General features: G+C 38.7%; 2 protein-coding genes across 7 annotated transcripts in view; both read left to right on the forward strand.

Moving 5' to 3' along the window:
- RNF180 (ring finger protein 180) lies at positions 21,920 to 119,483 on the forward strand. 4 transcript variants are annotated; one of them, XM_021381175.1, is made up of 8 exons: positions 21,920 to 23,829; positions 29,420 to 29,551; positions 34,577 to 34,672; positions 39,805 to 40,755; positions 79,489 to 79,714; positions 83,971 to 84,096; positions 104,750 to 104,895; positions 119,267 to 119,480. In XM_021381175.1, exons 2-8 carry the CDS (start codon positions 29,450 to 29,452, stop codon positions 119,375 to 119,377), a joined length of 1,758 nt encoding a protein of 585 aa, XP_021236850.1. In that variant the 5' UTR covers positions 21,920 to 23,829; positions 29,420 to 29,449; the 3' UTR covers positions 119,378 to 119,480. The 4 variants fall into 4 exon arrangements, 3 of the variants coding, with proteins under 3 accessions (XP_021236850.1, XP_021236851.1, XP_021236852.1); XM_021381177.1 differs by having other exon boundaries at positions 23,724 to 23,829; positions 104,747 to 104,895; positions 119,267 to 119,483; XM_021381176.1 differs by lacking the exons at positions 104,750 to 104,895; positions 119,267 to 119,480 and adding an exon at positions 84,599 to 85,410.
- RGS7BP (regulator of G protein signaling 7 binding protein) overlaps positions 135,053 to 144,179 on the forward strand; it is a 37,194-nt gene continuing 28,067 nt past the window's right edge. Inside the window, exons 1-2 of one of the 3 annotated variants that reach the window (XM_021381162.1) lie at positions 135,053 to 135,349; positions 137,883 to 138,049. In XM_021381162.1, the coding sequence (XP_021236837.1) occupies positions 135,191 to 135,349; positions 137,883 to 138,049 (326 nt within the window). In that variant the 5' untranslated portion in view covers positions 135,053 to 135,190. Of the gene's footprint in view, positions 135,350 to 137,781; positions 137,801 to 137,882; positions 138,050 to 144,179 lie in introns of those variants that run through there. The other 2 variants (XM_021381163.1, XM_021381164.1) reach the window with 2 other exon arrangements.

Consider the following 144,179-nt stretch of genomic DNA (forward strand, 5'->3'; position numbering starts at 1 on the left):
TTCCCTCTGAGCACCAGGCAGCACTTCTTACCTGTGCACTGCCACAGGTTGCCCAGAGGCTGTGGGGTCTCCTCCTTGGAGATCTTCAAAAGCCATCTGGACATGGGCCTGGGCATCCTGCTCTGGGTGTCCCTGCTGGAGTGGAGGTTGGAGCAAATGGACCCAGAAGAATTTGACAGCCTCAGTCATACTCTGACTCTGTGACAACTATTCCACTACTGAAATAACATTTTCAAACATTGAATACTGAATATTAATGGCATGATTATGCTTACAATACTTACAGGTACCTGTTATTAAATCAGTATGAAGAAAACATAGAATCTGTCTTCATCTTAGCTGAGAGAAATGAGTGGTGTTGAAAGTCCAAAGGGGCACTCCACTTTATTGTCTATAGCTCTTCACCATGAGATTAGGTGAAATTTGTAAAAACAGTGTACATTACTGCAAAGCTTGCATAAATTGAGGTCATATATTACACAAGAAAAAAAAAAACCTGTAAGTATTGAAAGAACACTGAACATAGTGCAAGTTGAGAGCAGGTCAAGAATGAATGAAGAAAGGCAGGTAGCTTAGGTGACATCTCCAAGGAAGATACAATTCAGTGTAAAGAATTCAGAGTTCAGTGCAAGCTGACCATCCATACCACCAGCAGCCTATAGAAATATCGTTACTGTTGTTTTTACTCAAGTCAACTTCTAAAAGATAGCTTGGATATATCTACCTAGATCGTAATTACCATACCTCCTGTTCACAGACAGGTACAGTAGCTTATAGGAAAATCCTACTGGTTCTGCAAAAGATCATGTGTATAATCTTACCGAAAGTGTATTTTGTGTTAGCAGAAAACCACTTCAAAGAACTGAATTGCACTTTTTATAAACAAGAAGAGAATTCTGATGAAGAATAGAAGACTCCTCCACCTAAGAGGTATACTTTTCCAAAATTACTGATTTACATTTTGTTTACAAATTTCTTAAACGGTATTTCTAAACTGAGGGTGAAGCAATGTTGTTTTTTTTTTTATATATTGAAAAAAGGAGAAAAACATGATCAAATAGGGATGAAGAAGAGAAATAAACATGAATGATTAAGTGACATAAGCTGATAGTTGGTTGATATTGTTTCTTTTTCACAATTTTTTTTTTTATAGTCTGCTTTTTTACCAGTTACATCACCCATAGATTATATTCCAAATTATTTGTTTCATTCTGCAGTACTCTCCTATCTCCTTTGTAGGTCAGAAATTAGCAGTATTGATGGACTGTTTATAAAATAAGAACTCCTGTACTCACAGATAATCTCTTAAATGGAGTAACAAAAAAGAGTACTTCAGTACCAGCACACTATGATTGCATGCAAACTGGTGAGTAGGGATTTCTTTTCTACCTATAATTTCATTATTAAATACAACCTTCCAATGAGCTTTTAGCTAAGACAGGTAGTTCCAAGACTGTAATACAAAATCTAGTTTATTGTTATTCCAAAGACAGTCCTCATAAGAATGTTTTGCTTGCAATTCTTAGCTTGTTATGAGGCCATAATGTAGTACCTGGATTTAACTGCTTGAAAGGTCAGCTCTGGAAACCCATTAAAAAATATCAGAATTCATATAAAAAGCCACAGCCCAGCCCCAAGAAAATTGTCGAAATACTACTGTTCTAAAAGGCTCCTCTGCTTTTCTTGCTGCTCTATAAGAGGGAGTATCTAATTATCAGGATTCTGCTAATCTACTCTTTCCTTATCTAACAACCAGATAAAAGCAAATGAGTATGTTTGCTTTTGTTTTCTATTAGACTTCATAGACCATAGATCCAGCCTGACTCCCACTGATGTCAATAAATACGACTACAATTATTGCGATGAGAACAAGCCCAGCTGTCAAGATGTTAGTGCAAAGTCAGCAGTGTTCTCTTTTATAATATAATTTGCAATCCATGCATCCATATACAGAAATTAGCATTTGTGATTGCATAACGCATTCCTTTTCCCCATCCACTGTTTTTTCTGTGTGCTCAAACTGAAATTTCTTAGTATAGGGATTCTCATATTTCTTACTAAGGCTTTGAGCCTACAGTGATCAGGCTCTTTCTGTACATCTTTCCAGAGCCATACAGCACACTTTAAGTGAGGAGAAGGACCAACAGAACTTCTCTTCTGCTCCAAATCTACAAAGACTTTTTCCTCTGTGACTCCAGCTACTTTTGCTCATAGCTTCTCTTCAGAGTACATTAACCTGGGAATGATGGAAAACTGTAATGAAGAAAAGACTGCAAGAAGTGTTGTGGAAAAAAAGAAGACTTTTAAAGAGAAGCGTATGTACATGTTATACAAAGTTTTCATTTCAATTTGCTGAATACATTACTTGCAGACAGATAGAACAGTAAAATTTTTCCCTCCCCTTCTATCAAAACCACAAAGACTAATTGCATAGCACAATTGGTTTTAATATCTCACCAGAGTGCAATTGTCTGTCTGGACTTCAGCTGGATGAAGAAAATATGTTCAGCTTTAAAAATAACAAGCAGCCTAGAAGCTAATATATATACTGCCAATTGATAGATATTATACTAATACATGAAGCCTATTCAGTATTCACTTATGCCTTGTTCTAATGACATTTAGCAGAAAGTAAAGAGACCTGTGATACAGAAGTCTTCAAACAGATAATCCTTGAAATGACAGGAGTCTTCAAAACTGCTTTCCTGACAAGAGTATGAACAACCATTTGGAAATACTTCCAGATCTTCCCACATTTGTGATAATAAGTTTTCAGTTGCTCTTTATTATCTTTTCTCATTATTTTGCTCCTTGTTTCTTCCATCCAGAATCTGCAGAATTTAGACAAAATATGTGAGAAGCAGCAACACAGACACAATATGTGACTGTCAACGGTTTACGGGCGTTCAGCCCGGTTACGTGACGAAGGGGACAGGGGACCCACAGGCCCACGCCCCAGGAAAAGGGGAAAAGGGGAGAAGGGGAAAAGGGGAAAAGGGTAAGGAGATGGCCCTGAGAGCAAAGAACAGCGGCAACAATCTGAGGAGAAACAAACTAATTTACTAAATAAGATATCGGAATGCAAAACAACACACTATAATACAATATAATTACAATTTAAGCTGATAAATCCAATGCAGAGAGAGAGAATGTCCCAAAATCAAGGTAGGCCTTACTCTACTACCGACGATAAGACGGCTGGAGAGCGAGGTGCTGCCAGGATGAGAGACGGGCAGAAAAAGGGCCGAGGTCTCATGATCTGCAAGTTTTTACCTTTTTCCTCTGGCCGGAAATGGTAACAGAGGAGCAAAGCACCTTGGGGAATGTAGTAGTCCTTCTCTTCTGGGAACCAGGTACATTCACTACATGATGTTATGATGTGGAATACCAATAATCAAAAATCATAAAACCATGACAGTGACAAACAGCAGACTACATTATCCAGAACGAGACCACTCCTGAGAGTGAGAAGACATAAATATAATGGATAACAGTTAGCAGTTACAACATGAAACTCAAGACTTCAGTCAGAATTCAATCAGTCTTAAAGAGGGAATTCCATTTCTATCACTAACGAGGACATAAAATATTTGACTTCTTATCTCAGAATCCATTTAACTCAGATAGGTGTGATTTACAATTATGTATCTTGCCTTCCATGTCTCTTATGCATTCAAGTGTTTCTTTGATACCTTTAAACAAGTCATAAATTGCCTCAGAGAACACAAGTTAATCATTTTCTTCAGCTACATCACTGTATTATTAACTGTTTTCAAGCAAAACTAAATTATCTTCTCAGAGTACTTTAAATCAGAGGATTCGGCACATTTAGCATCTGTGCCAGTTGGCCTAAACAGGATGAGCATACACAGAGCAGGCATCTGTTTTAGAATGATATTCAGAAAAACAGGTTGTACTTTGTCTGTTTTACATCTTTGGGATTTCTCTCTTACCTCATAATACTTAACAAAGTTTCCAGCAATAATGTATATTGTCTGTGATTTTCAGTACATATGCACTTCAGCTTGTATTTTTCTATCTAGTTTGAGTGAGGAAATGCATTCAAAGATGTATTTTAAAAACAGTATCAACACTTTTACACTAGTAAATCCTGTGACTGAGAGCTGGCAAGATTTTCCATACATTAGTATAAAAAGATTCTGTTAGAGTGAGCATTGTTACTTCTGGCTGAGATTTGAAGGAAGGAGGTAAAGACTTGTGTATCAGCCAGTCTTAGAATGTCCAGCAAGATATCAAGGAACTAAGGTCGTGCTGGTTGGATATGCTGAAAGAGGGAATAGGTAAGTCTGATCAAGCAAGATTGTTACTAGGCCTTCAGTATACCAAAGAACAAAATGATATAGCCTCTTAGTACCACTTGATACAACTAAAGTAAGTTTAATGCATGTTTCTAAGACCACTTGCTGTTTCTGAGACCAACTATGAGAGAACAACTCTGTCCTTCATTATTAAATTATCTCATCTGCTTTAAAAAGCAGCACACACAAATGTGATCTGCCTTTTGGAAATGGTCTATAGTGTATCGCAAACTGAGCTTGGAGTTTGTTCCGAACAATGTGCTAGGAACCATGGTAAAAATTTCACGGCATTTACAATTGAATTTTAGTGCCCAGGATGTTCCCTTGTACTACCCAATTTTCTAGGAGGTTGCAGTTAAGAGAAATGATGAGAACAGTAAGATTCTTTTGCCCCTTAGAACTGTTGAGGTAGTTTTCTCAGTTAAGCATCTGCATAAACTGAACAGTGTTGTCTGTACAAAACATACACTGAGTTCCTGTAACAGAGTAAGAATCATTAAGACAAGAGATGTGTAATGTAGTCATCACACTGAAAGAAAAACAGAATTTCTCATTGTTTTCCTCTGTTGGAAAGTGGAATGTATAATTGCAACCCTTGTGTGAGCAATTCCCCACCATTTCTGCACAACAATAAGAATAGCTATGTAACTAACACCACTGAGAGGTTTTTTGTAACATTCATAATCACAATTATTAAGAGATCCTGAGCGTCAGGCAGCCTCTGATGCCACAAAAGTTCTCTGTAGTTTCCTCAAAATTTGCAGAAGACAGAAGATAAAGCCTAATTAGAAGAATCCTGCATGTGAAGGACATTCTGACCAAAAGGTAAGGACAGAAATTACAGAAGTCTAACTGACATCATTAGGTCTTTGCTATTCATCCCCTTGCTATTTACCTAGAAGTTTGGATTTGGAGCATGATGCATTTAGAGCAATACTGCTAAAGCTGCATCAATACAATGTATCTGAGATCAAAAGGATGTATTCAAGATGGAAAATATTTATTTCCATCCATCTTGCTGAGCATCCAGAATTTACAAACAAGGGGAAAGTAAAACAAATAAGCTTTCTAGCAGAAATCTTCAAAGAGGAATGAGAACAAATAAAATACCATCTTAGTTAAGCAAGATGCTTTCATTTTGGAAGTATATGTGATTTTTTAACCAATGACACCATATTCTAGGAAAAAAAAAATGTTATGGAAATCCAGTTCAGCAGAACAGATTCATGATCTATCTGCATTTTCTAATATCTCTCAATGCTTCAGTTAATATCTAGACCTTCTCTCTTTTCTGTTTGGTTATGACTTTTAGTTTTCTTGCAGGAGATGAACAGTTTTCCCTGTTTTCTGAGTTTTCAAGATTTCTATCTGGACTTGCTTAAGTTCTGTGTGCTTAGCAGTTCTGCAGATCCGTCCTTTCAGATTCTAATTCATCTATCTGCAGCTGTGGCTCTGCACTAGAAACCTATGTATGCTCAAAATGAGAATGCAGATCAGTGATGTGGAACAGGAGTTCTGAGAAAAGAGCTGAAGTGCCTCATTTAAGTTTGAGGTCTTAACTCTGGAGTTAAATGTAGACATTTGAAATACCAATACTGTAAATTATGTTATGTTCAGAGGCAAAAAGTTCACCTGAAAGAACACTGCAGAGGGTTGACAAAGCATGAGGTTTTGATGGTATTATGTCTCACTAAGAGCACAACTGTCAGTTCTAGAACACAAGGCAGTGTGCGTGTAAACTGTTGTACTTTCTGAGGACTGGAGACTCCTGCCCTCCAGTTAATTGATGTCAAGTAGCGACAAGTAGCAACAAGCAGGATCAGAAGAGTTAAGCCTTGGTGATACTGATTCAAATTACTCCCACAGAAACTGAGATTGTTCCACATGTTTTCAGGAGTCCTGGCAGCAAAGGCATGGGCATAGAGCAATCTTCTGTGAAAGGCAAGCAAATCACTGACACTTCTGAAGAAGTGGAAAATAGCTTCCTTCCAGTTTACCTCTTCTGCCTGAAACTCCAGCTCAAAAGGAAGAAGGCTTTAAACTGTTCTTTTGGAACACATAAAGCCCAGAATTGACCACTTTTTGAACAGAGGCAAATCTTAGTTATATATAGAAGCAACTAATTTAAGTCAGTCCTCCTGCTGCCTTTCTACACTGTGGATGCAGATGGACAGCTGCTGTGCCTTATTAACAGAAATGCAGGGCCTTCCCTTCCACCATGCTTGGAGGACCCACTAGCTGTCACAACATCTCTTGAGTGACATCTCAGTTTATGGGAAGTGAGATTGTTTTGTTGAACCAACACCTTAGACTTCTTCCATGCAGTGCGGTGTTTCAAATCAGCAGCTCTAGACATGAGACTCATTTCACCCAATCTAATTGTATTACTAGACAGTAGAAAAACCACTTTCAATGTGGGTTAACAGGGTGGGTAATCTATCTGTTTGTCATCAAGTAAGCAAAAATGGAATCTGTAAATCTTACAGCAGATGGTAGATTTATGCTACAGTCTGTGTTCTTTACATGGGATTTATTACCATATGTGCTGTTTCTATTTTACCATCCTTCTGTTTTGATTACTGATACAACTCTATTTGAATGCAAGGAGGATTAGGGCTCAGTGTAATGAAACCAAGTCAGGTTCCAAAAGAGCAATAAGCAGAACGCTCATCCTTAATGTAAAGATGATACCAGATATGGTAGAAATTATCAAATTGCTTGCTAACTACTTTTTGATATTCAACACTGTCATTTGTACACTGTTAATAAGGAGTTAAGGGCTTCCATATGCTTTTAATTAGCATTAATTAGCAATATCATTAGCATTTGGCTCAACAGTCAAATCCATGAGGCAGATGGCAACTTCCAAAAGCTTCCTTGGGTAGACTGCTAGACAGGTGTCTACAGTATGTCCCCTCATTCTAAGACATGGTACCATTATTTCTAGTCCTCTCCATCTTCTCATTCTCTTATGTCTCTCTCTTATTACATTTAAGGTAGGTGACTTAACAGATGGGAGAAGAGTAGCCAAAGTGTAAAAACATCCCAACAAAGATGAAGTCAAATAAATGAGCCCTTAATTCCCTGAAGAAGCAAATGAATTAGGTTGCAGGATAAGAAAAAGAGAATTTGTACCTCTTAATAGTCAGAAATATTTTTCCAATAAAAGCAGGCCAGAAAAGATCTGATTCCAGCATCAATTCCAGATGTTTTACAGGAAACTCTTTTTGACACACTATGGCTCAGTGTTCTCCTACGTATCTTGATAATGAGGAAAAGGATTGCCAGCATCTAGCCTTGAATACAATTATGGTTGTGATACTAACTATGTCGAGCTATAAAGTGCAACAGACTGACCTACAAAAATCTTCTTTCTTGTATTTTATTTGTTTTAGTTTCACAGATGGAAATGAGAATGGGAATCTGCCTTTTAAAAGTTCTGTGGTGTTGTTGTTGCTGTTTTTCCCACACCAATATTCCAGAATGTGACAGATCAATTCACGTTATTGATGTCTCATTGAATTTTTCATTTCTATTCAGGGAAAATTCTGTGACTTCTGGACAGCCTCAGACAACAAATAATCAAAGAGTTAGTTCTGTTTGTTTAGTGCAGTATGAAAATTAAAGCTATGGCAGGTATGCTGGAGAGGGCAAATTTGTATATGCTCTATGCATGAAAACTGGCACAGCCTGTAACAGTTAGTTAATTAATCCTCGCTTAGAGTATCTATTAGTGACAGACGTTCCTATTTAAAACAGACATATGAGATACCAAGAAATGACAAAGGAAATGTTGTTCTTCAAATTTCCATTTTTCTTAAGTACAACACTGGAAGGTGCTTGACACACCATAATCAAAAATATAAGGCCTCACCTAAAGTTCACTTAGCTCCTACCTATGAAATTATAAACAAATACGACTTTTAAACAAATTACAATAGCAGGAAGGGAAATCACATGCCACAGTAGATACATACAGGCATACATATCTCCATCACTCAGCACCATTCAGCATCAGTACTAGAAATCATCATGCTAATTTTAAAGAAGCTAATTTGGGAACCAGTAATAGGAAGACCACCCTGCCATTTCTGTCAGTGTGTTCCAGTGTCTTATGAAAACTGCCAGAAGCATCCACTACATGGTAAGATCCTGATTCACAGAAAAATAAGAGAGTAAGTAAAAAACTATGTGCCGGTCAGTTTGACTGTCCTTTTGAAAAAAGAAGAAGCTGAATTTATTCTTTTGAGTCAAATGGCATTAGCTGTCTCTTCTACCCTACGTTATTTTCCTTTGAAAAAATATCTCCAGAATACAAATAATACCAGATGAAGTCAGTGTTTTAGAGGTTATGTCTGGGGACAGTCTAATATTGAGAGAACTATAAGAATTAGTACATACAATTAAAGTGTCATTGATAAATCACTAATTAAAAAAAAAAGAGAGAGATTCCTTTGAACAGTTACCTAAAAGTTACTTAGCCAAGGGGCAGCCGATGTAGAAAATGCTTTCTATTGCTCAAAAGTCAGGGGAAATTCCTATCATGGATGAAAACACTGCTCTGGATGAGAAAGAAAAAAAGAAATTCAGCAACATGTCTGCATAAAGTCTCCGTCTTGGTCTTATTCTCACAAATACTTAAGGCCATTAATATCATGGTATTGGGATATTGCATGCAGTCTGATTATATCTCTTTTTAAAGAAGGTCATCCTTCCGATACACTGCTTGCTCTCTTTTGAATCCTGTCAGTCAAACATAAATCACTACCCCTCCATATCTCAGATATCTCCTCAAAACAGAAGAAACAGTTTCAAGATAAATCCTAAAAATGACACTTGCTGACAAGGAAAAAAAACATATATTTAATATCATACTATGTCTTTCAAACCCTGTATCTATATAAACGATTCACAATAACTGAATTCCCTAACCCTGTATGAAAATAATCAGAGCAGCTAGAGCCAAAAATATTGAGTAGGTCTCCCACTGATCATCTCCCTTCTGATATTCATTCCTCTTGTGGATATCACATGTTGACCAGACATAATATTTTGACATAATGTAGAAATCTTTATGTTAACCTTAGTGTTCTCTTCAGTGTCAGTGCATGCACTCTTTGCCATTTCTTAATACTTCAGTGTTGTTTTCTACTGCCAACAACTTAAATCTTCATCTTTTGAAATATTCCTTTTCTTTTAAGAGCAGAATTGCATATTTTCCAATCAAGAAAAAAAAAAAAGATGAAAATGACTGACATTATCAAATTGCTAATTCAGAGTCTGACTTTCTGTCTGCAAAAGACCATTCAGATAAGTTGCAGGTATCCACTACCTTTGACAATAACTATTGATTCTATGCTTCTACTTTATTAGAAGACAATATCTATAGGATTTTGTTCATTACTGGTTTCCTACTTGAGAAGGAATTTTTAGGAGAAGCATTCCTTTCTAGTATAGTACCTAGCACAATAGCCCCCCCCTTCCTCAGCTACAATGACTGAAAAATTACCATAAGATTTTGCAATTAATTCTGTTGATGGAGGCACTGGTTTAGTTTCCTGTTAGACTTTGAAGTAGCTCCTAAACAAAGCTATGCTGAGGTCTACTGTGATATGTGCTGTGCAAATATATTGTAAGTAATCAAGTAAAGCTGATCATTTTCAGGTGGTTCCTGCCTTTCTTCCATCTTCTTTGTGCTGCATAGCAGAAGTATTTCCATGTATTTAATGAGTAGTTCATGTGCATAGTTTATAATATGGCTTCAATATATTGAGAAAATGCTATCGTAATACAGCAAGCCCTTCCCTGCAATGAAAAGTATTCTCTCAGTATCCATCCCAACAGCAGGAAAGGTAAATATTATATTGATGTTTGGCATGACCTACAGATCAGCAACAGTAAACCTCCCTGCTTCAACCAAGCTTTAAGCTTATTCTTTCTACGTATTACAGATACGTATTTCTACATATTACAGATTAGATTAGCTGCCCAGAACTCCTTTGGGTGTCTTTTAAATTGTGGTTTCGTTTGTCCTGTCCAATAAACTTCACTACAGCATGCTTTTTGAAAATTACACTATTCTATAATTTCACTTTATCTTGTGCTTTGATCTAAGATGGCATTCTAAAACACTGCCAATTCATTAGTTAAAATATTATTTGAAACATTAACAAGGCCCATTGAATAGTACTGTTTCTAATACAGACTTTGTTGAAATCTGTCACTTATCTTTTCGCAATTAGTTTGTGCTTACAGTAACTAACCTTGTAAATTTTGTTTCTAAGCTGGAAATAAGACTGATCCTAACAGTCCTATTTTTAATAGAACTGAAAATTTCAGTAAATTATGGAAGGAAGGAAATACACCATACATAATTGCAAGCTCGCTTTTGTCAGTTTAGTTCCTGGGCTGTTATTCAGGTCAGTTCACCTTGCCTGTATCCCATCACACCCGTTTCTGTTCTCAGTAAAAACTGAGACAAACAAATAGTTAAGTATTTCAGCACAGTCCTCACGCTCCTCAGAACTCAAGAAGTCAATGCTTGCAAAATGTTTGTGGCTCATGGGTAAATCTAGAGATTTTTACCTTGTTAATTGCTTGGAACATACTGATCAAAATTAGATTCATAATGTCCCAGTCATTAGCGGTGAATTAATTGCTCATTACATAGGTTGACTTTTATGAGTTGTTTGTTTTAATCATTTATTTACATACTCTCCACAGGTGGTGATGAAATTCATGTTTTAAGCAGTAACCATTTCAGCAAGACGTATCATTTCAGTTTACACCCTAATGAACAGATATGAAGAATTACTTGTTCAAGCAACAAAGTCAGTTTTCCTATTGAAGACTTAACCTCACTTCATCAGTATTTGCTTTGTAGCAGTTGTAAAGATAAATGCCACTACTATTAATTAAAATACTTCCCTCAGCAACATCTCACACTTCTAATCATCTAACCATTATTTTTGCACTTTTATCTCCTAAATTTCTTAAGTTTTTAGCTAGTTAACTAATAACTGCAACCATTTCAAGGCACTGCTTCCTGTTTAGATAGCTGGCAAATTCTGCACTAACTGCTCCATCTCCTTTTGCTCCACTTTTTGTCACAAGCCTCATCCCTGCGCCTCTGCTGGTATTCTGATGCTTGTTCTTCGGGGCTGGAGTAAGGGCATCCGTAATAGAGGGGCATTGACTGTGGAAATCACTCCATCTACTGGATATTTGAGCGTCCTGCTTTTGCAGTTCACAATCAACTGAAGCACTTACCACACCAATCTAATCTACGGTTTTATCTTTCCCTATCTGTTTGGTGGCTAGAAGCACTGTCAGTCTTATATATACTTTCACAGAAAGCAAATAGATACTTTCCACATGTTTCTGTTGAATTCAGAAAAATAAGAGAGGCATTTAATGAAAAAATGAGATGTTTTATTAAAAGAAAAAAGAAGAATACCAGTTCCAGGTTTAGAAAAATACTAAATGTAAATAAGACAAGGGAAAATAAAAATCATAGCACAAGAAAATTAGTACCTTAACAGGTACTAATTTGAAACATTTTGTAAAAAGAAATTTTAGAAAACTGTTACTGCAGAAAAAAAATTTCACAGGCAAAGCAGGTACCAAGAAGTGTACAAGCTGTGCAGTTAGGAGAAACAGAGAAAATAAAAATAAAAACAAAGGCAGATATGTAGACCTGGATTCTGTAACTACCCCAAGTACGCACTTTCTGAAAGATGCAGTGACAAAAGGACCTGTCCCCTGCAGAACTGTAGAACCATCAGTTGAAATCCAAGCAGTAGTGCTCCTGATCATCTACAGTTTGATCTCTCAAGGATAGCTGAACATACAAATCTTCCTGACATTTTTACTTTATTTTAAAAATGTCATGTCAAAATCTGCCGAAGCATGAATCTGATTTCTCAGGTTGTAAGACATGAGAACATGGTTATGGGCATGAGTCTGCTAAAGATGTCTTGTTTCTTGTCTTGAAGGCAGAGATAGTATCTTTAACTCATTTGGTCAGTGATATGACAGTTCAATGCCAATCCACATGTGGGTTGCACAGGTAGATGGCTCTGTCCCAGGATCATACAGAAGCAGGCATAGCAGTGACAGCTGATCAGAAGCAGAAAACTGAAGGGCAAGTGCATGCCCAGGAGGGAAAACTCCAACCCATAGATGTTCCCAGCTGTTTTCTCCCTGCAGGCCTACAACAAGTAGCCTACACAGGCTCTCCCTTCCAACCACAGGCAACACTCTGGGTGGGGAATATGCCTTTGTGACCCATCCCACTGCCTGGCTGTGGGAACACGTAGAGCGCATATTGCTTTCTGACATTAGTTAGATTCTTTTAGCCACATATTCAGTTGCTTTTATAGACACTTTTTTTCCAATATTTTTAATGAAACTCTATTTTCAGCATAATATGGAAAGACTTCCCTGCTTATATCCATTAATACAGAATCACACTGTTAAGAGTTGAGCTGAAAAGGAGAGTAAAATTTTACTATGTGCATTTCTGTATCTTCATCAACTGGACAGAGATTCCTGTAGCAAACTAAATTTGCTTGTAAACTACTAACAGCTCTTACCACTTCAAGTGGAAGTGGGAGTGGATCATCTAAATGGGTGATCATCTAAGTGGGAAAGTTGAGTAAATTAATGTCATAAGGACTGTAAAGATCATCTTGATAGTAAAGGTTACGTTGTAAAGATTGAGTGTTTCACAGCTACCGTCCAAATTTGGATATCCATCCAAGGCTCCTAAAATCAACATGCGCTCTATAAATATTAAAATGTAAAGATCATAATTTTATCTTTTTTCTTGATTTTACTTCTGCTTAAACTTTTGTATCTCTGCCTATAAAGCATCGTGCTTGGATCCTGTAAATCCCTGTACAAAGCACCGCTGACTTTGCTGAGTTTTAATGAGAACAGATTTGTCCTTTATCCAGGTGTAAATTGTAAAATCATGACTTATAAATGAATACTTACATACATTCTGCTCCTCATACTTTTATAATTTTACTATACATTTCTACCCACTTAGCTTTTCTCCATCTCATCAAAACTCCAAGCATCTTTCACCTTGATGACATCTTTACCATGAATGTAAATCAGCACCATATCTTAATACCTTAATTCCATCCATCTTTCTTACGAAATTTCCTCTTCACATATACTGTATTTTCCATAAAACAGCGTGGATTCATTGTCTATCATCTAGAATATCTCTCTAATCCTTGCTCTTATTCAAATGAATAACAGCTATGAAATTTTATAGTTTGTGATTAGAATCACTGGATATTTATAAACAAGTAATTTAACATTTTAATAAGTTCTTCGTTGAAATAACATCGTTCTTGTGTCCTTTGTTTTAAACCACATAGAGAAGAAAAACAAATGTTACTCAAATGAAGCACTTATAAACCTGTATGAATATCTCTGTATCTTTTTGAAAGAGTGAACACACAAACTTAGTTGGACAGAGTAGCAACTACAACAAACAATGCATTTGGCATTAAACTGTCAATGATATGAGTATCACAGAATTAGAATCATAGTATGGTTTGGGTTGGAGGGCACGTTTAAGGTCATCTGGTTTGAACACCCCCAGCTATAGGCAGGGACACTTCACTCTAGACCAGGTTGCTCAAAGCCTCATCCAGCCTGACCTTGAACACCTCCAGGGAGGGGCATTCACAACCTCACTGGGCAACCTGTTCCAGTGTCTCATCACAATCACAGTAAAGAATTTCTTCCTAATATCTAGTCTAAATCTACCTTCTTCCAGTTTAAAACACATTTCCCCTCATCCTGTCGCTACATGCCTTTAAAAAAGTCTCTCCCCAGCTTTTCTATAGGCCCCCTTCGGGTACTGGAAGGCCACTATAGGGTCTCCTCAGAGCCTTCTCTTCTCCAGGCTGAAGAGCCCCAGCACTCCCAGCCTGTCCTCACAGGGGAGTTGCTCCAGCCCTCTGATCATCTTTGTGGCCCTCCTCTGGACCCACTCCAAAATTCCATATCACTCTTGTGTTGGGGGCCCCAGAACTGGACACAGTACTGCAGGTGGGGTCTCATGAGAGCAGAGTAGAGGGGCAGAATCACCTCCCTCAGCCTGCTGGTCACGCTTCTCTTGATGCAACCCAGGATACGCTTGGCCTTCTGGGCGCACATTGCTGGCTCCTGTTGAGTCTTTCATCAACCAGCACACCCAAATCCTTCTCCTCAGGGCTGCTCTCAAGCCATTCTCCACCCAACCTGTATTTGTGCTTGGGATTGCCTCAACCCAGGTGTGGGACCTTGCACCTGGCCTTGTTGAAATTCATGAGGTTGGTATGGGCCCACGTCTCAAGCTTCTCCAGGTCCCTCTGGATGATCCAAACAGACATCCCAGAAACAGATAGCTGCCAATGTAGAATACACGTCCCAGCATGTCAGCAGAACCACTCAGCTTGGTGTCGTCTGCAAACTTGTTCAGGGTGCACTTAATCCCACTGTCCATGTCACCTATAAGGATGTTAAATAACACCAGTCCCAACACAGATCCCTGTGGAATGCCACTTGTCGCTGGTCTGCACTTGGACATTGAGCCGTTGACTGCTACTCTCTGAGTGCAACCATCCAGCCAATTACTTATCTAGTGAGTGGTCCATCCATCAAATCCATTTTTCTCCCATTTGGCAACCAGGATGTCACGTGGGACAGTGTCAAACACTTTTCACGGTTCCAGGTGGATGATGTCAGTTGCTCCTTCTTTATCCACTGACATTTTAACTCCATCATAAAAGGCCACCCAGTTTGTCAGGCATGACTTGCCCTTGGTGAAACCATGTTGGTTACCACCAATCACCTCATCTTTATTTTCCACGTGCCTTAGCAGGGCTTTCAGGAGGATCTGCCCCTTGACCTTGCCAGGCACAGAGGTGAGACTGACTGCCCCGTAGTTCCCTGGATCTTCTTTTCTTCCCTTCTTGAAAATGGTGGTTATGTTGCTCCTTTTCCAATCAGTGGGAACTTCACGAGACTGTCATAACCTTTCAAATATGATGGATAGCAGCTTGGCAGCTTCATCAGCCCATTCCCGCAAAACCTGTGGATGGATCTCATCGGGTCTCATGGACCTGTGCACCTCTTTAGATGGTCTCAGACCTGATCTTCAATTACAGCAGGGAGATCTACCTTCTCCAAGTTCTTATCACTGCTTTCTGCCATTCAAGGCCTTGCAAAGTAAAATACTTCAGCAGATAAGAACAATTATTTGAGGGCATCTCAGGTACATTTTGATGGACTGATACAACTCAGTTCAGTTGCAGGTGACCAAGGTCCTAGTGACATTTGAGATGCTCTCAGGTATTCAACCCAACCTGCAACCATTGGTCCAGAGGCCATGAGAGATATGCCACTATCACAAAGATGTGAGCATTTTAAGAAGCAATGAAGACATGTGGGTGGGTATCTAAATCAAGCTTTGAGTCAAAATCAAAAAAAGATTTAGAAAACCAGCCAAACAGATCTTAAAGTGCCTGAAGTTTATAGATGTCCACATTACGGACCACATAATTTTCTAAATGTTAAAGCCTAATGTCTTCCTCAAGAAAATGTAGGCCCACAGCACTGCCCACAAGTTGGCTGCTCTTTGAGTCTGTGATAGGAGTGTCACTAAACCATGGCAAAGGCCTTGGAAGTGACAGCTTAGCTAGCTCATAGCATCAGTGCTTCTGCCTGAAGAGAACTGAGCATGATAATTATGTGGGTGTGCATTCTTACTCACTAGCTCTGACTGCATTCACTTCAGTACTAGAACAGAGAAATGCCCTTTGGGAATCTCATTCTTTACTCATTCTGTGAGGTGTGAAGCTGCCCTGAATCACGCTGCTAAAGCAAGGTATTTTGTTTCAGACAATTGGTACTTAATTATGGCATCAGAAATACTGATTTAGCAGGTATCTTTGTTGGAATAAACCAAAGTTTACATTTAAGGGCTACAGAATGGATTCTACAGCAAAACCAGCACAGTAACACTGAATTAAATAAAGCCTATCTAACTGAAGTGACAACGTTATTTAGTGTAGTATCTCATTATACTACATATCTTTGATGATTATATTACAAGATGAAAATTTTGGATCTTTCTGAAATCTGGCATCAGAATTTACAGGCATCGTATTTCAGTAATGGTGAAAATATTATGAATAATCAGGCATGAGTGTAGGAGGTTCTTTTGACTACAACAAAAAGAATATTTGAATACAGTATCCTGTTAGAAAGATGAAGCTTCAAAGTCCTACCTTTTACTACATCTTTAAATTGCATATCCCAAGTACAATATGGAATGCATCAGACCACAATTCTGGATTCGGAAACAGGGAAATATAAAACAATCAACACAATTTTACAAAAAGGAAAGCTATAAATAACCTTAAAATGATTTATGACCATTGAAATTGATGACTGAGTGAGGTTAAAACATGCAAGATTTTCATAATTGAACATGTTAATTACGTAACAACTGGGACATGTATGCAAACAAGATAACTCTGAAGTAATTTATAGATGATCTGTTTTCAAGGAGAATGAGATAATCTAACCTGGGGTGGCTTCTAAAAAGGAAAACAGATAACATTGGTCTCTTCAGCAGTCAGACAATTTACTTTCTCTCTATTTAGTAGTTGTAAGATTAAATATATCAGTCTCACACAAATTAATATAAAAGAAAAAAACGCTTAAAAGCTGAACTGCTTTGGTGACCCTGTACACTAAAATTAATTTTCAGTTTAACAGAATAATTCATTTTTTTGTACCTCAGCCTGAAAACAAGCTTGTTACACATACAATTTAGCACTGATAAGTGAAAGAAACTTTCGCTTTTTCCTACTGATTCCTACCGAAAAAGAAAAATTGACATTTCTAGGAAAGAAGTGAATTTCAGGCTGCTCTGACAAACTATATTACACTGCAATAAATAATAAAACAATAGATTTGGAACTATTTAGTTTAGACAATGGTAATATAGCATATGGCCCTGGGATCTCATGAAAGCTCAAACTTCATCAAATCAAAGTTTTGTGCAGAGATAATCAGCATTCTGGAACAAGCTCAGCATTGGAAAACTAAACAAAAAAAACCAAGCACACAACAAAACAAGAAAAACATCTTTTATATCCTTTCTGAAAGATACAAAATATATATATTCACTTCTTAAGAATTTTTTTCTTCATATATATATTCAAGAACTGATGAGGCATTGCTTCTTACAGGACAGGAAAATCAGGGCTATGTACACAGAGGCATACTCAATCACAAGGAACAAATGACCAGAGATAATCCTTTCCTAGAAACTGCAAGATTTTCAAAAAAACTGCTTTAAGTGGAATAACAGACAACTTGAAAGAAGCTTCCAGATCTTTAAGTCCCACCACCACTTGCTGTAAATTTGATATCATTCAGCTGTAATCCATATTCATGTTAGTTTGTGTTTTTCTCTAATACTTTCCTTTGGAAGAAATTTCATTAATTTCCTTGTTGGAACAGTTACAGCCTTTTAATTTCCACCCTAAATTTTTTAATGGCCAATTTATATCTTCTTTTTTACACACATCTCCTAGGCTCCACAATCCAGGTCACAATTTGCTTTTTCAAGGCTACAACACACTACCAAGGCATAGACGTCATAGAATCATAGAATTGGTCAGGCTGGAAAAGACCTTCAAGATCATCAAGTCCAACCGCAACCTAACCATACTACACTAGCAACCCACTGCTAAATCATGTCCCTGAGCACCACATCCAAACGGTTTTTAAACACTTTCAGGGTTGGTGACTCAACCACCTCGCTGGGGAGCCTGTTCCAGTGCTTAACAACCTTTTCTGTAAAGAAGTTTTTCCTGATATCCAACTTAAACCTCCCCTGGTGCAGCAATTCTCCTTCTTAATGCTTCCATTGGATAAGTCCCCTCCACTTATAGCAGAAACTTTTGTTGCCATTTGTTTCAGGCCACCTTCGGATCTGAGAGACAGGATGTCTCAGGAGTAGAGGCAAGAAAACTATGGACTCAGAGCAGCACAGAGGTTTACAAGTTTTATTCAACATACACACATTCTCACACACATAGGCATCCATTTTAGATAGTCCCAGTAAGTGGCAAGCAGAAACTTATTCTCTCCAGGGTCTGCAGGGATTTTTCCATTTGCATGCTGTACCTGCGTGGTCAACATGTGATACGGAGCCCAAGTGGAACACCTGCTTGCAAAACAAGTCCTTGCAAAAACAAGATAAACTTCCAAGGTCAATTCTCTCTACAACGCTTCCCTTAAAACTGTCAGTATACTTTGTTCCATCCCGGGATCATTCCTCAGTCAGGGGCCTTTAAGTCCCCAACACACCATTCTCCAAGTATATAAAATTTCATGTTATTCACTTGAATCTTGTCCATTTTCCAGTTCTCTAATACTCAAGGTCATCTAGATATTTTTTAACATTCTCTGCAAGTTCTAACTCAGCTGCAATTTAAACATCTTTTATACTTGCTCTACACTTAAAAAAATAACTTCGCTGTTTTTGTATTCAGTATTCTTTTATTCCTTTATTTATTTCCTATTTCTTGTAGGCATTCATATATTTCTAAAATCTTTTCAGCGATTATCCATTTAGGTATAGCATTATTTCTGCAAGTCTTTACCTCACTTGTTTAAATTACTCCTTGGTGGTTTGAATAAGTTTTACTTTAATTCCAGATATCCTCTCCATTCAAATTCCTGAGCACTTCAGACTGGCTGAGCTAAAGAAACTGCAGTTTTGTTTCAGTTTCTTTAGTTTATCTAAGGTTCACGGCAAGCACTATACTTGAAGACATAGCTTTGTTGATCTTTTTATTTAATTTAAAATAAAATTTAATCAAAAACATTGATCAAAGTATATAATGGTAGATTTATCTGTAGTGTCACTATTTTTTTACCCTTACACTCACACTAAATATGAAATAGCACAGAACCCTCTTGTAAGAGTTGTTAATGTATTTCTATATGTCTATTTAGTGTAAAACAATTAAATTGGTCCTTTGAGGTGCCTGAAATTCCCTTTACTATGTGAATCTTACAGTCCTTTGTGCAGAGGTATGCTCTCTTCCATCCCATAACAGTCTCACAGATCATAAATTCTTGGAAGCCGGGACACCACACAGTAAAAGACAGAGTGCTTTTATCTTTAGCTGGTTAACCTGTGTGTTCTCCCAAGTCATCGGAAATGTGGTATGAACAAACAGGCTGTGGAGAAAAGTGACACTAGGTCTATTTTCTCTATGAATATTTCACCTGTAGGAGCTAGCTCCTAACAGGTGATAAACAGAACACAGACTAAGAAGCTTCACTGGCAATAATAATTTGCATAGCATGTTGCCTTCAAGGTATTTTCTTTACCTCAATACAGCAGGATTCCTTGACCAGCAGGATTCTGAAGCACTGAGGAGATCCCTGCATCTAACACAGTTTTGGATTCCAGGGAACCAGTGACCGCCAGGAAACAAAGTGGCATTAAGAACTACTTAATTAGATCTGGCTCTGAGAGACTTACACACTTAAAAATTTTTATCTTAGTTCCAGCATGTTCTGTGACCATACACAGCAATTTTAGACTGACCTAGTTGTTCTTTGACAAGAAGTAAAATCAAAAGATTTGTTAAAAGATGGATTTTCTGTATAGGCATGAAATGTCATGCAGGAGAACGACAAGCTTCATAAATCTGGTTTGGAAGCTTAACAGCAAATATAAACCATTAGATAATGGTTTCAAGGGAAAGGGGGAGAAATGTCACTTCCTTACAATTTACATTGTAATAGGAAAAATACTGCAATGACAAATCATATTGAAAATAAGGGTGTGTTTTTGAAAGGAATATAAAATGCGAGATGATACTCATCACAGAGTGAAATGATATGCTTTATCATTATTGTAATGCCTAATGTCACCAGTTTTTTGAGAAATGAGGCCTACTGTGAAAGGTGAAACAGGGCAGTTTTGCCTATTAGGGTATTGCTAACACAGTGCTGTTCAAATATGTACAACGCTTGAGCTTAAAAACAAAACAAACAACAACAAAATGTTAAGAGCAACAATACATATTTTCCTGCGGTCAGAATCAAATTCCTGAAATTCCACCTAAGAAATTCTGTTTCTTCACTCATTTCTAATGATCTGTCTCTAGCCACTTCCTAAGATACTTTCCTCCAGCATGAACGATAAATATGCAGGTCTTGGAGATGACCCCAGAATAACGTGTCAAAGGAGCAGGGATTACTGAGTTAATGCCTAGGATAGTCATTACTTCAGCATTGAATATCTGGATAAAATGTAATAAATTGGAGAATATGTATTTTGGTAAAGAAAAGAACTCACCGAGAGTGAAAGTCTGGTTATCCATTTTCTTAAGTAGAAAAGACTTCTAATTTGTCACCACTGTTGGCAAGGAGATCGTATCTGCTACAGGGTAGTAAGTAGCCATCCATGCACAAATCACTGCACCACTGCCATGTGCTTCAGTGTTCAAAGATTCACTGCATACAGCCTTCACTACAGCCCTTCTGCTATCCCATTTTTGTCTCTGACCAGTAGGTCAAAAATACTCTGTTTTCTGTTTTACTATGCATCAGTTTGGTACTGTTACACTGATAGCCCACCACAGACCATCCAGATCACCATGGACCATCTCAGTAAAAAACATTTAATATACATAACCATTTGGGAACTAATTCTACACCCTGCTGTCATGTATCCTAAAGCCACAGCCATTAACTCATTAATACCCATTAACCTTCTTAGCGATCATTTTATCCTCTCTAATCTTGCACAGGCCAGCTGCCCTGTCCTCATCCTATGAGAGACAAAAAATACTTTTAAAACAACAAGTAGGCTAACCATACAGCTGAATGTCACATTCCCCTTGCTCAATAAAATCAAAGATGCTAAACAAAAATTCTCAGAATTCAATTTCATAGAAGCACCATGGTTTCTATCTTTCCTCATTTTATTTGCTGTTTCTGTGACATAAGCCATACACTGCCTCTCATTTCTTTCCCTCAGTGCCTTGTTCACTGCTATTTCTTCTGAAGCATGGGATACCATCAAATTCTTCCTTACAAAAAATAAAATGAGATGATAACATTTTAAAAGAGCAAAATCTTCTTGCCCTAATAGTTTCAACATCCTTTTACCTCAGAAAGTGAAGACCTAAATTAGCAGCTAGTCATTTTAACCTTTTATTTACTCCATTCACTTTGGTGTTTTGCTTGCTCTAAGTGCTTTTACAAATCGTCTGCTTTAAAACACCTTGTAAATTGCAACTAGTCACTATTGATAGAGTGTTTTTTGTAAATAGTCCTTTCAGATAAAAAATGAGCACATTGTACCATACTGAGAATTACTCGAAAATAACAGCCTCTTTCTTCTACTGGGCAACCATGGCTGAGCAAAGTGGAACTTATTTACTCCGAGCATCCTACCTGTGAATGTCTTTATGTAAACCTTCTCTACTGGGTCCACCTAAAGCAAAAAAAAAAAAAAAAAAAAAAAAAACACCAATAAAGCAGGAAAACAGGTGATCATAGGCCAGAATAAGTTTGGTTGTATTTTTATTTATTTTAACATACACATGAATAGGACTCTGCATAGCTGGAAATGAATAAACCTATGCTATGTCCTAAGAAAAAGAAAAGACTAATTCCATAGTTACATGGCAGTCTGCTAGAACAACAGGGTAGCAAAGAGCAAAACTTAGTGGTATCATAAAATCACAGAATCACAGCATGGCTGAGGATGGAGATCATCCAGTCTAACACCCTGCTCAAGTAGGGACACCCAGAGCAGGCTGCCCAGGACCATGTCCAGGCAGCTTATGGCAGTCTCCAAGGAAGGAGACTCCACAACCTCTGCGCCTGCTGACATTCAAGACAGTGTCTTTAATAATATGCTTTAACTTTTGGTTAGCCCTGAACTAACCAGGCAGTTTTACTCAGTGATCTTTGCAAGTCCCTTCCATCTGAACTATTCTAACTCTTCGGAACACTTGTGGTCAACCAGTGAAGAAGTGTTTCCTGATACCGAGACAAAGCTTCCTATGTTCTTTCTGCGTCAGGTTTATGCCCATTGCCTCATCATGTCACAGGGCATCACAGAAAAGAGCCTGGCTCCATCCTTTTGCATCCTTAGGAGGTATACACATTGATAAGATCTCCACTAAGCCTCTCCCAGGCTATACAGACCCAGCTCTCTCAGCCCCTCCTTGTAGCAGATGTACTCCAGACTCTTCATCATCTTCAAGGCCCTTTGCTAGACTATTTCCAGAATGTCCATGCCTCTCTTGTACTTGGAAGCCCAGAACTAGACACAGCATGCCAGGTACAGCCTCACCAGTGCTAAACAGAGGAGAAGGATCACCTCCCTCAATCATTTAGCAACGTTTCTCCTAATGCAGCGCACAATGCTGTAAGCCTTCCTGCCGCATGGGCATATTGCTGACTCACATTTAGCTTGGCATCCACCAGGAGCCCCAGGTCCTTTTCTGTAGAGCTCCTTTCTTCCTGGATGCAGGACATGCACTTCTCTTTCTTGAACTGCATGAGGTTCCTATCAGCACGCCGCTCCAACCTGTCAGGGTCCCCTTTGATGACAGCAGTGTCCTCTGGTGTATTCCCCCCAGTTTTGTGTCTAGGTTTTCTCCCATGCTGCCCTGCACGAGTTACAGCAATTCCGTGTAAAAGGTTACAAAACTACTTTTGTTATTACATATTTCATTTAAAACTTTCTCTTTGCTTTGGTGCCCATTAAGATACTCAGGGACTGCAGAGGAGCTGCTACACCGCTGCATGCGACTGCATCCTGGTGCCTGCGGGTGCTCTGCTCATACTGGCTCCAGTCTGGCCGTGCGCACTCTGGGCAGAGCTTGTTCCCGAGGCCTGAAAAACCCTGAGAAGAGGCGGGCACTGCTGCACACCTGGAGCAGCCTGATGAATTTGAGTACCTGCAATGCTGTCTTTATGGATAGGTCCTGCAGCAGCCCAAAGCATTTTTGTGGGTTTGTAACTGTTTCATTTTTTGTTGAAAAGTTTTAATTCCGCTCTCCCTAATCCGCTCCTGCGTCTCTTCACCCCTGCCACACCCTGCCGCCGGCACACCCCACCCCGGCTCCCCCCTCTGCCAGTCAGGAGAAGCAGACGTACCACTCTCAGGCCTCCGCACAGCACAGCGTCCGGGACCTCTGCCCGCCGCCTCCGGCCCGGCCTCCGCCGGCACACCGCGGGGAGGGGTCGCGGCAGCGCCCGAGAGGACCGGCCCGCCCCTGGGTGACCTCCACGGCGGGCAGGGCCGGCCGGGCACCACGCTGGCTGAGCGCTTTCCGCGGCCGTTTGTCTCCTGTCTCTTCCCGTTCGCATAAGCAGCTGCTGCTGCGCAGCCCCTTCCCCGCCCGCCTCGGCGGCGTCGCCTCCTCCTCGCAGCCTCGAGCAGCGCAGCCCGGTAAGCGGAGCGGGACGGGGAGGGGCAGCGCCGCCGGCCCTTAGGCCCAGCCGGGGCGCGCGTTGAGGGGCGGGCACCTGCGCGGAGCCCGCGGGGTGCTGCCCGCCCCGGGGGGGAGCCCGGAGAGCGGCGGCGGAAGCCCCGATTTCTCCTTAGAGTTTACTTAGCGGTGCTGCCGCCTGTCAGCACCCGCAGCGCGCGGGAGCGGGGCCCATTACTCCACGCACCGCCCACGGGGCGGCTGCCGTCCCCCGGCCCCGCTTCGAGGCCGCCGGTGCCCGGCCGGGGCCTGGCAGGCGCGGCGGGGACGTGCGCTGGCGGGTGGCGGCTGGGCCGGGACACTGTTGGCCGTGGCTGTGGCCCGGTGACTTGTGGCAGGGAGCGTGTGTGCCACCAGGACGTGCGTTACTGATGGCTCAGTCCTTTATTTTGTGCGACAGCCAGTGCTAATACGTGCAGAACCATGAAACCGTCTTGGAACAGTCAGTGGGATTTTATGCAAGAAGAAATTTATGTGCCAGTCCCGGGTTTTCCACTGACCTGTTTTGTCTGTTGTGTCAAAGCAATTCAAGCACTTCATACACTCTTGATGTACCGTGTAGACTGATCCACTTCAGCAGCATGCAGTAGGATTTTTTAAGAAATTAAGTAACAAGTAGCAAGTAGGACTTCCTTTCGTATTTTTAAAGTTAACTGTCTTCTAATTTACATGAGCTACTCTTGCTGGAAGGGAGCTACTTTTGCTGGAAGCCACGTATTGAGGTGGTTCGAGCTGCTTCCAAAGTAATCGGAACTGAAACGCAGCTCCTCCTAGCACCTCGCTCTCCAGCCGTCTTATCGTCGGTAGTAGAGTAAGGCCTACCTTGATTTTGGGACATTCTCTCTCTCTGTGTTGGATTTATCAGCTTAAATTGTAATTATATTGTATTATAGTGTGTTGTTTTGCATTCCAATATCTTACTTAGTAAATTAGTTTGTTTCTCCTCAGATTGTTGTTGCTGTTCTTTGCTCTCAGGGCCATCTCCTTACACTTTTTTCCCTTTTCCCAGGGTGTGGGCCCGTGGGTCCCCTGTCCCCTTCGTCACGTAATCGGGCCGAACACCCGTAAACCATTGACATCAGCCAGCTGACCATGATATGGGGCTGATTGCACAGTAGCTGCACTGTTTACAGTCCTGCAGAAGCGATGTGCACATTACCTCACACATCTTGCTTCTTTCCTGCCCTGACAGCCTGAACATCATTTTTTTTTCTCCCCTTATAACATTACTTTTTAGAAAAATGCAAGTCAAGTGTCATTTTAAAAGTGTCAATTTAAAAGTGTCTCTTTAAAGCAGAAAAACTGTGGGGATTGGAACCTAGCAATGAGTTTTCATGTGTGCTTGAGCTCCTTCTGGGATCGTTTCCCTGTTCACCAAGGTATTGGTTACTTCTGGTACGGACATTTGTTGGCCAAGACAAGTCGTCTCGCTTCTATTGCTCTACCTCAAAGCTGCCATGCATCTACTATTTTTTCAGGACTCTCTGTCACTAATGCTCAGTTAATGTGCCCTAATTCCTTGCTGCAACCTAATTATTATTGTCATCTTCATGGCTGCAGTATCCTGAAGGGGAAACAGGTGACTTTTGAACAAAAAGCATTGAGAACCACATAAGTTTGGAGGATGGCAAAACTAGTTGAAGAGACATGCTAGATCAGGTTTTCAACAGAAATGTTTTTATATTTAGTCTTTCACACTGCACATTTGTGAAACTTTTGGGGGGCTTTACTTCATTGTTGGAGCAGTATTTTTGAGAGCAAATGACCAAAGCTGAATGAATTACGGAGTTTGCATTGTATAAGAAACTTGAATAAAATATCAAAGAGGACTTCCTACTTGTGAGAGGTTGCCAGTAGGGAAAGTGCCCCATTCAAGGAATGGTGAGTAAACAGGAAGCTGATGAGCAATATTTTCTCAATTTATTGTCTGCTGCTTCATCTTTCACATGATTCCTATTGTTTTCTTTGTGATAGTTCCATTAGCTTTCTGTGTTGCTGCTCATAGGTTTTCCAGACAGATAGGAGAAGGAAAAAAAAAATGTTTTTATTGTTTTTTCTTCACTTAACATACTGATGAACATGTACGAATCTGAAAATCTCGAGGAACTCATGCAGAGATTGCACATGAAAATTATTTGCCACTGCAGTAATTGTTTAGTCTTCTGGTGTGTCTTGTTTACAAAGAAATCTAGTGAATTTTATGTTATTTTCCACCCTAGAAGGCATTGTCCTTACCTTTTCTTCCTCATGAGAATTTATCTGGTCAGCTCAATACTGGTAGCTCTGCAGTATTGAGAGTATCAAAATGAGTATCTCTCAAAATGAGTTCTGCAACCAGATTTGAACACAGCTGTTTAAGAATAGATGACCCTTTTCAAAGAGTTCACAGGATCGTAGTGACAGCTGGAGATAAAAAAGCATGATCTGTGAGGAGAAAGGTAAAGAATTGATTTTATTTTAACCCAAAGAGAAGTTTGAAGGGAAGCTTAAAATTGTAAAATGTTCCTGCATGGAAGGAAAGAAGACATTTTGTCCTCTGAATTCACAGCAAATAAGGGAATGAGTAAGGTTTAAATTGCATGAAAATTCAGATTAGACATAGGAGAAAGGTTATAATAATAGAAGATAACAAAGTAATGAAATAGTTTCAGAAGGCTGTTAAATCTCCATGAGAAGCCTTTTAAGAGAAGGCTAAAAAAATGTTTTAAGAGATTATTGAGTCTCTGATTTGGGAAGAAACTCTGTTCCTGGCTCTTCTGGGTATGAATCACAAAAAAAAAGTTTGAAAGACATAAAAACAAGCCATAGAGGAGCGTAGGCTTTTTTATGCTCGGATATGTCTGCATGCTAGTTTGGAGGCAAACATGAGCTTACACAAGGAGATTAATCTGAAAGCAATACAGCCACAACAAACATGGCCCTTTGTCAACCTGAAAAGGCCCACTGAGGGTGACACTACATAGTTTCTGTGTCTGCCTCTCAAAATCTCAGATCTTTACATCAGCATCACTGCTGAAAGATGAAACAAGGTGAGAACAAGGTGCCTTGTAACAGCTTTAAAGGCAAACCATGAAAAATGAAAAAAATATATATATTGAAATATATCCAGAGCACTATGATTAAACTGTGTTTGATTAATATAAACACTTCTGAACTGTGTGCATGCTTTTATTTGAATTCTAGTTTAAGTTATTGCAAATCAAAATAGAAATGAATGCTTATGTGTAAAATCATAAATGTTTCATCTTCTGTTTTCTTAAGTGGTGCATGTAGAAAATTCTGTAATGTGTTAGTGTAATTTGTAGCATTTCTTCTGTGCTCTGCAAGATCTGCAAAAAGGAACATACAAGTAGAATTTTAATAGTATCACAGAAACTTTACTTTTTAAATTCTGCTAGGCCAGAAGAACACTTCATCAATTGTAGTATTGTTTTTAAAGGTATTTGAATTTCAAGGTTGTTTGTTTGTTTTTTTCATCTAGCTCAGTGCCAGCATTCTTGGCCACACAGTGCAACTTGTGGTATGCAGATTATTATATCTATAATATACATTTGTTTATCTTATTTTAAAATAAAGGTATAGACAAAACTAAGAAAATACAAAGTGTTTAACAAGAAAACAAAACCTTGATTTTGCAGCATAACAGTGATTCTTTGGAAGGCAGTGTTCAGGTAAAGGGGATGTTTACATCGCTTCGAATGTGACATTTTCATTAGACAACCTTTCTTTAACTGACTTAAACCTTGTCTTTTAAATGCAGCAGCTGCATTTATCCAACAGCCTGTTATCTGTTCAGAGTTCTATCACTAATTGTTTCATGCCTCACTAGATATCACCGCCTTCAAATGAGGCTGCTTTTGATCAGATAACAAAACAGTTTTTTCTAGTTAGCATAAAGTGGAACAGGCTATAAACAGAGACTTAAATATATGCAGTTTGAATACACAGATACAGTATATATGCTATACAAGACGGATATCACTAACTGCAGTTTCAAGAATGTGTCTTCAGTAGATGAGGACATGGTATGCTGTATTTTTCACTGCAAATTGATACACACTGCCTGTAAAATCTTTTGGAACCTGAATTTGTTGTTCTTTTTTTTTTTAAAAATGTTAGTCCCTTTCACAATGCTTCACAGACTGTGGTTAATAATAAAAAGTTGAGATTCTGCTTCAGGCATTTGAATAGTCAAATTTTTGTCACATACAAAACAGACCTTCCAGTGTAAATTCTGCCTTTTCTGTGTCTCTTCCATAACCTTTTGTTTGTCCATCTTAATGTACATTAACTACTTCCATTCATTTATCTAGAAGAGAAGACAAATGGAATCTTCATAAAATTTTATCTTAATTTACCGTGATGTTGAAAGAACAGATCTAATGTTTGTCTTAATTTCACTTTCTTAGTTTGGATCTAGTTACTAAATGCTCTGTGTACTCGAGTTAGGAGTATGATGTATGCACATGATGTTTCAGTTCTTCCTTGTTAAACTATATTCAGACTCCATACGTATTTAGAAAATGTAGGAAATCTGCTGAAAAAAAACCTCAGATATAAATGGGAAACAACAAATATTGTGTGTTTGTTTCCTAGTCTTCTGTTCATTCAGAAAAAAAAGACAGGAAAAAACAAGGCAGAAATAAGGAAAATGCAAAGATTTCTGTGGCTCAGATTCTTTCAATACTCGTTTTAGGTTTTATACCACAGCCTCCTTCATGGGAAGGACTATGCAATTTAGCAGCGTAAGTAGGCATAATTATAGCGTAATGTTCCGGTTGATTGTGTATGTGTAAAATATCTTCTGCTTTTTTCCATTTAGCTAGCAAAAGAGGTGAAACAAGCAGGAGGAAAGAGGAAAACCTTCAGAGAAAGCATGACAAAAGAGAATGTTATGGAATAAGACTAGAGGACATCAGAGAAATGTTGTAACACAGAAAAGCATAGAGAGAAAAATATTTGCCTTTCTTAGTTTAAGTCTTAAGTTTGTTTTACAAGGAAGTTGATTCAGGTCTGTGAAAAGCTCGGTTGCACAAGTAGCGCTGATCATCTTACATAAAATTATTAATGAGAGCAAGCCTCTAGGGGCATTTTGAGTAAACAGCCTTTGTTTTCTTGTCAGCATTAACTTTTGTTATGTGACATCACATAAATGTCTATTTGTGTTTATTAAATGTGTAGGGTAACAGTGACTTGTTTCTGTGGACGTATTCTGGGAAGTAGTATGATGTGGAAGAGGAGATTATAATTGGGACAGCTGAAGTTCTCTCATCTCTTGTGTACGCATTGAGGAAATCAGTTTACTTTTTAGATTTTGGGATTTTTGTTTTCCAGTTCTGTATGCAACCTGGAAATTAAATCAGATGTTTTTATTTACTTTCTTAAAGTGCTTAGATGTTGTGCTGTACAAAATCAGAGAATGCTTGTAAACAAAGCTTTAGCCTCCTCCATCATGAAGAGGGGGTAGATAGACTTCAGAGTTGTAAAAGAAAACCATGTGTGGTTTTAACAGGTGACTGAAGTGTACATTTTTGTGGTCTTTTCAAATAGACTTACAGAGCTGAAGAATCACAAGTTGAAATGAGTAACCAGGAGACTGATGTGCTACGTTGCTGGAGATGTAGAAAATACATAGCAAATTCTGTTTGCCTTGCAAAATGTTACGGAAAAGAGCCATCCAATGTAAGTATAGTGTCTGAAGCTTTTTTTTTAATTTTTCTAGTGTTATTGGTTATTAATAAAGGAGAACTGTTAGTCTTGCTTTCGCTTAATTTGCTTGTTAAAATAATTACTAAAATATGGACAGTTCCATGGAGAAAAACAGCTTCAGTAATGCCACTGAAGCCAGGTAGTCAGCAATCACCTACCTAATGTTCTGCAACACGTAGGCTGATGTTTGTGATACATTTGCCTACTAGCTTGTGTATATATTGTTACTAGTTTACATATAAAAATCAGTTTTATCTTTGCATCTTATTTTTTTTTCTTATAATTCCTTTGTAACAGGGAACTCTTTAAGGTGTATTTTAAATGCTGATTTCCAGTTAACTGGTAGTTAACTGTGCATCAACTATTCCTAGATCAGATACTTTTGCTACGCATTTTGAAAAAGTAGGGGATAGTCTGTGCACAGAAACTGTTCAGAAGATTGGCCTGCCTGCCAGGGAGATGCCCGTCCTAGGCTAAATACCACTCAGTAACTTGTATCATGTTGTTAAAATAAAGAGAAAAATGATCATACAGAATAAAAAAGTGACAGAATGTTTCCTACTACTTTGTAATGTCAGTTAGTTATCATAAAGAGTTAGAGTCCTTCCAAATACACCAAGAATGCTGTGCTTAAATCCTATGCTTTTGAATCAGAGAGGAGAAAAAAAAAAATCAATATTCTCTTCTACTTACTTGTTTTTGAACACACTAGAAGTGAAATACAGCACCATCTGTTTTCACACTGGAGAAAAGCATAACCATTAAAGTGAAAAACAAAATTACTATTAAGACTCTAGTATAATTAGTATTAATAATAAACTCTGTTTTATTAATCTGTATGCATTTAGGTCAGTAGTCAGAAATCAAATGTTTTAAACACACAGAGTTGCAGGAGAGCAGGATATGCTCTCACCTGATATACATCTGTAATATGGAACATATTCAGTAGGCTCCCTTTTAAAAGCAGTATCTTTTTTTTTAATACCATCATGGTGTCTTTCAGTTGTTAAGCTTCTGGAGTCTTAATCTGGCTTGTTGGCTGATTTTGAGTTTTAGTCTACCAGGTATATCCTCTCAGGACTCAGCATTAGGAATTTTAATTGTCTTTTGCATTTTCTAACAACTTAGCTTTTCTTCAAATAGAAAGCAAGCCTTTTTTTCCCTCCTAAAAACTGTTTCTAGAGGAAGGCTAGATACTAACGCACAAAAAAATGTGTTAAACCTACTATTGTGTTTAGGATCTGCATTTGGAATTAATTTTGAAGTTTAAAAGCTCAATATATTTGAAACATAATCTGCCTCTACTCAGTATTTACTGTGAGAAACACTCAGAATCAAAGATTTCTATTCAATCAAGATCGTGAGAACAGCAGTTTATTCATTATTGCAATAATGGGTGCACAATCCCTACTGGTAAGGGAGAAATTGCACACAAGTCAGTGAAATCCACTCCATTCTATACCCTGGGTCCAACACAGGTAATATCTCTCCTGGCGCTCATTGGTTGAGCATCTCAGGCTCACAATTTTCCCCGACACTGTTGCTATGATACATTTCCATATATGGTCTGTTACCAACCAGTTGTTTTTTTGTTATGTTTTGTACTTTTCCATGGAGATAGGAGGGCAACGTTTTAACACATCTGTGCTGTCCTGCACTAGTATCTCCCCACCCTGCATATTTCCCTTATCTTGTGCCTATCTCAATTCTACCCAAGTCAGAACTCCCCATTCTCAACTTTACTCTGTTCAGTCACTTTCTTTCTGAAAAAGAACTTATTTAACTGTTTCACAAGAAGGTTATAGTTTCAGTAAGGGCCTACACTGCATACAGAGAATACTGGAAACTTCCACTGCAAAAACACAATCTACCTCTCACAGCACCTCTCCAACAATACAAAAGTAAAGTTTTGAAATGGCTTTTTCTTAAGCAAAAATTTAACAGTAACATTAGCCCTTTTCATAGAATCATAGAATTGGTCAGGTTGGAAAAGACCTTCAAGATCATCAAGTCCAACCGCAACCTAACCATACTACCCTAACTCTAACAACCCACCACTAAATCATGCCCCTGAGCACCACATCCAAATGGCTTTTAATCACATTCAGGGAGGGTGACTCAGCCACCTCCCTGGGGAGCCTGTTCCAGTGCTTAACAACCCTTTCTGTAAAGTTTTTCCTGATATCCAACCTAACCTCCCAGGTGCAGCTTGAGGCCATTTCCCTTTGTCCTTTCACCTGTCACCAGTGAGAAGAGACCAACCCCACTCTCACTGCAATCACCTTTCCGGTATTTGAAGGGAGCAATAAGGTCTCCCCTCAGCGTCCTCTTCCCCAGACTAAACAGCCCCAGTTCCTTTAGTCTCTCCTCATAGGGCATATTCTCCAAGCCCTTCCACAGCCTTGTTGGGCTTCTTTGGACCTGCTCCAGCACCTCAGTGTCCCTTCTGTACTGAGGTGCCCAACACTGAATACAGTACTCAAGGTGGGGCCTCACCAATGCTGAGTACAGGGGCAGGATGACTTCCCTAGTTCTGCTCACCACACCATTCCTGATACAAGCCAGGATACCATTGGCCTTCTTGGCCAGCGTCTTGGCCCAGTGTACCTGGGCACACTGCTGGCTCACATTCAGCCAACTGTCCATCAGCATACCAAGGTCCCTTTTCATCAGGCAGCTTTCCAGCCACTCCTCCCCAAGCCTGTAGGGTTGCCTGGGGTTGTTGTGACCAAAACGCAGGACCTGACACTTGGCCCTATTGAAACTCATACAGTTTACCTTGGCCCATCGATGCAGTCTATCCAGGTCCCTCTGTAGAGCCTTTCTAGCCTCTGACAGATGAGCACTCCCTCCCAACTTGGTGTCATCTGCAGACTAACTTACTGAGGGTACACTCAATCCCCTCATCAAGATCCTTAATAAAGATGTTGAATAGAAGCTTGCTCTTAAATAGTGTATTGCTAGTGCCTTATTAATGGAGTTATTTGTAAATTGAAGCCCAGATTATAACTATATAAATACTTGAAAATTTAGAAGGAAAACTTCAGTTGCAGAGCATCATTGTTATTCCAGAAGATCACGTATGTTTGTAGTTGACATGCTTGTGAGAAGATACCTACAAGTGGGAAGGCAAAGACTCACCTGTCACACATAGTAGGAAATTCCCCTTTTCTGTACAGGTTTTGTGGATACATTATTAAAATAACTCACAGAATATACTCTTGTCTTTCTCACATTGACAAGTACACAGATCTTATTTTCAATTTTAGTTCTTTTTGCGATACTTTGTTTTGTGGAAGGGGACATCTTTGCAAAGTCAAGCCTAGTGCACATTTCCTAAGGCAGAGCAGCTCTTCTGACGCATTCTGTTGAGCCCAGCAGCAGTACAAATGTATCCCATGCTACTCCATCGAAGTACTAAGACACACCCTTCAAGTGAATCTTTAAGTTCACTACAAACGTGGGTATGCTGCTTCAAGATTCAAGGTGACTTGGTTGTCACCACAATATGTTTCCCTGTATTTCAGAATGTAGGATTAACATGGGTGGAGTCAACTACCCATAATATGGATGTGATCTTGATTTCCTAACATACTGTACTTTTATTAAGAAGATTAATTTCTTGCCGATTTCCTTTATGAAAAAACTCCTCTTGCCTGCAGAGCTTGAGGTTGTAGAATATTTTTCATAGTTTATACTAAAAGTTTTTTTTATCGTTTTGTTTTCAGTGGATTTCCACTCCTTTCATGGCAAAACACGGTGGAACTTTCAATTGATAGTAGAGGTCCATCTTTATTTTGAACAGAACTGAAAGTACTCTTTTTCTAATTATGTAGATAGCAGATACATGTAATTTAATGCTGCTTTCTGAGTCAGCGGAAGACAAAGGAAGTACTCAGTGGAGTAGTATTTTCAGTATATCATCTTTCCCTGTTGAGTTTTAGGCTTGCAGTTGAATATGTAGCTTAAATATGAGTAAAAGAATATTCTTAGAACAAATCTTAAAACCAAATGCTTAAGTTATGAATACAGTATAAATACTTTAAATCAGAATTAGGTATAAGTTAAATCAGACTTAAAGTTGAAGTACGTGCAGTCTTCATAGAGAGAAGGAAGGTGATAGCACAGATATGGCAAATCAATCTGTTTAAGTTCTGCTGTCATCAAGTGGATAATTTCTAGAAGTTTATCTACTGTATATAGCCAACTTTTAATTCTCAGAATAAAATTTTTACTCCCATGAGTTCCATAACATATTGGTCAGTAGTTTTTTCTGCATTTATCACCTTTAACAAAGGATTTTAGGACTCTTACACTTACTAGAACTTATGTCTTAGCCATTCTTACAACTTTACTAACACTCTAAACTACATTAAAATGCAGTAACTACACTTACATCATTTCTGCGCTTAAGGATAGTTAGGTAATTTTATTTATTTTAGTATCAGTTATTGAAATGCTCTATTACTCTTATCAACTTTTTAAAATTTACTTTTTCTTTATGTCACATTATTGCACATAAAACTAAAAAATTAATAAAATGCCTGGTTTCTCAGATAATTTCTCTGAAAAGCATTTTAAAAGTGATTATAAATCTATTCATGCAATAGTTGTCCAGTACTGACCAGTCTTCATATAAACTATAACTTAAGTTTTTTCTGCCTTTATGGAAAATTGTACCAGCATGTGAAATCAGTTTCCTTATATACTTGGAAGATCAGCTATTGCATACTTTCTGTTCTTGCAAAGAAAATAAAAACACCTCCAGACACCTCCATCTCCACAGTGGAGTCTGTCCAATGTCCTTAATTCAGAAATAGTATATTCTTGACAGCATCTACTTAGTTTTTGGCTTAAAGAATGTACTAGTGTCTTTGAGTTTTATCATTTGTTAATAGAGATATTTACTGAATTTGAGAGGCTGATATTTGACTATGTTCAAACAAAAAAAGCCTAAATGAACGTTGAACAACAATACAGTATTTATTTTTTCAATAGATATCACAGCATTCAGCTGTTGCTCAGGAGTCTTGCAACATATGGCACGTGAGCTTAGAAGCTATTCCAGAGTGGGTTAAACGTGCCATTGAGAAAGTAAGTATATTTTCCCTTGTATCTTTATGATTTAACAAAGCATGAAACAAGGAGGGAAGAAATTTCAAGGGTACTTTTCAGAAAAGGTCTATATATATATTGCAGAGACTTTTTAACTGAGGGAATTTTTGTTGGTAAGCTATATTATTACGGAGGACTTCTCTCTTATATGTATTTTTTTTTTAAATGTACAAGGGCTGTTCTGAATGTAACACCTCCTACTTTATGATGTCCACAGTGTCAGGTGTTTGTGGTATGGCAGTAGAGGTTAAACCTTCCCACTAATATTCCATTACATTTTGTTGCTAAACAACAGATGGCAGCAGAGCGGTAGTCTGACAAAATGAAATCTGGCGTGGAAGTGCATACAAAGCAAAGGTGTGGAACTGAATTCCTTCATGAGGAAAAAATGCACTGTTCTGCTCATGAAGAAGCAAAATTGCTTCTGACAGGTTCTTAGCAATACCAGACAAAGTATTCATAGGTAGGCTAATAGCCACATACAGAAAGAAGAGTAGAACTCACCCAACCAGTAAAGAGAATCTCTGGCTATACAGCACTCCTTCACAGGAAACAGCCAACATCCAAGTAACACACACTTTTCAGTGGCTGGCCCTTATATTAGCCCAGGGTGACTCCACTCTGGGTCCACCCCTTCTGGTCACATGGGGAGCACAGGTGCAAACAGTTTGCTTGTGCTCCCTGGGTCAACCACACTCCTTCATCAAGTGCTCAATCACCAGTTCAACTTACAACCTGACAGTTCCACTGCATGCATCCACTGACATCCACTGACTCCTGCTCAACATTGAAGGTGACCAAACAGTGGATGTGTACATAGTGAGGTGGTGGGTGGTGTGTTTCAGCAGTGGTGACCATGGGTCACCTCCACTGGTGCAGATTGTTATGAGTATGGCATGCAGGCTCTTGTTCATTGCTGGAGGAAATGCATAGCTAATAGTGGTGACTATATATTAAAAACATATGAATTATCTAGTCCTTGGCTTTTGGTTTGTGTTGATCATTGTATCTTTTAGTACTAGCATATGTGGATAGTAACACTGAAGGTTTTTTAGAGACTTATTGTTGGAATATGATATAATTTCTTTCTTTTACATTCTGTGATATTTTGTTATATGACTAGAAAGTACTTGCTTGCTTGCAAATTCCAAGGTCTGATGACAAGCTGGTGTCAATGCATTCGAGTCTTATATGCCCATTGAAAATTATAAGGTATTTCACAACTGTTGAAATTATTGTCTCTGTTGAGTATATTCTTTTTTTTTTTAAGTCTAGAACTTAAATGCTATTTGTAGAATCACAGAATGGCAGAATGGATTGGAAGGGACCTCTAAGCTAACCCAGTTCCAACCCCCTGCCATCAGCAGTTCCCAGCCACCAGATCAAGCTGCTCAGGGCACCGTCCAACCTGGCCTTGAACACCTCCGGGGATGGGGCATCCACAGCTTCTATGGGCAGCCTGTTTGAGTGCCATACCACCCTCTGAGTAAAGAATTTTCACCTAATATCTAGCTTAAATCTCTACTCCTTAATTTAAAGCCATTCCCTCTGATCTTGTCACCATGAGACCTTGCAAAATGTTGCTCTTCCTCCTGCTTATAAGTTCCCTTCAAGTACTGGATGGCCATAATGAGGTCTCTCCAGAGCTTTCTCTTCTCCAGGCTGAATAAGCCCAGCTCCCTCAGCCTTTCTTTGTAAGAGAGGCACTCCAGCCCTCTGATCATCTTCATGGCTCTTTTCTGGATCTGCTTCAACAGTTCCACAGAAGTCTTGTGTTGGGGTCCCACGGCCTAGAGGCAGTACTGCAGGTGGAGCCTCAGGAGGGCAGAGCAGAAGAGGACAGTCCCCTCCCTCTCCCTGCTGGCCTCTCTTCTGTTGATGTGGCCCGTGATACAGTTGGCCTTCAGGGCTGGAAACGCATTGCTGGCTTGTGTCAATCTTTATATCCACCAGAACGCCCAAGTCCTTCTCTGCTGAACTAGGAGAAGTAAGCCAAAACGGTGGTTTTTGTTTGCCCTGCAAACAAATCAATGTTTGATTTTGAGAAGCATGTTCTGTTTGCATTTCTTTCTGCTTAGGTTTCAGTATCCAAGTTTTCTTACATACGCAAAAGCATATATATTTCTGTTATGTTCTATTCTGTTCTAATCTATATCTCAAGTAACAATTCTTCTCTAACCAAATCTACTCTGAAAATGACAGTGCAAAGAAAAAATGATGACTGTAAAACTAACCATTCAGAAATTAAGAAAACTTGTTTCATCCTCCTTCATTGCTTTGCTGTGTGTTTTATATTCTTAAACATTAATTAACCTCTTCTGAAAATTAATGAAAACTTGGACCTAAATAGTGCATGACAGAATAGTGCATCTGCTTCAAAAATTTTAATCTTTGGGAAGAAGAAAAGAAGCAGGGTGATAATGTATTTTCATGCTTTACAGATTGACCTAATCTTAAATGCCTGATGATAATGACCCAATTTTTATCATAGTTTGCATGTTCAATTATTTCAGTATAATTGGAATTAATGTTATATTAGTTGTAAATGCCCATCTTCCTGCATATGAAAACCCAAGGGTTCAGATGGAGACCTGAGAGATGAAAGATATGTAGACAGTGACTGCTCAGAAGAGGCTTAGCATATTTCTTCAAGATTGCAGAAAAGCAATGTCTCTGTTTGCTGAGGCAGAGAACACAATTCTCTCTAAAGGTCTTCAGTATCAGTGTTTTGTTTTCCCTTTCATGCCCTGGGAATGCTTGCTTCATTCACTTCTGACCTGTCTGGAAAGATGCTGCAGGTTTATGGATACATGTATGGGATCTTAAAACAGTTTTGGTTTATCCGCAGATCCTCCTGGGCTCTGAATAATGTTGTGATCATGTGTTATTTTCTCCTTTATGACTCCTGAAGCAAAGGCTAAATCATTTTACATAAGCACAAAGTCTATTTGCAGCCTGTAACAGCCCACTGCTTCTCAGCCAGTTCTTTTTTGCCATCTGTCCCTGTTCTTAACCAGTCTCATTGGGTTTCGTGCGCACATTAATATATAGAAAATCTTCACTAATTATAAATATCTGATTAGTGTTGTTAGTGACCATTATTTACTTGCATTCTGTTTTCCCTATCAGTCTTTGTTTGGCTTCTTTGGATAACCCTTCCCAGTTTTCTGTCTTTATGGAAGCCATTTTTAAATCATTGTACCCTCAGCTCTTCTTAAGATCTTGCTGATTTTCCTACTGCCACTGCCTCTGCTATTATTTCTTAAAGTGAATCAGTGGTTCCTCAGTCCCTTGCAAAGCTCTTGGTAAATCAATCCCAGACTCCCTTGTACTGCACTTCATCTCTCAGTCTCCCTGCACATCAGACATTGGAATGTACTTTTTCTTCCCTACAATCTCTTGCTTTCCCATTTTTTCCTGAATCACAGAGTGGTTGAGGCTGGCAGACCCCTCTGAGTCCATCTGGCCCAACGCCTGCTCCAGCAGGGATACCCAGAGCAGTGTGCCCAGGTCTGTATTCAGGCAGATACTGGAGATCTCCAAGGAGGAGACCCCACAACCTCTCTGGGCAGTCTGTGCCAGTGCTCTGTCACCTGCGCAGGGCTGAAGTACTCCATGCTGTTCCAGGGAACCTCTGGTATTCCACTTTGCCAGGCTCTTAGCTTTCTTCCCTAACCTTTGTGGATCATTTCTTTCTCCCTGTCTATAAACTGAGGTTACTACTGCACTAAAAACTGCTTTTTCCTGAATTTAGTGCCTAGTCCACAGCATCCAAGAAATGGAGTGTGAGAGTCTTAACGTAAATCTCTGAGTCGGCTTAATTGTTCTTAGGGAATGGCACAGAGACAAGTTTGTCAGCCTTACAAACTAAGACTGCATGTTTAATGAATTTTGTGGGGTTTGTAAGTGTTTGGGCATATGTAAACAGATGTATTTTTCTCTCAGTTAATAACATGTCCAGATTTAAACAAATTCTCATCAGGCATATCTTTGATACTTTGTGAAATTTTGAGTTTTTAACCCACTACACAGAAGTGAGTTTCTCAGAGAAGTGTTTCCATAACTTTTTCCAGTATCACATGTGAAAAATAACTTTTCTTCCGTGAGTTGGCTGAAACTGCGTAAGTGCTTTTACTGAAACTTTCAAAAGCGTTCACTCAGACAAGTGTTGCTCATGGAATCATTTTCCCAAACTACCTTGCAAAGATATTTGCAACTGAAAGCAATGCTTTAGCTAGAAATGCTGGACAGCTTCTGTATTCCTTGGTAATCTCACTTTCAACACACTAGTAAGTAACATGCGACTGGAGTTGATAATAATGTTTCTAACTGGGCTGTGATCCTGCAAACACTCACATGACTTTAATCCTCAAAAAAGTTTCTACTGAACAGATGAGTATATTTAGTGACAATACTAATAGTTGTGCAAGTATGAAGGAGATTGTAGGTCTTTGATATGCATTTTCTTTTCAAAGAGTGACATTAGGATTGAAATGTGATTCATAAAAATGCTGATAATGTAAATAAGTGTGTCCCTAATTATACAGTATTAGGGATTTAGGATGGTGTCTGCACACAGATTATGTTTTTATACTACATAAACCAAAATGTAAGTACCATTTCAAGCTTTTTGTGGGTAAGCAAAGTAAAAAGCTATACTTTCTATGTGAGAAATCTCCTTCCACTGTACTTGGTATGCGATAAATGTATCAGCACTCAGAAAACTCAGCTGAGAAACTGTGCTTGCCAGTTCCAGATTAACATGCTAAATTAATTCCCTTGTTTAAAAGGACCTGATGTTCTCATTGGTGTTGTTCTACCTATGAACAAGTTATTAAAATATTTTAGAGCCCATACATTTTGAAGTGTATGTTAGTACTAGAATTCTTACATTTGGAATAGTTATCATTTAGAATTAATTATCACTTCAGTGAGCAGTTTTCTCTGCAGCATTTTTTATGGTGTATTTTCTTTTTGGAGTCTTATTTTCTTGTGTTTGAAAAACAAAAGCTAAACCCTTTAGGAGAAGGAGAAAAGTAAATATAGTAATGATTTCTTAGTCTTGGATTTGTAATGAATGTGCTGATTGATGGTTTGTTTTTTGTTAATAGGCACAGTGGACTGCTGGAAAACTGCACTGTCCATTTTGTGAGGCCCGTTTAGGGGGCTTTAACTTTGTTTGCAACACAAAGTGCTCCTGTGGACAGCTAGTAAATATACATTTCTGCAAAAGTCGGACTGATTATCAAGCAACTTGCTCTGTTAGATTGGCAAAATCAGCAGGAGAATGCTTACCTCTCTGTGAAATTAAGTCTGGTTTTAGCAAGGGTAGCCACCATGAAGTGCTAACAGCAGTTTCAGATATCAGCCCCCAAGAGCATTCATACATCACCAGAAAGAATAACAGCGATACTGAAAGATTTACAGAAGCACTTTGTCTAGAAGCAAGATCTCCAAGACTTGTGATGGAAAGTAAAAAATTTCCCTTAAAGGCATTATATCAAAAAGGAAATCTTTTTGCTTCCTGTCTGAATGATACATGCACACTACAATCTTTTCACAGAAGATCACACAGTTTGGATTTAAGTACTAGAGAGAGACTTGCTTTGTCACCTGTGTTATTTGAAACTTCCAGTATGGAACCTGTTTACCACATGAAATGGTCAAATGGCCAAAATGAAAATCCATCTCTTTATACACCAAGTGACCTGCAATTAGAGTCTAATAATAGTGCTTTTCAGGTCCAATATAGTTCTAGTGCTGGCAAACCACAAAGAAGGTTTCGAGCTTTGTCCTGTACCACATTGGTACATAGAGACACAGAAAGTGATGAATGTGATCTTGAAGCTACTGGACAATCTTCTGGGAATACCATTGCTGATGGGTTGCCTTTTCTGATGAACGTTTCTTCATCTACAAGTGCTGTAGAAGAGGAACAATATATTGCACCTGTTAGTCTTGTGCAGTCTACAAGTAACCAAAACTTGAGTAAGAGGGAAAAAAACAAGTTGAAAAGCGTAAGGAGAAAACAAAGGCGGCGAGAACAGTGGCTACAGAAGCAAGTAGGTGTTTAAATTGAACTGTGCTACTTTTTTGTTTGGCTTGCTTTTATAATTCATTACTTTTGATACTGTCTCTTAATATGGTTTCAATATAGTGCTACTGTCTAGGGTTAGGTATCCTGCAAACCAGGCATTTCAACCTCTTTCTGCATGTAATTTGTCTAATTCAGTCCAATCTGTTTTCAAAATCAGATTGTAGTGGAGATATATATAAAACTCATTTCTGTTGGCTTTCTTACTATTTTGTGATGTAACAGCAAATCTGAAGTGGGATGAAATACAGTAAAATTTAATCAGTGTGATTGAAGGCAGCCTAAACATTCAAATCTTTTAAATGAGAAACAGTAGTATTTCTGAATTTCCTAACTACTATATATTGTCATTTTAGGTTATGGTTGCAGCAAAATTTATTTTTAAAGATGTCTGCTTTTATTATTTATTGTAACATAAATATTTCTTTCTTTGGGTAAAGAATTGAGTGTTGCTTTTTAAGATATAAGTCTTAGTAGCTAAATGTCTTATCTACAAATCTAAAAAGAAGCTGCATATTTTTTATCTAATGTACAGCTATGGTTTCCCTCTTCAGACTATCTAAAGAAGACCAAAATTAAAGACTATAGCTGGCAGTTTTTTTCTAGAGGAGGTGGAGACAGGGAATATATATTAAAATGAATAATACAGTTATTGTTTTATTGATTAAATAGAAAGGCTAGTATTATGTGTGCCTTTAAAATAAAATTTCTCCTTATAAAATTCCTGGAGTTAAAGACTCTGTGGCCATAGAGAGCAAACGTACTAACTCGCATTAAAGAAGTAGTATCTACTGAAGAAATTGTTCCATTTCAGGTCGGTATGTTGTGGTAGTCTTAAAATATGCCATAACAGTGACATATTTCACATGTACATATTTTTATGTGATTGTTTTATATTTGATAGCAGTCAAGTTGAATTTAATACTTACGCCCTACTGAGAAATGCCAAGCTTATTTTAACAAACTATGCTTCGGTTAGGTATTAAATTGTTTTTGTTGATTTGCATGTAATAAATAGGTTATATAGGATCAGTGGTTTCTGTATGAATCTTTAATCAGTTCTTTGTACATAAATTATTTTCCCTCCTAATGCTCTGCTACAGTGCTACTCTACACAGGCACTGAGTGACTTCAGGTTCTTTCCTACACACTGTCAGTAGAACCTTTAGAGTAAGTACAGAATCAAAGCAGAACAGTGAATTCAGGATTGAGAGATAGTTACCTGGAGGGTGACTCTCTTAACTAAATTTAAGAATCATCTTGAGAATATGAAGGGACATATCATAAGATTTTTTTGGTCTGTGCATGTATTCTTTTATCTTTGGGATTTTTTTTTGTTTTGTTTAAAGAATGTTTTAAATTCATTCAGCCAAATTTGGAAAAAACATGTTCTGATTTTGTAAAATGCCACACTGATACTGAGAGTGAAGAACCTTTCCAAGATTGTATGTCTTAATACTAAATACTTATTTTCTAATAAGTTTAAGAATTACTACAATGTCAGAAACCCTTAAATGGATTTAAAAGATCAAGGTCTTCTTATTTCTGTTGAATGAAATGACAATGCAAAAGCACGGCACATATGAGCATTTGCACAGTCATGTCATCTGCAGTCTCTGCAGCCACCTTCATCTTTGTTAGATGTTATTTTTAAGAGTAAAGCACTGTACAAATTTTCCTCATTTGTGGTAAATAATTTGTGGATATAAAGATAAACTTTAAATCTTTTCCATGTTAGACTGTGCTCCTTGCTGCTGTTGTTGTTTAGGTATCCTCCCCTCTCTTCCAAGTTAGCCTTCATTTCTCTTTGGCTTTCAGACATTCCTCTTGGTAACTATGTTCATATTATTACACTGCTGCTTAGAATAGGAAGCAGAGCTGTGGGACTCTATAACCATGATTTTCAGCATACTTATCACCTGTGTTTAAGCAATCAGATTGTAAAACCTCACAAAAAAAACATCATAAACCTCTGACTGGATAGAATGAGAGAGTTTTGATAAATGACACTGAGGAGCGTTTTATTTAAGTGCTCTTCTCAGAGACGCTTCAGTGCCACAAAATCCTTATGTGGGGTGACTCTCTTCTAAGCGCTCTTCACTATATGTACTATATGTCTCGTTTTTATCTTTAATTAGCCTTTTTGAAGAGCAGTTTGAGAGAACAGACCTCTTCAGACTTTGAACTTGCTTTGCAAATGCATCATGCAGTTCTCTACTATTATTTCATAGCATGGTAACTTTACGTGACAGGTTGTTTTCCTGTCTTTCAGTAGGCCAGAATATGTCCATAAACGTTGTGTTGTGACAGAATGCGCACTACTATAAAGGTGAAGTATATAAACCTCGAACTGTAAACAGGAACAATTCTGGGAGCATCTGACATTCACTTGTGCTCTGAGGTCTGCAGTGAGAGTACATGCAGGACTGAGCTGCTTTGCTAACAGCAGAGGGACCCAAGCTTCCTTTGACTGTTCTACAGGGGTGAGCTCTTAAAGCCTGCAGGGTGTACAAGCATTTTGTGCACACACATGCAGGCATCTTTGTGTTCAGGAGGGATTTCTAGCTCCGCGATGTATTGTGAAGGTATAAAATATTTAAGTCTAGGAATTGCCAGTGTCAATATTTTTTCTTGGAATTGTTACTATAGCTAAGAAGATTGCTGTTACGAACTCTTCGTTTATGTACACCTTGTTATATTTGCATTTTTTGCTAGGGTCTGAAGCTCATACTAGTATTCTGAAACATCTCAGACAGAGACATCATTTGCTGCTCCTCCAGTTATATTTTATTTCTGTTCACAATAATTTTACATAAGGGAAGACTACTGAGCTAGCTTCAGAACTGCAGTATCCTTTTGGAAATCATCCTTATCCATCTGAAAAAACATGTTACTGAGTATTCTGAGAGCCTTCTCTGTCTCTACTTCTGAAGTTCTCTGTTTCCTTAGTAGATCTGTATTTCTTTACACAGCTACATTATTTTATGTGAATTAACTCCTTGTTACAGCTATTCGTGGTTGTCCCATACAATAATAACAAAAATAAAACATAATAGACAAAGATATCTGATCAGTTAGATAAATTATTCTTAAGGCTAAACCAAGTAAAATAAAGTCACAGGCAGGAAAAGTTCAGGCAGAACAAGCCTGGCATAGCTTCAGTTCAGGACTTGCAGGTTGTGAACAAAGCTGATGCCTGTTGCTAGCAGTGGCAATACTGCATTACAGAGCTATGTGGTTGCAAACATAAGGCAGTATCTTTATTTAGTGACTACATTTTATGAGACTGTTGAGGAGCAGCTGAGCCAAAACTTGTGTATCTTTTCTTTTGATTTTACTGTGACTATTATGTGATACCTTTGTAATTAAGAGATTAATTCTGTCACAGATTATAAACTAGAGCAGTGAAGAGATATTAGCAATGATGGATTTATGCCCAAATGCACGACTTACCTTTCTTAAATTGCAATTGTACTTTCAGAGGAAGTTGCGTCTTAGGGAGACGGTATGCAAAAGCTACAAGTTTTTGAGATGCATAGGGAGGTCCTTTTGCATGTCATTAAATCCCAGCACTTTAGACTTTAATTACTTTTATCTGTAGTCTTCTCTCACCTTTATTTGTGATTGCAGTTTTTTAGGGTCTTTTGTGACCCAACCTCTTCATATAATCACAGAACCATGGGAACATAGAATGGCTGGGGTTGGACGGGGCTTTAACAATCATCTACTTCCAACCCTCAGCAGTTTGCAGGATTGCCACCTGTCAGATCAGGCTGCCCAGGGCCCTATCCAACCTGGCAAATGCCTCCAGGGATGGGACATCCACAGCTTCTCTGGCCAACCTGTTCCAGCGTCAGGGCCTCTGAGTAAAAAAATTCCTCCTAATTTCTAACTTGCATCTCTCCTCTCTTAGTTTAAAGCCATTCCCCCTTGTCCTATCTGACCATATAAAAAGTCAGTTTCTATCTTGTTTATAAGCTCCCTTCAATTACTGGAAGGCTGCAGTGAGATCTCCCTGGAGGCTTCTCCAGGCTGAACAAGTCCAGCTCCCTTAGTCTTTCTTCACAGGAGAGGTGCTCCAGCCCTCTGATCATCTTCATTGTCCTCTTCTGGACCCATTCCAGCAGCTCCACATCTGCCTCAAGCTGGGTGCCCCAAGCCTGGATGCAGTACTTCAGATGGAGTCTCACAAGGGCAAAGCAGAGTGGGACAATCACCTCCCTCTCCCTGCTGGCCACCCCTCTGTTGATGAAGCCCAGGATACAGTTGGTTTTCTGGACTGCAAGCAGACACTGCTGCCTCACATCCAGCTTTTCATCCACTAGGGCCACCATGTCATTCTCCACAGGACTGCTCTCAATGAGTTTTTCTCCCAGTCTGTACACATATTTGGGATTGTCTTGACTGACGTGCAACACCCTCCACTTTACCTTATTGAACCACCTCATTAGGTTCACATGGGCTCACTTTTCAAGCTTGTCCACTTCCCTTTGGATGACATCCCTTCTTCCTGTCCTATCAACTGCAGCACTGCTTGGCAATTTCAGGACTCCGTCTTACACACCACAATCTTCCACTGCTCTGTATTTTATTGTTGACTGTCAAAATCAGTGTCTTTTAGATAGCATACATCACTGCTAATGTTTCACGGTTATTACTACTTCTATAAAATATTGATGAGCAGCTGAGAACTACGGAAATACTGTATACTTTCTTCTTGCATACGCTATTAAGTTTATATTATGTTGGTTTTTTTATAAGCTCACAGCTTAGATAATAACTTAGATATGTTGTCCTGCTGTCCCTTGAATAAGAAGAACAGTGATCCCGTAATAGAAGTAAGTTACAGTGCTGTGCACAGTGTGAAAAGCAGACTAAATTGCACAGTTATGTAAGATGGCTCATGGCACACAAAAATGAAAGTTCAACGATACGAGTAAGAATACAGAAGTACTTTTGTATTTATGGAATTTACTGCAGATTAACAGAAGGACATTGAATACACAGTAAGGGGAGAGTCTAAGATTGGTATTTATCTTAGAAAAGAATGAACTGTTACACAATTTTGTGTCCCAGTCCCGTAATCCTTCACATCTACAAACTGTCTGTTAATGATTCACTGACTCTGTATTCGTGTCACTTTTAAATTTCTATTTGGTTTTCATGTTATCAAACTCTCTGAATGCATATAAATGCAAATTGGAGATCTGGAGGCTTGCTTGTAGATTTAAAAAGAGGGCAGATCTTGGTTCTGTGAATGCAAGTAGAATTTTTTTCCAGGAAAAAAGAAATTCCAAACATCTAGGAGCATTGTTTTGTTCTGTTTGAAGAACTAATCATTCATGCTTTGTAGTGTTCAAGATATCTGGTTTTTTCTCATTCACAACCGCCCTTCAATTTTATGATATCAAGCATGCTGGTTTTTATTTTTGTTGTTGTTTTCTTCCTCTGCACTCACCATGTCTCAATATAGCAGAAAATTTTGCTATGTGAAAAGAATCGGTTTCTTTACAATTCAACTAATACTAATAAAAAGCTAATACTTATTCTGAAGCAAATGCCAAATAATTAGCTAGCAGTTTTTGAACTAAAATCTGATCTTAGTTAAGAGAGAGTGCAAAGAAGCAGCTGGTGAGGAAAGATGATTCTCTAATTTTGCCTTTCCTGTAAATGTAAAATTTCTGTTTCTTTGTTTGGCTGTATAGAAAATGAAAAAAAAAAAATTAGAAAAAAAAATTCCATTGACTTTTTAAAAAAATAAGATTAGAAGTAGATCCAAGTAGATCTAATTTAGAATCTGCCACCTTCCAAAGTGCAGATTAAAATTAGTATGTCTAAAGAAAAGGAATGCCAGAATCACAGTACAACTCTGAAATGCATTTTATGTCAGAAACAAAATCCGAACTGCATATTTACTCCACCATTATTCTTGTTGTGTTATTTTTCATACAAATCAATTTATTGGTAAAGAAAATAAATCACAGAGGAGTATTTAATTCATAAGGAACAGAACAAAAAGCACTCATTAAGAAGAGCATGACTGGCATCACTGTGAGGGAAGAAAAATTTAAATACTGAAAGCAAATGCGCAGTGTGAGTGGTACATTCAGTGGGCTCCCAGAATTGGCCAAACCAGATGACTTTGAGGCATTCTGAATGTTTCCCTTTTGGAAATATCAGAAAGGTTGTTTTAAAAAAAAAGTTTGGAAAGAAACATTAGACCTGAGCATCTAGAAAACTATAAAAAATGGGTGTCCGTTTTTGTGGTTTTCCTCTATTTTTTTACCCTTTGTTTCAGCTGCAGTTTACAATCTGGTTTTATCTCATTCATTTTTAGGAAAAGTTTAGGAAGGTATGTAAACATAAGAAAATAAGTATTCTAATGTGGAGAATGCTGTGTATTAACGTAGGAAAAAAGATCATCTTTCTGTTCTTAAGTCAGATTAATTTGCTTATGTTCCTAAGTCTGAAGCATAACAAGTGTGTTTAACTTCTTAGACCCATTAAGATCACTGAGACCTAATCCTGCAACATATTGAAGCAAATGCTGTTAACTGTGTTCATTCCCATTAGCAGTAGAGTTGGCAGATTGTCTTTGGTTCATATACCTGTTTCTGGAGCATTGATAACACTGGAAAAGTAGGATTCTAGAATAGACAGTAGGAAAATGTGGCATTACATATGGGCATTTGTAGATCATTTTTAGTATTCACATTTTTTTCCCACTGTTAAATGGGTTCAGTGTTCTATCTCACTTACTATGGAAGAGGCAACCTTATATGAAAAGTTGCAGAGAAGATTAAATACAGATGGACCTGGTAGCTGCTCTTGGTTGCATAATGTCATAGCTTGTACTGCATATAGTTGTCCCCTTGAAGTGGGTCTATAATCCAGACTAAAATGAGAATGCTAATTATGTTACAGTAAAAATTAAGATACTTTGGTGAACTAGCAAACTGAATGCTGATTTTATGGATTGGAAGAAACGTGGAACAGAAACAGATTTCTCTTAGATGATCAGACCTCTGGTACAGGGAACTACTAAAATGAAAAGCAGAACACGATTTTTGTAGTTGCTGTCACGGAATGTTGTTGTTTCTTGCTGCTGCACAGCAAAGCAGACCAATCTGGTTTCTAACAGTAGGCTGTTTTATGAGAATATAAATAATACATTAGAATGACTGCTAGATGGATCTTTCTGGGCTGAAATCTGTTAATCCAGGGAATATATATATCTGTATTTAGGATGGTATTAACTGCTGTGTTGATAACTATCTTTCAGATTTCTTTTGTTCTAAAGATATCCCATTTCCCTTTAGTTTCATATTGAATGAAACTATTTTTATACAAATACATGAGCAGCAGCAAATTTTAGAGATAGATACTGGAAAGTGCAATATGAGACCCACCACAGTGCAGGACAGAATATGACAGGGAGTAATGGTACTATCACACTTGATCCACTATGCATTACATGTAGTTGCACTTTTTAATGGAGAACTAATGTAGCAGGTGGTTGCTCAGCCAGGCTCCTGAGATAGTTTCCCAGTTGTTCTCCACTTCTTGTCTCAGTCCCTGGGTGTGCTCAGCCCAGAGCAGAGAAGTTGAGGGGAGGCCTCATGGTGGCTGCAGCTCCTCACAGGGAGTAGAGGGGAAGCACTGAGCTCTGCTCTCTGGTAACAGCAACAGGGCCTGAGGGAATGGCATGGAGCTTCATCCTGGAAGGGTCAGGCTGGGTATCAGGAAAAGGTTCTGCACCACAGTGTGGTCAGGCACAGGTCCCCCCAAGACAGTTGGCACAGCACCAAGAAGAGAAGGCTGAGAGGGAACCACATCATCTAAAGTGTGGGAGTCAAGTTATTGGGGTGGACTCTTTATGGTGGTGAGCAACAGTAGAACAAGGGACAACAGGCAGAAACTGGAATGCAGGAAGTTCTATTCTAACACAAGGAAGAACTTCTTTACTGCCAGAGTGACAGAGCACTGGAACAGGCTGCCCAGAGAGGATGTGGACTCTCCTTCTCTGGAGATATTCAAGATCCATCGGGATACTTTCCTGTGCAGCCTACTGTAGGGAACTCCATTAGCAGGGGGTTGGACTTGATGATCTCCAGAGGTCTCTTCCAACCCCTGTGATTCTGTGATTCTGTTATACTTGAGAATGGATACTGTATGAAATTTTTGTTAGTATTTTCCTAGACATATGAAAGGTGTACAGAATGTGCGCTAAATAATCGTAATGACTAACAGAGATCTCTACAGCATTACCCTACAGCCAGTAAGCTGTGGCTAATACATAGATTGCATGTGACATTCTGCAGTTTTGACATTGTGTGCCCCAGGTGCTAATTTGTAAGGGACCATGGAAGGAGACCTGGAGCAAACTGAGCTAGTTAAAAGTTCACTGACGAACTGTGAATCTTGAATGCATGACTGAGACTGTTTAGACTAAGACAGCAGAGGAAATACAGTTCATTTTGTGTTCAGCAGTCTTGTCATGGTCATGCTTTGTTAGACAGAACCATAACTGGAGGTTAAAAAAGCAGAACAAAAGATGGTGGAGCTGAAATCCAAATACACATCTTCTCTACTTCTGTTGTGCTTTATTTTGAAACTGGCCTGTGGAGCAGAAAGAGGAGAAGGGTTAGGCTGAGCGCACTCACTGCAGGCTATGATTTCTTACACATAGATGTGGAGGTAGAACAAGAAAATGAATGAAGCAGAATTACTAGAAGGTACTTCAATAGACACACACAAGCAAAATCTAAGTAGAAAATAGAAAAAAATGGTGGCTGTCAACTCCCGCTGTTGAAAGAAAGAGGCAAAGAATTTGAAGAGAGGGAGAGAAGGGAATGGAACACCTAAAACACAGAATATCTTTTATTCACTTGGCTCTGTATTTCTCCTTTTTAGAAAGAGGTGAGTCAGTACATAATAGTTAAAAAGAAAGTTGCAGCTATTTTAATGGCATATCCAGAAACATTGGTAGTTTCTATAAATCTTACCAGATTCTTTAAGGGAATACCTCTACTTTGGTATTACGCAATACTCCTTAATTTTTTAAAACAATTGTGAAGTGCCTGACTTATTCAGAGAAACATGATGATTTGGTGAAATATTGTTTCAACAAAAATTTGTGCTGATGATCAAACTTCTTATCAGTGCCAGTAGTTCACCTTTCCTGATATAGAGCCTGATGCAAGATGCAGCTAATACAGGACATTCTGGAAACTCCCTAGTTCAGGATACCCGGTCCTTTACAGATTGCCTCTTTGACAAGTCTATAAACTGAGCAGATTTTTTTTGTACAATAGCTATAACACTTTTACAGTCCTGAGTCTTGTGACTTTTTGCAGGGTTCCTATTAGTGACTTTATTAAGTCTATTTAAAAACACTGTCCGGTCAGAACTGCTGGACTGGCATCGTGCATTGATGTCTGAACCCAAATTTTTCAGGAATTCTGTTTTGCTTTTCCCAAGCATGAGCAGCAAGGAAAGTATAAGAATCACCAGGTCAGTGATATACTATTGCAGTATAGTTTCATGAATGTCAGTTCTGTGTTCAAAACGTAAAAATAAAACCACATTCCAGTGCCAAAATACTCCGGTATCTGATTATCTTTTTAGTTTAAATGCTAGTGTGATTATCCAACTTAGCGGTTGTATGTTATAGTGAGTGAGAAGGAACGCACGTATGATTCTGGACACAACTGTCTACTTCTGTGGTCTCATCTGATTCCACGGTGTCCTGATTCAGAGAGGAAAACCGAGCAAAAGTTGAATGGTTCTGTATTAATCTTTCTGCAGTATCTTGCTGCATTCAGTGGATTGCTTTGGCCAGCGGCCAGGTGGAACTGTGTGGCTGGATGTAAAGAAATGGTTACCATTAGGTCAGCTGAGCTATAACATGGAAATATGGCCTTAGTGTTTTTGATAGCTATTCATTACAATCCTCCTAGAAAACATGTCACTAATAATTCTGGTGGTTGCAGTCATACTGTTTCCTGTCAGCAAATCATCTTCAGTTGATAGGTGTTCCTTCTGATGACTATAGCAACGTAATTATTTAATTATTCTTAGTAGGAAATATATGAGACATTATCCAGAACTGATGCTCTGTGAATGAAATTAAGTTGGGAGGTATTACATACTTCGAATATATTTGTGCTCTGACTCTGTAATATGAAGAACTGAACCATCTTTATTTTCATAAATTTTTAAGATAGATTTTGCAATCTGCCTTGGAGCTTTAGTAGCCTTACATGCTTAATGTGTTTAATAATATATGCTTAAATCATGAATTAGTCTAACCTAGCGTGTCTGGGGATAGATTGCTGTGCAGCGTGGTCAGTGGGAATTTGAATACAGTCAGAGAATTCACGTTTTGATTCTATACAGTATTTTTATACTGTTGTAAAAATTAGTGAGATTTTTAGAGAGAGAGAGATTACTTTTTAAATAGCAGAAACTGAAATATTGTTCAAAAACTAAGAATGCTGGAAGTAAACATTATCCTATGTGACAAGAGAATCTTGAAGTATTCTGGGAATGGGAGGGTGAGTGCCTTGGAAGGTATACAGTGAATTCTTATTTAAGGTCAGTTTCAGTGACTACACAGTACCAAACATGTGGGGGAGTTTGTGAGAGATATTAATACAAATATGTACTCCATTAATTGTGAATAAGCAAATCTGAGAACCCAGTCCAGCTGTGTGCTGTGCTTCTGGAATCAAAAGTAACGACAGCAATCATTTTACAGACCACTTCTTAAGCTTTAAGTTGCCTGGCCCCCTAACTGTCTTTTCACAAGGAAAGCATGTTCCTGTGTGAAAAAATAGGCACAGAAACAAATAGCTGGAATCTAGCTCAAACTATGTGCCTAATGATTTCAGTATTTCCTAAGAAACTAACATACATAATTCTTTGGGGTACATTTAATTTCCACTGAGCAATGGGTAGGACCATTCTAGGAGGAGTATTTGTGCCTGAGTCACCTGAGTGGTGTTAACACTGGATAATCATAATCTGAAGATGCACCCTGAGATTTAATTCAGTCCTCAGTTGCTTCTAGGTAAAACAGGTATTCACTCCTGTGCTTATCTCCTTCCTTTTGTGCTAAATGAAGTTTGAGTGGATAAGACTGTCTATCTTAAACATAGTTAGAATTATCTACTTGCTACATGTATTTATAAAACAGTCTGAAATTACAACAGTTTTTTTTTTATCATTTGATAACAGAACCATTGTTCTCCCATATTTTAGAGGAATTAATTCAGGAGCATGTTAATGTTTTTTCTAGGAAGTCTCTAATGCTGTACAGGAATTTCAAAAAAAAAAAAAAAAAAAAGAAAAGAAAAGAAATTAAGAAAAATGTGCCTAGAAAGTGATAACGCATCCTGGGAGTATAGCATAGTTTTAGCTATGGCATTGTCTCATTAATAGCAATTATATTGCACAGTAGCATGCTGTGTCTTATGTCAAGCAGTAAGAGTTTTTTCTGCTGTTTTTTCTTAGAAATTACAAATTTGAGGAAAAAAATGGTCCACAGAAGTACATGCACTGATAGATTAGCAAAAAGTATACAGCAGCCTTATTTCAAAGCTGCATAGTTGTCATGAAATATTACTCGACCAATAATGCTGAATTATAATGATGCCAAACATGTGGATATCGATGATTACACAATTGAAAGTAAAATGTTTGCCAGCGCATTATGGCTAATTCTTACGCTTGTTTCATTCTTTCCATAAGGAGAACTTGGCATAGCTTAGCTTCTTCATATTGCATTAGACATTCCTTCCAAAGCTTATAAAAATTGTTTCACATACTTTTTTTCAGTAGGAATGTTTTGGAAATGGCTGCCCTATTTCTAAACAATAGCTGTCATTACAGATGATTTGTAGCCCAAAAAATACATTACTTTTTGAAGTACGTAAGCATACATTTGCTAGTAACTAATCAGAAGAGAGGACAGAGTATTCTGGAAGGACAGAAATGAAGTTAAATGTAGAAATTTACCAACGTAAAGTATCTAGTCATATTAAATGTACAGTTATGGAGGCTAAGAGCCTAAGAACCACAAAGAACTCTCAAGAAAACCTGCTATACCACTTCCTTAAAATATTTGGAAGTTCATACTATATGAATCATTGGATTTGTAAACAATATTTGTTAGTTGTGTAGCTTTTCTGTAGAAGAGTTTTGCTGCATTTTTAATTAAGACATCAGCAGGTAGAGTATCCTAACATATTTATTTGTTTTGGAGAACTTCAGAATTGCTAGATACTTTTCATTGTGGATTAAATCAATAACCCTTCCATCATTGACATGCAGTATATTTTCAGAAATGAGTCAGTGGAAGAGAACAGCCAACTAGGAGGGTTTATAGACCCTATAAGACATTCCATGTTTAGGCTAAAAACACTGTCAGACCGAGGATTTGGAATTAGGTACGCTGAGGGCAGCCACAGTTGCTCCATGCTTTCAGATTTAAATTTAATTTGATGCAAAAATAAGCATATCAGGTTTTTTTCAGGTATAAGTTTTTCTTTGAGAACACAGAGCACAGCAGTGGCTGTGGGAGGTGATCGTGCCCCTCTGTGCTGGTGAAACCTCACCTGGACTACTGTGTCCAGATGTGGAGTCCTGAGTACAGGAGAGACATGGACCTGTTGGAGCGCGTCCAGAGGAGGGCCACAAAATAATCCAAGAGATGAAACGCCTCCCCTACAATGGTGAGGGAGCTGGGGCTGTTCAGCCTGGAGAAGGATCCAGGGAAACCTTATAGCAGCCTTTTATTATCTAAAGAGGGGCTATAAGAAAGAAGACAGACCTTTTGCAGAGTCTGTTGGTATAGGACAAGAGAAAGCTTCTATCTAAAAAAGGGGAGATTTAGATTGGATATAAGGAAAATGTTTTTTACAATAAGGGAAGTGAGGCACTGGAGCAGGTTGCCCAGATATGTGCTGGAATGCCCGTCCCTGGATGGACCAGGCTTTGAGCAACCTGATCTAGGTGTGGGTGTTTGTATTCATTGAGGGGAGTTGGACTCAGTGGCCTTTAAAGGTCCCTTCCAACTCATAAAATTCAATGGTTCTGTAATCATTCTGGATCATGCCCCTCCAGTCTGCACCCCATAAGCCTGTCCAGGAGCAAGCTGAATTCTGCAAATATTCCTCAGTTCCTTTGCTGTCCTTTCCTGTATCATAGGATGTTTAATGTGAATGCAATTAGGGTTACATGCAAGTTGAATCCATGGTTTTGCACTGTCAGGAAAGAGCATGATGATGAAAATATCTAAGTCCTTCTCTATGAATCAGTCTGAATACAGGCAGTCAATCAGATGTCCTCACTATATACTTCTGTTTCTGGGATCATCATGCAGAAGTATTTGAGCTAACATTGCACAGAAGTGTTTCTGATGTGCTAAATTTATTTCTTGACACCATGTTATAGTAGTTAGACTGCTCATATATCTGACCAGCCCTGAAAGCTTAAGATTAGCTTTGATGTGATTCTGGTTATGTCCTATGAGACCTGCTAAATAAAAGTGACTGTGTAAAGAACCTGATGTCTTTGCAATGATGACAGTTAATCATAGAATCATAGAGTCACAGAATGGTTTGGGTTGGAAAGGACCTTTAAGATCATCTGATTCCAGCTCCCCCACTATAGGCAGGGTCACCTCCCTCTAGACCAGGTTGCTCAAAGCCTCATCCAGCCTGGCCCTGAACAGCTCCAGGGAGGGGCATCCACAACCTCATTGGGCAACTTGTTCCAGTGTCTCACCACCCTCACAGTAAAGAATTCCTACCTAACATACAGTCTAAATCTACCTTCTTCCAGTTTAAAACAATTTCCCCTTGTCCTGTTGCTGCATGCCTTCATAAAAAGTCCCTCCTGAGCTTTTCCTGTAGGCCCCCTTCAGGTACTGGAAGGTCGCTATAAGGTCTCCTCAGAGCCTTCTCTTCTCCAGGCTGAAGAGCCCCAGCATTCCCAGCCTGTCCTCATAGGGGAGGTGCTCCAGCCCTCTGATCATCTTTGTGGCCCTCCTCTGGACCCACTCCAACAGCTCCATATCATTCTTGTGTTGGGGGCCCCAGAACTGGACACAGTGTTCCAGGTGGGGTCTCACGAGAGCAGAGTAGAGGAGCAGAATCACTTCCTTTGACCTGCTGGCCACTTTTCTCTTGATGCAACCCAGGATACGCTTGGCCTTCTGGGCGCACATTGCTGGCTCATGTTGATTCTTTCATCAACCAGCACACCCAAGTCCTTCTCCTCAGGGCTGCTCTCAAGCCATTCTCCACCGAGCCTATATCTGCGCTTGGGATTGCCCCAACCCAGATGCAGAACCTTACATTTGGTCTTGTTGAACTTCATGAAGTTGGCATGGGCCACCTCTCAAGCCTGTCCAGGTCCCTCTGGATGACCCAAATAGACATTCCAGAAGCAGATAGCTGCCAGTGCATAATGCAAGATTAGTCACATGAGAATGGCAGCAAATAGTGGCAAATGACTTTTCACTAGGTATTTCCAATATTACAGAAAGTTAAGTTTAATAGAGGAATTGTGTATTTCCTTTATATGGCATTTGGGGAATTCTTGTTTTCTTACATGATCATCTTTCCTAATATCAATAATTTACTTCTCATGTAAATATATGTGTATGTGTGTATATGCCTGCTACAAACCACAGATCATCTCCAATGTCAGAGATCATAGTCTTATGAAGTATTTTTCTAAGCTGAGTTAAAAGCTAATGTATTGACTGTGGTATTATGGAGCAGTCTAAATTGTTAATTGAGTTTCATTTGGCAGATAAAATAGTTCTTAATTGATTTTTTTTATAAAAAATGATGTAGGCTTCAATCCTCTTTTTAAATATAATAATGAATATTTGAGTCTGCAAAAATTAGTATGCTCAAAGATGGAGTGCAGTCTGAAACTAAAAATTGGAAGTAGTTAAGAAGCTAAATGAGGAAGTTAAGTTTAGGTGATAGAGTTCTGATTGTACGAGATCAATTATGTCCTGGCTAACTGTAGATTGATTTGGGATTAGTAGATTAATTTGAAGCGTTAACTGATTGAAAAATAATGAACCTCTTTTCAAGGTGTGTAAAACAGATTCATATTTTACAGCAGCTTTCTAGAAAAGCAGTTTCTATTGGTAAAGTGCATTTCTCTTGCTGTACTGAAAACTGAGGTCAAAACAGGTCATGCTCGAACTTGGTACAGTAGAAGAAACTGTTGTGTTCTCTGAAGACTTCTCCTGGATTTTTGAACAAAATATCTTAATGCCTTAAAAAAATTATTGAAATTTCAACTGAAATGTTAGGTTATAATTAATTCAAGAATCTTGTTAGCCTTTGGATTCTCAAGAGAATTGCAGCTCTTTTACAGGCAATTATATTAGATTGTCCTTCTGACAATTACAGTCTGTTCAGCTACACATTTTGTGAAATCAATGGTTGAGGGTTTTTTCCATTAAAACGTTCAGGATCTCAGTGTCAAATCTGATTCGATACAAGTAACATCCAAAATTATGGCATTTTATAGAATCATAGAATGGTTTGGGTTGGAAAGGATCTTTAAGATCATACGGTTCCAACCCCCCTGCTATAGGCAGGGGCACCTCCCTCTGGACCAGGTTGCTCAAAGACCCATCGAGCCTGGCCTTGAACAACTCCAGGGAGGGGGCATCCACAACCTCACTGGGCAACTTGTTCCAGTGTCTCACCACCCTCACAGTGAAGAATTTCTTCCTAATATCCAGTCTAAATCTACCTTCTTCCAGTTTAAAACCATTTCCCCTCATCCTGTCACTACCTGCCCTTCACAAAACGTCCCTCCTGAGCTTTTCTATAGGCCTCCTTCAGGTACTGAAAGGCCACTATAAATTCCCCTCAGAGCCTTCTCTTCTCCAGGCTGAAGAGCCCCACTCTAAAAGTGTGCAAGTAATCTTTTGTAAGGAGAAAAATAAATAATTTGTTTCTGTGTCAAGTTAGTGTATGTGCTTTTTAGTCTTCTACAAGATTGTCCTTCTGAAATGCAAAGCAAGAAAAACGTGTCGTTCAGACTGCCAGGTTATGTGTTAGATGCTTTTCTTGTTATCACAGGGAATTAAGTATTCGTTTACTGAAAAATAAGAACATTGTCATCTTACATTCTGAATCAGCCTTCTATCAAAGCCAATGTCTGAGGTCCTTCTAACCTAACTTTTCAAATTACCATTCTTGACAAAGGTAGGAAAACAAACAGTCTAAACAATTTATCTTTTATACCACTTTTTCTTTGTGTAATTCTCAGGCATTTAGGAGGCCGCCAAGTATTGGAAATTTGCCACTGCTAGAAATGAGGTAGGCAGAATTATTTGGCATTGATTTCTCAGATGTTTCGTTGACATATTGTGTGTGTACTCTGAGGAGTGAACTTAATCTCTAGATTTGGTGCCAGGAAAGTTTTTTTCACATAGGTTGAATGCATGAATGCTATTCATAGTTTCCTTCTCAGTCTTATCTGTTAGTGATTTCCTTCCTCTTAGTTTGCCAGGTTGTTGATTTTGCTTTTGCCTTCCAATATACTTTAAAACTTATTTTAGAATGTTGGAACGTAGTTTTGGATCAAAGGCTATGAAATAGGAGCTTCCATCTTATTACTCATTATTTTAGAATAATAGGCTTGGCAATTCAGAGAGTGTTCTGGTCCTATTTTGTATAATTCTATGACCTTTTAGCCACCTTGTGCTACTTTGAGTAGATCTAGGTCAGGGACTAAAACGTAGTGGGTACATTTGTAATTGCTGAAAAAGAGCCAAGGAGTCATCCTTCAATCTGAAGCCTGGTGGCCCTGGTCCTGTGCAGTCTGCTGAGAGCTCCTTTCCCTCAGAGCAGTACGGCTCTTTGTCTGAGGCCCAGGTGGTGCACCGCAGTCTGAGGATGCAGTCAGGTATTGGATGTTTCCTCTGTCAGCTCTAAGTGTCTGCACTGATAGAAAAGGGCTATATGCATGCAATCGTGTAAGTGAAGTGATTTTTACAGTATTAAATTGTAAGTAGGTATTGCATAGCTGACAGTCTGAGCTGAGCATGTGGGATAACATTTCAGATGCAAAACCTTAAACAGTGTAGAAGAAGCTGTATCATCATTCTCACCTTTCCCGCATACCAAAATTCCTCCTGCAAAAAATTAGGTTTTTCTTACTGTTATTTGTTCACCTGCACGTAAGCTGTCTTGGTAGATATGTGCATCCAGAATGCAGTGCTTCTAAGCACTTATTACATGTATAAACTACAATAACATTTGAGCTTTTTAGAACTGGTCATATATCAGAAGTAATATTTTGATTTTGCGATTTGAACTAGTTTTATGTTTTTGCAATTAAATTTCTTCATGTGTATTTTTTTCTATACTTTTATTTGCTTGGCATCTTTATGCAGGCATTTTATATTGATGATTTCTGTATAAAGTCTTATCTAGCAAGCTTGTTTATTTTGCAGTGGATGCATGGATTGTAGAAAGTGAGCTGCTATATAGACTTCATTTTTGTGTTATTGCCTAACAAACTAATGTTCAGTTGCTGTATAGTTTTAACTACTGTGATTTTTTTTTTTTACAAGTACTCAGAATTAAATAAAGCCTTCATTATTCTTAGGAGTTCACAATGCTTCTTTCTACCACTTAGGAAAACTACATTAGTAGTGCATATTATGTCCACTTGAATGTAGAGGTACAGTTGAACTGTGTAGTTTTCTGCTGCAGCTGTGCAAAGCGAGTACAAAATAATTTGTTTTCACAGTTTCTTGTAGTTTTTAAAGATGGATGTTTACGCTTATGAGATACTAAATTAGGAACAGCATTTGGGAGTGCTTATGGTAACATTTTGCATTCAAAACTACATTTATTACATTTTAGTATTTGTTTTTTAAATAATATTTTAAGTCATTTGTTCTTGATGTCAAGTGGTCTCTTCTGATATTTAAAAAACAGCTGATGAAACACTTAGGTGTACCTACTGTAATGTAAGGTACAGTGAGTGTAAGCATTTATAATGTTCTCTTCTGTAATTACATAATTATCCTCCACAATTATGCAACAGGTGACATGGTTTCGTTTGATTTAATATATGTTTTGATAGTACATTTTAATATATATTTTAATATATATTTTATGACCTGTAGACCTCCCTGTTCCTTACAGGATACAGTCATAGGAAGGGTAGTTAAACAGTACATTCAGGGCTGTGGTAGGGTGATTATGGTCAGCAGCCAAACACCCACTCAGCCTCTTGCTCTCTCCCCTCTTTTCACTCTGGGAAAAAAATAAGAGGAAGGCAAGCAGACTTGTGGGTCGAGATAATAAGAGCTTACCAGAGGAAATAAAAGCTGCACATACAAGCAAAGCAAAAAGAAATTCATTCACTAGTTCTGATCAGCAGGCAGATATCCAGCTGCTTCCTGGAAAGCAGTCTCAGCACACATAGTGGTTGCTTGCAAAAAAAAGACGTCACAAACTTGAATGCCCTCCCTCCTCCTCTCCCTGAGCTTTTATTGCTGAGAGTAATGGCCTGTGACACAGAATATCCCTTTGGTCAGTTCGGATCAGCTGTTTTGGCTATGTCCTCTCCCAGCCTCAAGCTCATACCCAGTGTACTCTGAGTGGAGTGGGCAGAGAAAGTTTCTTGTTTCTCTTATTGGTAGTTGTCTTTTGACACACTTTCGTGCTTTTCTTTGCATTTTCTTCCCAGTGGCGTCTCTAGTTGAGATCTGAGTCTGTTTCATTACCATTTCATACCCCCCCATATCTATTAAATGATCCGTGGTTGAGTGACTGGTATTGACATTGATGGACTTCAGAGCTAATATTGCAGTCAGGCTTAAGAGCGGCGGAATTCACATCACTGAGTTTTTCTTTCAAGTTGTCTCTACTAGTTAGATTTTATTACTTTTGAAGGTTTATCTGCAGGATAAGCACTAAGAACTACTTTTTAGTAACAAAATATTGGGTATTAGAGGATTTGAGTTTTTCATGTGTGGTCTAAGTATTCCCTTCACAAAGGCTTTGTGCTGGATCTTTTTCTTGAGGGCTTTAGCTTGTTTTTATTAGGAGCCCAAAACAAAGTAGTAGCATCTCATTGAATCCACTCTGAAAGCCATAAAATAAAATGTAGCTTACCGTATTTTATTCTTTTAAAATAACCAGGTCTTTAAACAAGATAGAAGTGAGCTTTATTGCTCCAAATATACCTTGTTTTTACCTGAGGAACTGACGTAAATAATCCATTTAAAAATGATCACAGTTTATCAGCTATGAATTTACATTTAGGAGGCAACCAATCCATCAGAGTCAAAGTGAACAGCATTGCTTTACTTAGTGTACTTTACCATACTGGGTCTTTTGTCTTTAACTGTTTCATTTCCTCATCAGAAAAGACTTCTTCTGGTCTGCAGAAGGTCACAGGATGCTGCCTACATTAAGGAAATAGAAGTAAAATTATTCTGTAAAAAGTTTTAGAACATTTATATATCAAATCTAGGAGGGCTTAAAATATTTAAAATATGCTAAACTAAAGAAGGATTCACTTTATCCATTAACCTAAGCATCAGAGTGATTTTTCCCAACAGAGGAAGCCCTATCTCATTCAGCTACCTAAGACTCTGAACACATCTTCTCATAATAAAGAAAAAAATGCAAGTATGATGTACCTCAGTTGGGTGAATGCCTCTTCTGGTCAACAAAGAGTTCTCTCTCGTTGCTGCTTTTTGGGATCTTACATGGTAAGGTGAGTAGTACATCCCCATATGCTCTGTCACAGCAGTCATATCCAAGATATCTAGGCAGCTGTGATACATCACAGGACAATGTTAAGAGCTCTTTTTTAGCTAGCATTGGAGAGTTTGCAGGATCTCACTTGAGATTCCTGAATAATTTGGGATGCTGCCCCAAAGAGATCTGCCTGCTGCTGAAGTTTAGTAAGACTATTATAATAGTAAGACTATTCTATTATTTCTCTTTTTTTTTCCACACTGTTGTAAAAGATTAAACATGGGAAGTAGAGTCATTTCTTAATTTCAGCATAGATAATTAAAAATAAAACCATCTTTACCTAATGGTAATAGTCGTGGGCAGTATTAGATTGTCACATTCAAACTGGAAATCTGTTGTATTTTCCAGAAAGGATTATGTATATTCTGATCCCAAATTAGAATACAGTGTTTTGGCTCCTCCCAGAAAAAGAAAACTGCAGTTAATTTTCCATAACATAGGGCAATGATTCATAAATAACCCTTTCTGAGGTTCCTTTTTTTTTTTCTTAAGCATATTTTTAAATGTTTTTCACATGAAAATACTGTAAGCTGTGCATTCTGTTTTGTTGGCTTATATTTCTGCAAATTTCCAAACTCTTTTTTTACCTTCTTTGTGTCAGTCTGGCAAGGATTTTTTGGCTGGCAGCAGTGAATTGTTTGAGATGTCTTGTCTACTGATAATGAATTGTTTTGTATTGTCTATCATAGTCAGATCTGGCTATTTGTTTTATTGTATATTTAAGTTGGGCCAAATATCTGCAGTGTGTAAAACCAACTACAAGACTTTTAATAAATATGTATTTCTTAATATTGTTTAAGGAGGGTGTTACTGCATGAGAAGTTAAGCTTTTTAGGTAAGGTGTACTGGTATTAAGAGAACTTCAAGAGATGGTGATCCATTTTAGATGAAAAAAGATGATGATGTTTTAGGTGTTTTTTTCCTCATCTGCTTTTTGAAAAATTTCAACCTTCAGACAGGAGTCTTGCCTGCATTTAATGATCACAAATGGTTTTTTTATGGTAACATTTTTCTTTTTTTTAAGATAGCTAGTTAATAAGACTGTGAGCCTCTGTTTATATCATAAAATGTGTAGCTGGAATCTGTGCATTTATACACAATTTTTGTAGTAGATCTAAATGCACGCATACTGTGCTGCTGCAATAAACTAGTAATGTGTAGTCCTCTCATCTCATGCAGCAGAGTAAAATCCTAGACTTGTCCTAGTTATTTTAATTACCAAAGTGCCTGAAGAACCATGTCTTTAAAATGCATTGTTACAATTACAGGTCCAATGCATTTTATAAATTCGTACTTCCTGTTTGTTGGAGTTAAATCATTTTGTCTCCCATAGTCTCATCCTAAACTGACTTTCAGTTTTGTAATAAAAGAAATTAATTCTGTTCTAATAACTTACTTCTATATCATTCTTGGAAATTCAAACATAGAGAATTAGTGAAAAATCCCAACAGACATTGTCTCTGGCTCTTAACTATGAAAATATTCTTATGTAATATGGTTCTAAAATGGATTCTTCCTATGAGAGATTGCCTGAGTATAATTTTTTGAATATCCGTAGAAAAGGACTGTTTGCCCAAAGCAATAGATTCCCAGTAAATTCAGTAACAAACCAAAAATGGTGTGAAATGAGAGACAGCTCTAGAATGAATTGTATCCATTTCTTGGGCAACATCTCATCATTGTCTTTTTTCTGCAGTGGTGAAGAATAAATTCCTGTGAAAGAATGGGAGTAGTTTTAAATTACTATTTTAAACACCTTCTAGTATTTTTCTCTATTTCTTTGGTGTACGCACATTTCTGTAATGACATAGGTAACCTTTTCCAGCATTTTCATGTGATCATTTCAGCAGTAGAGGAAGTCTGATCAAATTTTCACTTTCTAGTGTATCCTGCATCTTTGCAGATGCTGACAGCAGAAGAAGGCAAGATATGACTAGGACTGGCAGTAATTATTTTTTTAAGTTAGTGTCAGAGCTTTTTATCAGGGCAACTACAATCAGCATTGTGCTTAACTTTAGTTTTCCAGTTATACTGAATTTCATGAAATTTTTACATCTGCTGAAGCTGTATTGATAATACCAATAAGAGGAAGATTATACTCAACATTTCTACTGCTGAGAAAAATTAAAAAATATGAAGGAACCTTTCTATATGCAATTTGATTTCTATGTTTATCAAGCCTGAATACACTCTTCTGAGCTGAATTCCTGTTTGCCTATGTGAGATTCTTCTGTGTCATGAATTTCTTAAAGAAAAAGTTCTTAAAAATGTTCTTAAAAAAATTAATTGAGCTACCATCAGCAAATGGTATTAACTATGTCTGCAGTTCACAGTGTAGATGTGTGTGTATATAAATATATATATGTATTTCTAGATATACCCAAGTTATCTATGGAACAGCAGTTACTCTAGACATACTAATACTGCCTTATTCCCTGACTAATTATCTCAATTGAGAGGAAAAGTTCATTATCTTGCACACAGACATTACTGCTTTTGGGTCTTTAATTCTTGTTTCTGTATGGAAGACCAAGTTAGGGTACTCTGTAATGAAAAGAAACTTGGTTTTCTTATCTTTTTTAATGGGCTTTAGAGGGGGAGGGAAGGAAGAGGAGCTGTTAAATTTAACAATAGCTACTGTATATGTTGTTGTGTGTTCTACCCAAAGCTTATTCCATTAACCTCTTTTTTAACTTAGTCTGCATGTGGCTACTAGTTCTGTTTGACTAAAATATGCTCTAGATAATAGCTAACTGGTTAATTGAATATCAAAATTATTTATTTCACTGTGTCTCTATGTGACAGCCAAAAGTACAAGCACTGTTTTAAAATTCTATTTGTATCAGCTGTATTTTCTTGGAAAACAAAAATTGTATTTAAGCATTTCCTTACATTATTCTGCTAGCCTTTTCACCTTTTCATTGGTGATATTTTATTTCTGTCATTTAGCTATGTATTTTTGTTCTTTCTGCTTTAATTTTGCATGTTTGTTTTAATCTTCCTGCATGAGCGTAAGCCTTGTAAAGAAACTTCATCTACTATTCACTATTTGCGCATTTATGCAAAAAGAGAAGAAAAGCAGGGAAGAAAGTAAGTTAGAACTGTATTTGGAGAGGAACACAGACAAAATGTACTCATCGGATAAAATTATCAAGGAGTTGGATTTCTTACAACCTAACAGAATGTGTCAGAGTAGCTTCAGTTTCTGGAGATAATGTGATTAAAAAGCTGTAATACAGTTACTGTTACGGTGGAATTGATGCACAACGTTTGAAGCACATTTTCTTTTTACAAAGACATTATTTTATCAAAAGTGAAAAAGGGAACGCAAAGAGCATTTCTGTACAAATCACTTCATTAACAAAATACATTGCTGTTCATATTTTGCTAATAATGGAAAGATAATAATGGAAAGACCTAAAAGTGTGCAGTATGAATATAAATGTTAGAGGAATTACACAAAGTACGTCTGAATGAAAGAACATCCCTGGCTGCAGAATCCTAACTTTCTGCTATTGTCACTTTCTCAAAAATAGATACTTGTTAGCACCATTTTACACAGCTGGTTCATTTCGTTAGGGCAAGAAGACAACCAGAAAAGTAATTTTATTTTACTGAGCACTGCAGTAGCAGTATTCCATGCTGGCCCTTCCCCTGGCTTATCTTAGCATCTCACATCCCCTCTGAAGAGAGAGACTTGGGAGCATTTCTTGGGCTGAAAACCTTCTCCTATATCTTATGGGTCAGGTAGAAAGAATTATGTTTCATCAACATCCACTGGTAGCCACAGATCTTGTCAAGAATGAAACTGATGTTAAAAGCAGTGGATCAGAGTATAGTGTCTAGAAACTCCTAAGCAGTCCCATTCCACACAGTTTCATTCTACATCCTAAATACTGCCTGTCAGAGTACATTCTGGAACAGGTTAGCCAAAGACAGGTTTGGGGTTTCCTCATCCAGCTTGTTCTTTGCAAAACATTTTCTGCCACTTCCATATCATCTACAGGACCATGTTTCTTTTACCCAAAGATATAACAACAGGAGAAATGTTGGTTTAAAAAATATCATTCCTATATCAAATGGTTGTTTCCTTTACTAATAAAATTTCATCTGCAGTGCAAGCACAAAGGCTTCTATCATTCATATTTGAGTTTTTTCATCAAAAAAACTGTCTTGTAGCAGTGTGTTGTTTAAACAGAGACTTAAGACATAATCATTAGCAGAGTAGAACTCGTATCATAAATGAAACTCCACATAACATCTTTATGCCAGCTGAAGAAGTACCGTGTACCATGCCTTGCCCACTGCCAACAGATGGAGAGAATTCTCTATAAGAAAGGGGGATGGCTGGCAGTGCTTCTTGAAAGATCTGCTTGTCAGCGATCTGCTTCTTAAAAATGGGGAAGCTACTATTTGTGGACTAGCTATACCTTTAGTAAGGTTTATGTTGTAAAGACTTTGTTGCAAAGGGGTGGGTGGTTTTTTTTAACATGTAGGTTCTCTCTTAATCAGTTATCAATTACTTTGAGATTGCTAGTTGTTCTGTCATTTTGCAACTAATCCTATTTATAGTCAGTTATACACTTTAGAACAGTAATTCTTAAATCCTTCTGTTGGTGAATATGTCGCACCAACATTAGTAATTGAATTTTACTTTTTTAATCCAGGTGGAGAAATGTGAAATAAGCAGATGTTCAGCTCCATTTTCTGTTTCATTATCCTATCTTTCTCAAAGAGGAGCTTTAAATTCTCAGATTTTTCTGTGGAGGGGAGGTGGATTTTAGTATTTGGTTTCTGAGAAGCTTTGTGAGCTTCTGTATCTCCAATACTAAATCAAAGCAGAGAGAAAAGACTGAAATCGTTAGAGCTTGTTATTCAGTCCCCTCCAGGCTTTTGAAGGAAGGCTTACAAGAAGGGAAATGTTGCCACCCTAAAATTTAAAATCTTCTTAACATCTTTGTAAATAACTTCTGGGAAAAAAAATGAAGTAGGATGTGATATGCTGATTATACAACACAGATAATTCGTATCTTGCGTAAAATAGGGTATGAATGTTGTAATATCTGCACAGCAAATATAGTTCGCTGTATATGGAGCTATATATTTTTGTTGTAATTAGTACTTTAATATACATGCAAGTGTACAAGATTTTCCACTTATACTGAGGGATAAAAAATAAGCAGTAATTTCTGCTCTGTTTATAGAAAAGATCTGGATAACAGCCGTTTAAATAGAGTATCTGGGAAGAGGATTTATTTAAGTACCAGCATACGGACAGTGGCCCCTTTGAAACCACCCATGTTCACCACTTTCAGACTGAGTCATTTAATGGTTAAACAAGCTTTTGCACAGTTTGGATGACTTTGGAAATGACTGAAACAAAATGCCAAGGAAAAAAAACATAGTACTTATTGATGACAGCTGTCATCACAGAACTATAATTTATACTTTCTGATAAAGTAGCATAAAATATCAGTTGAGATTGCTTAATCAAACTGAGCATCTAGATCTTGTTTTTCAGAAAAGCAATATATGGTGTATTTGGATGGTATTTTGTTCCTGGAGATAATTCCAGGTGTTTGGGTTTTTCTAAGAGCAGGATCAGATTTCAATGTCACCCTCAGAAGGCTGCATGAAAGGAAAAGGGACTTTGATTTTTTTCATTTGATACATAAGGACATCTGAAACACTCTGTATTGGACTATAAACTTCAAGTTTTACTGAGTCAGAATGATTCATTTACAACTGTAAATTTTCTGAAAGTTCATACAAGGTCTGTAGGAAATCAAAGAGCTTTGAACTTGCAAATTCCTAATAATGGACTATCTGCCTTAATTTTCTTCATGTTTTTAAAGTGAGAACATATTTTTTTGTACCTCAGATGTCTGTTTGTTTGCATTTCAAAGAAAAAGTCATTATGATTTTGCCAAATCATTCCTGAACTGCATGAAAAGCAAATTCCAGGGTTCAAGTCTGATAAAGTTTGGATTATTGAGTAGTGATCTTATGGCATAAAAAAGATTAACAAAGAGGGATGAAATCTGATTACTTTCACTTGTCTCTATTTTCCTTGAATGTAAGTGAAAGTTGTACTTAAACACTGTTTATAGATGGCATCTATTTATGTAGTAAATAATTAAATAGAGTTTAAGGAACTCAGCCAAGATGGACTAAATAGATGGCCTGATTGTTCCAAGCAAGCTGATCACCCAATTGTTCCATCCAGTTAAGGAAACTTTTGAAAACTGGAACAATCATTTAATTGTCAAATATACATTTAGATCCCTAATTTCAGGGTGATGTATTTTAAAGCAATTCATCTCACTCAGTGGATCTTTCTTCTACTGTAATATGTCACAAGCAATGTCTTGGTTGTAGAAACCAAAGGTACTATCATGTTCCTGAATGCAGGTGTCCCATTTGTGTCTTGATTTTGTGGTGAGAGGTAGGTATGCCCTAGGCCAATGCTAAGGACACCCTGGGCATCCAGCCCAGCTGGAAGTACGTCACATTCCAGCGAGTGCCCAGCTGGTCTCAGCTGGGGAATAACATAATGCACATCCAGATGAATGGAAGCAGAGCCATAATTAATGTACAAGGGTTGCTCCAAAAGGCTTCCTATTTTACTTTTTTGCTTATGAAAACAGAGACAGATGTTGGTGGGATGGTAGTAGAGGTTGAACCAGTATTCCATTACATTTTGTTGTCATGCAACAGATGGCAGTAGTCTGACAATATGGTGTCTGACGTGGAAGTGTGTATGAAGCAAAGGTATGACAATGAATTCCTCCATGTGGAAAAAATTACACTCACTGATATTGACATGTGCTGAGTATTCATGGAGACCAACTAGTGGATGTAAGCACGGTGAGGGGGTGGCTGGTGTATTTCAGCAGTGGTGACAGCAAGGTGAAAAACAAGCCATGTTCCAGGCAGCTGGGCACAACCGTCACACCACAAAATGAGGAACGTCTCAATTAGCTCATCTGCATGAATCAGCTCATGATGGTGACTGTGCTGGAAAAGAGTGTTTTGTAGCTGAGAATTTGCTCTACCAAACAGTGTTACTGTGCTCTTTGCATCTGTTGTAGTTTCCACGTGTCTTAGTTTCAGCTGGGACAAAATTATTTTCTTCAGAGTATCTGATATGATGCTACGTTTTGGTTCTAGGAGAAAAACAGTGTTGATAACACACCGGTGTTTATAGTTGTCTGCTAAGCAGTGTTGTATAGAGCCAAGGCCATTCACAGCTAAGGGCCCAAGGAGCTGGGAGGGAAGAGAATTACAACAACCAAGTCAAACTGGCTAAAGGGATATTCCATACCATATGACATCAAGTGGAGGGAGTTTTGAAGGGGGTGGGAGTTCATCTTACTTTCTTCTGCTGCTTGGGGGCTAGCTGGACATCAGTCAAGGGGTGATGAGCAATTACATCACTTTTTATATACATTTATGTACATACAGTCATAACTATTTTCCTTTTCCTTTTTTCCTGTCCTAGTAAATAGTTTTTTCTCAACCTACAAGTTCTACTTAGGTGTTCTGTTTTTTTTTATTCTCTCCTGCATCCCACTGGGAGGAGAGGGAGTGAGTAAATGACTGAGTTAAACCACAACACCATGGAAATAGATAGGAGGCATTACTTTCAGAGCAATCTACATACATTTCTGTTTTGATTCAGTGTTATGATGGTTCTTACCTAAATTGTATTCTTTCTGGTAAGAATGGCAAGAACTTTTCCACTTCTGTCCCTAGACTGTGCTGTAATTCTGTATTATCATCACTGTAATAAAATTTGAATGATCCTGTAGCCACAGCAATCAATGACTGAAAGGAAAGTCATGCGTACGTAATGTTACTAAGTTGTATAACGTTTATTTAGTAATTCCTTGTAAAAGCCTGTGATGAGAGTTAATTTAAGGAAAACTATAATTTTGTCCAAAACATTGGTAAGTCATTTATACTCATTTCTTATAAATTCATATATATCAGGTATATGTTATGCATTGTATATATCATGTCATATTTAATATATCATTATATAATATTGACTCATATATGTATATATTAATATATATTAATATATTAATAAAGGTATACATATATATTCATATCTGTATGTATAACCAAGCCAGAAATTCTGTGTAGCTTTCATTGTGATGTTCTTTCGATAACTTTGCAGACAGCTTTATGGAGTTGCTGTAGATTGTATAATCAGTAGAATATCTATTCTACATATGTATGTATAGACTGTGGAATGTAAAATACATAGGTGACATGGAGCCAGCAAATCCCATGAACAGAGAAGCCTTGGTAGTAAACTGAAAATCAGTCAATTAATTTTGCTGATTATAAAGCTGTGCCCCAGAAGTGGGGATACACTGGAGCTACAGACAGTTTGTAAAGGCTGCTCAGAACAGATGTGAAACTCCGTCTCCAGGCAGACCTCTTTTCATGTCATCTTCTCCATGTTCTGCCACAGTGAATAGAGACTTACTTTAATGATAGGAGTAGGAGTTCTGCACAATAGGGCCTTTTATACACTATTAACTGGGATTGTGGCATGCATCACTATAAATTGCTTTAGATTTATGCTGAGTGACAAGAAGAATTTCAGATGCATTGTTTGATACACAATGATTATATTTATTCAAAGCTGCCAAAATATAGCAGCAGTTCTCTAAACACTCTTTCACAGGCATTTTGTTAAGACCATTTTCCTTGAAAGAGTAACAGTACACACTCTTCTACAAAGCCTAGAAGTAGATGGAAAAATAAATGCATACAATTGTCTGTTATTTCAGTGCTGCAAATCTTTTTGTTATATTTAAAAGATTTATGAGACATAATACTAATATTTCAAAAAATAAAAGTTTATTGATTCTCTAGTTCTTTACATATGCGAGTTGAAAGGATTCTTTCTTTTTACCATGTACCAAATAAACTCTACTAGTAGAAGAGAAATTTTCAGGTGTAGATAGTGATTGCTTTCTCTGCACAGAATTTGCAGACCTCTGGGAATTAATTTTTTCATCATATTATTTGAAAAACTCGTTGTTATAAAGATCAGTTATTATTAACATTTGCTTTCATGTTAGGTGTAGCTTAACTAATTGCTGTGTCTGGATGTTCTCTGCATATTAATATCTGCTGTGAAGGCTCATTTGCCAAATAAGGAGTAATGCCTACATTGTTCTCCTAAGTTCCTGAATAAATATGCATATTTAATTAAATGCAAAATAAAAGTAAAAAATGAAGATAGGCTTGCATTTCTTCTATACTTGTTCAGAGGTGAATATAAGGATTCAAGCATTGAAATGATTGTTATTTGAGTACTTTAATATGTATTCCAGTTGCCTACTTCTGAATTTACCTTGGTAATTAAATTATTTTAATAGGAAAAATACTTCTTATTAATTGAATGAAGTAGATCTTATCACCCTCAAGAGATCTTCATAAAAGTTATGTCTGTAGGTGTTTCTTTAACAATAAATTTGATTCTCCTAAGAGAAATTTCCAAGAGGATGATAATGCCAAGTTAGATTTATATTCCAAAAGCTTAACAGTTCAATTACTTTGTAAGAGGAACCATATGTTTTGTCCAAGATTCTTTACAAAAAAATGCATAAATAATTTCAAGTCCATCATAACGGGAAGCAGATGCTTATGAAAAAAGAGGAGATGTATACAATAACCGGGTACAAGAGATATTCCATCACCTGTATGGATCGCTTGTTTCAACCTGATCAAAACAGTATAAATCAGCAGTACATTAAAATACTCATTGCCAGCTCTGTGAGGTCTTCACTGGAATAAAAAGAGAAAACATTAGATCCTTTTCTTCTCCTTTACCTGTACGTGTGAGATTTGTTTTTTGTTTTTCATTTCTTCCACAGAATGTGTGGTTTATTTTCACTTTGAATTTTTAATTGCATCTATAAGATGTTTCATCTCTTATTCCTTCTAATAGGTTTAAAAATCTCAGGCTGATTGAATTGCTGTGCCTTCTGCTGTAAGATGTTCTTTAGGCTTTTATTTCATAGTCCTCTTTTCAGTTTTCAGTGTCAGTTTTAAATTGTAGCCTCTCAGACTTGGGTATTATACTCTAGCAGAGGTCTCAGTAACAACAGGTACTGAATTTCAGGAAAGTCTTTAAAAGCAATCTGTGTAGGCAGTAAGAGGAGAAATTTCTTTGGGGCAAGTACAAGTTATTTTCTTCAAATGGTTTTCTATAACCACATCTTCCCTGTGGGTATGAAGGCATCCTAGCAGTCCGTAAATATGTGAGGAGTTTTTTCGTCCTGCAAGGCTCAATAGAATTGACAGGTTTGTCATTTCCCTGCATCATGCACCTCTGCTCTGCTGCTGTTGTAAATGGTCACAATGAAGGGGCAAGATGACATAGCTTAAGTGAAGTGCGTGTAGTTCCTTGGCTCTGGGTGCTTGACTTCTTGCTTAGAAACCACAGCGAATAATGTCCAGAAGTGCAGTTCCAAACTGTGTGTGTAAGTACTGATACAAGACCCTGTTTCCATCCATAACAGTTGCTCAGTATCTAGTTCATGGTTACCACAGATGTTTCTACCTGAACGTTTACCAACATATGAGAAGACTTATTTGTATTTCAGAATGCACAACACACCTTCTTTGAAATCATGAGAAGTGATCTTGGAGTCTCTCTCAAAGAGTTGTTGCCTATGCACAGCCTCGTCAGCACTTTTCATTTTTACTCCTGTCGTTAAAAACCTAATACTTAATTTTCTCAACTACATTCTGTGCATAATAATTGAGTAAGCTTAACCCAGTGAGAAATATAGCTTGACTATGTTGCTTATTATGAGATCATTCAATATTAAGAAAAGTTTGTAGTCATACTAGTGTAGCCATCATTAACTGAAGAAAGAAAAAAATCTGAGATTGATACAAAAAAGTTAGTATGTGCACATATATTTGATTAGACAAATCAAATCAAGCATATTTGATTAGGCAGACTGCTAGAATGCGGAAAAAAAACTGTGGGATGAGGATGTCTTTTCAGATCAGTAAAGTAGTAGCCTTCATGAATAAACATAACCTCAGAATAACTTTCAATTACTAGAAAGGGGAAGGGAATTTGGGTTTTAAGGAGGAAAACTCTGAGAAGAAGGAAGACAGGTATTTTATTACTTTCTCTCAAATACAGAGGAGGGTGACTGGAGGTAAGAGTGCAAATATATTTCACGTTCAGAATAATGTGATTTTCATTTTCAATGTTTATTCATTTATTGTTGTCTCTTTAAAGCCTCGTATATTAAAAACACAGGTGTCTCATCAGTACTTGCTTAGAAGCTATGGTCTGCAGAGCACTTCATTGAATCAAAGAATCACAGAATCATAGAATGGCCTGGGTTGAAAAGAACCATAATGATCAACTAGTTTCAGCCCCCCTGCTGTGTGCAGGCTCACCAACCACTAGACCAGGCTGCCCAGAGCCACATCCAGTCTGGCCTTGAACACCTCCAGGGACGGGGCGTCCGCAACCTCCCTGGGCAACCTGTTCCTGTGCGTCACCACCCTCTGTGTGAAAAACTTCCTCCTAACATCTAACCTAAATCTCCCCTGTCTTAGTTTACAACCATTCCCCCTTGTCCTATCACTATCCACCCACGTAAACAGTCATACCCCCTCCTGTTTATAGGTTCCCTTCAAGTATTGGAAGGCCACAATGAGGTCTCCTCAGAGCCTTCTCTTCTCCAAGCTAAACAAGCCCAGTTACCTCAACCTTTCTTCACAGGAGAGGTGCTCCAGCCCTCTGATCATCTTGGTCGCCCTCCTCTGGACCCGTTCCAAGAGCTCCACGTCCTTCTTGTGCTGGGGGCCCCAGGCCTGGACACAGTACTCCAGATGGGGCCTCACAAGAGCTGAGTAGAGGGGGACAATCACCTCTCTTTCCCTGCTGACCACTCCTCTTTTAATGCAGCCCAGAACATAGTTGGCCTTCCAGGCTGCCAGCACACACTGCTGGCCCATGTCCACCTTCTTGTCCACCTGGACCCCCAGGTCCCTCTCCGCAGGGCTGCTTTCAAGTACTTCTTCCCCCAGTTTGTATAAATACCTGGGGTTGCCCTGGCCCAAGTGCAGCACCCTGCACTTGGACTTGTTGAACCTCATTAGGTTCTCATGGGCCCACTTCTCCAGCCTGTCCAGGTCCCTCTGGATGGCTTCCCTTCCTTCCAGTGTATCGACTACACCGCTCAACTTGGTGTCATCTGCAAACTTGCTGAGGGTGCACTCGATTCCATCATCTGTGTCATTGATGAAGATGCTGAAGAGCACTGGTCCCAAGACTGAGCGCTGGGGGACACCACTTGTGACCGGCCTCCACCCTGACACAGAACCATTGATCACAACCCTTTGGCTGTGTCCAGCCAACCAGTTCTTATCCCACCGAACAGTCCATCCTTCAAATCCATACCTCTCCAATTTAGAGAGAAGGATGTGATGAGGGACCCTGTCAAAGGCTTTGGAGAAGTCGAGGTAGATGACATCCATCGCCCTCCTCCCATCCACCGATGCCATCACTTCATCGTAGAAGGCCACCAGATTGGCCAGGCAAGATCTGCCCTTGGTGAAGCCATGCTGGCTGTCTCGGATCACCTCCTTGTCACGTATGCGCCTTAACATGTCTTCTAGGAAGATCTGCTCCATGATCTTCCCAGGCACAGAGGTGAGGCTCACCAGTCTGTAGTTCTCCGGGTCATCCTTTCTCCCTTTCTTAAAAATGGGAGTAATGTTTCCCTTTCTCCAGTCACCGGGGACTTCACCGGACAGCCATGATTTTTCTAATATGATGGAGAGTTGCTCAGCAACCACCTCAGCCATCTCTCTCAGAACCCTGGATGGATATCATCTGGCCCCATGGACCTGTACATTCAGTGTCATGAGGAGGTCTCGAACTTGTTCCACTGTTACAGTGGGACTGAATCCAGTCCCCACACCCTCACCTAGAGGTTCAGGGTCCCGGCAGATGTGGGAAGCCTGACCACCAGTGAAGACTAAGGCAAAGACTCATTGAGCACCTCAGCTTTTTCTATGTCTGAGGAAGCCAGTTCTCCATAATCTTTTATCAGAGGTGGAACGCTCTCCTTGGCCTGTCTACTCCTGCCTATGTACCTGTAGAACCCCTTCTTGTTATTTTTTACATCCCCTGCCAAGTTCAGCTCCATGTGTGCCTTGGCTTTCCTAATCCCAGAATCACAGAATTGTAGGGGCTGGAAGGGACTTCTAGAGATTGTTGAGTCCAACCCCGCTGCAAAGCAGGCTCCCTACAGCAGGCTGCACAGGTAGGCGTCCAGGCGGGTCTTGAACATCTCCAGAGAAGCAGACTCCACAGCCTCCCTGGGCAGCCTGTTCCAGTGCTCCCTCATCCTCACTGTGAAGAAGTTCCTTCACATATTGGTACGGAACTTCCTATGCTCAAGTTTATGGCCGTTTCCCCTTGTCCTGTCCCTTCAGACCGTTGAAAAGAGGTTATCCATGCCTCTTTGACTCCCAAAGTCCTGAACTGAAGGAGTTGGATAACACCACTGCCTACAGCTATTTCTAAATGACACAAAATAAAGATAAAAATTAATACGCTGCTTGCTTTAAACAAAAGTTCTCTGTGGAAGAAAATGTTCTGCAGTTGTTTTTCCCTTGAGCAATTCATCTAACCCAAATACAGCAGGGAGAGTCTGAAGGGAGGCCATGGCTCCTGGTACTAGGCAGCTCTGCAGAACTGCTTAAGTTGCTTTGCCATCTTTGAAGTTTTTAGCTTGCCTTTGGATCTTTCTAAAATGTTGTATAGATAGATATGTAGAGTGCAGGTAGTTCAGAGTGAATTACTGATTTGTACAGATATGTAAGCCTTGGGCATTTGTGCTTGTGCCCTATTACGATTCATATGTTTCATGCTTCGGTTTGCCAGCAGCCAGAAAAGATGTCCTTGTGTGTTCATCATACCAGTCAACAAAAACAGAGTGCTTAAAGGCGTACAAACCCCAGTGGACCTTATGGCCTGATTTGAAAGAATTTTTGCTAGATTAGTTAGCAAAGATTTATGGATTTTCCCACTATATTTTAAAATTGGACTTGATTTGTTTTCTGTTTGCTTCTAAATCTTCAGAAGTGACCAATTTAGACTGCAGAAATCAGGTTAGATGATTTCTGATCAAAGCAACAACATATTAATGCTCTTATCGTCACTAGAAGTTGTTATGTGAATAGGTAAAGCCTGCTTTCCTATCTCCTTGTATCCTACAACTACCATATTTATGCCTTCTCCCTTCTATGATCATTTTCTCTTTCTTTACTTTCTCTACCCCTAAGTCTCCCAGCTCTACTTTACAGATGTTAAAGCTCCTTACAGTACTGCTCTTTTATATCATATCCCCATTTTGCTCTTCCAAGTCTTCACTGAAGACACCTACAGACTTTCCCATAATAGTCATAGAATCACAGAATATCTATAGTTGGAAGGGACCCACAAGGATCAAGTCCAACTGCTGGCACTGCATGGAGCTACCCAAAACTCAGCATTTTTTGAACTCCGACAGCTTGGGGCTGTGAGCACTGCCCTGGGCAGACTGTTCCAGGGCCTGACCACCCTATGGTGAAGAACCTTTAGTCTGATGCCCAACCTGACCCTTTCCTGATGCAGCTCCATGCCATTCCCTGCAATCCTGTGACTGTCAGCACTGGGAAGAGATCAGCACCTGCCCCTCTGCTACCTAACAGATAAAGCTGTAGGCCATCATGAGGCCTCCGATCAGTCTCTTCCAGGCTGAACAAACCAAGTGACGTCGGCTGTACCTCATGCATCTTGCCCTCCAGACCCTTCAATACCTTTATCACTCTCCTTTTGACTCTCTTGAATAGTTTTAAACTGATGGCACTCACTTCAATCTATCTATCTGTCAGTTTTTTTGAAATTTTCAGGAAGCTCAACCATTGTATCAGATTTGGTTGCAAGTGACTAACGGGTTTCAAGGCTGTGGTGGGACAACCTGACAGACGTGGCAATCTAATGAGCTGTATTTTTGTAGGAAATTAGGCTAAAACCACTGATGTTTCTTTTCCAATAATAACCAAGTATTTACTTCTTCTTGATCTATTTCTGTACAAAAGAGGATCTATATTCACTCCCTCAAACTTTTCAGACTGGTAGTATACAGTTCTGATTATATAATATAAATTTAGTGCTGCAGATCACTGTGGTATAATTTATGTACAGTTTATGAATAGCAGGGAAAGACAAAGGAGCAGCTTCGAAGAGACCAAAGGAGAGTATTCATACTACTTCCTTTCAAAATGTGAGGTACCTAAATGTGCAGCAAATCACGTCTTCCTCGTGGGTTGTAAAGGCAAAAAAGTGGCTTTATGTATTCTTCTCTCACAGACCACTGCTAATTTCAAGGTACTGTTTGAGGTACTGTATGTGTAAGAAAGCAGAGTAGTAGTTGCTTCTGCAAAGAAACTACAGTTTACCCACCTTTACATTAAGCATGCAAGGACAGAACAAGATTTTTCCTCTCCTAATGAATCTACATAACATCTAATCTGATCACTACATGTGTCATTATCTGGAAAAAATGGTCATTATATTATATTACAAGTGCAATCTGGAATGGGATCTACAAAGTTTTATGGCAAAGATGAACTTTTTTTAAGCACTCGGTAAGAATTTTTGAGTGTATTTGATGAGCTATACACTAATAATGTGTTTTTCCATAGTCTCTGTTCCACAGAGTTCTCATTCTGTCTAATGCCCAGCTATTTCATAATGCGCATTATTGGACTTAAGCCAGCATTTCACACTGCTAGGTGTTTCTCTAGTCCACGATACAGCACAGTACTATGCTTCTTAGCACTTCCCATATGTATAGATTATTTCCCATTCTTAGCACCACAACACTGCAAAATACTCAGCTGATAAAGGCATGTCCAGGCTGAATGGCTTACCCCTGAATCTCCCATCACAGAAGTTTAATTTAGATTGGAGAGTCCACATCATTCTTCTATTTTAGTTCTTTGGTAGAAGTATTAGAGAATGTAGCCCTACGACGCATGTATAGTCATCTTCTGTTATCATTTCAGGGCAATTTATTGGTGCATTATTATGCACTCTTAATAAGTCAACTGCTAATTGATTTGGACTTACATTTGCATTGCTAAAGCACACAAAGGTACCTTTATACTTCCGATTAAAAAGTGAAATGTATGGAAAATGTTCTGTAATGTTTACTTACCTTCAGAGCCTTTCAAAAAATCCACCTTTGATTATTAATCTTTGCTGGCTTAATATTTCTTCGAAATACAGTTTTAGGTGGGGTTTTTTTCCAAGCTTTATTTCAGGTAGTTAATTTTGCAAAGTAATACTGTGAATTACAGAACTGATGTTTTCTTGGTTATCATTCCCTCTAATTATGGACATTTTTGGACTTTAAAAGCATTCTAAATTGGTCCTTTTAAAATGAAGTTTTTGTTAAGGTTTTATCTTCATTGTTTGTCATCTTGGTGCACACGTTCTGTGTGTGCTGTTATCCTGGTTTCAACTGGGACAGAGTTGATTTTTTCTTCCTAATGTCTGGTATGATACTATGTTTTGACTTTGGGAGAAAAATCCACTGTTTTAGTTGTTGCTGAGCAGTGGCCACACAGAACCAAGAATGTTTCAGCTCTTTGTATTGTCCTGCCTGTGCGGGAAATGGAGGGGACACAAGGAGCTGTGAGGGTACACAGCCAGGATGGCTGACCTAAACTGGCCAAAGGGATATCATGTGAAAAAAAACCACTTAAAACATTGAGAGTAGTTGGCTGAGGGGTGCAGCCAGTTCTCAGGGACTGGCTGGGCATCGGTTGGTGGGTGGTGAGCGATTGTGTTGTGCATCACTTGTTTTGTACGTATACATAATATTACTACTATTTTCTTTTTCTCTTCCTTTTCTGTATTAGTAATTAGTTTTTATCTCAGTCCACAAGTTCTACTTTATTGTTTTGGGGGCTTTTTTTTTCCTACTTTCTCCCCCATTGCACTGGAAAGTGGGAGTGATCAAACAGTTGTGTGGCGCTGAGTTGTCTGCTGGGTTAAACTGTAAGTGTTGTTCTGATCATACTCCCAAATTTTTCTCTCAATATCCTTTTTCTGGTAGCACACATACAAAATGTTATCTTGTTAATGTTTAATCCACTAATTTTGATATTTCTCAGACTGTAGGGTAAATTTTACATTAAACATCACATTATTAATTGATGTCTGTGTTCTCTCTGAATGTGAGACTGAATTAAATACTTCCACATAGTTGAGCCAAACTACATTAGACTCCTTACATTAGTTAACACTGTTCATAGACATTACAAGCAGAATTTGATACTGTTATTTTGTTTTTTATTTGATACTCTGTTATTTTATTAATGACCTTCTGCTATCCATCCATGAAGAGATTATAGTCTGATGATACTATCAATTTTAGCAGTTCACAGAAGACTTGAGAAGACTGAAGTTTCTGTGGATTCTTATCTAGTAAAGATCTCAAGCACCAAAGCTCTGCTTCTAATTCAAATATTCAGGCACTGCTTAACTGCAGATGAAAAATGGTAACCCTATAAAATACACTGTGTACATACATGAGCGTATAAACAGGAGGGGGGTTGATTGTGAGGGTAGATAGCAATAGGACAAGGGGGAATGGTTTTAAGCTGAGACAGGGGAGATTTAGGTTAGATATTAGAAGGAAGTTTTTCACACAGAGGGTGGTGACGCACTGGAACAGGTTGCCCAAAGAGGTTGTGGATGCCCCGTCCCTGGAGGCATTCAAGGCCAGACTGGACGTGGCTCTGGGCAGCCTGGTCTAGTGGTTGGCGACCCTGCACTTAGCGGGGGGGTTGAGACTTGATGATCCTTGAGGTCCTTTTCAACCCAGGCCGTTCTATGATTCTATGATTCTATGATCGCACCAGCTTTGCACTAGCATTTGGAAGTTGCTTTGATTTAGCTTTGTGATCCTAAAATAATGCAGAGTGCATAGATAGGTCTTTTGAGAAGAAGTGCAAAGCTGTAGAAATTATAGCTCTTCCTCTGATCCACTAATCAAATTATTCATAACTGGAGTCTAGTTGGGACGTTAGGATAGTTTTGATATGCTTTCTAATTGTAAATGGCTCTGATTCTCCTGTCTGTTCATCTTACCTTGATTTACAAAGCCTCTGAACTGCCCTTGAGTTCTCAGCCATTTTGCCTCTAGCTCCATCATTTGTTTAATTGGTTCATGGAAAATGTTTAACTTGCAGCTCCTGAGAGAGATAACTCAACTACACATGTTATGTATTTCCACTCAAGTCAGTATTCATCAAAAGCAGTCAGCAGAAATTGCTTCCACTCCACAACTTTTGAGTTTATGGTAGCTTTTAATTATGATTTTGTCCTTACGTGGGTTGGAGCCAGGACGGGGTGATGTTTTTGTCACCGTGTATTAGGGTTTCCTTATTTCTACCAAAGTCATCTGTGTCATGTACCAAGCTCAGACTACACTCCTTGCTTCCTGTGCCAATGTCGTTTCCATGTTTTTTGTCAATGAAACTGTGTTGTGAGGCTTCCTTCATTTTAAAATTACCTAGCTGTAGCCAACTCCAGGTGATCTTTTACCATGTTGTTCTGGTGTGGGATATTTGTGCTGTAAGTATAGGGACATTCCTGTCTTACCAATATGTTTCATCAACTCATTAAAAGTAACCTGTATAAAAATTATCACCAATGTGTAATGACTTCTTAACCATTATTTAAAACACCTCCCTGCTGATTAGTTTATCCAAAATAGTTATGAGACAAGCTGTGAAGAGATGTTTTCTTTTTCTTCTTGCAGACTGCAAATGATAATCTGCATACAGACGATGAGCCTGAACTCAGAGGAGATAAGGAAAGCTATCTCTGTGCAGTGTGCCTGGATGTTTATTTCAATCCTTACATGTGCTATCCATGCCACCATATCTTTTGCGAACCATGCTTAAGGATGCTTGCCAAAGACAATCCAGCCAGCACTCCATGTCCACTGTGTCGCACTACAATTGCCAGAGTCTTTTTCCAAACAGGTATCACATTGAAAGTTTTTACAATATAGAAAATTATTTCTAACTTTTCATTCGTGTGTTTCACAGAATTACAGAATGGTTTATGTTGGATAGGACCGCTGGACCACTACTCCAACCTTCCTGTCTGAGCAAATTCCCCTAAAGCAAAACCAGGATTGTGTCCAGACAGCTTCTGAATATCTCCAGGGAAGGAGACTCCACAAATCCTCTGGACAGCCATTTCCTGCAGTCAGTCATCTTCATAGTAAAGGAGTTGTTGCTTGTGTTCAGTCAGAACTTCCTGTGTTTGAGTTTGTGCCCATTGCCTTTCATCCTAACACTGGCCCCTACTGAGAAGAGTCTGGCCCAATTTACTTGACACCCTCTCTTCAGATACACATTGATCATATTTCCTGTGAGCCTTCTTTTCTCCAGACTGAATAGGCCCAGCCCCTTCAGCCTTTCTTGTGGAAGAGATGCTGTAGTCCCTTCATCATTTTAGCTGCCTTTTGCTGTGCCCTCTCCTGGAGCTCCGTGTTTCTCTTGTACTTGGGAGCCCAAAGCTGGACACAGTACTCCAGATGAGGCCTCACTAGAGCAGAGTAGAGGGAGAGGATAACTTCCCTCAAACTGCTGGCAATGCTGTTCCTAATACAGCCCAGGATACCTCTGACGTTGGCCACAAGGGCACATTGCTAGCTCATGGTCAACTTGATGTCCACCAGACATGTCCTTATCCACAGAGCTACCGTCCAGCAGATTAGCCCCCAGACTGTATCAGTACAGGGGGTTATTCCTCCGGGGGTGCACTACCCTACACTTGCCTTTGTTGAATTTCAAGAGATCTGAATAAATACGTACTTAAAAGTATAGTATACAATCATAAAATCAGTCACTTGTCCAAAGAGATAATAATGTACAATGAGTACATCCAAAATCCATAGAGAGCAAAATTTAGTCTCATTGTCCATTGTGAGGATTTCTTTGCATTTAACTCTTTCTAGGACAGTTCCATGCAGGCTTAAACCTTTTAGATATTTGAAGTGAGATTCTGATATTTAGTATCTCCTTGATTTCCCCTTGCTAAATAAATTTTACAAACTCCAAGCATTACAGACATACGTTGTATCAAAAAACATCACTAAGGTATTTTTAAAAGGCTAACCTAATTACAAAAAAAAAAGAAGCTTTTGGGTTTATGATTTTAATTCTGCTACAAGTGAAAATAAAGCTTGGCAGAGCTACAGAATTCTCCTATCTTCTTTTTAAATCCTCTCTTCCTGGCCTCTGCACTCTTCTCTCTGGTGTTCCTGTCTTTAAGCAGTAGGAACACTTGGTGAGTAATGGTTGGCTTACATAGAACATGATAAATCAGGCTTTTATACCTGGAGCTTTAAAAGGTAATATTATAATATATATTAATATATACAATATATTAATATATTATTATTATATATCACATATATGTTATATATATTATAATATTATATTTTATTATATTATAATATTATAATTAATATATATGTGTATATATATGTAATAATATATAATATTATAATATAATATATATAATATATTATATATAAATATACAATATATATTATATTATATTATATTATATTATAATTATAAATTATATTATTTTAATTATAATTATAATTATATTTTTTATTTTATTAATAATAAAATTTTATTTTATTTTATTAATAATAAATTATATTATTATAAATTTAAATAAATTTAAATTTTAAATAATTTATAAAATTATAAAATATTATATATTACATAATATATTATATATTATTAATTTATTATTAAATAATATATAATATATATTATATATAATATATTAAAATACATATACGATCACAACATAATGGTCCAGAGGAGGGCCACGAAGATGATCAAAGAGCTGGAGCACTTCCCCCGTGAGGACAGGCTGAGAGAGCTGCGGATCTTCAGCCTGAAGAAGAGAAGGCTCTGGGGGGAATTTATAGTGGCCTAAAAGTACCTGAAGGGGGCCTACAGGAAAGCTGGGGATGAAATTTTTAAAAGGGCATGTAGCGACAGGACGAAGGGAAGTGGTTTTAAACTGAAAGAGGGTAGATTTAGACTAGATAGGAAGACAGGAAAAAGTTCTTTACTGTGTGGTTGGTGAGACCCTGGAACAGGTTGCCCAGTGAGGCTCTGAATACCCCCTCCCTGGATTTGTTTAAGGCCAGGCTGGATGGGACTTTGAGCAACCTGGTCTAGAGGGAAGTGTCCCTGCCTATAGCAGGGGGGGATGGAACTAGATGGTCTTAAATGTCCCTTCCAACCCAAACCATTCTGTGATTCTATGATTCTGTGATTCATATGTTCTGCCGCCTACATCAAATGAACCTTTTCTATCTTTTCTATCCTTGAAAATGAGTTTGCCATCCCTCTTAAAGGGTTTCTTAAAAGCCCTTCTCCTATTATGACAAATTCATATTTTGGTTAGATGATGGAGTATCCAGGACACACCTAATATAACAGATTTTGATCTGATCACAGCAACTCTTTCAAGTTACTGTGCCTTTCAAATCATGGGGAAAAAAATTAAACAGAGGTTGGCTTATTCTCTTCCTTTTATATTGTTTGATATATATATTGTGTGTATACATGGTTTGGTACTCATGCACAATAAATCCACCACTTTGGAGATTCAGTATATTGTTTGTGCATAGGAGGTCAGGTCGGGGCACATGGCAAGGAAAAAGTCAGAAGCCAGTATGAGTTGTCACCACTGCCTTTTCTGGGGAAAAAAATAAAGATTAAAAAAATCTGGAATTGGATGCCTCACCAGAGGTTTCATTGTTTTAATTTGGACAGTAAAGTTGAAAGAGCTGAGTCAAATTTTATGGCCTGTAGACAGATATTTCCTAATACCGTAAGAAGCAAGAAGAGTCAGCAGAGGATATTTCTCTGAATCCAAATAGTACTTAATTCAAATATGATCAGTAGCATATGAAGCTCTTCTATAAAACTTCAAAACCATGAATGAAGAATACAGTTTGCTCCATTTACCCTCTCCTCCTTCACTGACAGAGGTTTATAGGTACAGTAGCAATGATCCCTCATAAAAGGGCAGAAGGATATGGAGATTTCTGTGCTGTGTACATCTTGTGTATCCTACTTCCATGTGCATTCTGACATTGTAATACAGAAAGGTACCTAATGATTTTAGAATGAGATCAGGATACTTTTTTTACTTCAAATGCACTAACACCTCCTTCCTACACAGAACAATATGCTGCAATGAAAGGGTATTTGCAATTTTTTTTTCTCTCTGGAGCCTGCTCATAGAAAGTTTAGCTTTCTCAGATTTATCAGAGGAGAAGATATGTCCTTTTCATAAAATACTGGTCACTGGAGACGTGTAAAATTGCAGTGAATAAAGTAAAGTAATAATATATAAGCTTTTTCAAAGGTCCTTGAAGAGTCTTTTCTTTCTTTTAAGATATACAAGGAGTTGCGGTAGCAGCTATACTATTAGTATTTATCTGGAGACATTATATTTAGGAGGCAGAATCTTTGTTAAGCAATCAAAACTGGTTTTTTAAGTTTTTCATACTAATTTCTAACTTGACAATTCTGTCTGCTATCATCAGATCAATTCTTTTCTGTAGTAGGAAAATATCGTTACTTTTAAACTTTATTTTCCATTCCTTTATTGCTCTGGATGGGTTGGTTTTCCCAGTTTTGAGCTGCAGAGCATGTAGATATTAACTGAAATTATATCTTCACAAGCTAATAAAATCTTGAGAATCATAGGTTATTATCAACTCTTACAAACTATCATTAACCATTCTATGAATGTTCCTGTTAATCGTATATTTTAAAAATGTCGAAAGTAATTTTTAGACTTTTCCCTTCTCTCGCTGTTACTGAGTGACAGTGTTAAAATAAAAAACAACACAAGCTGAAAATTAATACCATAGTCAGACTGATAGATTCATAGAAGTCATCATAGGGCTGTAAGTTAAATAAACTGATTTAAAATGTATTTCATTTTGCTAGCATTTGACATCATTTTTTCTAAATGTTTTATTTCTGAGGAAACAGCATGTTTAAATCTTGTTCTTGCTGTGTCTAGAAACTATGATTTTCAATTCAAAAACACTTGAAGAGATGTTATAATCATAAAAAGTATTTCGCAGTAGACAAAGCACTTTTATTTTGTTGCATAGGCTTATACCATTTTTTGCTATATTTGCAGCATTTATGCATGTGTTCTTTCTCATTAATTACTGTAGAATTGAACAACTCTACCAAGTCCTTTTTCCCTATGGAATATTTGAAGTTACAAGAAAGTTTTCAAAAATCTAATTCTGCAAAATGGCCTCTACCAAGCTGCAAGAAAGCTTTCAGAGTTTTTGAAGGTAAGAACATTGCCTACATATCATTTTAGACAGGAATAATTTTTAGACTTAGTATCTGTATTTGTTGAAGTTTTTCCTAAGCTTCATTCACTCTTGAATACACTAGTTGAAAATAAGTCTCTAGTTAATCTGTGCTATAGGAAACCAGCAGCAGCTGACTGTAGAAGTTGAGTTAAATTCTCTTTATGTGATTCATACCTAGCATTCTGGATCTAAACATATACTGCAAATTTCCAAAAGGCAATTTGTGTGTATACATTTCTATTTTTTCTTAAATCTTCAATTTTATGCACATTATCATGATAATTACATGTGGTTTCCTGTTTTGGAAAAGAATGTGGCTGCAAAGTGGAAAAAAAAAATTGCTCTGGATAAAAAGTTCCCAATTTGGAGTCTAGTCAATAAAGACCACCCTCAGAAAAATAAGAATCTTTTATTTATAAATTCATATTAAAATTTAGAGTAATACCAAATATACTGTTCTGTTTTGCTTGTTCTACAGATGTGAAATGGAGTAAAAATAGGGCTTTTTAAGGACACGATGGCAGTGCAGAAAAGGAGATGAAAACATGGAATACTAAATGTGAGGATAACTGCCTCTTTGTGATACACTTCAGCATTGTCCAAGAAGAAATTTGGTGGCATATGCTCTTTCATCTGGTTTATATCTAGCGGGTGTAGTGATGTTGTCGTTTAACCTGGCAGCAGCTCAACACCACACCGCATTTGCTCACCCCTCCCCCTGCCTCAATTGGATGAGGGAAAGAATTGGAAGCAAAATAGAACTTGAGGGTTGAGGTAAAAACTATTTACTAAGACACAAAAAGAAAACAGAAACAAAACTATGATTATGTGTATCTGTGTGGTGTCACATAATTGCCACCCACCAACCAATACCGGGGTATTAGAACGTAATAGAACTGCAAGCCGACCAACACCCTGCTACCAAGGCAACATTTCACCACCTGCCAGCCAACACACAGCAACTCTCAAGCACTAGCTTTCCCTGGCCAACTCTCACAGCTTTATAGCCTTCCACATGATGTCACATGGTGCGGAATAACCCTATTGCTAATTCAGGCCACCTGTCCTGGCTCTGCCCTGCCCCCTGGTGCCATAAAGGCAATGGCTCTTCCCCACCAAATAGCCTTGCCTAGCTCTGGGCATGCTTCCATCGCTCAGCAACAACGAAAACATCAGTGTACTGTTAACACTGTCTCTTTAAAATCTGCCTCTAAAGTTTTACTTTATGAAATAAACAAATGCGTTACATTGCTCAACTACTTTGAGTATTGGTAACTTCAAAAAATGAAAGTGCACAATAAAAATAACATTTCAAATAACTATGTCATTAAATAGATTTAAAAATAGATGATGTAGTTTTGATAGAGCAGTTAGTAGATATGCCTCACTGAAGTCTGTTATACTTACTCAAGTGTAAAACCTACGATTTAACAATATCTCAAGTGTAGTCTTTGGTATGCAATGCCAAACTGGAATTGGATTCTGTAAACACTGCACAATCACAGAAAGGTCATAAACTAAGTGCAAATCTCCAAAAGTAATTTGATTCCAGAAATGTGGATTAAAGAAAAAGTGATAATGATCATTTAAATTGAGGATACAATGCATAGTGAATTTGCTGTAGTCAGATGCAGGAGTGTCAAAAACAGGCTGAGACAATTAGAAGATTGGACTTTAGATGGTTATTGAAATTGTTTTCACATAAAACTGAGGTAGAAATACATTAGAGAAGCCAGCAAAATATGGTAGTGTAGTCAAGAGAGTGATGGAAAAGTAAAATAGTTCTGGCTGCCTGCTTAGGGATGAAGATTTTAGATAAGCCTGAAGATGACATACGTAGTGTTCAGAATGAGAGATGGGAATTACAAAACCACCGTGTTACAGCCCTTAGTGGCTATTTAAAAGTATTGGTTTTGGTAGGCTAATAGGAAATTCCCTCCAACTGTTTTTATGCTAAGATTTTTATTTAATATATAGTCATTACATTGGAAGTGAGACAGCAAATTTAGAAATAGAATAGTTCTTTTTATGTATTTTGAATGCTTAATGTAGAAAATATTCTGCTAGTGTTACATATAAGGAAATCTGTGCTATCTTCTTACTGATCACATCTGTTTAGTAACATAATAAAAAGCTATTGGCTTCTGCATCAAGCAGGGTTTGCAAGATAGAACAGTGTCTTCAACTCCTGCTGTTACCAATGGGAGCTCCTAATACTGCAGCAGGCCACATCTGCCATATCCTTTTAGATAATCATTCTCTAGAGAAAAAGAGCACTCAGATTTCTACACATTTTTCAAAAAAAAATAGAAATATTGTGAAAGATTTTATTAATGCCTACTGATATATACCTTTAAAACTGCGCATCGGGGTACAAAACTCAAAAACCTTTTTCCTTTCTTCAAGGTTCTTACAGTGATTTCAGCTAGAAAGACAACAAAAAAGAATGTTAAACAGCTGTAAAATATATGTCTATAAAATCTCATCAACTAGGTTTTGAATTCATCAAATTTCTTTTTTTATAAAGAAGGAAAAAAGAAAAGTGATACTGTTTTTGAAGTTACTGGTGCTGTGATCTACTGAGAACAGAAACAAAACAGTTGTTATTGAAAATAGAAGGTGCAGCATTGATTTTAGCTGGAAAGAATAATAGTGGAGTATAAGAAGTGTCTGTATAATTCTCATGCTCATATTCAGACTTACATAAACTATTTCTCTTTTCTGCTGAAGCAGAGAAAAGTACAAGATAGGACAGGACAGGACAGGATATTCTGTTGTTAAGCAGTAATCATACATTCTTATTTTGATAGTTTTTAGCTGCAGACATTCAAGACTTCAGTAGTACCTGTAGAGTTGTTCTGGTCTTATAGCACAGTCTGTACTACCCTTTATTCCTCTTAACTATCTAGTCTTCTTCCCCCAGACTTACTACTCCATTTTTATTGCACTTTTCTCTTTCCATTAATTTCCTTCCTCACTTCTTTAAGTTGTTTGTTCCTTTGTCATACTACTCGATCTGTGGTACCATGCAATGCTTCCTGACCAGAAGGCTTTTTTAGCTGAGATCCAACAGTTTCTTCAGTATAGCTTGTGGAATCACAATTTACATACATGCATTTCTTACAAGATGAATTTATAATGTACAGTCTTCACAGTAAGTGAATTTTCTGCCTCAAGGAGACACATGTTACTGGGCCGTGTTGTCTCTGAGCTTCTGTTATGCCTGAAGTACACTAGGACAGAAAACACAGGATCGAAGTATTGCTGCTTGAACGGGTCTTATGAGGAAAGGATGAGAGACTGGGACTGTTTAGCCTGGAGAAAAGAAGACTGAGGGGGGATCTTAAAATGCTTATAAGACCTAAAGGGTAGATGTCTAGAGGATGGGGCCAGGCTCTTTTCAGTGGTGCCCACTGACAGGACAAAGGCAAGGGACACAAACTGGAGGACAGGAAGTTCTGTATGAAGATGATGAAAAACTTCTCTATTTTGAAGGTGACAGAGCACTGGAAAAAGCTGCCCAGAGAGGTTGTGGATTCTCCTTCTCTGGAGATATTCAAATACTGCCTGGATGCTTTCCTGTGCAACCTACTGTATGGAATCTGCTTCAGCAGGGGCTTGGACTAAGTGATCTCCAGATGTCCCTTCCAACCTCTGTGATACTGTATCTAAGTGTGTTAAAGAAAATTGAATTCTAAGTCATCTTTATGTGTCATCAGAGATGTTTGTTTAACTAATATACCTGCTGTGCCAAGAATATCAATAACTATAGTTATGCAACACCCAGGATTGCGATAGACTGGCCATAACAAAATCCAGTACCATAGCCTTTCCACGTATATTTTATGACATGTCTCTTAATGAATGTCATCAATAGTGACATAGGGAACTGAGTATTGCTGCTCGCCAGTAAGATAAGCTAAGAACTTAGATCTCTTACCCAGCTGTGGTCCCACAGCTGTACTGGATGGACCAAATTAAAATTGTAGGGGAGTTGAACCTATTGTGATTTTCACCCTGCTGCTTACAAATTCCAAAAGTCTTTATAGGAGATTTTTTATCTTAATATGCTGTGTTTAGGGCAAGAGTTCTATCGTTCATTAGTAGATGCTTATGGGATAACGAATAAAAGGATAGAAGTAAATGATTCAGTTTTCTCTCTGGAGGAACATTAGCAGTCTGATCCTGGATGGCCCTATGATACATCTTGCATAATCCGTCTTATTTGTAACTAGGAATGAGGATAATTTTTACTTACAGAACTACAATACTCAGAATAATAAAAGCGTAAGCCATATGCAAGCAGTTGCATAAGGTTGTCATGATACTATGTGATATTCAGCAATGTCTACAATCTTTTCTTTCATTGCAGAAGAAAGTAGTAAAATGGTAGAGAGAAGATAAGTAAAGAAGTACAAAGTTGTGAATAATATCCTAATGAGGTATGTGTAAATAGACAAGGGCTGTTCAGCCAGAACAAGAGATGGTTAAGAGGGAGGGCTCTGGAGGTAAGTAAAACCTTGAGAGGCATGGCAGAAGTGAATGTGCTGCTATTATTCACTGTCTCATAATAAAAGAAGTAGGGAACATTAAATAGAAACATCATGCAGCATATTCAAAATCAAGGAAATCCTTAGACTTACAGTGTGTAATCAGGCAGTGTAAGTTACTGTTCCAAGTTGCCACATAAAAAGCATGTAAACTTCTGTTAATCCAGGACGTTTACAAAGCATGGCAGATTATTGCAAAAAGATTACAGTGAAGTCAAACTAAACTAAACTAGTCAGTAAAGTTAAATTAAGCTCAAAGATAACACATTTGCCTGTGGAGATCCTTGAGCTGTGTGTCCTCAAGGATGGGACACACATGGGAACTGTGTGGGAACTGAGAGAATATACCAGGAAAGTATTGCAATAAGTTTGCTCTGTTCTTATACTCTTTCTTTACTGTTCATCAGTTCCTCATTGTTTGACCTTGTTAGAGAGCGAATAATAGGGTGATAGATCCTTAGTCTATTCCAGTACACCTATTATTTTGAGCTGTCTTACAATTTGCTAGCAATTCTATTGTCAGTTACAATTTTTACTTAGATGTCACAAAGTAATTTTATGTATTTATCAAATAAGATTACATAAATACTTAGTGTTTGTCCTCCAGAAACAATTGAGAACAATACATAATCCTGCTTAAACCACCCTATCTAAACTTGGAACTATTATCTTTTTGCAGTGGTATTCTTTCATCATTGAATCTGTTCAGAGCATATTATATACCATGCGCTTAATTTTATGCCTTATGTAAGAGTCTGCTGAGACTAGTTCAACTTGTGACTGATTTCTGTGAACACATGCCAGCAAAGATGCCTTCATCACCAGCAGGGATTAGCAAGTATCTTTCTGTGCATTTTACTGCACATGAGGAATGGTCCTTGCCAGCTATGCCAAGTTGAATGGGAAAAAAAACAGATCGTGGCCACTGAGCAATGAGCAGTAAAATTAATTATATTTGTATGTGGCTGTGAACTGTGTTTAATAAAGATAATAGCAGACATGCTTCTCCAGTGCACTCCTCCGATACACTTAGCACTAAAATGCACTACATAGTAGAGCAATTTGTAATGAAGTAGACCCTGAAGAGTCTCCACTGATGTAAGGATATCTTATCTTGAAAGTTATGTTTGCTCAGCATACAGAGATTTGATTCAGTACTCCTCAGAAATCCCATTTACTGTAAAAATAAAGAAGAATCTGTGGCTGAGAAGAGGTTGTAGAGAGTGTTGGAAGAGGCCTCTAAAAGTCATCTAGTCCAGCTCCCCTTCTGTGGGCACCTTCTACTAGATCAGGTTGCCCAGGGCCCTATCCAACCTTGATACCTTGAACACCTTCAGGAATGGGGCATCTGCAGCTTATCTGGGAAGCCTGTTCCATGCAGTTATTAGACAAAAAAAAATCCAAGGATGAACATATGCATTTTTTTCTGCTACCTAACAGAATTTTTTAACAGTTTATAAACATAGTTTATCTTAAACATAGTTTATTATAAATTTAAATAATATTTTTCTTGATATTCTTCTAAGTAACGTTTTTTTTCTGACAGTTTATTTTTAATTTTCCAGTGAACAAATATGACAACTTTTCACATAGCTATTTCTTGTGTTTCTTGTATTTCAAGGTGTTACACCTTGGTCAGCTTCCTAAAAACTATTTCAGTAATGCCAGTATTAGAAGACTTTGAGCTCCAAGAAACTATGCCAGCCTTCTCAAGATATGGTTTTACATTGTGTATTTTTCAGTCTCTGGAGGAATTATTTCTTTTGTTTGCTCAAATGAGAAGTGGGAATTTTCAGAATTGACATAGGCTCCAAATTTGAAGATCAGTCTGTTTGAAGACAGTGGCATGGCTCCAAGATAGGTCATTCACCCGTTTTTCTGAAGAGGTTACAGGAGGCATGCTGCCAGACAGCTAGATATGCAAATGTAAAGACTTTGTGTCAGTAGAAGTCTTGACTTACCTCAGAATTTAGTGAAGTTCTGGCATGCCTACACTGTATATTGCCTCTGGCCTTCGCTGTCACATTGACTCTGTCTTTACACAAGTAGAGCTAATTACTTAACTTATTTTTAAGAAAGTATTTGCATCACTATTATCTTAGTGTTCCAATAAAATTGGCTTAAAACATTAAGTCTAAGCACTAAAAGTCTTGTGGTAAGCAAAATGTAACAAAACTCCTCAAATTTTTATTAAATCATCAGTGATATTATACCAGTATAATTTTTTAAAGAAAATATAGTAATAATGCAAATCAAGAAATAGCATCTGAGGACGAACTAAGTACACCAACCTGGAGACAAACGATATCCCTGCTGATGCAATTTTATACTTATTCAGTCTTGAGCTTTTATATTAACCCTTCCTATAGATATCAACAACTGTTGCCTCTACACGTTTTTTTTATCGTAGTAGTCCCAACAAATGGAGGCTGCAAGGAAATAAGGAGTTAGGAATAAAGCTAACAAGAGTGGTCATTATGACAATATGATATAAAAAGTTAAAAAGTCTTTTAATAATTTAGAAAGAGTTGATGACATCTGAAATGCAGTGTTTGATCAGCTGATCGGGTGGGGAGATGATAAAATTTAGAAAAAATGTATCTTGCAACATGATTTTTAGAAGTATTCAGTGATAAGAAAGTAAGAGCAGTGCAAGAAGTTGCCAGTGGTGAACGGAGTTTGAGACTGTGAAAAGTAAGTAAAGAGACAGGGAAAGGGAAATAAACGTGAACAACAAAGTCAGTAGGAAAATAAAAGTTGTTAGAATATTCTGAATAATTTCAAGTTAGTTTCTCATGTAGGCTATTGATACACGTGCCACATAGAATTAAATATTTCAAGTTTTTGTCTGACATTCCCTAGTTTTTGGTGTCTGTTCTATTACGACAAGAACAGAGATATTTCACAAGTTAAGTTCACTGTAAAGATACAACTCATCTACATGAAAATGCAAACAAAAAGGGAAATAAATGAAAATTACAGCAACTATGTGTCATAAATATACATGCTGAAAACTTAGAATGGTGTGCTCTTTACAGTTAAAGGAATACATTTGTTTGATCTAAAATGTACAAAAACTGTGTATTTAGATCCATGACATGCTCTCACAGGGATAGTGCACATTTGGCATTGATCAACAAGGCCATATGGATTGCAGTGAGGAGAACTGGGATGGTGAAGGCTAAGGGCATTAAAGAAGCCAACATTTCAGTTCACAGAGCTAGGGTGCACCTTGAAAAAGAAGAAAATGCATTTCATTTACTGCATATTATTTTTATTTCATCACCCTTAATTGAATTTTGAAATAAAGGGGTTTTAAATTAGGAGGCTAGGTTTTGCTGTAAATCATTTAAAAAGTCTGTCATATGATGTTCTGCCTGTTTTGTATTTAGTGTGTTATAGTTTAGGGGAAGGGAACAAAACCAGCAAATAATGCACTTAGTGATTTTAAAAAACTCTGCTTACAAACTAGCTGTCAAAATTCCTTCACAATTCCCACAATCAAACAACTTTTGTATTGTGAAGCATGAGATCAGTTAGCTCATTTTAGTATGCATCCCAGCTCTTAGACTCATCAATTAGCTCGTATTTGCGAGTATTGATAATTACAGAATAACCATATATGTCTGGACAGGCAGACAATATTTTCTAAGCTCATTGTGCCCTCCCATAAGTTTTTTTTTCTTGTTGATTCATTTACTTGCAGGGAAATAAACAGCCCAAGACAGAAAACACAAGTTGTTCTAGCTTTGATCTGAATTTATTAGTGGGAATGGGCACAGTAGCCGTTGAATATTTTTTATGAAATTAATAAATAGAATTTCACATTTAAAGAACTAGCAAAAATATAAGACACGCATAATTCTCCATGTAAAAATGTGTTTCCTTGCATGTAATGTGGCTCTGTGGATTTCTTCCTTCATTTTAAAAGCTTTGTCTTATTTTATTTCTCAATAACTTGATTCTTTGATGAGATATACCAGGTGGCTTTTTGGTTTGTGTTCTAATTGGTAAGAGCTGAATTATTCATCTATAAAATAGCAAGAGGTAACTTGCTTCATGCATTTTTACTTGGTTATTAAGATTCAAAAAATTGTTGTTGATTTCTGATGGAGGCACTACATTTATGTCTTTGAACTCAAACTAATGGTAGGAATAGTAGCTATACAAAAAACTTGAATTGTAAATAATCTCCACTGAATTCCAGTGGGTGTTATTTTAATGGAAAAAAAAAATCTCCTCTCTTTCTCTTAGAGTAAAACTGTCACATATTTTTATCAGGTGTAAATATTTGTAATTTTTGATTGAATTATATTTACAGTATTTCAAAGAGAAAAATACTCCAAAAGTGAAATTTCTTCCTTTCTGTCTGGAAGAAGTGAAAGGTGTTAGTTGCAGTTATTAACAGTAAAAGGTCGAAAGACATGTTATTCCAGGCAGGGCTTTTGTGGATTAATACATAATATACGAGCTTAGAGCCTAGGTTTATTTAGATTGCATATATCAGGTCTATATAGATTGCTACAAAAAAAAAAAGGAATAGATTGTCATTTCTAATTTTAAAAAAAATATATATTGAAAGGTAGAGCAGTGTGGAATAAAGACTCCTAAGAGCTGTAACTGTTACAAGAACTTCTATAAATTATTTTGTTTGTTCTTGTTTTAAGTGACTTCTGTTCTATTTGTGTATATTGTTGTCCCAGTTGCATGGAGAGTTCATAAAATTTTAAAAGAGTACAAATGGTTTCTAGATAGCAGTGCCAATAGTTAACGCTGATACTGATCAGCAAGGAGCATTACATGACTGACTCTGTAGGGCTACAGTTTTTATAAATTTCCTGCTTCAACAGATGAAATGTATGTCATTTAGTGGCATTATCACATTTTGGGATTTCTGCACAATTTTGTCTGTACATGATGTTCTTTTTCTTAAATTAAATGCCTTAAGAAAGTCACCAAACAAAAACCTAGTTTTAACAGTGAGGAACAGTGGTTCCTAACCACTCTGCCTTATAAAAGTGAGTGTTCCTTTGCATAAGGAACACAAAATCTTGTGTTACCTGTGAAAGGCTTCAGTCCATGGCTTTTTCAAATGCTCACAGTCATCAGTTGCTTTTCTATACTCTTGGCAGACAAGGTTTTGTACATCTTGAAAAGCAGTCACTGTGTATTGCCTGCTAAGTTGCCTACACGATGCTGATTTTTGTGTGTACAGAGGGACTCTGCATCACATGCACAGTGAGTTCAGTAAATCAGCTTTTATGGATGTGCAATTAACTGCTTACAAACAATTTACCTCTGTGTGAATTTATCACAGATTTCAGCATTTAAAACAAAAGCTGCATGAAAACCCTACAGCCAGTAAGACAGACATCACAGTGAATATAAAAATTCTCAGACAGGGATTATATCCAGGTGTTTTAATGCCCAATTGTTACCATAAAGTAGAACTTGGATTTTCAGGAGGGAAAAGGAATGGAAAGATGTTCAGGCCGACATATAATTTTAGTCAGACATGGATACAAGGTGCTGTTAGCTAGAGAAAGCCCACAGGTGAAGCCAGGAGGGCAAGACCAGAGAAGCATTCAAAGAGTGCAGAGGGAATGTGAAAGGAAGGTAAAAGTACGATGAGGGTGATTTTAAGGAAGATGGTTGGGCTTTGCAGTGAGAAAGGCTGTGAAACAGATTGCAGAATTTTTGTGTATGAAAGGCATTCTTATGTGCATCGTTGGGCAAGAGGAGTTTGGAATTTGATGACTCTATAGAAAAGAATGAGATTTTGACATCTAAGACAATGAGTGTGCAGATCTGAAGTATCTGAGGCAGGGAGGGAGGTTTGAGCTTTTCATGCAGGAAAAGCTAAAAGTCAGGATGTGAGAAAGGCTTGTGATTGGGATGAGTGGCTATTGTTTGAGGAAGGAACTGGGTGCTTTATTGAGTGTGGTGGAAGGCTTGAAACTGACTTGGAGCTTGGGACATGACATTGGGATTCAGTGGAAAATCCTTGCAGGCATTCACACCAAGTGACTACAATCTTCTCCTAAACATCTCTAGCAACAAATGCTCTTTCCTTTGTTGGAAATAAATTAGAACTCATAGCTCATTTAACTATTATATCTTACACTGTCAACATAACCAGAATTTGAAACAGCATGACATACATATGGGAGAAGGCTGGTATGTGTGTAATATCAGGATGATACCTCATCTGCAAAGGCAGATAAAAGTACTGTATACTAGAAAAAAGTTCAGGACAAACATTGGGAAATTTCGGTTGGGAAACGGTGAAGATGTTTCATGAAACGAAGTCTTCTTTCAGACAGGACTCAAAGAAAGGAAAGCAGACCAAGGCAAGATGGGCAAATACGCTGGCAGTATGCTGTAAAAGAGTATAGCAAGCTGCACGGCTTTGTTGGAATGCCACAGCAGTCTGCATAGTTCAGAACATTCATCAATGATTTGCAAAAGAGATAGAGCATGATACTATATTATTCAGTTCACTGATGATAGTAATATAAAAGTATTTTCTTTATCAGTAACTTGAAGAAGGCAACACAATACTCTTTTATCAGGTCTGCATATGACAGTAAACTGAAGGATTGATCTGCCATTCAGACAGAGTCATGTAGACGGGTTGGAGGAACAAACTGAAAGGAATCTCATGAAATTCAGCAGGCTCAAATGTGTTGTTTTTCACCTGAGAGAAGGGAGCCCCTGGCAATGTGATAGGTTGAGCACTGGCTGGAGAGCAGTGCTCTGGAAAGAAGCTGGGCATCCTGATGGAGAGGAAGCTGAGCTGGCCACATGCCCTAGCACATTGTGCCCCAGCAGTACTCTGGGCTGCATGAAGAGGAGCATGGCCGGTAGATGAGGGAAGTCATTATCACCTGCTGTTCAGCAGACTACATCTGGAATGCTGCAAGTTCAGGGAAGAAGTTGTTAAATTGGATAAGGTTTAGCAAAGGGACACCAAGTTGCTCATAAGTCTAGAGCACCTGCCCTGTGAGGAGAGTTTGAGGGAAATGGGTTTGCTTAGACTGGGGAAGGACAGGTTTTAGGGAAGATGTCAGGGCAGCATTATACCTATATGGAGGTCACCAAGAGCACAGAGCTTCCTCTTCACAGTGGCATGTGACAAACATGATGAGATGGGAAGCTCAGACTGCAAATAAGATAAATGTTTTCACCAGGAGGACATTCAAGCAGTGGAGCATCTGCCCACAGAATTGACATAGCGTTCTGAGCTATAAATTAGGTATTGCCTCTTAAGAAAAGAGACTAGTTAATATTATGGTTAGTTTTCAGAAAATATTCAATGCATAGCCACAGTTAGAAAGTAAATAGGCATTATTAGGTTCATAACAAAATAGAAAGCTTTGGTTTGTTAGCAAGATTTGTGGTGAACTCACATGTCCAATTTTGCTATAATTTTGAATTCAGTTACCTCAAAGGATAAAGCAGAGTGAGGAATAATATAGAATCATAGAATCATAGAATGGCCTGGGTTGAAAAGGACCCCAAAGATCATCGAGTCTCAACCCCCCTGCTAAGTGCAGGGTTGCAACCACTAGACCAGGCTGCCCAGAGCCATGTCCAGTCTGGCCGTGAACACCTCCAGGGACGGGGCGTCCGCAACCTCCCTGGGCAACCTGTTCCTGTGCGTCACCACCCTCTGTGTGAAAAACTTCCTCCTAACATCTAACCTAAATCTCCCCTGTCTCAGCTTAAAACCATTCCCCCTTGTCCTATCGCTATCTACCCTCACAATCAATCAATCCCCCTCCTGTTTATACGCTCCCTTTGAGTATTGGAAGGCCACAATGAGGTCTCCCCGGAGCCTTCTCCAAACTAAACAAGACCAGTTCCCTCAACCTTTCCTCATAGGAGAGGTGATCATCTTGGTCGCCCTCCTCTGCACTCGTTCCAAGAGCTCCACGTCCTTCTTGTGCTGGGGGCCCCAGGCCTGGACACAGTACTCCAGATGGGGCCTCACAAGAGCTGAGTAGAGGGGGACAATCACCTCTCTTTCCCTGCTGACCACTCCTCTTTTAATGCAGCCCAGAACATAGTTGGCCTTCCAGGCTGCCAGCACACACTGCTGGCCCATGTCCACCTTCTTGTCCACCTGGACCCCCAGGTCCCTCTCCGCAGGGCTGCTTTCAAGTACTTCTTCCCCCAGTTTGTATAAATACCTGGGGTTGCCCTGGCCCAAGTGCAGCACCCTGCACTTGGACTTGTTGAACCTCATTAGGTTCTCATGGGCCCACTTCTCCAGCCTGTCCAGGTCCCTCTGGATGGCTTCCCTTCCTTCCAGTGTATCGACTACACCGCTCAACTTGGTGTCATCTGCAAACTTGCTGAGGGTGCACTCGATTCCATCATCTGTGTCATTGATGAAGATGCTGAAGAGCACTGGTCCCAAGACTGAGCGCTGGGGGACACCACTTGTGACCGGCCTCCACCCTGACACAGAACCATTGATCACAACCCTTTGGCTGTGTCCAGCCAACCAGTTCTTATCCCACCGAACAGTCCATCCTTCAAATCCATACCTCTCCAATTTAGAGAGAAGGATGTGATGAGGGACCCTGTCAAAGGCTTTGGAGAAGTCGAGGTAGATGACATCCATCGCCCTCCTCCCATCCACCGATGCCATCACTTCATCGTAGAAGGCCACCAGATTGGCCAGGCAAGATCTGCCCTTGGTGAAGCCATGCTGGCTGTCTCGGATCACCTCCTTGTCACGTATGCGCCTTAACATGTCTTCTAGGAAGATCTGCTCCATGATCTTCCCAGGCACAGAGGTGAGGCTCACCAGTCTGTAGTTCTCCGGGTCATCCTTTCTCCCTTTCTTAAAAATGGGAGTAATGTTTCCCTTTCTCCAGTCACCGGGGACTTCACCGGACAGCCATGATTTTTCTAATATGATGGAGAGTTGCTCAGCAACCACCTCAGCCATCTCTCTCAGAACCCTAGGATGGATATCATCCAGCCCCATGGACTTCCACACATTCAGTGTCATGAGGAGGTCTCGAACTTGTTCCACTGTTACAGTGGGACAGAATCCGCTCCTCTCACCCACACCTCGAGGTTCAGGGTCCTGGCAGATACGGGGAGCCTGACCACCAGTGAAGACCAAGGCAAAGCACTTATTGAGCACCTCAGCTTTTTCCATGTCTGAGGAAGCCACTTCTCCATCCTCATTTATCAGAAGCGGAACACTCTCCTTTACTTGTCTTCTCTTGCCTATGTACCTGTAGAACCCCTTCTTGTTATTTTTCACATACCTAGCCTAGTTTAGCTCTACCTGTGCCTTGGCTTTCCTGATCCTATCTCTACACATGCGGACAACAACCCTATATTCCTCCCAGGCTACACAACCCTGCTTCCACTTCACATACATTTCTCTCTTTTCCCTTAGTTTAAGCTGCAGGTCTTTGCTCAGCCTTGCCGGTCGCTCGCCTCCTCTGCTCGATTTCTTTTGCAGGGGAATGGAGAGCTCTTGCGCTCTCAGGAGGGTGTCCTTAAAGAGCTGCCAGCTCTGCTCTGTTCCTATGCCCTTAAGGACAGTTTACCAGGGGATCCCACCCATATAGAAAGGAGGGTCTGAACTACGGAAGCTTTTCATACAGAGGGAGACTACAACTTTTTCGTTTGGAAAGGGTATTACAGAAAATATACAAGAAGTCTGTAATATTTTTAATGATGTTTTAGGAAAAATGTTAGCTGTGTCTCAGAAGTGTTCTTACATTAGCAATTAGATCAGCCGTAATGGATAGGGAAAAACAACAGACACAGGACCATATGTCTACATTTGCATTTTAGGAAAAAGATTAATAACTTTCTTCTGATCCTGTGGGCTGAATGCCCATTAGTGGTTGGAGCACATTACCAGCGCGTATTTGAGCTCCTGGAGCTCATCTTCTGATTTAGTTTTACCCCAAATGAAATCAATCTATTTGCTCCAAGATTAACAAAGGAACAAAAACTGTGGTAAATAAAATCTAGTTTAAAAGTATGCATAGTCACATCTCAGGAAAGGAGGTCCCATCAATGATGTTATAACGTATTGTTCTGAGCACAGTTTCCAAAGCACTGGGTCTCCAAGGTGCTGGTTGCTGCAAGGACACTGTGCCAATCCATACTTGCCTTTTTTGTTAGTCTTATGGTAGATTTATCGGTTGCTGTTCATATCAGTAACACGAGACTGGGACAAAATGACATCTGTATATCTGAAACACTTGTTTTTAGGTAATTTAATCTTACATGAGTATTTACAATGTAAGTGATTATTGTAGCCTGCATATTAATCAGGCACAATTTTAGAGTAAAATGTGCCTTCTTATTATCTTTTCTTCTTCAGTAATAGCAAAATTAGTTCTGTCAATGTATAGAATTGAGAGAATATTTTAAATTATTGGTAGCCTTATTTTGAGTATTGCTAGTACCTCAATAGGAGGCCGCAAAAACTTTGGCAAGAACGCATTCCACAGATGTGCCCATTCATGTTCTGGTGCTAATGCTTTATTTGATAACTTTCTTGATTACAGAAGTGTGATTTGCACATAATGTTGCTTTTGTTATCCGGTGACTGGTTTCCATTAGCAGTCTGCCAGACTCTTCTCGCACTGTGCATGTGTATGCATGTGATTTGACTGGAAGTTCCTTTTTAGAGTATACCAACACAGGCACAGAAAAATTAAGGTATACGTTTTAACAAATACATGCCTTTGTAGAAAATATTTAGGGAAATAAATCAGTTATCAAATAAATCAATCATCAAATAAATCATTAAATAAGATTGAGTTTACTTTTTTAAAAAGGAGCAAATACACTGGAAATGATTTGGAGCTCTGTCAGCTGTTCTGTTTCATAATTCAAACCCCTTTTGCATGTTGCTGTATAGTTTTTAAGGAGCTTCACAGCTCTGAGATTTTGGCTGCAGATGGCTGGAATCAGATGTAGAGACAGTTTATTTCAGGTCTCGCTGGAGACATAGACATCTGAAGGTATTTCTTATGCTGCATCTTATTGAAGATAGCAGTCGTAGTATGGATCATAGTGCCTGAAGGAAACTTCAGCATGATTATATACGGTTTCTAAATTCGATTCTGTTTCAGTACTGTACCAAAGTTTATTTCATAATATACTCCAGAGCAAATAAACATTTATTGTCCTTTGTTAGCCTCTGTTAAGTTCAAGAATTCAGTTTACAGAATAGTTTTAATGGTAACATTTTCAGCTGGAGCTTAATCAATGTATAGGTGGTAAAAAAGAGACTATTTCAATAATGGATTTAAAATGCAATCCATATAACCAGCTGTCAACTTCCAGTAGCTTTACTCATGCTCAGGGACACCACGGGGATTACATGTATTATACACTAACCAGTTCCTGATTGTATACGTATCTTTAATGCATCAGTAGTAGTTTCTCTGTGGCTTTCTATAGGAAGAGCAATACAGAGTAGTTAGTTTCCTGTATTGTTACTGCTGTTCTTGAGTATAGAATGACTGCATTATGAAGCCTAATTCATTATAAACTCAGTGCATGTTTCCTTAAGGTATTAACATTTATTTAATATTGTATTATGCAGACATAAAAATCAAGAGTAATGCTTGTCTAAATCCTGTAGGTGAGGAATACCAATTCAAAACTAATGAAGCTACTTGTCTATGCAGTTCCCCTGAGTAGATGTTCCCAAACTGTTCATCCAAAAACAGCCTCCAGCATTGTGTTATCTTTAAAATAAGCATAGACACAAATAAGAAATACTCCCACGACATTCTCATGGACAAGCTTGCAGCCCATGGCTTGGATAGGTGTACTCTTTGCTGGATAAAGAACTGGCTGGAGGACTGAGCCCAGAGAGTGGTGATGAATGAAGTTAAATCCAGCTGGTGAGTGGTCATGAGTGGTATTCCTCAGGGTCAGTACCAGAGCCAGCCCTGTCTAATATCTCTATTGATGATCTGGATGAGAGGATTGAGTGCACCCTCAGTAAGTTTGCAGATGACACCAAGCTGGGAGGAAGTTTCGATCTGCTTTGAGGGTAGGAAGGCCCTACAGGGGGATCTGGACAGGCTGGATCTCTGGGCTGAGCGCAGTGGGATGAAGTTTAACAAGACCAAGTGCTGAGTCCTGCACTTTGGTCACAACAGCCCCAGGCAACACTACAGGCTTTGGGCAGGGTGGCCGGAAAGCTGCGTGGATGGAAAGGATCTGGGGGTGTCAGTGAACAGCCAGCTGAACATGAGCCAGCAGTGTGCCCAGGTGGCCAAGAAGGCCAATGGCATCCCGGCTTGTATCAGAAATAGTGCTGCCAGCAGGAGTAGGGAAGTGATCATCCCCCTGTACTCAGCTCTGGTGAGGCCGCACCTCGAGTACTGTGTTCAGTTTTGGGCCCCTCACTACAAGAAAGACATGGAGGCCCTGGAGCGTGTCCAGAGGAGGGCAGTGAAGCTAGTGACGTGTTTGGAGCACGAGTCTTATGAGGAATAGCTGAGAAAACTGGGATTGTTCAGTCTGGAGAAGAGGAGGATCTGGAGAGACATTATTGCCCTTTACAGCAACCTGAAAGGAGGTTGTGGTGAGGTGGGCCTCTTCTCCCAGGTAACAGCAACAGGACAAGAGGGAATGGCCAAGGAGTTCAGGCTGAGTATTTGGAAAAACTCAAAAAGAGTGGTGAGGCATGGGAATAGGCTGCCTGGCGAGATGGTGGAGTCACTATCCCTATAAGTGTTCAAGAAATGTGTAGATGTGGCACTTAGGAACACGATTTAGTGAGCATAGTGAAGATGAGTTAACAGTTGGACTAGATGATCTTAGAGGTCTCTTCCAAACTTAGTGATTCTATGATTCTGTGAAATCACAGGTAGCAGTCTTGAATAAGACCCTCCAGGGAGGACAGTATACACTAAAAATCATGTGTAAAAGGCAAAGTGAATGATATAGTATAAGTGATATTTGTCATTTTCAAATTAAATTTTAAAAAAAGAAACACAAGTCAAGCTTTGTGTTTGACAGTAGTGTTTAACATGTGTTAGAGAAGTATTTAAGGAAAATAGAGGTTTGAAATCAAATTAGCATTTTTCAAGTGAATTGGATCTTGGTAGAAAGTCACTTAGATTCACATTTTTCAGGATCCAATTAATGAATTACTGATATTATCTTTAAGTAATCAAAGATCATCTATTAAATCCATATAATTTGAAGTTAACATAATTTAAAGCATAACAGAAGTCTGTATCATTCTTCTCTTTTAACTGATGTTTAGCTCATGCATTTGTTTGTTGTTTTTTTGTTGTTGTAGTTTTTTCAGTATTGTGATCTAAAACTTTCTAGAATCAGGATAGCATATTTAGCTGTGAGGCAAATCTTAGACCAATCTGAGTAACTGACAACCATCATAAAATATCATCACTCCCTTCACTAGCATGAAGATTTTGTGTATGGTCTCCAAAACAAGATAAATAAAATATTAGAGGGATTCTGGTGTGTACAGATGCAGATCTATAAGCAGTGTCTGTACACAATAAACTGATAAAAACTGTCACAAATAAATAAATAAATGTGATGATATGGTGTTGTCTAACCATCAGTGATTCTCCAGATAAATAATTTATCTTTCCAGTAGTCCAGTCACACTTCTATACAAAGTATCTTCAAATGATTATATATTTTATCTAGAGTAGAAAGATCCATCATTAAATATATCTAGAAATACAGCAAAAAGAAAAAATAGTCTTATTTGGAATGCATGGAAACAACTGTGCTGAGAAGTTCTGAACAAAATATTAATTAGGAAAGGAATGCAAAGAAACAGTCAATATCCACCACTGAAAAAGTAAATCAGTGAATTCCAGCAAAGTTCTCTATTAGAATACTTTATTTTTTTTAATAGATTTCCCAGTTATCTTGAATAAGGTCTGATGATATTTAAAGGAAAATTACTGGCACATGAACAACAATTACATATTAGCCAATAGTAAAGACAAGAACTTCAAGATGTCCTGATTAAACTGCACTAGAAGGCAGCGCTACAGCAGATAAAAAATGAATGAATGCTGATGCACACTATCAGGCAGTGGTGCACACTGAAGGAGAGACAGATTTTATGTCTTCCTATTCACCTTGAGACTCCCAAGAGCCATTATGTCTGTTTAGAAGAGAAGAATTTTTGTGGCTCTGCAAAGTGCCGTCATAATGATTGAGAGCAACCTGGAAACAAGAGAAGTCCAGAAGGTACTCCCTTGCCACCTTGTCATTCACAGATGGGCCAGATCTTCTGCATTTGCAGCTCACCTCTCACCCTCTTTCCTCTGCCACAAATTGTGTCCAGAACAGGTGAACGGAGGTGAAAGAAACCTGAGCAGCTTGTTTTGACACATACATGTAGTAAGCTTACATCGTATTTACCTTACTAAATAGAGAAGTCAGGAGGAGTGGAAAGGAGTGATTGTTCGGCAGGGCAATGAGGATGTTCTTGGGGTGTCTCAGTGCCCATGAAATATTCAGAGATCTCGAATTCTCATCAAGTATCTCCAAAATGACAGAGCGAAATAGAGGGTTTTGATGGCAGCATGTGGTAAAGATGATCAGAAATGGAAAAGTCCTTCCTCAGAGAAAAGTCACAGTAATTGGCGTTGTGGACAAACTACTGTAACCTGCAGAGTGGATAGGCCACCATTACTTGCAGATTTTTTTTAGTAGAAATTCAAAAAATATTCAAAGGTTTTTTTAAAAAAAGCTTAAAATGATCAAATACATTTTTTGCACAACTTTTATTTGATTTCTTCAGATTCTTGACATTAAGAGCTTTACAGAATTTAACATAGGATTGTAACTTCACTTAGATGAAAGTGTGGCATGAGTAACCTTTTTAAAACAAGAGTAACAGCACACAGAAATCCTATTTCAGCAGAAAAGCAAGCCTTTTGATTTGGGGATTAAAATCAACTTTCTTCAGATCAGATATTTGCAGATTTTATTATTGTGTTGTTTGCTGCTTGTGATTAAGAGAGTCTGGACGGAGTATGGTATGCCAGTCCCTCTGCTTTTTCATTGAGAATGTCCTCTTCACTTCTGTCTTTCCAGAAGGATTATTACAAATACTTAAAAAATAGTGTACTTTACAAAGAAAGTTGTACATGAGTTTATTGTTTATTCCAATTTAAAAATATAAAATGAAATTATTCATTTACTTAAAATTTTATTATTAGGAATTTGTTTTCTTAGTGGCATGCTAGATGATCTTTATATGGATTCCTTAGAAGTAGATCCACCAAATTAGTTTCACAACAGAAGAGTTTAAAAGTAGAAGACTGTGTGTCTAGATTTGTTAAAATATTTTGAGTTCTGTGTTTTCACACAGGGTTTTTATATTAACTTGAAAGACTCCACTTGGATCTGCATGTATATATTTTAAAGTACTATGAGTATTTTACAGACAGTAATTTATAAAAAGAGTTTCTGATATGCTTCAGATAGAGACATAGTATTAAAGCAAGCAGGATTTGTTTAGAAGAGTGTTCTGAAAATAAATTCAAATACTCGTAATAGGAATTTGTATATGTTTGCATTGTTGAACTATATGTGTACACATATGCATATGGCTAGATTAGTGACAAATTCACATGAGTAGATTTAAGGAATCCAGAGATAAATTACTCGAGATGAATTACAGTATTTGGAGCCTTTCACTTCTAAGTCACTGAATGGACTTCAGTGGAGGAAGGCACCAAAAGAGGCAGGCTCATGGACCTGGATAAGTATCTCATCCATCTCATGAGATACAGTGTTACCTTACTATAGTAGAGAGTGCCCACTCTGAACAATCAAATGTATTATTTGCTAGACACAGAAGACAAGAGTTAGGTTTTAAATCTTTCAAAATCAAGTCTGTGGAGAGCTTCTTGTCCAAAGTGACCAAGTAGCAGTGAGGTGTGAGATTGCCTGCTTCCAATTGTTTTGTAAGTAAGTGAGAGAAGAGTTAACTTCTTTTTGTCATAGTCAATCTAGTTGCTTTTATAAAGATCATAGAATCAAGATGTTTTATCTCATGATGTATTCCTCAGCAGGTTTTCGAAGACGCTCAGATACCGTAACAAGGAGACATTTCCCACACGCTGCTCACAGAATGGACTACATGGACTTTGAAGATGACAGCCGTGGATGGCGTTTTGATATGGACATGGTGATAATCTACATTTATTCAGTCAACTGGGTAATAGGATTTATTGTGTTCTGTTTTCTTTGCTATTTCTTTTTCCCTTTCTAGTCTGTAGAGATCATACCTAAGGAAAACAACAATTGTGAACCACAATAATGTGAATAGAAAACAACTGAAGAAGGCAAAATGTTTGATGTTGCATTTTTATCATTGAAAACTGCAACAGACTGCATCAAACATGCTATTAGGCTTTTTGATGCTTCTGCTATGTATGACAAAGTACTCAAGTTTGGTTCCAGATGTAGTGTGAAATCCAGATCATTCTTCATTCAGTGGCGGTTTTACCTCGTTTTGGATGGGAACAGGACTTTACTCCTAATGTATAAAATAATTACTCTGTGGAATTACATACTACTGTTTGTTCTTAGAGGATTTAGAGTTCTGTGTGCTGTGACGGAAAATGATCCATAGAGTCACGCTTGGGGTTGACTCTATATTAACACTGTTTGTAAACAAGTCATCTCACTCATTGGTGCTTCAATTCCTTGTGTATAAAAGAACAATAAATGCAGTTGCCATATGTAGTCAGATCTGTTGGGGATAGTAGATTATAAGCACTGCACTGTGTAATATATAAATATTTACTAGAGTAATTTCACTGGCATAATCCAAATTCCTGAAAGCTTTGACAACTGATAGACCTGTCAGCTTTCTGTTGTGGGGATATACTGTACTCAGTGCCTCAAATATTGAGCCTATAAACCAAAAAGAGAAATGATACTGCACAGCATTTGACAGTTTGTCTTTTCAGCAAATGGCAATCAGAAGGAATCAACTAACAGCCCAAGATCTGCACACTAAAGGGACCTTTTCTGCACAGACAGATTCTCAGAATAGCACTGCACCGTTAGTAACCATCCAGATGAGTGCGTATGGATCCAGCAAGAGAGTTAATGGGGACAGGCAGCAGGCCTGCAGCTGTGATGCCATGAGATACTAACTCCAGTAAATAATGAAGGAATAGTGGAAACTGGAGCACTCTCAAGCAGTAATTCAGTCAGTACATGACTGAATCGTTATTAAATTACTGTACCAATTTGAGGATACTATTTAAGTGGGGGCTCACCAGTACTATGTGTCTCCAGGGAGACTGTGTAGGAGGACACAGTATGTGCACCTTTCATGTAAAAGAACTGTAAAGCACTTTATATCTATTCCCTGAAGATATTGCTGATTTTCAGTACCAAACTGCAGACAGGTCAGCAATCAGTCTATACTTGCTACTTTACACAATATTTTCAAATGTAAGTGAAATTAAATTACAGAGAGGATATTTGAAACTATTTTGGGAATCAAATGCTGAATAATGGTACAAGGTAGTCGAAGGGTTTACTTTTCAGGAAGGTTCAAGGAAGTTCTTATTTCTAAGGACATGATCCTACAAAGTACGCTGTGGTTTGATCTAAAAAAGCATTTATGTTGTTACTGTGGTATCAGGATTTGTGTGGGAGACCTGTGTTTTTCTCAGTAGGTGGTATACTCCCCTGTTCTAACAGAGAACAAGGAGAAATGTGTTACAGAGGTGCCAACTGCCAAATGTTATGGAATGAAACCAGAGGTTTTATCAGTGTGCTTAACATTAAGCATGGGCTTATGCTTCTTTGCTGCAGCAGGGACGTCATGCTCAGTATCTTGTAGGTCATAAAGAGATCAGGACTAGAAACTTTGATTTAATCTGAAAAACAGCAGTAAATCAGCTACTTATATTTGATTTTCTTACAGACTGCATAAAACAGTTTCTTTGTATCTTTGAGAATACGTGTGTAGAATCAGAAATTACAAGTCTGACCACACTGATAGAAATAAATGCCTTTTGCCATCACATTTAATACATGCAAACTTAAGAAGATGTAATAATTGAAATTAACTGTCACTTTGTGGTTATGACCATGACAGAAATACATTTTCAGTAATTGCATTACACCTAGTTACATTATCTCTACTTAAAAATGATTGCCTTTATTACTGGTGGTGTAGGCATACAATTTTAAAAGCTTTAAGTTTATAGAAAAACACTTGGTAAATTTCCTTCTCTTATACAAATGCAAGTAAATATTGAAAAATTTGGGGTGTTTTTAGGCATAGGCTCCTGTTTTGCTACATGCATATGTGTAGGCCTGTATGCTGAAGTGTTACCAGTAATTTTTAAAAGTTTTCCCTTCTATTCCAGGACTGAGATTCTAACCATTTTTTGTTTGTCTCTAATCTTACAAACTTCATGCTCCTCTCTTCATGAAGAGAGCAACAGATCTACCTGCTAAGCCAAAATTGCTTCTACCTTTTATCTCAGAAAATACTAAAATAAAGAGATACATAATGAAAAAAAATCTTTAATTTAAATGACATAGTCTGAAATTTCAGAAATAATTTAAATTAAAATAATTTAATTAGGATATCTGCTATAGCAATATCCTTAAGTAAGTATTTCAAAATATATTGAGACATAAAAAGCTTAGTGTATATACTAACTAATTATATAAGAAAGAGTTACTTATATCATTTTTAATAGCAGGATATGATGGATTAATTCTGAAAAAGGCAACAAGGAGAGTCAAAAATCCAATGTAAATTGGCCCCATCAAGCAACAGTTGATAACTGAGGGGGGGATGCATTTTCCTAAATTTAGTAGGAGAGACGGTTTAGTGTGGCCTTTCCAACAGTGCAGCAGCACCTTTCTTTGAGGCCTAAACCTAAACAGTGAGCCCTTTCTTGAGCTGTACTATTTTACTTCGTATTGTTTGTTATTAATTCCAGGTAATATTTTTTTTAATGACTGTTGCAACTTTGAGGCATCCTCCATAGGGAAAAAAAAACTGGTAGGCATAGAAAGAAGGTAAATTTTTTGTAGTTTATTGCTTTTGTGAGGTACATTGTTTTGTAACAATGTAATGAAAATTAAAAGATTCAAATCTGGTTTTCATCGAAGACTGCCTGTCTTTGATGAAAATGATGTTGATAACTGTGGGAGCAATTTTCTGGTTAAGTTGATCCTGCTCTTCAATCTTGTCTTTCTTATCTGCAATGATATTACAATGTTTGCAATAAAATTTGTGTTGTTTGTAATATTTTGGAGCCATTCAGTAGCTTTTCCTTGGTGGAATTAAATTTTAATATTTTTTTCAATCAATGTCCTGTTTGTCACCCTGTCTTTTCTTCTTGGGGTACAGCTGGGTTCTGCTAAATATTTTTTGTTACTGTGATTACCTGTTTTCATATTAGCAGACTTCTGTCAGAAATTATCCTCGGGCAAGGTTTCAGTCCTGGTGCTTTTAGTCCAAACTGATTAACTGTTGAAGTCAGCTTAAATCCAGGATGAGAATGAGAAGTTTGCCTTTTGACTGGCAAAGGGACTTTGTGCATATTCAGTAACGTGTTTTTGGCCTAGCAGTGGGTATGTTTATAAATCCCCTACCTGCGGGAGGTGCAATCATCTTGCTTCCCTCCCACGGCTTTTTTTTAAAAATTCCCAAGCAACAGCTGCACCTACCCACAAAGCTGAGATCTAAAGTTAGCCTTCACCAGTACTCCACAGATACACCTGAAGTATGTACATATGTCACCAACAGCACTACCACAGTTACTGATGGAGAATGATGATGATAAAGCAGAGTTCGGGCTTATTTTGTCACTGAGAAAAATAAACCTGATAACATGAGTCTCTGGGAGAAAAAACAACTATTTTAGTTATCATAACAATTCTCTCGTGTAGCATTGCTTTTGTGAATATATATTTAGCATTCAGCATCTTTTGTCCTTGGCAACTCATACCACTTCATAACTGTGAGTTGTACTTAGAAATTAGTCAGTGAATCTCTACACAAGGAACAGGTTAAAAGAGAAGACTGAAAATCCATATTAGCTGTTTTCTTGGTTCTCCTTTGGGTGCAGATGACAGAACTAACCTTAGCACTGCTCTGGAAACCGAAAGATATTCCTGCAAGGTGTATCATAATGTTAGATGAAAGGACCATTTCCACTAATTGATGGTAGATAGGATGGTCGAGAGACAGAAAGGGCCTACATGCAGTCTTCTTGCCTTCAGATTGAGAAGGCTGCTGTTTCCCAAGTACAGTCCATGGCGATTACACTGACATACTCCTGTTTCACTTCTGCCTTAATGACAACAGCATCATGACGCACTGGTAGAGGTAGCAGATGCAGCAGATCCTGCTTACATGGCTATGTCTCATCTACTTCAGGGAAGACTCAGCAGGCTGAATAGAAATATCCTGTGGTTTGGGTTTGATTGAGAAAAGAAGATAGCCCACAAAGGTTTTTAGCTATATTTATATATTTCATTTATGACCAGTGCACCTTAAATTTTACTTTTTCATTCAGATCTCCTCTAGGTTATCAGTAGCTCAAATCACAATGTCCTTTCCTCTAGAAGTATTTCCCCTTCTCTACACCAGTCTTCTGAGGTCCTTCTGGGTAATTCTCTGTACATAGGAAGATGCAGGCTGCAGGAAGGTAGGATGGTGAGAGTGTTCTGCTGATACTCAGCCCCACAGCCTGGAAGATGTTGACAGAAAGGAGGCAAGATGCTCTGTGGATTCGACTGGGCTAGGTGTGGAGCCATACAACAAGCTCTCCTTGAACATACCTATTTGTTTACCAGAAAGTGCCAAGACAGGCAGTATTAGCAAACACTGAAGTGGATTGAAAAGTGGCTGAACAGCCTTTCTCATAGGGTTGTGGTCAATGGCACAAAGTTCATCTGGAGGCCAGTAATTAGCAGTGTACCCATCAGAGCATACCCTCAGCAGGTTTTGCTGGTGACAAAAAACTAGGAGAATTGACTGATATACCAGAGGGTTGTGCTGCCATCCAGAGGAAACAGGCTACAAAAAGGGATCAGTGGGAGCCCTGTGCAGTTCAACAAAGGGGACTACAAAGTCCTGCACGTAGAGAGGAACAACCCCTATGTCCAGTACATTCTGGGGGTTAACAGCTGGAAAGCAGCTCTACAGAAAAGGGTTTGGGAGTCCTGGTGGACACCAAGTTGAACACAAGCTAGCAATCCACCCTTGCAAAAAGGCGGCTTACAGTACTGTGGGCTGCATTAGGAAAAATATTGCCAGCTAGTTGAGAGAGATGATCATTCTCCTCAGCTCTGATGAGGCCAAGCCTGCAGCGTCATGTCTAGTTCTGCGTTCTCCAATAGAGGAGAGACCTGGACATACTGGAGAGAGTCCAAGAAAGGACCATGAAAATGATGAATGTAATGGAGCATCTCTCATGCGAGTAATTCTGTGAAGTGAGAAGAAGTGGATCTTTCAACAGTGAGCAGATTGACCAGACAGTTCTGGGTAGAACATCATGGTTTCCCTTAAAAACACAAGGCAGTACAATGCTGGAAAATCTCTGCACAGATTTACGTCCATTTCAGTTGTTTTCTCTACATATCTTTAACTCACCAGCTGGAACAAATCCTGGTAATCTCTTTTTTTTTTTTCTGTGGCTTGTATCACAAGTCAACAAAGCCTATCTTTCTTCGTGTACAGTTCAGACTTTCAGGAGATATTTTTCTTCAAGTAATTACTTAAATCTGTTGTTGCTGCAGTAATCCAAGTCTAAAGTTCAGAAGAGTAACAAGCAAAGAACCACAAGAAATCAAGTTTTATTATTCCACTATGATTAATTTTAATGATCAGAAACAGACATTCATTTTATAAACTGACTTAATATTTTTGTTCTTAATGTCTAATTTTTTACAATTAAAGGTGTTAATACAAATTTCCAGTTGTGGGTGACTTAATTTGGCATTCCTGACATGAAGCCTTCCTTTTAACAGGTCCTAAGGCAGAAGAACTAAATTTCATGTTTGTAAGCCTAATAAACCTTAAATACACCTGTTTATGATGGACAGTATCCAGCAGAATCAATGGGAACTGGTATTGCAGTGATAGCTGCTACTCAGTGTTACCCAGTATTAATGATGGCTTATTTAAGTTTGCAGTTCGGTTTTAGGACGAGAAAACATCAGTAATTATATTCTGACTATTTACCAGATATCATTTTAACTTTTTAATAATCTATTTCATTTTCTGTCAAACATTTTCTTCAGTTCTACGTTTCTACATTTCTGATAAGGCATTAAAATTTAATCAGGCAATCACTTAAAATGTATTGCACACGCAGTCTTTTACACTCAGTCAGGAGGATGAAGCAGAAAGAAAAAATGCCACTGATAAAAAGATCATAGTAGGTCATTTGATATTGATACAAGTATTAAAAAAAATTATATAAAATTATTTTTGCTGTCATAAAAAAGAGTATTAAAATGCTGATTATGTAAAGTACTCCGCTGTTTCCAACTAGAGTGGAATTAAACTGAGCAGAAGGTAAATTTGCATGTAACAACACGATATTAGCTGTATAAAATGATGAATATTAGATATTGACATAAAAAAACTGTGTGATGACCCTGTTCGATGAATGAGAGAGAAACAGTAAAGAATTCTATGTAATCTCAGTCTGCCTAAAATAATCCCCATTTGGGGAATATTAGCTCTTTGTATAATTAGGTCTCTATCCAAGAAATACTGTTTAGATTTACAATCCAAATGTGAAAATACCTGAAATTTACAAAAGCTTGTCCTCAATCCTTGAAGATTATAAATCCCAGAATACATTACCAGGCATAGTATGGCACCTGATGGTGCCTGAGAGACAACAGGTTTCAATTAGAAACATAGGAGGTAAGAACGTGATTGCCTTGCAGATGGCTCTAGCTAGCTAATGTATGCATTTCATCTGTCAGAAGTTAAACTAGTTCTGAAATAATTCGAATTAGACTTCAGGGGAGGGAGAATATGTTAATTTTCTTTTGTATCTTATGAAGCAGAAAATATTTGCAAGAAGTGAATGTTACAGGCAATTTATAGCTCTAGCTGGTTCCATTTTTAAAAAGTGGTACCAACATTTTGTCTTTCCGTTTGAATTAAATGAACATAGAAGTTGGTAATTATTTGTATTGTCTTAAGGACCACAGTTTTTTCCAATGCACATAGTGCAATTTTTCATGAATATCAATAGAATAACCTACAAAGTTGTCTGATAGAATTATGATATATTCACCTAGGAATTAAGACTCATGGGCTCATTTTGGTTGTTATCTGGGAAATGTCTTAAATTCTAAACCACAAAAAAATGTCAGGATGTCATTAAATTACCCTGCTATACTGTACCATTATTTAATTCTGTTTTAAGACAGAAATACAGTATGATGATAACAATAGCATAAATCACTATACCCTTCTCTTTCCTTATCTATTATTCCTCAATGTCCCATTTTTCAGAGAGATTTACAGGTCAGATTCTCATTATTTTGAATCTCTATAAAACAAGTTATTTAGAATTTCCACTTCCTGTGAGTTCAGTGTTGGGAAATTAATAATACTGATAAATATACAAAGCTGGTGGAGTTTCTCAAGTGAAAAGCACTTGTACAAGCACAAAACAATATCTAAATTCAAGCATTACAGTGTTAATCCAGCAGTTGAATACATATTTCAGCAACAGTAATAAGTTATTGCTATCATAATTTAAATCAAAGAACAGAAGATTACGCGTGTATGGCTGGTGCAGTTATTAGCTTCATTCCTTATTGACTCAAAAAATACCAAAAAAATTAATTTTTTTTTTAAGTTCGTTTAGCAGGTACTGCTTTACAGGACGGTTAATATTAAAAACTTTTCAGGATTTTCAGCATTCCAGTGTTGAGAAGATTTCTGGAAGATTTCCACTAGCAGCATTCCTTCTCATAGCACATAGCCAAGTATCCTCAGTAGGAAAATGAGAAAATATCTCAACCTTCAAATGGCGCAGACAGCAAGTCACTTTGGGCAACAAAGTGCAGGTTATGGTGTAATTTATCAAACTTCTTTTTGTGCCTTTTTTTTACCTCCCCGAGATTAGTTCATTTCACATTAAGCTTTTTGTCAAATACATGTAGAGTAATTCAGTGCCAAAAGCCTTTCCATTGTCAGCACCATCAGTGATCAATAATGCGATCACAGCAGTCACACAACACTGTTTTTGTATAAAATGGTGCTTGTTAAGGCTTTGAGCTGTCTCTTTGAAAAGACAATAAGCATAATAGTGCATTACATTAGAAAAGCAGTGCAATTGTGGTGAGCAGTGAATGCCAAAAAAATGTTTTGAATGTTTTGAAATGACTCATTTCTTAAGACATTAGTAATGAGTAGATTTTGAAAGTGAAGTAACATTATTTCAAACATAATGAAGGGAATTGTAGTTGTTCTCTTAGAAAATTTTGAAACGCAAGAACAATTATGATTGCTTTGTGTTCCTTCCTGAAAGATAATGCACAGTAACAAGAGTCACTGTACACCTAAAATCAAGGAAACAAATAAGAAAATGCCAAGTTCTGGAAAAGAGCATTCCAAACAAGTAAGGATGAAGTCCCAGTTCAGCAATGAAAGTTGTCAGTGGCTGCTTGTATTTAACTGCTGCTATGGACAAATCCAGGCCCTCACTAGCCCATTTTTTGTAGCACTGCGTACTGCACACAGAGCCGTGCTGAACCTGATGTGGCTGTACTCCACTCCCTCAGCACAGGAATCCTTGCAGGGACGACAGCAGGCGATGCTGGCTGCATGCAGAACTGTTTGGCATTAGGAGATCATGCAGATGGCAGGGAGTGCAGTCAGGTGACATTGCACACGGGCCCTGTGCTGCCAAAACGGGCTCGAGGTGACTGTTACAAAAGTGGAAATTCAGTGGCTGCAGCTTTCCAAATATTTCTGCCTTTGTTCCCAGGAAGGAACTCCAACACAGAATGATTTAGATACATTCTCCAAAGGTCCTTACCACCTAATTCCCCTAACAGCAATAGCTGTTATGTATAATGATACCACTTATCACTGATTACAGCATTCTTCTTTCTACAGTTTTGTGGCCATAGCACAACACCCAAAGATTTAAACGCATCCCCACAGTCAGAGCTTCCCTTGTCCCAAGTGCCCTGACCGCCAAGTTGTTATGCAGGTACACAAGGGTGCAGCAGCATTTTCCTGTCCAATGAAAGGAAGATGCTGTGATCAGTATCTCAATCCATTTGTAAGTACAGAAGATGTGGTTTCTGCATTCTTCTTTCACAGAAATTAATATTTAGGTTACATGTGCATTAGTCACAGAAGGGGAAAAAGGGCCAGTGCTGGTCCTAGTTGCCCCTCTCACATTTTTGGAGGCTGTTTCCCTACAGTCAGCGTCTGAGTACAGTGGATCACATTCTTCTGCATCTGATCTATCCTCTAGACAAAGGGAATCTCAGTCCTACTTTGAATTTCAGTAGCTAAGTGCGTCATCTAAAGGTCTGAGATATCGTTGCCTTGAACCCTTTTTAATCCTGCTCTCTCACAGTCCAGCTCCTGGAAAACAACTGTTGTTTGTGCTTCTGGAAAGTGCCCTATTTCAGTGTTGGAAGATCAGTAACAGTTTGATAAGGCTACTTTGAGCACATCCCATGAGTGAAATGCAACAAAAGCCACTGTCCATTTAAAACCTCCTGGTATTTAATTAACACAACATAGATGAATGAGTTTATTGTATTTTTGTATATGCTACTGTATAGGTGTGATTATGATATTAATCATATTAAAACCCTAACATAGCAAAGTAAATACCCCATTAAAACTATGGAATGACTTTTGTATTAATTAGTCACAAGGAAAAATACTTGATGAATTGAGTTCCCTTTCTGTATCAACTTTTACCAGTGGTCTAAGCATCCTCCTGCTATAACCAAGACAAGCATCCTTATTGCTGTAGTAGTTATGTTTATATTGGAAACCAACAGATTTATCATTTATTTTTATATTGGTAAACAGATTTCTAATGCAATAATACAAACAGATTTATGATGAGCTACCATTTTGAAGTAATGGATTTAAAAATCAATTTAAACATGCTGCCATAACAAATCAACAGAAATAGGAAAAATAATTAAATAGCAAATAGAATTTAATTACTAAATAACTGAACATTTCTTCCTCAAGTTTTAAAAAAACCTTTAAAAAAAAAAAAGAAAGAAAATATATTTCTCTTTTCAGATACTTGGTGAATGCAAAAAATATTCTGTGTTTATTTCAAATAAATGTTTATACATTTATATAACAATTTTAATGGAAAGTAAAAGCAAAATAACACTAACGTTGTTATGTTAAACATTTATTAAGACACTGGTGTTTGACATTACCAGTTCATAGAAGATGCACTTTTTAGGAATTCTATTGGCCTTGAGGCTGTTTATGACAGAGTGACCTTAAGGATCATAACCGTGTCCCCAGTAACCAGATCCCCCATTTCCTTCCAGAGTGTGCCCACATTTCACATTTTCCCTTGTCTTCCTTTTATCACATTCATTTGGAATCAGAGTTATTGGAGTCCCTGCTGAGAGCCATGGGGAGCATATGCAAACCCTCCTCTCTCCCATTCTGAGTTGTCATGAGTGTTCCTTCATTTTCTGGGAAATGTGACAAATCTTTCCTTCTATAGAAGGCACTGCAGTTTCTGATGTTCTTTTAACTGTACTTTCTTCAAAAGCTTGTGGCAAATTCAAAAAATATATATAATAATAATATACATTACAAAAGAGCATAATAAAATAATTAAATTAACTACTGATCATTCAAGGAACTTGAACCAATTATCTGATGTCTATAGTATACACAGTTAATGCTTTAAAACCCTGTTTTTTTATTATAACCAAGAATTTTGATAAATAATCCAAACTTCATAATTTCCCATAATTTAGTCTTTTGAATAATGAAACTCGACATTACAGCAATTCAAATATCAACAAATGAGCCAAAGACCACCCTCTAACTTCTTGACTCTATGTCAGAATCCAAGAAATGTTATCTGCAAACTCTGTGAGGTGAAATGCCAATAGCATCCCTCCAGATTACAGACTATGAATATGGAGTGACCGGTTTGGGTTTTTGTAGGATGAACTATTCTTCATTTCCAGATCTGTGCTTTCAGTCTTACGCAGATGAGTTCACTCTAAAAGCTAGTACTGCTGCTGCTTTTTGCTAGAGATTCCTTATGTACCAGTTACATACAGTGCTGTTTTAAGATAAGGGCCCCAAATCTCCATCTTGATGGCAGAACAGCAATCAGACATCTTCTATTTATTCCTCCAGAAATAGACTGTGCAGTGAGTGCTGTATGGTTTGGCGTACTTCGTGTCTCACACATGGGGTGTACATGAGCATGCAGTGCCAAGGTGCTTTTCATGTGTTAAATATTCCTGCTGATCTACAGACTGAGAACTTTGTTCATATTCTATGTCATGAGCATGATAATCAATTATTCTAATAGAAAAAGTTAACACTGAATATGAATGGTATGACAACAAGAGGAGAGCACCGTCAGAAAGAGCAATTTATTGTGAATCTTCTGTGTGAGGAAAAATAGTTATGATGTGGTGATGATGAGGGAACCATGGGTTTCAAAGGGAGAATCATTTGGCTTGACCTGTATTCGTGTATCAGCAAGCCCATCAGAGTGCCCCAGCCTGCTGTTCTTGTCAGCCATTTCGATTACCCTGGTGCCATATTAGCTTTGGACAAACTGTGAATAGGATGACTCCTGCTCTCAACATGCATTCTGCAACAGGATCAATAAGGAGAGGTAAGTAAGACATCAATTAGGTCACTTTTGTTACTCATCAAAAGGTTCTTCTGCTAGGCCCAGCAGAAAGAGGGCTACATATTTTTCACTGGCTTTTCAAAGAGAGGAAATAAAGTGATTTATATGGCTGTAAGGAGGTAAAGAAGCACAGCTAGTGAACCCGAGGGTGGATAGTGAAAGAAAGATTTAGAAGGAAAACAAGGAGCTTCTGTTTCTCATCTGACCTTCAAGACATTTACTTTCATCAGAAATTACATAATCATTGCATTATCTTGAGGTCTCTGTCGCAAAATACTAATAGCATATCTAGGTTTTGTTCTGTGGCTTTGACCTGATTTCCTTAATATCTTCTCACAACAAAGCCATCTACTCCCAGGAGAATTTCTGAAACCTTTTAGGACATAGGGTTATAAATTACCTTGGCAAAATTACAAAGAGAAAGTTTCAGCTAATGTGAATGCTTTGACACAAGCTCTTTAGTGCTTTTCAGCACCATTCACAGCAGCAGGTGACCCTTTGTCTAGCTTGTGTAATTTAGATCTTTGAAAATATTTTCAACTGCCTTCACTTCTCACACCAATAATTGGATCAGAAATTTATCTCCTTCACCCAGAATGTCAGGTAGATTAAAGTGTATTTGATACTGCACCTACTACAAAGTGATTTCTGTGTCCCTCAGTGCATCTGGTAAAAAAAAAAAAAAAAAAAAAAAAACATACTCCACATTTCCTGTCTATGAAGCAATGCAAATTTTAAGTAAGAGTCATCATGGCAAGTCTGCAAGCTGAGTCCTGTGGCACAAACAGAATACATCAGTTTTTCAGTCTTATGAGTATAGAGAAAATGGGATGTGATTCAGGATAGCCAGTATTAGACTGTAACATAAACTGTTCATATAAGAGAAAAATATGGATGACAAGGGATAATGCCTCCCTTCTCGAACATGTTGTATGTTTTTGACTAAAGGAGAACTGCTTTCTGGGCTATTAAAAGGATTTTACTGACTGTCTTAACATACTTGTAAGTAAATTCCATTTTTTAGCTTTTTCTTCTGTATTTCAAACTTAGGACAGAAGTGCAGTTTATTGTTATGAAAACAAGAATATATTTCACTGTGTACAGTTCATGAATAGATGGCAAATATCTCTTAACAAGAATGTTTAGAAGCTTTCTTGTTATTATTAGTATTACAATCATCTAAAGAATTTCTTAGACCAGCATCCTTCCCTTCTCCTGAGTAAATGGTGCTCTGAAAGAATCAGCTGCGTTCACAGCTCATTGTGAAGACCCTGAAAAACCTCTGAAGGGCCATGTTTCATGGCTGTAAGGAAGAAAATCTTATTGGGATTTTCAGACATGCTTAAATCCACATATTCCAAAGCTAAGTGGAGTCATCTTCCAGTATGATCTTAACTGCCTTTAAAGCTCTTTTTCAGTGTTGATGTTATTTTAAATTAATTCCAGCTTTTGTAATCAGATGTCAGTACTGATGTTTACGAGATGCAAAGAAAGAAAAGGAGGAGATGGTGACTCTTAGTTTTATTCAATATCTTCATCAATGAACTGGATGAAGGGATAGAGTCCACCCTCGGCAGGTTTGCTGATGATACAATGCTGGGAGGAGTGGCTGACACACCTGAAGGCTGTGCTGCCATTCAACAAGACCTGGACAGACTGGAGAGTTCATCAGGGAGGACCCTGATGAGGTTTAACAAGAGCAAGTGTAGAGCCTTGTACCTGGGAAGGAATAACTGCACGCATCAGTGCAGGTTGGGAGATGACTTGCTGGAGAGGAGCTCTGCAGAGAAGGACCTGGTGGTCCTGGTGGACAACAGGTTGGCCATGAGCCAGCAGTGTGCCCCTGTGGCCAAGAAGGTCAATGGTATCCTGGGGTGCATTAAAAAGTGTGTGGCCAGCAGATTGAGGGAGGTGATCCTCCCCCTCTACTCTGCCCTACTGAGGCCACATTACTGTATCCAGTTCTGGGCTCCACGGTACAAAAAAGAAAGGGATCTCCTAGAAGGAGTCCAAGAAGAGGGCAGCTAAGATGATAAAGGGCCTAGAGCATCTCCAGTATGAGGAAAGGCTGAGAGACCTGGGCCTGTTCAGCCTAGGGAAAAGAACACTGAGGGGGGATGTGATTAATGTTTATAAATATCTAAAGGGAGGTGGGAGGTAAATGGATGAGGCCAGGCTCTTCTCAGTGGTGTGTAGCAATAGGGCAAGGAGTAATGGTGTAAAACTTGAACATAGGAAATTTCGTACTAACATGCAGAACTTCTTTACAGTAAGGGTGACGAAGCACTGGAGCAGGTTGCCCAGAGAGGTTGTGAATTCTCCTTCTATGGACATATTCAAGACCCATCTGGACACCTACCTGTGCGACCTATTGTAGGGAACCTGCTTTAGCAGGGGGTTGGACTCGATGATCTCTTGAGGTCCCTTCCAACCCCTACAATTCTGTGATTCTTTGACAGTTTCAGGATGCATCATTAGGCTTACACTGTGCAAAAATTTTGTCACAGACTTTTTGTGAGGGTAAAGATGGGACTAGAACAGAAAGGCTTTTGTTCTCAAAAAGCCTGATATGCTAAATCTAAGTTGTCCACAGTATAGTTAATCCCAATTCCTCACAAGGGGACTGGAATTTCAAAACAGAACTTGACCTCTTTTAAGAGTGTTTTTTACTTCCTCCATTTTCAGATCTCTTATGAAAGCCATCTCCACACAACTGCCAGAGTGATGCCTCCAGACAATCAACTGAACCAGCTTGTGTCTGAACATAGTAGAATGTATCTGAATATATATATCTGAAACAGCTTGTACCTGAGTATGTGTTTGAATTCATATTACTGTACTCTTAAAATGACACCTCTGTAGGCTCACAGGGTCAGGTACTCAGAAGCTGTCACAGATCTTCCCTTCCACTTCACAGCTGCACTCTGATAAAGTTACTACTGACCACTTCCTGGTATTTGGTGTATTTTATAGCTCTATTTTTATTATTCAATTTTCCAGTAATCTGGATGATTGAAAGATGATAGCAAGCATGAGAAGTAGCCCCATTCTCATAAAGCACAGTTCTATAAATGTGCACACATAAATGGCTATTTCAAAATGATTTTGAATTGTAAGGCTGCAAAAGCATTAGTACGAAAACTATCCTTTTTTTCTGATTTATTATACATATTTTCTTCATTGAAAAAGTAAGCTGAAATTGCTTGGAGCTACCTCCTTCAGTGACTTCCAGACTGAACACATACATTCTGCATGCAAATGGGGCCGAGGGACCGTGGCTACAAATAGTTGTGCTTAATTTGAATATGCAAAAATAGTATTTGCATATGGAAACTTTACTAGGAGAGTAAGATTGTTTAAAAAACAGCTGATATCTTTGTTTTCTAATCTTCTGCAGGATGGCAGGAATATTTATCTAAATAAAGACACATGGGAATATCAGTAAATAAATTTTAAAACTGGTGGGGAAAAAAGGGAAAAAAATTGAATTGCAATCCAGTATACTCTCATAATTGAGCAATTAATCCAATCGTATTTAATGGAAATAAAGCTTCATGACCATTAATATTTCTGAGAAAAAAAATAATATATTAAAACTTACATTAAATATAGTCCTTGAATTTTACTGATCTGCCCATAAGCCTGTGCCCTGGTTCCACATCTGGATGAAATCCAAATTCTGTTCCTGCAACCTGAGGAAATCTAGACATTAAGAAGACAAATGCTGGAGAATAAAAAGGAATAAATCAAATTAATGACACATTCAGAGCAATGCAGTTAGAGCCAGACTCAAAGCAAACAAGACATTGCACAACGTACTGTTAACAAAATTCCTAAGATCATGCTTACATCAAACATTCTTCAGTAAGGGTGTTTAAGGCAGCAGCTACTACTTTTCTTACCAATAATCCAGAACTAATCATTTACATTAAGACTCCATGCAATGAAATGTATCTAGTTCACATGTCACCGCTGTGCTTGTTGACTGGTTCTGTTTAGTAGTCTCATGGAAAATCCAGACTATGTACTAAATCCCAAGTCGTTTTGGTACCAACTAAATCATTAATGAGTCTATCACTTGAAGAATCAAAGTAATTGCAGAACTTACTACTCCTTAGCCAATAATATTAAAAATGTCACTCTTCTGGATCTTTTTTCAAAATAGAGGGGAGGGGAGGGGAGGGAAAAGTGACATGATGCAATTTCCTGCTGAAAGATTTGAGGTTAGCTGATCTTTGAGGTTATCTTAAGTGAGAAATAACATGTCTAAAAAAATATTTTCAAATAACAGTGATGTGGGACTGCAAAGACATATACGCATACTGTACTATGCATACATGTGAGACAGTTTTAGAAAATTAAACAAGCATATTAACAATATCTACAGTTACAGCGTTTGATTTTTCCAAATATAAAATACTAATACAGCCAACTTGAAACCAAAACCATCTATGTATCAGGTAAAACACTGTCTCTAACAAAAAAAAAAAAGAAATAACAGGAGAAAGGAGATAGCAATGCCACCAAAACTGCTGACATATGAAGATTTTCAGAAGCTTTTGTTTTGTAAACAACTTGGTAGCTTTTTGTTTCCACACACATTTGGCCAAACCAATTTCCCTGCAGATCTATTACAATTAAGGTTTTATGCATGGCAAGAGAAATGTGTTCTGAAATAGCTTCTTTTTTGATTTTGGAGTAGAAATAATCACAAAAGTATGTTGCTTTTGAAATTGCAACGAGGATTTCACCCAAGCTGTTTTGTCTGCTGTACTTTAAATGTGTCGTCTTAGCTCTACAAATACAAAATGCTTGATTCTTTCATATACTTTAAAAGAAAAAAGATAGTGAAAGAGAGAGAGAGTAAGCAGAAAGGTAGATCTTTTAAGCAATGAGAATTACAAATACAGACTAAATATAAAATTTTATGTTATTTCCTGTAGGAATATGTGTTCATGCACACAGCATTATGTATGTTTTTATAGCTCAAACATCACCTGCAGCAGCTAGTTTGAGTGCTTAACTCACATGAAATATGTTAATATATACTGATATTGATAAGCATTAAGACTCATTTCTATTTTTTTAATAATTTTAAGTTCATAATTTCTTCAAAGATTTGAGGTTTTAATAATTTAATTGAGGTTTTAATAATTTCTTCAAAGATTTTTTGTTTGGTTTTGGAGGGGGGTTGTTTATTTGGTTTGGTTTGGTTTTTGTTTTCTCTAATACGCAGCTCTCAGAATGCTTTCAACTTCTTTTGAGTCACAAATCCCTCTGGCTTCTGGATTTGTTCTTATTCACATGTTTGAGAGGACTGTTCTGCACTAAATAATTAAGACACATTTCCAAGTTTAAATTTTAATGTATTCATAACATTTTAAATTATTAGAAATGTTTAAATGATGATGTGCTACATCAGCACGAGCATCTCCTAGTATTGCCTCACTGTAGGAATTTCTATATTGCTCTCTGCTCTTCATATGATATTTACACAGCCATCTCTTTCTGTATCATCTGGACAAAGAGCTACTTCTGAAAGATGTTAAAAAAGTAAAATTCTCAATATATTTATTTACAACAAGTATTGCCATAATGCTAAAGTCTGTTTCAAAAAAAAAAGTTTTATGTATCATTTTATAATTTTTATTAGGGAAAAAAAGAATAAGAAAGAAAATCATGAAAAGTATGTATTACTCCTTCAGTCCCCTAAGTCCGAATAGGCATACACAGCATCTTTTGGTTTTGCCCTTGTTAATACAACAGTATTCCTTCATTCATCTCTGGGGAGACCTAAGAGCGGCCTTTCATTATCTAAAGGGGAGCTATAAGAAGGATAAGGACAGACTCCTTAGCGGGGTCTGTGGTGACAGGACAAGCAGAAATGGTTTCAAACTTAAAGAGGGGAGATCTATACTGGATATAAGGAAGAAGTTATTACAATAACAGTGGTGGGGCTCTGGAATAGACTGCCTAGGGAGGTGGTGGATGCCTCATCCCTGGAGACAGCCATGGTCAGCCTAGACAAGGCTCTGACCACCTGATCTAGCTGTAGGTGTCCCTGTCCATTGCAGGGGGGTTGGACTAGATGGCCTTTAAGGATCGTGTTCAACTCAAACGATTCTATGATTCTGTGATTCTACAGACAGGCCAAAGGGATATCCCATATCACATCATGTGAATAAACTATAAAGCCGGGAAGAGTTGGCCAGGGGTGCAGCTACTGCAACCCCTGGCAGTTGGCGAGTGGTGAGCAATTGCATTGTGCATCACTTCTTTTGTAAATATTTTTATATATGTATGTTTATTTATCATTACAATTACTTCTCCCTTCCTTTTCTGTCTTAGTAGATAGATTTGTTTTAGTAGATATGGAATGTGTCCAGAGAAGGGCAACGAAACTGGTGAGGGATCTGGAGCACAATCTTATGAGGAAAGGCTGAGGGAGCTGAGATTGTTTAGTCTGGAGAAGAGGAGGCTCAGGTGAGACCTCACTGCACTCTACAACTTTCCGAAGGGAGGTTGGGATGAGGAGGGGGTTGGCCTCTTCTCCCAAATAACAAATAGGACCCACAGAAATGGCCACAAGTTGTGTGAGAGGAGATTTAGATTAGATATAAGGAAAAACATTTTCTCTCAAAGAGTGGTCAGGCACTGGAATGGCCTGCCCCGGGAGGTGGTGGAGTCACCGTCCCTGGCAGTGTTCAAGAGGCGTCTGGATGAGGTGCTGCAAGATCTGATTTAGTAGCTCAGTGGGTAGTAATGGTGATAGGAGGATGGCTGGACCAGATGATCTTGCAGGTCCTTTCCAACCTTGTGATTCTATGATTCTATGATTTTATCTCAACCTATGGGTTCTATTTTTTTTCCCAATTCTCTCCTCATCCCATGTAGCTGCTGCTGGCTTAAACCATGACACAAACCTTGAGGAGGAATACTGAGTAAAGAATGAAGAAGTGTGTACTTTACCTTGTTCTTATAATAAACTGAATGAGGACTTCATAACAAACAAACAAAAAAAGCTAGATCAATTTAATTTATTTCTTCAGCTAATCTAGATACATGTAATTGTAAAGGGTACTTTTGTACATCTATTCCTTCTAATTCATAAGTTATTCAAGTTAAAACAAATGTAAATCAATCTTATGGGAGCATTTTTTATGAAATTTCAAGATAAAAAGGTCATGTTTAGTGCTCAGACTGATACTTGAAGTAAAAAGTCTCTCTCAGCTTTATATGATATTATTTTCTACATTGAACATTAAGTAAGACAGACAGGAAAAAGAAAACACAACAATTCTCAATATCACACACAAAAAAAACATCCAACTGTACAGTAGTAGGCTTAAGAAACATTGCCAAACTGTTCTCAGTTTTGTACACATTACAAAATCCCACATAAAGGCAGCAACGAATGGCCCTCAGTTTAAATCCTGGACCTGCTGCTGGTGTAGTCCCTGAAAAAGTCTCTGAATATGCCTCTTCCTTGAATTATCCCAGAGGTTCTGGCTGCTAAGCTGCTCTCCTGCAGAGGATTGAACTGCCAAGTACAAAATCCCAAATATGAGCATATTAAACTCAAAGTAGAAGTAGCATGAGCAGAAGAACTATTTCACATGCAAGTAACTATCTGTGCATACACAAACAGTTTTGCATGGATACAAACACACTACTGTAAGTGAAAGATAAGATCTTTTCACGTGTCATGCTGAATGTCTTGCTTTGGTGTGCATTTAAAAAAAAAAGTGTATTAGCAATTTTGATCATAAGGAATTATATTTACTTCCTAAAAATTAACTATCATCTAAGCTTTGCAAAAGAATAACCAGAAGTAGTAAGAACTGGTAGAAGCCCAGCTGACCTTGCCCTTCCACCAACAGAATCCACAGCTGAAAGAACAGACCCATATGAAAATGCAAAGCAAAACACACAAACACACCAACAAATCTACAATGAGAAAGAATTATCTATTAGATAGATTTTTGCTTTCCCCTTTTTTCCCTCCTAAAAAGCCTTGCACTGGCTTAGCAACCCTGAGGGCCTTTCGCCTTGTGTATATGGGTAGTTGCTGAACAAAATGTCTTGTACTTTGAAATTCAGTGGGTTAATATACTGCTGTTTTCAGAAACCAGCTTTGTTGTCTACTAGTTCTGAAACTATTTGTCACAGTCCCCTCTGGGAGTCTGAACACTTGCTGCCCACATTAAAAGCAAAGTCTGTTTCATCTAAAGAGTCGATTATTCTGTTTATTAAACAACATTTCTTCCCAAATGCATGTGAACATGGTTTGCCTGTTAATTTAGTGGTAGATTATAGATAAAAGAAAAAAAAAATATTACATAGATTCAAATGGTCTTGGATTTTCTCTCTCCGTAACAAGAGTCACACAGCTCTGTACGTAGCACTTAAACTAGAGATGAACTGTCTTCTTTTTTAAAGAAGTTACTGTTGGGTGATGGCTTCATGTTAATAGTCCCATAAAGCTAGGAGTAGATCTTCCTTTTATTTCTGCTATTTTGACTGCAGGCTTTGGCTCTTCATTCATTCCTGAAGATGATACTCCCCTGTAGGGAGAAGTTTTGGGGAGAGACTCCCCAAGTGCAATCCGTACGCTCTGTGTCCTATGAAAACATATAGACATAGTCAGGCACAGCCCTAATAGGGACTGGAAGAGGACCAAAAGTGCTGCCACAATACAAATAACATGTCTGTTCTGCTGTGACAAAGAGTACGCTTCAGCCACTGGATCCAAACAAATTCTACCCATCACATCAAGAATTCAACAGTGGTGACAATGTGGAGAACATGAGGACCTGAATGGGAAAACTTACAATTAAAAAGCTGCAGATGACCCAAACAACCAGGAGTAAACCAACAAATGGCTGATGTGCAATTCAACTTACCTTGTATTTACTTACAAAAGACTGCAAATGGGCAGCACATTTAAAACAGGAATTGTATGTTTTCATTTTGTTGCTACATTTAAAGTTGGTGCATTGAAGCATTATTCATGAAAAACAGTAACTGGATTCTAGGAAACAGACTATTTTTATAGCTGTAGCAAGTACACAGGGGAAAATAAATAAATATAAATACAACCTGTCCCCACTTGATACACTCCTCTTGCTTTTCATCCATACTTGTAGCTTTTTTTCCACTGCTGTATTAGTAAAGCTTTGACACTTCCTCAAAATAGATGAAAATATTTACAGATAAAACAGACGAACAATTCAGAAAACTCCATTCTTTTTCAGATTCCAGCAACAGTTGCTCTGTGCATAGAAAGGGAGGGAAACAAAGCAGAAAAGAGCTAGAAGCAAAATGTGGACTTGCTCTTTTGCTCACCCCACTGACATGCATTTTCTTATTTTGATCTTTGTTCCTAAATAACTTCTCTCTTACTGCTTTCCATTTCATTTAATATTTCATAAATATTCTCTCTTGTTTAATTTTTTGTTCACTATTTCTTAGTAAGTTTCTTCTTTTTCCCTTCCTATCTTTCTTCCCCACTTCATCATTACCCTTATCACTAAAGGTTGCACAGACTTCTGGAATAATTAATAGCACTAATACTATCAAATCACTTCACTAGCACTGTATTTAAAAAACATTTCCAGTAAATAAAGGTTAAAAATTACTGCTTTCAACAGTACTGAACCTGCAAAGTAAAAATGATGCTGGAGTAGCGGCAAACACAATGGAAGGATGTGTCTCATGTGTTGATAAAACCCCTGAAATAGCAAAGTAAGACGGGGGACAGTTGAAAAATCATTTTTAACTCCTATAGGAATATTTATAAGTGAATATTTCTTTGAAAACTGAAATGATTTTTTGTAATTCCAAAAAGGCACAGAAGAATAGAAAAGGACCTTGAGGAGTCTGTAATTCAGTTTCCCTGTGAAGAGATGATTAACAACACATTTGTAATTTCTGACAGAAGTCTCCTGTGGAAAGCTAATCCAAACCTTCACCGTCCTTACCGTCATGAAGAGTTTTCCATCTCACCAGAATACTTTTGCTGAAATTTATATTTCTGTGATTCCAGATTCTTTTTCCTTTGGCAGCAGCACTTTGTGTACTTGAGAAGTGCTGTAATTTTCCCTCAGCTTCCACTTCTGATAAGTTCAGTCTCTAATGAGTTCATGTTTTCCAATTCCCCTTACAAGTTTTTTCTCCCTAACTCTCCCTTTCTTCCCAGTTGCCCAGATCTTGATTGAAGAACAAAACACTGGATTGCATCATCTGTCCCAAGTGGTAAAGTCAAAACTTACTGAAGATTAAGTAGAATTACTATTTCATGCATCTTGATAGCTTTGCCACTAATTATACCTTCTCTAACAGGGAAGTTTTCTTCCTAATTGTTTCATCTTCAACTCTTTAACAAAAATGTCTAGATCCTATTAGTAACAATTTTACGTAGCCAACTCTCATCTGTATGGTGAAAAACATAGCAAAATACTGTACCTTACATATTTCATTACATAATTACACAACAAATTTAAATATGGTATTTCTATTTTGCCAAGATTCCAATGAATCCTCATCTAAGTATGAGCAGCAATTGCTTTCAGATTTGCAACACCTAATTTAGTAATTATATTCCCAAAACTGTCATCTGGGTGACATAGAAAGCTTCGTTTAATATGTTCAATGTTAAGAGTAATCCACTGATTTTGTCTTGAGATATTATTCATACTGCTTTATTCTCTATTATCTTTGGTGCCCCCCAGGGAGGACAGGAAGAAATAGTATATGCACAGATGTTAATGCATGGTACATATATTCCGTAAATATGTAACTTACATTCCATAGGATTTCTCTAGTTTCATGTCACTCTGAAAGATCAAAGGCAGGACTAGGAATATCTCCTTCTAACTCTATCATGGAGAATATATGTTTTGTCTGCATGTATAGTTCAATATCATTTAAAATCATTTGCGTAATAAACCTTCCTCACTCATGAGTTCTGGCCTATTTATGGAAAGTTTTGAATTTTGCTCATGTTTGGTGATTAACACACTAACTTCAAAGCTACACTTCTACTTGTCATGTTAAGAACTGAGCATAAATCAATGAACTATTCTTTGAGAGAAAAAAACCAAACAGATGTGAATGTGGACAGCAGAGAAGTGTGTGAGAAATAAAATGGAGGAAAAAAAAGGAGAAAACATAGAGAAAGATAACATGAGAATGGACAAAAAATGGATGACAATAGGCCAAATGAAAAAAAAAAAACCATAGAGCATAAGCCATGAGGAAATTAAAGCAAAGAAGCAATAGGGCAAAGTTTAAGAGAAGAGAAAAAAAAAGAAACGGCAAGAAGAAAAATGCTAATATATGAAACACCACTGAAACTAAGCACTTCTTTCTTTGCCTTTAAAGTATAATTCAGTCCTATATTTTTAGGAGAGCAGTCATATGTTCTCAAATATTTTGCTCTTTATTGGCAGCACAACAGCTTCATGCAGGATTTCAAAGGCATGTTTCAAGACAAAGACATGTCATATCTTTCTGAATCTCTGCAGGTCCTCCCATATGCTGTGTCCTTTTCTCAGTCCAAAATTCATTAAAACTTAAGTTTTTTTACTCAAAATACATTGTGTAAACATTGGTCATAGTGGATATGTCTAAACCCCTCTGATTCAGAATTCACAATTGTGTTTAACACTTTTTTCAATCTTACAAAACTGTTTATTACAGTATAATTCAAAGCCCAAGTTAGAATCATTAGAAAGAGTTCTTTAATCTTCTGCCTTACAGAAAGTAGGCAGAAGGATTAGAGGAGACAGATGCTGCCATCCAAAGCCTTCACTCTGTTTTCTCTAGTTCCAAGCAGTATAGGAGCCATCATGAGCAGAAGGCCACTTCTCCCCTTTGTAAATCTCTCCATCTCCTCAATAAACAACCAGCAGCTTTCAAAAAGGTAAAACTGCAAGCCAACAGCAGCAAGACAGCACAGCCACACCACAACAGGGAATACAGATAAAGAGAGAAAATCAAAGCAATCATCGGCTCAATATAGTTTCCACAATTCTGCATATAATAAAATAAATAACTGGAAATCCTGGTTAGTATCTTCTAAGAAGTCATTATTCTACTATCAAAAGAATACCAGGGGAAGAAAAATTCTTCCACTTGCTTTCATATGTATAACCAAATGCTTTTAATTGTTGATTTTCATATTCTACTTCTTATGTTCTTTAATTCCTTAGTTTATTCAGTTCTCTGTTTCCTTAAAACTTGTTTTCAATGAATTTCTTTGGAATAATTTCAGGCAGCACCATCACTGTTAATCCTTTCCCAGAATTTTTTAAAGTTAATTGAATATTTAAAAGCTGTGAAAGAAAAACTGAAAGTTCTTATTACTGTCATCTTAAGTCATACCTGCATTGCCAGATTTTAAGAAGTGCACAGCGTTCCTCAAGAACACTTTCCACTTTTGTTTGCTCTGCTTTGACTTGAAGAATAATGTTCATTAAGTGGAAATATAATGGGCATTTAGGAAGTTGAGAAGTGTGGTGCAAGCAGATGGATAACACCTGATTAACAGTAAGCACAATATAGGCGCTTGCAGCATGTGTTTGTTAAGAATGGTGTGATTTTGGTGCAGTTACGCAGAGCAGCAAAGAAACTTGCAAGGTAGAAAAATATCTGAAGGTTCTCCACTAAAATCACAGGTTGTTTGCTTCAACTCACATTGCATTTTCATGTAAAAATGAGCTGTGCAGCATTTGCTGCATTCCAAAATTAGATAAGCCAGTCTTTGTGGTATACTGCAATGATTCCTAGATGGAAAACACATCATTTTCATTCATTTAAGCTTTCATTTAAAGAAAATATGAAAATCTGGTTTTGAAAATAGTTTTCTAAGCATGAAAATTCATTGAATCTGCAGATGACCAGTCCAAATTATAGCTCTTAAGAGGGTATGATTTATTTCTGTTCAATAAAATATTAATTTTTAAGTGCAGTAATGATCATCTTTTAAATTAACATTACATCTTCTCAGACCATTTAGAAGCAGAATAACAGAAACTGCAGTCACAGTTGGCTTCATAGGCCTGTCAGACAGGCAGCCAGTGAGTAGTCATGGTGGGCAGAACAGTACAGGTATCGAGGAGTCAACAAAGGCATTTCACAAATGCCAAACTCTCACAGCAGACAGACAGGGTCTCTAAGTACTGATGCCACCAGTGAGTTTACTAATTTTGAGCTGTATCCTCATCAACTTATAACACAAACAACTTCCTCAAACTGACAAGGCCTGTGCGTCAGTCTGATTCGGTTTCCAGAACTTCATCAGGTCATAGCTCTGACAGTTTTATTTGAATTGTTCCTTGCAACAGCAAATTTCTTGTGTTGTATTCACATCAGATATGGCAGTAAGAAATCCTTGATTTGCTTTTGAATTTGAAAACATTTGTCTTTCTTTAAATGTAATCAGATCTTTGGTCTTTAATCTCGAACCACAGAAATATTAGAAAAATTATATCTTTCCTAAAAAACATATGGATGTATACATATAACCTGCTAGCAAGGCCCTTCCTGTGTGTCTAGCTCATGTCTGTTGCTATTCCATGTCTGAGCACCTGAACCATGACAAGCAGGAGACAGAACAGACATAGTGACAAACCATTTCTCATACTGACTGAACCAGAAGTTTTATACAGGACTTTGTTTCTGATAGCCACGTAGGTCTACAGAACAACCATGGACAGACACCATGGCTATGTATTTTGTCATCTATGGCACTCCTGCAAAGCACATGGCTTTAGAGGAAGATACAGCAGAAGGCCTCTGTGTTGGTCCAGGCATTTTTCCCATAGGGGTGAAGAGGATGAAGGTTATTTGGTTTTGATACTTCTGTATTATTCACAGATTCTCAAAAGATTACATTTGTTTTTCTGAACAAAGTTTATTTTCCCTCAATAGAAGAATGACTGCAATTTCTACAAGTAATACAAAACACAAACCCCATGTATTTCCCCTATGCATCCATACGCATGTCTGCCACACAAGCATATGCCAAACATTGGATTTTGGAAGTAGCAAAGCACCAGTACACTTATAGAATAATTATCTTAAACATCCATTTGGTGAGAGCTGTACATTCTCACTCCTTTGTCTTACAGCTACTTGCAAATTCATGGCATGCTCTGTTCTGTTGCTGTTCCTATTCTGCTTTTATTAATAGCAATGCTTCTCTTCAAGAGTTTAACCTTCACAATTTCATATGTAATGTACAGATTTATTATGTGTAATAATATCTCATATATAATCTATATTTTACTACCCAGTCATTCATGAAATTGGTCATGGGGCATTTTAGGCATTAGAAATTTAAACAATATCATAAAAATTTAACTATTAGTTCTTAAAAGCATTTTTTAATTATGTGGGTTCTTGAGATTTATGACCTTAGAGGTATTTTTTCTTATTATTTTACACACATTCACAGGATGTTTTGTCTTCCATTCAGTTTTAGCTTTGGTTTTATACCAATTTATATAATTTCTATATATAAAAAGATAAAATTATGACAAATTTTTGTTTATTTATTGCAAACATTCTGTTTTCTTGACTGCACTAAAGATGAATTATCTCACTGATACTTTGGTAATGAGAAAATGGTGTTAGCTCTATTCTTAACAGAATAGCTTCAGAAATAATGGCTAATTTCTGCAGTTTGAAGATTTGTATTTCTAATTTCTTTTTTAAAGTAAGTATTTTGTGTACTTTTTCTCATAATAACAGAAGTGCTGATCACATTAGCATTATTTTATTACTGATTTTACATTTTAAAGAATTATGGAAGTGAAAGCAAAGAAATATTCAATGTCATGGGCCCTCATAGCTTTCCTTGTCATTAAAACCTAAATTTGGATAAATTTGGATTAGGCACTTGTCTGGTCCCTGTGTGCTCCCTAGAGTGTTTCTGTGTAAATTCGTGTTGAAACTACATATGTAATGTTGTAAAGGCAATATAGAAGGTGGGAAGATATCTTGGATTGCCTCATTTAGAATTTCTTCATTCTCTGACTTAAGTGCCAAAAATATCACCACCATAATCTCTCACATCCTCAGGGCACAACTTAAGCATCACGTGTGGTCTTTTGCAATGCTTACAGAAAAGGTAAGCAGAACAGACTAAAGGCATGTTGACATCTTGTAGCTTAAGCATGTTGGTTCACACCTTCATAATCAGGAGCATCCTGCCTGTACTGAGCTGGCAGCTGCAGGCTCACTAATGACCACGTTTATTATTTTAATTTCTGCAACCAAAATAAGTCCTTCCTCAGTATCGCCATTGCTACACACTGAGTGGGCATAATCTTCCTGAGAACCCTTGTAAATGTGATCAAACTGATGCAATAGAACCTGGAAAAATATTGGTATTTTCTTTACAATATTATGTAATACAGTGCCAGTCTTCATCACACTGTGATTGTAAATTTCACAGGATACAGATGTTTTTGCCTACTTTGGCAAGTATCTACTTAAATTATGCAGATCGCTCTAAAAGTAATGCCTCCTATTTACCACTCTTTCTGAGAAGAAATGTTTGCTACTATCCAAAATGAACCTCCCCTGCCACATCTTGAAGCCACCACTTCTTGTCCTGTTGCTGTTACCTGGGAGAAGAGGCCGATGCCCACCTTGCCACAACCTCCTTTCAGGTTGCTGTAAAGGGCAATAATGTCTCTCCAGATCCTCCTCTTCTCCAGACTGAACAATCCCAGTTTTCTCAGCTATTCCTCATAAGACTTGTGCTCCAAACACGTCACTAGCTTCACTGCCCTCCTCTGGACACGCTCCAGGGCCTCCATGTCTTTCTTGTAGTGAGGGGCCCAAAACTGAACACAGTACTCGAGGTGCGGCCTCACCAGAGCTGAGTACAGGGGGATGATCACTTCCCTACTCCTGCTGGCAGCACTATTTCTGATACAAGCCGGGATGCCATTGGCCTTCTTGGCCACCTGGGCACACTGCTGGCTCATGTTCAGCTGGCTGTTCACTGACACCCCCAGATCCTTTCCATCCACGCAGCTTTCCGGCCACTCTGCCCAAAGCCTGTAGTGTTGCCTGGGGCTGTTGTGACCAAAGTGCAGGACTCAGCACTTGGTCTTGTTAAACTTCATCCCACTGCGCTCAGCCCAGAGATCCAGCCTGTCCAGATCCCCCTGTAGGGCCTTCCTACCCTCAAAGCAGATCGAAACTTCCTCCCAGCTTGGTGTCATCTGCAAACTTACTGAGGGTGCACTCAATCCTCTCATCCAGATCATCAATAGAGATATTAGACAGGGCTGGCCCCGGTACTGACCCTGAGGAATACCACTCATGACCACTCACCAGCTGGATTTAACTCCATTCATCACCACTTGCTGTTCCCAGCCATCCAGCCAGTTCTTTACCCAGTGAAGAGTCCAGGCCACAGGCTGTGAGCCTCTCCAGGAGAATGTCATGGGAGTCAGAGTCAAAGGCTTTGCTAAAATCTACATAGATCACAGTCACAGCATTTCCCTCATCCACCAGATGGGTCATGTGGTCATAGAAGGAGATGAGGTTGGTCAGTCAAGATCTGCTTTTCATGAACCCATGCTTGCTGGCCCTTATCCCCTGGCTGTCCCACACATGTTGCATGATTGCACTCAAGATGATCTGCTCCATGACCTTCCTTGAATATCAGCTGGAAGAATTCTGAAAGCACGTAGTCTTACAAATTACCAAAGAATCACTAAATCCACCCCAAATGTGGACACATTGAAAAGAGAATGAGGGCCCTGCAGAGGTCTGGACATCAGGACTGCTCAGAGTATGGCTGCAGGGCAGAACCCAGCAGAGTTTGCTCAAGGCAGGTTTGTCACTAGTGCTTCTTTCTGCAGAAGTTGATGAGACTTCTGCCACTGACTTCAAGGTACCAAACTACAGCTGAGATAGGGAATGCGGAAGCAGACACACTGCGCTGTTTGGTAGATTCATTGTTGTTGATGATTATTTTATTGGTAGTATTATTTCCTGACTGGTATTCCAGTAGCTCTTAGAGACACGAAATAAGACTGGAACTCATGACTGAAATGATATATGAGGAAGGATTAAAACGTTAAAATTAATGCAGCATAGCACTGTTTTAATTTCCCTTTACAAACATGTGTTTTGTTACACATAGACAATGTGAGAAGGAAATGCTGTGTGCCAGCGTTTAACTATTTGTCATAAGGTAATGGACTGTGTGTGGAAGCAGTGTGACATCTGGCTCAGAGCTGTGTTCATGCAGTGCTGAATCCAAGCATTTATTTCCTATGAGTAACAGAATTAAGTTTACTACGGAAACAAAATGTGGTGACCTTAAAACTTGCACACTGCAATCTGCTGCTGCTTGGGGCCCGACGATCCAGCATCGTGTTTACTATGTAGCACCATAGTCACAAAGTCAGTTCAGTTTTGCTGAGCACGAACACAAGCACTGTACACCCATGAACCCATCAACACACACAGTGGCTTCCATTGCTGAGAGAGTGGAGAGAAATTTGCAAACAGGGCTTTAGAGCAGAAAAGGTGCTGAGCTGGTGGGTGGGACAGTGCTCTCTGTGCTGCCCTCTGAGGGGCATCGGCCCACCCATGTGCCACCACCACAGCAGGGATGTGCACAGGATGCGTGTGGTGTTCTGCTGTCAGAAAGCACCGACACGAAGGGTTGCGCTGACATATAAAGCACAGTGACTTCACGTTCTGAAGAATGAACACTGTTCCAGAGCAGAGGCAGGGCCCCAGGAGCCAGAGCTGCTGGCCCGGCCACGACCCAGGGGTGATGCGCACAGCTCCCACTGAGCGCTGCTGCACGGCACCCACTGAGCGTGGCGGGAGTAGTGCCTCCCATGCTTATTACTTAATCCTCGCCACAGTGAGCCATCTGGAGCGGGCGCGTTGGCACCGCACCCTCCAAACATTTGTTTGGAACCCCAGATAAGGTGTTTCTCAGCGAAAGAAACCGACTGCGAGCGGTGGGTGACCCCGCCAGGCACGTTCCAGGCCGCCTCCAGGGGACCAGCACCAACTCCGCCGAGAGCCGCACAGGCGACTTGCGAGGGCCCGGGGCGCGGGAGGGGGAGGCGGCCCCGCTCTGACTCCCGCCCTACGAAGCCGGTGCGGCGCTGACACCGCCCGCACACGCGGACCCACTGCCCTCGGCGCGGCCCCCGCCAGCGGATCCCAGCTGCGGGGCGGGGCGGGACGGGCGGCGGCCGCGGGTTCCAGCGGGCGCCGGATGGGAGAAGCTCTCCTCCTCCGGGCACGGCCGCGCTCACCCCCCCCTCCCCCCACCGGCTGCGGGGAGGAGGACGGCGGGGCATGCCGCCGGCGGGGCGGTTCCGCAGGGACTGACATGCTGCTGAAGGAGGGAAGGCGCCGGCCCCTCCGCCTCTCCCCGCGGTAGCCGGGGCGATGCTGCAGGGCGCTCTCCGGGCTCTCCCGCAGGCGCCAGCCTTCTGCTCGCTGCCGTGAGCGGCGCGGGGCACGCACCCTCCCCGGGGCGGCGGCGGGGAAGGCGCTGCCCGCGCCCGCGGGGCCCCCTCGTAGGCGGCGGCGGCTCCGCGCGGCGGATGCGCGTGCATGAGCTCTGCACCGAGCGGGCGCAGGAAGCGCCCCCGCCCCGCCGCCTCCATCTTCCCGGGCAGCGGGACCTCACCGCGCGGCCGCGACGGGGAACGGCGGGGCAGCGGCTCTGAGGGCGCCTGCCAGAGCCAGCGGGCCCTGGACGACTGCAAGACGGTGGGTACCGCCGGAGGGCTTCGCTCGCGCGTTCCGCTTCTCCACGGCGCTCCGCAGCGCCGCTCCCGCCGGTTCCCCCGTTGCCATCGGCGCGGGTGGAGCCGCGCTCCCCGCAGGGCGCTGTCGCGCTCGGGCGGTTCGGACACGGGAGGTGGGAAGGGACAGGGCGGTCCGGAGTCCGCTGGGCCCGCAGCGCTGCCCGCAGCCGGCAGCAGCTTTCCGCTGGATCCGGCCAAATCTCTGCGCAGACCGAGCCTAAACAGGTCAGCCGTCGCTTCTGTTGCATCAGTGCACTCAGACCACCCTCTTGCCCTAAAATCATGCTAAACGGGATGCAGAATTTGAGGCAGCGGCACTCTGTCCCTCTTGTACGTGCTACTGCTTGCTGTCTCTCCAGAGCAGCTGTTGTAGGTCTCAGGTAAAGCCCAGCATCCGTGTTAGTTTTGGACTGTCACATGACACAATAGCATTTTTCTCCATTCATGCTCAAACTGTTGGGGTCCCGGCACCCTCCCCCAGCCGATGCCATACTTCCTGTCTCTGGCTCCCCGGCTGGTGTTGGGCCCCCAAATTGCCCTTCTCTCTCGTGACAGGAATAGCAAGCAAATGTGTTGCTGCTACTTCAACTGACAGACCGTGCCTTGCTGCAGCTCTGTCCAATAACACTGGAAGCGTTTCTGTTACTTCTGCCCTGCCGGGCTCTGGCAGTGTTTTTCTGTGATACGCAAACAGTGCTGGCAGATCTCCACACCGATACTTCAAAACCAGCAGCAGCGCCAGAGCATCAGGGTACAAAGCTGCCACGGTGGCTCTATAAATACATCCAACAAGTGGATCCCGCTGCGTCCTGCCTTTCTTCTCCTTCTCAGGAGCTTAATTTAGGTGATTAAACATAAGTGCCAGTTTTGTTTCTTCACTCTGTATCTGGTAAAATTCTGATTAGAAATATGCCGTGATTTACCAAAGGACTGTCAAAATGTAGTGAGATTCGAGAGGCAAAATGAGGGATCTCTCTTGTTCTGTCTTGATGCTGCAGCATCAGCGTGGTTTTGTTTTCCTTGTCAGTGCTGAGGCTGCTCAGTGTGTCCTCTGTTGGGATGTCAGGCGAGAACCAGCAGAACACATCTGCCTTACCGGTGTGGGATGAGGAACTCTTTGCTTTTTATGATGCAGAATAATTGTGCTGTGACACAGTGTAGTGCTCTTCTCTTTCTCCACTGGTTTCTTGTGTCCTCTTAAGCTACACAGAATAAGACATGTGAAGAGTTTGAGTGTTTTGTCTAGGGCTTTGTTGTCATCCGGTTTTTGGTGAGATGAAGGCATTGGGGTTGTTTACCTGCTCCAGAAACAGTGAAACCTTACAGTTTGAGAAAGCATGGCCGAGAAAATGGGTCCTGATACCAGTCCTTAGTCCTACAGAGTAATGACAGTGGTGAACATGAAGAACCAGAATGTAACACTGCCAGAGAAGCAGCTCATTTATCTTGTTTCTGAGTATGGCAGTCTGAGGGCTGGACTTCCACATTTAGTGAAGCTGATAGATAGAATCCAGGTGCCAGACCTGGGATTTTGCCATGCCTGTATGTGGGACATACCAAAATCCTGGTGGCAATGATGGCTGCAGTTATCAGCAGTTACTCTTGTCTGTTTCCGTAATTTGGAAATTGAGGTCAAATCAGCAAAACAAAATAAATACATATTTTGTTCTAACGCTCCCTTCCTTCCACCCCCTCCACCATGTGGAGCAAATGCTCTGATGTGCTTCTCCCAGCAGACAGCAAATGCTTTGTTTCCTTAAAATACCATCCCACACAAGCAGTCAGTGGAACTGAACAACCATGGTCTGTCCATCACTGTGAATCTACTTGGGCATCCAGCAGCATCCTAGTGTGTCTGCTGGGTATCAGATAGCTGTGGAAAGGTCAAAATGTTTGTTTACCTCTTTACCTGCTTTTTGCCCCACACTGGGAAGGGTGTTTTCTAGAATCCTTGCTGGGAAGTGCCTGTCCAGTACATTTTCCCCGACAGTGATTCCCAGTCAATTTAAGGTCTGAAATCTGGGTTAGAGGCCAGTGAACAGAACTCATTACAAAATTAGCAAAAATCTCCAATGTAAAAGCAAACACTGCATTCCAATCAAGTGTACTGTTAATCAGGAAGCAAGAGGAACAGAAGCAGTCATTTCTGGGGATATTTTCATCTCTTATTGATAGCAAAAAATAACCTACTAGTAAAGCAGCTGTTTGTAGGGGATTTTTTTTATTTTTTTCTGCTTAGTATTTAAGACTAATAATTCACACTTGCAGAGATTAGAAGCAGAAACCCCACTTTCCTGCAGGTGAGTGTTTGTAGCACACGAGGCAGCTGGCATGGAGGCCGTCGTCATTCGCTAAATCTCAGGCACCTGATCCCTTGTGCCATGAAATTGGGAGCAGCAGGAACAGGCTCGAGGTTGGATATGTGTTTGTAAAAACACAGCTGTTTTTATTGTTGTAGTTCAGTGTCTCACCTAAGCACACCGTCTGTTTTTCAGCTCGTCCAGGATTTCAATACCCAAGTGGCCCTGTACCGGGAGCTGGTGATTTCCATTGGGGATGTCTCTGTCACCTGCCCGTCTCTGCATGCAGAAATGCACAAAACTCGGACACGGGGATGTGAGATGGCCTATCAGGCTCATCAGAAGCTAGCGGCGATTTCTGGGTAGGAGCCTGCTCATGTTCATGGTTAAAGCTGTACTCTTATGCACGTCTCTGCTAAATATTCCATTGAGGAGACTTTCATCAACAGCACTGACTTGTGTTTCTGTTTTAGGAATAGAGATGTATGACCACAAATTCTATCAAATGCTCATATCCTTATTATAGTGCAATTTGGGGTCAAATCTCAGTCCCCTGACAGAGGTGATATCTCACCGATTTCACATGTTGCTTTTTATGTAAGTGACGAAGATTTTGCCCTATATGACCAGACAATTTAAAAAGATGAGGGGAGAAGCCTTGACTTTTAAGGCCAATGTAGCAACAGCTGCCTTCCCAGTCCTTTGCTGGGAATACCTAACAGGAGTTAGAAACAAGTAACAGTGCTACTAGGAACTTAGCAAAATTAGAGGAAAAAATAATTTGGTGAAAATTATGTAAGGGCGGATTACAAAGTTTGACTGCTCTGAAGCTTGTGTTTACTTTCTGCATGTTTTAAAATTATTTATGTTGAAATAAGGGTTGAAGCTTTCCCAGCATATGATTTTTTAATTTATTCTCTCATGGACTTAGTGTATTACGTCATAAGCACTCCTTTCCATGGTGACAGAATGTATCATCGTGTATCATCACCAACTTGAGACTATGCCACAGGAAAGATAACTAAGGATAGAAAAACCGTCTTCAAAAGTGAATTGACGCTGTTTTCCCAAAGTCCAACTATTTGTGGGTCACACACAGCAGGTGACAGGGATGTGACATTAACACACTCACCCCTGAGCCTTGTCTCTCTGACCACACTGTGTCAGAGCTTCCTGCTCCTGCCTTACCCAACGTAAACCATTGTGAAATCTTTATTCTTTTATTTTATCCATAGAAGTTCTTTCATCAGTTTAATCTATATGGGAAACCTGTCAGAAGTTTAGTGAATAGAGGAAGACTGCTGTAACAAACTAGATGGTAGAAAACACTGATCGATCATTTTAGTAGAACTGTTGGTCTCTTCAGAAGTAATTTTGAGCAAAGTCTCTTGTGTTGATATTCCGAACTCTGATTTGTTCCTGAAACATAATAGATGCTTTAAAGTCTGGGAGAGTTAATTAAAAAAAACAGCAAAGTATAGAGTTCACAGTAACCGGGGCACAGTGCCTCAAAAACTGAGCACTGAGAACGTGAAAACTAGTGAACAGTAATGAAATGCATTTTGTGTACTTTCAGACTCAATAGAGAGATAAACAAAACGTACATCTGAATAGCAGAACCTGGGTTGGATTTTTTTTTTTTACTCTTTATTTTTACGTTAAAGAAAAACATAAATGCACGCTCATTTTAAATCAGAGAGCTCCTTTAAGTAATCATTTCACAGTTGGGAGTCTGTCATATACACAAAGATGTCCTGAAGGTTGTGCAGTTGTTATGAGATTGACATTTAGCTAATCTAAAACTATTTTAAATAACTGTGATAATAATGTGATATCCATAACAACTGGTAGGTGTTAGAAACCCTCTGGAAATGACTTGTTCAGTTTGACAGACATTTTACAAGATGTGCTTCACAGCCTCACCCTCCTACAGCTGAGGAAAGGCATATGAGCTGGCTCCACTTGCATGGTGTGTCTGTGAGGAAGGACAGGAGATGAAGGTGCAGCAGGGATTCAGTGCAGAGCACAAATGGAAGGAGAGGTGTAGTAAATAGAAGTGCGAACTCTAATTCAGATGGAAGAACGGTGTTGTGCATAGGCATAGGATCTGGGACTTAATTTGGTAAGAAGAAAAAGTAGCAAGAAGAAAAATATTTAGGGACAGAAATGTATTAAATGAGCCACAGTGTTAAACAATCAGGAGGGTGGTGTGCTGCTCCAGAATCGCTGGTAGTCAGCAGATGGGACAAAGGCTCATATGGTTTGCTGCTTTAATTTAAAATGAGCAGCCCTGCGTTCCGCAGACTACCAGGTAACACAACCGATTCCATCTTCCGAAGCTTGTTTAAGGTAGCCATTCTGGCCTATTGCTTTCCCAGCCAGAGATAATTATGACAGTTAACTAATTGTGTTACTGGCTTTAAGATTTCATTACATATCAGCATTCAATCAGTAGCATTCTTTTGTTCTGTAAGTGACGTGAGCTGTTGCAGGCCACCTGAGTTTCTTTCAAGAAGTTGACATCACTTTATCAGATAACATTAAGGAAAAAAGTACTGAGGTGGAGATGGTAAATAAGGAACTGCATGGGAGAGAAGTCAAGAGGAAGAAAAAGCTCTGGCCTTGGAAACATCAGTTCTGATGTCAGGGAAGGACAGAGGTGTAATATGAACAAGAGAAGATGCCCATTGTAGCTGTAACAGATGTATACACTCATACACCACCAAAGGAAGTTCAGCTAGGCACATGGAGCAAGTGAAAGCTGCGCTTAAATTTTAAAAACTGGGAAAAAGGAAAGCAAAGGAGAAGATGACAAAGGTAAGGAAGTTGTGAGGAAACACAAAACCTTATGAGGCTGGACTGAGTTGGACCATATACCCCACATGGCCCAAATCTGACAGCAGCCAGTAGCAGAGATTTAGAAAAAAAAAAACATATATATGAAAAGTATGTAGAACATTGCCTTCCCTCATATAGTTGCCAATTCCCAGTCTGTAGTTTAGGAATCTCCTGAGTCAAAGGCTGCATCTGAACAATTAGAACCTGACCAATACAAGCTCACAGAAGATTTCAGAATTTGTATGAATATGAGGGTCTTCTACTTAGAAAACGCTGAGGATGAATAATGACATCTATACGCTGTGATGTGTTTAAAAATGTTACAGATAAATTAATTAAGATTAAGTTTATCAAGAAGGGAAGATTCAGATTCCATCTTAAACTTAATAGCTCTCATAACTATCACATCCTCTTCTTAAACTTGCTCTGTTATGTATATATACCATTTTTTATGGTAGACAGAGGTGAAATTTTCCCAAAGAGCAGAGTTTGCCTGAGTTTACCAATGTTATGGCTTTGAGGGAATACAGATTAGAAATAGAAATCAGTTAAATGGAAATATTCTACCTAATGATCTTATAGGAATTAAAGTCAAAGCTTTTCTTTCAGTACTTCTTTCAGGACTTCAGATCAATCCTTGCTCACAGTATTAGTAATTCGTATGAAAAATTCTTTTTTATTTTTAATGATGCTTTCTTCTGAGGACTGTGATCAAGCTCTGGTTATTTCATTGCATTTTCTACTCTATTAAAATATCATAAATTAAGTATCTTGTCTGAATTACGTTATGCATCTTCTAGTATCAGAAGTTATTGTGAAACTCAGAGGAGGTAAAGCAGCAAGAAAATGGACCAGCATTTTTTTCTAAAGATAAACCAAAGGAAAGAGAAAATGTTTGGAAAAAGAGGAAGAAGGAAAAAAAGGTGCAAATCTCTATTTTGGAATCTTTTTTGGTTGGTAAATACTCTGGTGGTATTTTAGATCAGAAGTTATCAAAAGTTTGGGATGTGAATAGAAATATAACTCAGAACTGTATTTTAAGGCACAGTTCTGCACAAGTGTACAGACTTTTTAAAATGTCCCCTTCTTATTCTCAAGCACTTGATATGCTTACATAATGAAAGTATTTCTGGGTGCACTTGGCACACTGGAACTAGAACTGACCATGTGTCTCTGATTGTCTGACATAAATGCTGACAGCGGCTTTTTCTTGCATGAAATAGAAGCCTCACATCTGTGCTTTGAGAAGATCATACAGCAGGTCCTCCTGGAAGCTGTGCTGAGGTACATGCAAGATGATGAGGTGATCCAAGACAGCCAGCACAGCATCACCAAGGGCAGATTGTGCCTGACCAATCTGGTGGTTTTCTATGATGGAATGATGGTATCTGTGGACAAAAGAAGGGCAACTGATGTCATCTACCTGTACGTGTGCAAGGCTCACCACATCTGTATTTCTAAATTGGAGAGATACGGATTTGAAGGCTGGACTTTTTGGTGTATAAAAAAATTGGTTGGATGGTCGCAGCCAGAGAGTTGTGGTCAACGGTTCTACTTCCAGCTGGATGCTGGTGATGAGTGGTTTCACCAGGAGTCTCTCGTGGGACCGGTCCGGCTCTTTAACATCTTTATCACTGATACAGACAGTGAGATTTAGTGCACTCTCCAGCAAGTTTGCTGATGACACAAAGATAAGCAGTGCAGATGATGTGACAGAAGGAAGGGATTCCATCCAGGGGGACCTGGAAAGGCATGAGAAGTGGGCCCATGTGAACCTAACGAGGTTCAACAAGGTCAAATTCAATGGCTTGGGGTTGGGTCGATGCAATCCCCAAATGTATGGTACGGACGGAGTACTCCTTGAGAGCAGCCCCACAGTGAAGGATTTTGGGGTCTTGGTGGATGAAAATCTTGATGCAAGCCAGGAGTATGCACTTGCAGCCTGGACAGCCAACTGCATCCTGAGCTGCATGAAAAGAGGGGAAGACAGCGGGGCCAGGGAGGGGATTGTCCTGATCTAGTGGGTGGCGACCCTGCCCATGACAGGGGGCTTGGAACTGGATTACCGTTAGGGTCCCTCCAACTTAAGCCGTTCTATGATGATGGTATGATTCTATGAAATGGAACTGTGTGAAGAGCCCAGGGGTGCATGGCGATGTACGTAGATGCAAACTTAACTTTGAAAGTAATTGTCCTCTGTTGTTCAGACTAAAGTTGAAAATTCCAAATCTAGGAAGGAATAACCTCATGCACCAGTAAAGGGCAGAGACCAGCCATCTTCAGTGCAGCTCTACAGAAGAGGACCTGGTGGTTCTGGTGCACAGCAAGCTGAAAATGAGCCAGCCATGTGTCTTTGAAGCAATCACAGCCAACAGCATTTTTGTGCTACATTAGGAAGCATCACCAGTAGGTTGAGGGAGGTGGTCTTTCCTCTCTGTTCAGCATATATCTGGCATATTGTGACCTGTTCTGTGTTCCTTGGTAGAAAAGAGAAAGAGACATACCAGAGCAGGTGTAGTCCCAACATCTGAGATATCTGAAAAGCTGACAGAGCCTGTACTGTTTAGTTTGAAGAAGAGAAGGCTTGAAGGGGGGTATTTACCACTGTATGTAAAAACCTGATGGGATAGTGCAAAGAAGACGCAGCCAGTCTCTTCTCAGTGGTATCCAGCAGTAGAACAAGAGGCAGTGGGCACAAACTGAAATAAAGGAAATTTGATAAAACATGTTTTAAAGCCTATTTTAATGTAAAGTTGGTGAATTGTAGGGACTGGTGCCTGGAGATGCTGTGGAATCCCCATCCCTGGAGATAGTCGGAACTCAGTGAACATGGTCCTTAGTGACCTGCTGTTGTGGATTCAAGCAGGGAGGGGATCTAGATAACCTCTTGATGTCCCTTCAACCTGTGACAAAAGTCTCAGTAAATCTCCTCAGGATTTATGTTGATGTGTTTCTGTTACTTTTACAATACAGTTGTTACATGTAACTTCCTCTGAGTTCAAGTAAAGTTGAGGAAGTAGACCTAAAAATAACATCCCGATTGCGTTCCTGTCTTTCTTGCAACACATAGAAGTTCTTCCATAGTGTTGCTTTAGTGGTTTTAATTCATTTCCACTTTTGTTGTCTTTCACAGTCTACACTACATTTCTGATGCTTTCCTTAGGCATTAGAGGATAGGTTCTCAGAGATAATTAATATTAGGTCAGTTCCTAAGGTTGTGTTCTGACAGTTTATTGACACCCAGCTGTAGCTATACTTTTATTAAAATGTCCTAATTTTCCCTAAAGAATGAGACTTCACAATGTTTGTCTGCTGACTAAAGGACACGTGCAAACAAAAAAGGTCTGCTCCAAAGTATTTTAGAAATTAATAGAAGAAGAAAACAGGCTTGTAACTTCTTGAGAGCTGTATTAAGACAGACATAATAGAAACCATGTTAACTGTTTAACTTAAGATGTTAAATAAAGCCCTGCTGATAGGCAATATAGCTCAGCAGAAACAGAACATGGCATCACTCAGCTCAACAAGAAAGAATTTTTATAATCATGAATCAAAACAAAAGCAATGTTAGCAGACAGAGCAACAAACTAGGGCTCACCCAAGGTAGGTATCAACCATGCAGCATGTATGGAGGTCTCTGCCCTCCCCAGCTGT

Source organism: Numida meleagris, chromosome Z, assembly GCF_002078875.1.
Source record: "Numida meleagris isolate 19003 breed g44 Domestic line chromosome Z, NumMel1.0, whole genome shotgun sequence".
NCBI lineage: Eukaryota > Metazoa > Chordata > Aves > Galliformes > Numididae > Numida > Numida meleagris.

Coding starts and splice junctions, on each gene's coding strand:
- RNF180 (XM_021381177.1), top strand. CDS start 29,450: ATGAGTAACCAGGAGACTGATGTGCTACGTTGCTGGAGATGTAGAAAA. Junction 29,552..34,576: donor ACGGAAAAGAGCCATCCAAT/GTAAGTATAGTG, acceptor TTTTTTCAATAG/ATATCACAGCATTCAGCTGT. Junction 79,715..83,970: donor CAGAGTCTTTTTCCAAACAG/GTATCACATTGA, acceptor TAATTACTGTAG/AATTGAACAACTCTACCAAG.